General features: G+C 37.2%; 3 protein-coding genes across 3 annotated transcripts; all 3 read left to right on the top strand.

The window, feature by feature from the left end:
- Positions 1-15,486: 15,486 nt before the first annotated feature.
- LOC149815012 (uncharacterized) lies at positions 15,487-27,666 on the top strand. Its single transcript, XM_089988452.1, has 10 exons — positions 15,487-16,144; positions 16,252-16,346; positions 16,736-16,803; positions 16,911-16,954; positions 17,340-17,417; positions 17,509-17,662; positions 26,431-26,580; positions 26,681-26,794; positions 27,295-27,360; positions 27,439-27,666. Exons 1-10 carry the CDS (start codon positions 15,867-15,869, stop codon positions 27,547-27,549), a joined length of 1,158 nt encoding a protein of 385 aa, XP_089844578.1. The 5' UTR covers positions 15,487-15,866; the 3' UTR covers positions 27,550-27,666.
- A 7,462-nt stretch (positions 27,667-35,128) lies between these two features.
- LOC149815011 (glutaredoxin-C1-like) lies at positions 35,129-35,778 on the top strand. Its single transcript, XM_089989882.1, has one exon. The coding sequence runs from the start codon at positions 35,199-35,201 to the stop codon at positions 35,619-35,621; it is 423 nt and encodes a 140-aa protein (XP_089846008.1). The 5' UTR covers positions 35,129-35,198; the 3' UTR covers positions 35,622-35,778.
- Positions 35,779-77,279: 41,501 nt separating this feature from the next.
- On the top strand, positions 77,280-134,883 carry LOC149815010 (BTB/POZ domain and ankyrin repeat-containing protein NPR1-like). The gene is made up of 4 exons (XM_089989204.1): positions 77,280-78,126; positions 80,106-80,853; positions 87,668-87,832; positions 134,358-134,883. The coding sequence occupies exons 1-4, from the start codon at positions 77,608-77,610 to the stop codon at positions 134,618-134,620; spliced, it is 1,695 nt and encodes a 564-aa protein (XP_089845330.1). The 5' UTR covers positions 77,280-77,607; the 3' UTR covers positions 134,621-134,883.
- Positions 134,884-144,179: the final 9,296 nt, after the last annotated feature.

Raw genomic sequence — 144,179 nt, 5'->3', positions numbered from 1 at the left:
GCACCATCTCTGCAATAGGTAAATGCCTTTTTTTCTTCCAAAGTTGTCGGAATCATTCCTAATAAAATATTGGCTACAATTGAAGAGGTTTTATAAATAAAATTTTCATTTATTCGAGATCTAGGCATAGTTTGCAATCCATTTTATAATTCTTCTCATTACTCCTTCTGGGTAAATGATTCCACAACAAAGGAATTGTATGATAAGAAATGACATAAAAAAGACTAATAACTAATTAAATTATCAAATAAAAAAATGTGAATCTTTTACTCAGTCCCTTTGGGAACGGATCAATAAGGAACTATTTGAATACGATTGGATTTTCAATTCCAATTTATTTCAATTCCAATTTAGTAGTATACCAATGATCGAGAGTGTTAGCTATTTAATCGAAATGCAAGAATCAAAGAATTTTTCTACGGATTCTAATACTAATATTAATAACCCATCCCATAATAACCCAAAACCGACGTGGTCTACAGCGTCCTGTGTCAAGGTGAAGGCCCAAGATTGAATCTCTTTGGTGCATGGGAGTTGCCATTGCTTTATCATGGTTGAGGCACTTAAGGTTGGGTGGTCGTGTTCTCAATTCAGAGTTTTACCTTGCAGCGTGGCAGGCCGATTAAGTGACCCACACTACAAGAAAAATGCTAATTAGCGACGAAAATTTGCGACGTATTTTTTCTGTCGCAACCGTGGAATGTTGGGTAAGTATTGTTGCGATGATTTGAAATAATTCGCTAAATTTTTATTTTTGTTTAACTGATAGAGATGTTGCTAGTTGGTGCTCTGCAGCGATCCCTCTGTCCCTGTCTCCTCCTACTCGGGCACCAACGACACCTCCATCCTCCGCGTCGTCGTCCAACCCAACGCCTCCTGCAAGTTCTCCCCCGTCAACCTTGGCTACGCCGCCTGCCTTGATCGCTCCTCCCGGCGGTTCCCCTCGCCAGTCTCCACCGCCTGTCCCGCCTCTCCCTCGCCGGATCCCGTCTCCACTATGACCCCTTCTCCCGCCGTGACTGGCTCACTGCGGAAGAGCGTCCCGACGCCGAAACGCGCCGGTTCTGTGAAAAAAAAATTGCTCCCTGCCGAAGAACGCGTCAGCAGCGAACAATTTTTTTTAAAATTTAACGACAGATTAGCGACGGATATTATCCATCGCTATTTTAAAATAGTGAAGGACTCGCGATGGATCATATCCGTCGCAAATTAACGACAGAATTAGCGGCGGATAAGTTCTGGCACTACTTAGCATCGAAAAATTCATGATGAAAGTTATCTGTCACTAATTCGATGTTAATCCATCGCTAAATAGTTTAGCGACGGATTAACGTCGGATTTAGGTCATCGCTAATCCACAAGTTTCTTGTAGTGCCAGTTCTGGGGTGAGGATTCTTTCCTCAACAAAAAAACTATTGTTAGTTTAGGTCCCTTTGACATCAAATACGTCAGTGACACATGATCCAATTAATAAACACCCCCCCCCCCCAAGTTAGGGAAAAAAAACGCCACAAATGCTGGCCCATTAACATTATATAAACTACATCCAGACCCACAACAGACAGCCCCTTATATTCACCTCTTTCCATCACATTACATTACACTAAATGATTGAAAATGTATTATATATGTATGAGGGTTATTGTTTGCTACTGTTTATTGTATTTACAATTAACTAGGCAAACAGCATTTTTTTTCTCATATTTAACACCATAAATTTGATCTACATCTTTTTATTAATGGGAACGAACTTCTGTATTGCCAGAATCCAACTTGTATACATGTTTTTTCGGCCATCCAAAAATCGACTACTATGAATACATCAATTTGTTATCATAAAAACATAATTTTTCATGAAAAAAACATGATGGAAGGGATGGTTCCTACTAAACCGAGCAGTTGAGTCAAAACAACTGGCATAATGAGATTCCAAGTCAATTTTTGGTACAATAGATTGAAGCAAAATATATATATATATATATATATATATATATATATATATATATATATATATATATATATATATATATAGAGAGAGAGAGAGAGAGAGAGAGAGAGAGAGAGAGAGAGAGAAAGAGTTTCATGTATGTTTTTGGCTTAATCCTAAGTTATAGATGTGTTCATCATTACTTATTTATTAAAATGTTTTAGATCAAATTGATTCAATTGATAAACTTCAATTTTTATTTCACCAAGTTTTGGTGCAATCTGAGTTGTCAATTTTTTATAGCTCTAGATACTCATCCAAACACGTAAAATACCTAATCTGAAGCATGTTTTTCTACTAAGCTATGAATTTGGATTAAGCAAATACCTCAAACTTTGTCCTCTATTCGGCCTAATTCGGCCTAGCAAAAACACGACTTTTCTATTTTTTTCACTTTTTTTAGATCTAACTTTACAAATGAGATTTATATAGTTTTTTTAGTAAAAAATAAATTAAATCATGTTTTTTGCAACATGTAAGTTGGTTTTTCATGTATTTTAGAAATTAACATCACACATTATATTAAAATTTTCATGACTCAAATAAAGATGATCCACAGAGTGATCCAAATAAACAAAGTTAAATACATCTATAAAGTCAGATTGAGTGGATACAACTTGCACCATTGATTCTCATCTACTTTGAAAAATCCAAGCACCAAAACAACAAAACCTTTGGAGCCCATCTGGACCCATCCATTGCATTTCCTACATGGAGGGCACTAAAAAATGGAACCCAAGTATGGAAAAAATCAATGAGCCCATACACAGTCCCAGTAGAGTGGCATACTGGTAGATATGATGATCAAACACCAAGTGAAGCCATCAATCATGGATCTGACCACATGCATGTGATCTGATCACGGAACCACCTAATGGTAGGTGGCGGGTCCCATGTATCATGCCCAGGGATGTGCATGAGAACTTTAAAATATTCTATGTTTAAACATATTAAACTGATGAAACTTGAAGGGAAATGTTACCGTACCATTTGGAATTTTGTTGTCATAAAAAAATAGATCAAAAGAGGCTAAAACCCTAAAACCCTAAAACCAAAGTCGCGTTTATTTTTTATCTATCCATTTCTAAGCAACCAATAGTGTGAGGGAGGGATAGAGATGTCAGTGGACTTGGGGAAATGGGCCCCACCCCACCTAGCCTCGTTCGGATAAGGATGGAGGACATGAAAAAGGGATGGAAGTCAGTGGACTGGAGGATAGTGGGCCTGCCCGGCCTAGCTTTGTTTGGACTGAGGATGAAAGACATGAAACAGAAATGGAGACGAAAGTTAAAATCAAAACCCATACGGAGATGAAGGCGGGGATGGATGACATAATTTTGAGAGGAGGAGGAGGAGGAAACCTTGTCCCCCGCATCCACCTCGGTCCACTGCCATCCTTAGTGTGGGACACCCACAATGAACGTGAGAAGAGTTAGGTATTCTACACACCATGGTCACAAGACTAACAATAAAATGAATTTTTTTTAGCTCACTAAACAATGACATATATATATATATATATATATATATATATATATATATATATATATATATATATATATAGAGAGAGAGAGAGAGAGAGAGAGAGACTATAATATAAGAGTTGAAATATAAGAACTAGAAATATAGGCATTTTCAACATTTTTTTTGCAAATCCAACCTTGTGGATGTGCTTGACATGGTGAATTTGCTAGAAATCAACCATTGGATAGTATATTTTGTATTAAAAAGATGTGATTTTTGAATGCATGAATATTTATAAAGATCATGAGTCATTGATTTTAAAGCCTTAAAAAAACCCCGCTTATGCATAAAAACCGATGATTAAGAGTGGGTTCTTAATTATAAAATCAAGGGTATATATAGATGACATCCGTGTCGTTAGATCCAAGAGAAAAGAACAAAAAACCCATGAAAATTATACTTCACACATTAGTTCTCATATTCTTGTGACTATATATTATAAATATATCAAATACATATAAATATAAGAAAATAATAAAAGCATAAATATCACATTAATAATTAATGCAATTAATATCACTATAAAGCATGATATTTTCAAAGTAGGTGATATTTTAAAAATGCCACTTTTTCTTGGAATCATGTTGGTTTTTAAAATTCTTGCTATAAAAGTGAGTTTTTTCTAAAAAAATAAGGGATATTTGTGCCACACACTATCTCCAAATTTCCTTGCATTTATGGATGGATGGTCATGGAAAAATGGTTTAATAAAAAAAAGTTTGCAGTCTAGGATGGTGGGAGTGGGTGTGATGACTTGGAATCTCATATCGGAGGATCGCATGTGGTGTGGGCCTTACGCCCAAAATCCGGAGAATTATTTCACATCCTCACTTTTGAAAGATCTAAGAAGCAATTTTTATAGCTAAATTTATGACTCTTATAAGATACAATTCTCACAGCTAAATTTATGGCTCTAATTCGGCCCCATCTACTTGGAAGAGTAAGTAGTGGCTCAAGCTTATTTTGGAAGTAAAGTTTTTTTTTTTTTTTTTGACAGAGAAAGTTGCGGTTAGGCAGACCCCTACCCGTTATACAACCATATCATTGGGATTCGAACTTGCGACATCCTAACACAAGGTGACGTGCACTAACTGCTCCTGCCAGACCAGCGGAGCCCCCATTGGTTATACTCTTTTATCTTCTTTTTCTATTTTGTCTTCCAAATGTTCCCTTTTGAAAGGAGTTGAGTTGGAGGACTAGGGATCTCTTAAACCTCAGTTGTGGGATGTTTAAGTTGGAGAATTGAGGGAGCTTTTCAAGCTTATTTGGGAGAATGGGTGCATACTTGAATGACATCAAATCATCCTAACGCTTTTAACACTAACTACCTTTTTGAATGGCAATCATGTGGCACAGCCACTTTAAACTGAGCCTTTTTGACGTTCAAAAGTTTGGAAAAAAGAGAATAGGGTGATGCAAAGTATTCAACGGGTCGGGTTTATCCAGACCCGTCCTGGACTAAACCCTATAGAATCTGGGTATGGTGACAAATACCAAGACTCCATTAAGAATCGGGTTCAGACCCGAAGGTCTAATTAATTAATACATGGATATCCCGGTATAGTTTGTGAAATTTTAGACCAGACCCGAGCCCGACCCTAGTTTCGATTAAGACCTGCAACTTTTCAATGTAAAAATAATAAAAAATATAGTTTTACGGGGTATGGTCCGGGTATGGTTCATTTAGTTCTAATCAGGTCCAAGTATGGTTTTTCTTACATTAGACCCTATTATACCCTTGTCTGGACCTGATTATACCAGGGACTGGACCCGATACCATACCCAAAAACTGGTTCAAGTCTGGTACCACCTGGTTCTGAACCAAACCGGATGGATCTGGTATAAAATTTCACAAACTATACCTGAGTTCATGTATTATAATCAGACCCAAGTATTAATCGGGTCTTCTTATTTGTTATCACACCCGAACCCTATAAGGTTTGGTCAGAGGGGGGTCAAAAAACCCATTTAGCAAGCGGTTTAGCATCAAATTGGTTTAGCATGGAGAAGATTCCTTGGGCTAATTTCTTATACAATTTTTTTTTAAATTCAATGATACAAAAAAGCACTCATTTGATTAATTGTTTAATTTTTTTATTGGAAAGCTGGGGTTAGGCAAACCCCTATCAGTTTAATTGAAAAAACTGAACTATATCATATTTACGACAGATTCATAATTCCCCAAAATTGGGTGCCAGTTTGGAGGATGATCTTCCATGATTTTATCATCACAAGCTCTGTCGATCTTATTAGGGGGTTGCATGGTTTCTAGTAAAACGATATTGTTGATATTCTGGCTCCTCAAAATCTATGCGAAGGCCTTATGCATCCATCGCCTCCCTAACCATCCCAGTATCTTCATTGATGGAAGGTTGGGGACTTATGAATCTGTTGTAAATATGATATAGCTCAGTTTTTTCAATATCGTTTGTCCCTGGCATCCTCTTCGCCACTTGACATGTTCCCCCCCATAAGCTATGGTTGTGTTTTTGAAAAGTGAAAATACTGTTCAAAAGAGATCTACTTTCAAAATCTCATGAGACCTTGTGAGATAGTAAATTTCAAGCGAATAAGATTCACTTTTTAAATCTTACTTTTGGGTATTTTTTTTTTAACTACATATTTCTATCTCAAAAGTTTTCGGAAAGGTTTTGTTCATGTTTTAAGACAGAAATTTATGAACAGTTTATATTCTAGGAAGGTTATCTAGGCACTCTAATGTTGAAATCATGTGATTTTTATTTCATCTAAAAGATAACTCATTTTTCTAAATTTTATCTTTTGAGTTTTTTCTTGAAAATGAGAATTTCTGGGTCTAAATCACCCATGAAGTTTTTGTTTCCTATTTGGTAGCCGGTTCTATTTTGAGGGGTTTTCCTCTTTGCTCAAGTGTCAGATCTGGACAAAACTATTTTTTTTTAAAGCTGAAATCTCAAGCTTTCTCTGATCTTTTGAGAGAAAAAATCTATAAAAATAATTTTCTTGGTTAAAACTCTCTGAAAAAAATCTGCTATGTCATTTTTGGGCAGAAAAACTCACCGGTGTTTTGGCATTTCGAATAGTGTATCTTCGCGCTCTAGAATCTAAATCTCATGATTTTTTTTTCTTTTTGGAGATAATATCATCCTCTTTAACGTAGCATGTTAGTGTTTTGTTTGTTGGTTCTTTTTTTAATTTTGAATATAGGATTTGCATTAGGTCCATATAAACATATCAGGTTTTGGTTTTATCACATTTTAAATATACTTTCTAAAGAAAATACATATCACATAGAAAATACAAAAATACAACCTCCAGCAAGTTAGGGTTTGTTTGAGACATTGTTTGATCTCATTGTGTGCTTCTTATTTTTTATCTTTATTCTCTTAAGAAAAAAGTTTTTTTATTGAATTTTTTTTCAAAAATCTCTTGTCTTATCATTTGGATCTTTAGATCACACCACTAGTACCCTTAAGTTGTTAGCTTGAGTATATCGATGGTAGTATTATTAGAGTCATATCATCCACACTAATACTTTTAAGTTGTTAGCTTGGGTATATCGGTATAGACCCAGAAGAGAACCCTAAAACCTTACAACCTACAGAGATCATGCAAATCAATGGATACAACTTTCTAGGATACCCATTATTTTGAAAATCACTCGTTAATTATTATGGGTCATGTGGACCAATTGTTTGGGATATAATGAGTACTTGATCTAAGACCTGAAAACTCCAAATCCAATCCATTATAGAGGAATCACCCTTAGAGAATCTTACATACGGGATGCCACCTATATGATGCAAAACATCATATTTGATGAGGATCCTGAAGAAAGGACTCATATTGACATCCCTGATGAGTCTATGAATGACCAACAAAAGGAAAAAGCTCCGATGTTCTTTGAGTTCAACTTACGAAAGTACCTTCATCAATCTTGTAAAGTCTCTCAAACGAGTTACAAGACAGATAGTTCTACCACAAATGAGTCTACTAAAAGACAAACTCCCAAGACCTCATATTTTTAAGTTTGGTTTGAAGAACGACACCCCCATTAGTCTCATAAAGTCTCTTATATGGGTTACAAGATGGATAGTTCTAGCATAGGTAAGCCCACCAAGCAATGAACCCCTATGACTTTGACTTTCAAAGCCCAGTCCAAGAAAGAGGATATGGTAGCACAGACCAAACAAAATCTGAAAATGATGAAGGAGAAGATGAGAGAAATCCATAAACAGTTGGGACAGGAACATACAAGAGCTGAAAGAAGAGCCCACGAGTTTGAATATAAAAGGGCACAGTCTGATAGAGAGACCAGAAAAAGGACCAAACGAACTCTGAAGCCGCAAGAGAATAGAGAGCTCAGTCAATCGGGAGAGTCCCAAGTGTCTGCTGTGAAGAAGAGAGTCCACAGATCCAGGCTGACCCGTGCAGTCCAAACCATGTCGTCTGAGTCTAACAGAAAGATTAAATCAATGGAAGACGTGATCTAAAGCCTAATCTTGATGATGGGATATATGAACCTAGATCAAAGAGAATATTTCATGAATGACTTTCCATCAAAAGGGTAAGGCGTCGAGGATAATGAGACTCATCTAAAATTCCTAAAGTTTAGTGAAAATAGAGACTCAAAGACTTATTTGTTCTTATTTATGTGAAGTATGACCAAATATCGAAACAATGATAGAAGGCTAATTAATTGGATGCACAAAAACTTTAAGGGAGAAGCCTTAGAATGGTTTGTCACCTTAAACCTTCAAAATATTAGAGAATGTAAGCAGGTCATCAACCTGCTCACGAAGTGATTCAGATTTAATGTTAAGGCCCTACCTATCATAAGCTAGTTGTATGACCTGAAACAAAAAAAAGAATAAGGGGCTCATGAGTTCATAAACTAATGGTGGTCCATGGCCAGCAGGATAAAAATGGTGACCTTCTCGTAAATCAAGAGCAAGAATAATCCCAAAAAAATGAAGACAAATTACAATAAGGAAAAAAAAGTTCAAGCTTGTGAGCCCAGAGAGGAATGGTTTCTGAAATGGGTAAGCGAGCACAAAGAATTCACCGACACAGTGGTCTGCATTCCTTGAGTCATCTCATATAGTGACGGTCCCTATGAGCCATTAGTGATTCCTCGAGTATGCTACCAACGGGGCATGAAAGTATAAAAAAAATACACTCTATAGGAGAAAGAAGAAATTATAGGAACGTCCTCTCAGATAACTATGATTCGCCCGGATCCACCAAACGATTATACTATGGTCTCCCCTCCTATGCCTTGCAAGAAAGATCACATCCTACAAAAAAAACAGCCTCCTTGTGCTCTCACCCAAGATTTTTTCTCACCAAATCATCTCTCGGCACAAAAGCCTCAAGCACAATAAGAGGATAGATGATTCTCAGTTTAGAGGCCACCCTGAACACAAACAAGTCTCTGAATATCTCAATGGGTAGAGAAGCACCTTCAACATAGGGTACCAACCTTTTCAAGGATTGAAAAAAAATCAGTGAGGCATAAGAGATCCTCTCCCAGCAATGTCCAAAGTAGGAACCTATGGTCTAGGCTATAAAGAGCCTGAACAAAAAAAGAGTAAAAGAGAAAAGGCCACATGGGTCCTGAAAGATCATTTCAAAAAGAGGTCCACCATCATAAGCTCAATGAAAAGACCAAACATGACAGATAACACAAGACTAACTCTCCCTCTAGAAGGACTCGGCTTAGGACAGAAAAAACTACAAGGCGACCTAGACCCCTTCATCTCTCCTTCATCAAAAGGAAGATACCACCTTCAGAACATTGCAGTCACAGGTCAGGGCAGAGTCACAGCAGTACGAAGGGAAAATGATATCTCACATGAGTCAGGTAAGCTCTCAAAACCAAGACTCTGTAAATAGGTTTTTGAAAAAACCCAAAAAAAATCAAATCCAAATAAATAAATAAAAAAAGTCAAGAAAATTAAAAAAATATTTTCTTCTCCTGAGGTCCAAGTTATCCTCCTCATTGTAGGAGCATATTATTTTTGTTGATGAAACTAAGAAAGTTATTTGTTCTCTAATCATTCTCAATTATGCTTTTATGTCAAAACTATGTGGGGGCATATCAAAAGAGTCTAAACATATGCAAAACCTAAGGATAGGGCATTGTAAAGCTATTCAAAGTTTAAATCTCTTAGGCAAGAATGAACCTCTATCAACCAATCATATAAATCCCCAAATTGGCTCGACCTCATTCAATGAGACCCATAATGGTCTTCATATCCCAATTCTCTTATATAATACCTCAATATCATTTGACGAGACCACAAAATGGTCTTCATACCCTAGTCGTCCTTAAACTGATCTGACCTCATTTGGCAAGACCCAGGACCATCTTGACAGTTCAGTCTACCTTGGCTCCAATAGTCATAGAAAGAGGATAGAGTTTCATCATGATGCTAAGTGTATTATTGAAAGATCATTAAAGGTCAAGGATCTTATCCCAAAATGGATCTAGCTCTCTTCAAAATAGTCTTTTCCTAAAGTATGTCTTTACACCTAAGAGTCTACCACATAAGACATCTAATTCTTAGGAGGAGATAATGTAGCAATACAATAAAACTAAGGGACTTTAATTCAATAATTTTAGCCCATAAGTCTATAAGGATGAATTATAGGGGCACTGGATTAGTACCAATACATGAATGTAGAACCAACAAAAACTCACTTAGGCAACTAACTCTTTAGGAAAAAAGTTGGGTGTTGAATACTTTCAATTCTAATAAGCTTCATAGGTTGGTTTCTTAAGGAGCCTTTTCTTTTATCTTGATAAGAAAAAGCAAAAAACAAAATGAAAAGAAAAAAAAAAAAAGAAAAGAAGAAGAAAAAACTAATACTTACCTCTAGATCTATGACATAGTGGCAGACTTGGGTTATATAATTGCCTCACGGGCAGAGGTTGGAATGAAAAAAAAAGAGGTAGGAGAAAGTTAATATTTACCTCTAGACATATGACAAGGTGGAAGGCTCTTATCATACGACCTTAGGAGGCAGAGGTTGAATAGCTAGAGGCATCCCTCGTAGATCGGAAAGCCATGAGACCCAGGGTTGTCAGGCTTTAAGTCAAAGGATAGCAAAAGTAAAGCCTCTTCGAGCTAACAACAAAGACTTTAGAGAATTCACAAAGGGACAAGATATGCACTTGAATGCATTCTCATAAAGCTTTAGTCCTTCAGAGTTCAAGTTTTAGTGGGGACCACTAAACCAAATAGGAATGTCTTAAGACTGAATCTCATATCTCTATAACTAGTCACTTGAAACTAAGGCAAAATTAGAAGAGGAGAAAAGTACTGGTGAAGTCGAGTGCCACTATCTTGGACCAATCTAAGAGAAGGAAAGTCTAAAGTACATGAATTTCAAGTACAAAAATCAACTTGTTAAAAAGGTTCTATTTTTTAAAGAAAGAGCAAAGATCCATAACCTTATAGGATCAATCATTTATAGTTGTCATAGGCTACAAACTCTATTACAAATGTATGAGTCCTACTTCATAAAAGTTCATTGTATACATCAAAGAGTTTAGCCATAATGATCTTGAGTCCAAAAAATACATAGAAAGATCTGCCATATCTCTAGTGCTACCTGACCAAAGTATGTCTGACTCTCTTCACTGAGGTAGGAAGTCTTACGTCTAAATTGATCATTTTAGGAAAGATATCTAAACCATAAAGCCTTACTAGGACAACTTCACCCTATCCATGAACCCACATCAGATGTAGGACTCCTGATGTTTGCCCCTACAAATTCTCAAAAAGAAAATCGTTCATAAAAGGCATCAAAAATAAAAATGAGCCTAGAAGACATGAAAGGGAGCCATATTTCTTTTATGCTACCCTTGCCTGAAGCTCATCATTTTCTCTTTCTACTATAAATAAAGTATTTTCAGATGTTGGCCCAACCTCATTTGGCAAAGTGATCAAATAAACTTGGCAATCCAGTCATCTATAAACTGACCCTACCTCACTAGGCTAGACCACAAATGGTCTTGAAAACCCAGTTCACCTTCTGACACTAGCACTAACCTTGCTCGGCAAGCCTACTAAATGGTCTTGGCAATCCAGTTATCCTTAGACTAATCTGATTTTTCTCAGTGAGACTTATAATAGTCTTGACAGTCTAACTATCTCCTTTATATATTAGCACCGATCTCGCTCGGTAAGACCAATCACGGTTTCGACAATCCAATTTTCTTTCAAACACTAGCCCGACCTTGTTGGGCAGGACTGAATCAAATCTTGACGACTTAGTATTTCAAGCCTTGAGTGTCTAATTCTTTATAATAAATTGAATCACATCGATTAATGATAAAGAAAGACATTTGTAGACACCAAAATTTTATGATGCATAATTGCTAACATCTTTTGAAGACAAGTATTTACAGGCACCCAACAAGAATTGGACACCCTCACATGGATGACAGAACTAATCGTTGTTTGTCACGAGACAATAAAATGAATTGCCATCCATTACCAGATGGAAAAATGAGAATGTCATCCGTCATAGTACGACAAATCACAAAATATTATTTGCTATTTGATGACACTATCCTTTTATTGTTCGTTGTACTTAATACATGGATAAGCTTTGAGGCTTATCCCTATCCCATCTCAATCACCCTGCACGTCTTTCAAGGTGAAAGGACTCTTCTTGGATGGGTTTTCGTATGAGAAGACTCTCCCGGATAAGTAATCCACATCTCATACTGAACTCTATAAATAGGTTCTCACCCTTAGACACGCCGACAGGCTGCGATTTGTGAGCAAGATATCGTGGCGCCTTATCAAAACTTGTGCAATGCCTAAACAAGCTCGATGGCTGAGTTTGACTTTGCCTTGGAGTACAAGGTTAGAAAGACCAATGTTTTGGCGGATGCCTTAAGTCGTAGGGCTGAACTAGCAGCTGTGCGCGCGGAGCCTTCTGAAGTGCACTTGGAGGGCGCATTGTTGAGCCGCATCCGTGAAGGTACGCAGCAGGATCCGACCGCATAACACCTTGTTTCTTTGGCGCAGGCAGGAAAGACTCGGCGATTTTGGCTACAGGATGGTCTCCTCGTAACAAAAGGGGGACACATCTTCGTGCCGCGGTGGGGAAGCCTCCACCGAGAATTGCTTAAGGAATGCCATGATACACTATGAGCCGGCCATCCTGGTCAGGAGCGGACCTTAGCACTCCTTGAGCGCGGCTACTATTGGCCGCAGATGAGGGACAATGTTGAGGGGTATGTGCGAACATGCCTCATCTGCCAACAAGATAAGGGGACAAACCAGAAGGTTGTCGGTCTCCTTGAGCCTCTACCAATTCCAGAACGTCCTTGGAAAAGCATCTTTATGGACTTTATTGTTAGTCTGCCAAAGGTAGAGGGCCTCAGTTCTATTTTGGTCGTGGTGGATCGTTTTTCTAAGTATGTCACCTTCATCCCAGCTTCCAAGGAGTGTCCTGCAGATAAGACTGCAGAGTTATTCGTAAAGCATGTGGTGAAGCATTGGGGCATACCAAAGAGCATTGTGAGTGATCGCGATGCTCGCTTCACGGGCAAGTTTTGGCGTGAAGTATTTCGGCTACTTGACTCTGATTTGCTGTTTTCAACAAGCTTCCATCGGCAGACAGATGGGCAGACAGAGCGCATCAATGGGATACTAGAGCAGTACCTTAGGCACTTTGTTAGTGCCAATCAGAAAAATTGGGTGAAGCTCCTTGATGTGACACATTTTTGTTATAATCTGCAGAAGAGCGAGTCTTCAGGCCACAGTCTGTTTGAGATAGCCACGGGGCAGCAACCACTGACCCCACACACTCTTGCCGCACAAGAAAAGGGAAGGTCATCTTTCGCCTATCAGTTTGTTCGCGACTGGCACGAGCAGAATGAGTTGGCGAAGGCATTCTTACACAAAGCGACAAAGAGAATGAAGAAGTGGACAGACAAGCACCGTCGGCCCGCAGAGTTCCAAGTTGGGGACCAAGTGTTGGTGAAGCTATATCCTGGTCGCACAGGCATCTTCCGCGGGCGGCACCGCAGACTACTTAGAAAGTATGAGGGACCCTTCACCATCACAAAGAAGGTGAGCAAGCTGGCATACAAGCTGGAGTTGCCCCCAGACTTCAAGGTGCACCCAGTGTTCCACGTGTGCAACCTCAAGCAGTTCCATCCAGATGAGGGAGACCCGGAACGCAGTGTGCCACAACGCGCTCCCATCATGCAGAGGGCCCCAACAGCTCAACGGGCCGAGAAGCACCTCAGTCAGATCCTTCGCCACAAGGTCAACTACTTGGGACATGCGAAGAAATACTTGGTGCAGTGGGAGGAAACAACAGAACCAACGTGGGAGCCTGCATTTCGAATGAACAGCCGCTACCCGACTGAAGTCAGGGCTTACCACGAAACAGATGGCGCCGAGGACGGCGCATGATTTGAAGGGGGGAGCATGTTCCCTTGCGACTTACAGTGTACAGTTGCACTTAGAGTCTGTTTTGCTTTTGTTGAGTCTGATGTAAGCTGCCCGGTTCAGGTGAATCAATACCCTAAAGGGGCAGCCCATATACTTGAACTGTAATAGCCTGCGGGCAAAATTGTGAATGAAGTAAATGCGTTGAGCTTTCTTTTGTTCACCCTCGTTGTGATTGCTTCTTGTGATTGCAATTTCTCTCTCTCTATTCTCTCTTGCTCTCTGATTACAAGCTTCTGCGATCGGCAAGCGAGCTGATGAGTAGGCTTGCGGCGGTGAGGAAGGACCGTAGCGCCGCACTGGCCCATTGAAGGAAATAGGCCCGTGACAAAAACAGGGTCACAATCAACATGGTACTAGTTACTAGCAAATGAAATGGATGCCGGAAGTGAGGGTTAAAAAATAATATGAAGTAGGAAGCTAGATGTGTAGATGTGGCACTTGACAAATATAAAGAAAACATATAGAAAGCATTAAGAAGCAAAAGGCAAATAAGAAATGACATGAACAAGGTATAAAATGATATAAACCAACATGCAAGGTGAGAGAGAAACACTAAGAAAGAGAAAGAGATCTATTTGGGAAACAAAGAGGAAGCAAGCTTCTTGCTTAAGGGAATCGAGTTCCACATGTTTTTGGGAGCCGGTTTCCTAAAGCTTCTCCATGCAGCAAGAGTTTATTGCTGTCGGAGTGAGCTTCTGAATGTAACAAGAAGCTTTGGGTAACTATGGTCCAAACCATACCTGTGGTTTCTTCTCGTTATAAAAGAAAAAGTTTTCATCTTTTTGACAGTGGAATATAGATCATCAAAGCTTACATACATGCAAACAGATTCACATTGATATACATTTACATACCTACATATAGGGGTGGCCATCTGAGCAGAGTGCTCGATGGGCTGTCGGGTACCCTACTCATTTCAGGTCGGGGCCTGATTAAACTTGAGCAGGGTCTGGCTCAAATCAGACCGGGCCCCTGTGCAAAATGCGCAGGCCCCGACGAGAATAGACCCGTTGAATAGGTCTGGTCTAAAAAACTCAAGTCCATAACTGGATTGAGCCGAGCTCAGGCTGGAATATCGATCAGGCTAGTTGGGCCCTAATCGGGTCATAGGGTTGGGTACCCAAGGAGCTGTTGGGTACCAAGCCTGTTTCGGGTTGTGCCTGATTAAACTTGGGGCGGGTCCAAACAAATTGCTCAATCGGGTCCGAATGGGACTGGCCCATGGCAAAGTGCACAAGGTCTGACAGGCCCGGCCAGTTGTTAAATAGGTCAGGCGTAAAGGTCCTGAAGTGAGTCCAATTATCACTGGGTTAGGACGAGCTCGGGCTGGAATGTGAGTCGTCACGGTGTCAGTTGGGCCCTAATCGGGCTCGATGGCCACCCTGCATACACATGTATGTATGCATGCATGCATGCATGCATATAGCATGATACATGATTCATGAGACCCATACTCATCTGTTTGCCCACAAGACTTCCCAATCAATATCTTCTCCAGCTTTCTTTCCTCCTGTTACGCTTTGTTTTGGTTCTGTACTTTCCGCATACCCCGAGGGAAAATAAAATTTCACTCCCTAAACTTAGAATCCGTCTTAAAATCTCTTGACTTCTTGTAACAAATTGTATAAATTTTTTCAGCTGAACGAACAAGCCAACTTCTCATTCAACGCTCCTTCCTATCCGAGCCCATCTGTAAATCCTCCACTAAATTTAGCAGAGGGATACGAAATCGTCGTTTCGAGGGCGTTCCCTTTCGTGGGTACCTCAAATTCGAGCACAATCTTCTCATTCCCGAATTGGGTTGTGGGTTTCTGATCGAAAGAAATCGTGGGTACTCGAGATTTCTCTCTGTTACCTCGATTGTTCTCGATTTTTGGCTGTTTTTTGGGCTCAGGATGACGTCGGTGAAGAACAGTTACCTGCCTCCGTCTCTAGTTTCCAATCTACAGGACGTTTTGATGAATAGGAAAGGTGGGGAAGGGGGGGAGGAGTCGAAGGCAGAGGTGGGAGTCGGAGGACCCGCAGAAACTGCGGTGGAGAGGGAGAAGCAGGACGGGAAGCCCATCGTTCTTGTTACGAGTGGAGATGGGATCGACTCGCCAGGGCTGAAGGCGCTCGTCGATGCGCTCGTTCGCGATGGCCGATGCGACGTTCACGTCTGTGCTTCGGAATCGTGAGTTTCTTCCTCTTATGAAGCTACTTGGTTCGTTTTGATATGCATATTGTGTTGGTTCTTATTCAAAGTGGTGGAAAAACGGTTTTTTCTTTGTTGGGATTAAGAGATAAATCGGTATCGGGGCACTCGGTGACGTTGCGGGAGACGGTTTCTGTAAGCTCCGTGGAAATCAATGGGGCTACTGCTTATGAAGTGTCTGGTATGATAGGCCTTGTTCATTGGGTAATTCTTGCTGTCGTTTCAGTTTGTGAAATTTTTGGTCTTGTTTATTTGGTATGGATTTTGTTCGTTTAGAGTTTGAATTCGCTTCTTATGTTAATTCAAAAATGCTATAATTGAGCCCAAATGGGTTGAATGTTGAGGATTACAAGGAGTAAAGCCAATTTCCTTTGAATGATTGTGTGATTCAGTTTTGTTATGGAACTAAGCTAATGATTTCCGATACTTCTTTCATTTGGTCAAATTTTTTTTAAGGGCCATGATGTTTGGATTGATTTGTTAGCTCGTAGCTATTCTCATTGGTTGCTGATTGCGACAATGCTGATGTTTGTTATGATTCCGGAACTTTCTGTGTCAATGACTGTATAGGAACTCCGGCTGATTGCATCTCTTTAGCATTGTCGGGCTCGCTGTTCTCTTGGTCGAAGCCTGCTCTGGTAGGAATATGTTCCTAATCCAAGAGTGCGTGTTTCATTTCTCGGATTTCATACGATAGATTGTGGAGTACTCAGAGAAGTGCATTTGGTTTTTCTTTTTGATGTAGGTAATCAGCGGAATTAACAAGGGTTCGAGTTATGGTCATCATATGTAAGTCTAGGATTTGCATTTTTTTTGCTCTCATAGTTGGTGTGTCGAATTTTCATTGTTATCTACTCATAGACAGTACCTATTTTTTTAATTCTAATGCTACATTCATACCCCAACAGAGATGCTTTTTTTCCTTTGTTGAATCCCATTTTTCGTTTATGAATATTTAGTGGTGTTCTTTCAATATGTCAACCAAACGTCATTCCTTTTTCCTGAAAATTATAGTTTAAAAGCTAATCAGCTTCAAGATGCCAGAATCCTTAATGAAGATCCTGCCAACACCATTGTTTCTTCTCAAAAGGGCACATTGATGATGTTCATCCCTTTTCTACAAACGTATTTACAATTTTTCCAAGTGTTTAATTCCCTGTGTAAAATTTTGCAGCATCTACTCGGGTGCTGTTGCAGGAGCCAGAGAGGCTTTACTTTCTGGGATACCTTCTTTGTCAATTTCACTGAACTGGTGAGTGACCTACATTTAGGTTTTTAAATACTCAGTGTTAGTCTAGATCCTTTAATAACTTGATCACTTGGTCATTTTAAATGGCTGCCAGGAAGAAGGATGAAAGTCATGACAGTGATTTCAAGGAAGCAGTCAATGTTTGTTTGCCATTGATTAATGCAGCAATCCGGGACATTGAGAAGGGAATCTTCCTAAAGGGATGCTTATTAAATATTGAGGTCCCTTCTAGCCCATCTACACACAAGGTAGATTTCTTTTGAATCTGTTATTTCCGAATGGTTGTTAGAATATCCATTTTAATAATGGCAGAAACCTTAGACAACACAAGTGAAACATCTGTCCCATTTTCTGAGGACAAACTTCTAATGTGGGGATAGTGGACCGGTGCATTATATGCAATTAAAAAGTTGATATAGTTGGATACCTGTTTGCTTAGGGCACGTTTGGAAGCGAGAAAGATGTAGAAAAAGTGGTGCAAAATGGAAAATCTGTTCGGATTTTCTGACCCTTCCAAACAGGAGAGACTTTTTCGCTGAGAGAGTTTTTATAAAAAGTATACTCTTTGATAAGAAACATTCTTCCATTGAGGAGGGGTGGGATGGGGTGAAGGAATGTTTCCTACCAAGAGAAAATTTATTTTTACACTCCCCACCATCCATCTCACCACCATCACCCACCATCTCACCATCACCACCACCACCCACCACCCTCACCACCACTCTCCTCCTCTCTCTCATTTTTTCACATTTTCCCACTCTGTTTTTCTCATGCTACAGAAACAAGAGAAAAAATTTCTTTTGGAAGACTTCTCATATAAAAAACTCTCATAGGCAAAACTTTCTTTTCCTATGAGAGTGTTTCTCTCTTCCAAACGTGCCCTTAGTATGCCATTGTGATGGCGCTGGGTTCTATTCTCCAGAAGCATAGCTGAAGGAATGCAATCAGTTGAAGGCAAACTGGTGCCACCCTGATGATTCAAAAGATGTATGATTAGGAGCATTGTGAGAGGTGGATGAGGATTTGGAGATGGGCGAGGATGACATCTTGGTGGTATATTTGGTTAGAAAGGATCTGTCGATCATTATTTTTGGACCAAGGAATCCAAGGTAGATATTATTCATGTGCTTGTCCAACTTGAGATTGAGCACTTTGACAGTTTGGAACAAAGGGGATTTGCAGTGGTTCGTATGAGCAGACTTGGATCTGCTTCTTATCTGAATCCTCCCAGTGCCACCTCCTCCCCTCCTCCCTTCCTATTGCACTCTTTTATCAAATTTAATATGACTTTGTCTTTGCTATGCTTTCATGCATGTGTGTGTGAAGGAAATTCAGTTATAGCCTGTGTTACATAGGTATGGTTGTGGGGACAGGGTCCATCACAAAAACTTTTAGAAAGATAAGTATATATATATATATATATATATGGGTTAATATTTGGTGCTATTAAAGGCACAAAACTATTGAGTATAAATCACCTTTTCATATTTTTTAGGTCTTTTTTGTAGATCAGACCTTATGAATAATATTTGGTGCTATTGAAGGCACAAAACTATTGAGTATAAACTATGTAGTCAAAAGCCCCGACTAGTCCGCCTAGTCAGTCTAGGTCTAAGTAAAACGCCTAGGCTTTGAAATTCCTAGGTGGGTACCTTAAAAGGTACCAATTTTACCGACTAGGCACCTAGTCAGCGACTAAGGTGTCTCCGCTTAGGGTAGGAGGGCATTTTAGTCTTTTGTTATTTATATATATATTTTAATTTTTTGTATATATATGTGTCTGTGTTTGTGTGATTTGTTTTGTGAAATCATGAAAACATGCTTAGTTATTATATATATATATATATATGTGTGTGTGTGTGTGTGTGTGTGTGTGTGTGTGTGTGTGTGTGTGTGTGTGTGTGTGTGTGTGTGTGCTACTTTGCTTTTGGGATTTTTTTGTGAAACATTGAAAACAGTTAAATTTAATTGATTATGTTTTTTATATGTGTGTGTTACTTTATTTCTGATGAATTTTTCTATAAAAGCCTGAAAGCATGTTTAGTATTATGAATTATGTAATATGTTATTTATATATGTATGTGTTATTGTGCTGCTGTGAAAGGTTGAAAGCATATCTTGTTTATTATACTGAATATGTTATGAATAATTGAAATATATATGTGTGTCTACAGTTATATATATATATATATATGTATATTTTGGTTGTCTAAATATATTTTGTGAAAGCATGTGTAATTTTGTACTTATTTAATAAAAACATCTTATTAGTAAAAGAATTAAACATATTTTTATGTATATTTTGTGTACTTTTTTATATTTTAATTGGGGTACCAACTAGTTGTTAAATTATATCTCTTTTTTGTATACATATATTTATATATATGAAGAGAGATACATATACATATATGTATGATACATACATATATATATATATACATATATATACATATATATATATATATATATATATATATTCATTTTTCACATCATGTAACCCCCAGGGGTATTTCTATCTTTTTTACCTTTTATGCATATTCATATTAGTGAATATGTTTGTAATTCTTTTTCCATTTCTTTCTTTTCTTTTTTCTTTTTCTTCTCTTTTCCTTTTTTCTCCCTTTTTCTTTTTTTTCTTTATTGTTGACTTAGTCAACACCTTGGAGGGGGTCCAACACTAGACGTTGGACCCCTCCAACGATTAAATTTCTAACCGTTGGAGGGGCTCCAACGTCTAGTGGAGCCCCTCCAAGGTCTCCTCTATGTGTATAAATAGTTGTACCTTTGTGTACTTTCTTTCAAGTGTTCTTGTGCCTTCGTGCACATATCCCTTTGTGGAGTTGGTGTTTGCAATACACATTATTTCTTTTTGAGATATTTTCACTTGGTATCAAAGAAAGGTTGCAATACACATTATTTCTTTCAACTAAATTTAAATTTGTTTTCCGTCTCTCAACTATCGGATCATGGGTGTGATATCAAATTCTCATCAAATAAATGTTGGATACAGGATTGCCGGTCCGGGAAGTTGATTGGGGAAGGCTCTAGGAAGGGAGATCTATACTTTATAGACTTTCTTCAAATTCCAAAACACACTTTTTGTAATGTTGCCCAACATAAATATATAAATGTTTTGCATAAACGCCTTGGGCATCCAAATATTGTCAAGCTTTTTTGTTTACATTTTGCTAAAACTTTATGTAAAGACAACTTCAATTGTAATGATTGTATTCTTGGTAAAATGAGAAGCTTACCTTTTGGACAAAGAACTATGTTTTCAACTAAGCCTTTTAAAATTGTGCATGGGGACCGACACCCGTAGTGTCTAAGGGAGGGTTTTCGTATTATGTTATTTATGTTGATGATTTCTCAAGATATAGTTGGATATACTTCCTTAAACATAAACATGAGGTTTTCTCTACCTTTAAGGTTTTTCATATGATGATACAAAATCAATTCAATAGTAAATTACAAATTCTTAGAATCGATTCCGGAGGAGAATACCTTTCAAATGATTTCAAAAGTTATATTGAAAATAATGGGATTGTTCATCAAAAGTCTTGCCCCAAAACACCACAAAAAATGGATTAGCCGAAGGAAAACATAGACATATAATAGAAACTACAAGGACCTTACTCATTTCTCAAAAAATTTCAAAAAGATTTTGGGCCGAAGCGGCTCTTGCATCGGTTTACCTCATAAATCGACTTTCATCCAAAAATTTGAATCAAATATCCCCCTTTGAAACTTTGTATAAAAAAGAATTCGATTACAATAGACTAAGAATTTTTTGTTGTAAATGTTTTGTCTTCACCGACAAGAATGATAAACTATCTCCCAAAGCTATTCCTTGTGCATTTTTGGGATATTCGGAAACACAAAAAGGTTTTAGGTGTTATAATATTCAAAATGACAAACTATATGTTTCAAGAAACGTAACTTTTTAGAAAATATGAGTGGTTTTGAAGAACACAAAACTCATGAAGATAATGCCGATTACTCCTTTTTGTTTGAATTGTTATCTAAAAATGAAGATTTTTTTAGTGATGATGAATTGAATGAGGATGAGGATATAAGTGAAAGTATTTCATTACTCATCCAACGTGAAGAAGAGATAATAGTTGAACCAATTACCTATACACATAGATATAAAAATATCTTTAGAAGTGCAATAGAAAAGTATAGTGACCCTAGTGAACCTTTCAACCACTCACGAAGAACCAAAAGATCTAGGAAAAATCCTTCTAGATTTATATCCTATGAGTCTTTTTCTCCAAAACATAAGGCATGCCTTAGTGTCATTCATTCATATCAAGAACTTAGGAATTTTGAAGAAGCTAAGAAAATGATAGAGTAGAGGGACGCAATGGATAACGAACTGAGAGCACTCAACAAAGTCAAAACTTGGGTCTTTCAATATCTTTCAAAAAGAAAGAAATCAATAGGATGTAGATGGGTTTTTAAGGTCAAAACCAAGAGTGATGGTACTCTTGAAAGATATAAAGCCCGCCTTGTTGCAAAAGAATATAGTTAAGAATACGACATCGATTACAAAGAAACCTTTGCTCCTGTTGCACGAATAGTCACTGTAAGATGTTTGATCACCTTTGCATCTATTAAAAAATAAAACATTTACCAAATGGATGTTAAAAATGCCTTTTTAAATGGGGACCTTAATGAAGAAGTTTATATGGATGCTCCTCCTGGCATGGACGTACCAAAGGGAAAAGTTTGTTTGCTAAAAGCGCTCTATGGTTTAAAACAAGCCCCTAAGGCTTGGTATGATCGATTTAATGAAGTAATGGTTCAAGATGGTTTTACTTCATGCTACAGTGACACTGCTCTGTTTGTCAAAAACTCTGATGCAGGAATTGTGATTTTACTGCTATATATTGATAAGTAGTGACATAAAGGGGATTAAAAGTATTAAAACCACTTTAAAAGAGATGTTTGAAATGTCAGACTTAGGGTATCTGACATAATTTTTTGGCATCGAGGTAGCCTACTCTCATAGAGGCTATTTTTTGTCTCAAACTAAACTTGCATGTGAGATTCTTGATAGATCAAGTATTACTGACAATAAAATTTGTGAGAACCCTGAAATTGTGGGATAAAAAATGAAGATCGATGATGGGATACCTTTGGAGGATCCTACCCCCTACCGACAACTTGTGGGGTCTCTAATGTATCTTAGCATCACAAGGCCAGACATCTCACATGTTGTGCACACTACAAGCCAATTCTAGCACGCTTCTACATCCGTCCATATGGGCGCCGTTCTCCGAGTTGTCAAATACATAAGGGAGACTATAAACAAGAGTTTTTCTTTCCTCATCTTCTGAATTAAATTTAATTGCATTTGCATATGACTCTGATTGGGGAGGTGACCCAAATAACTGTTACTCCACTACAGGTTTTTGCATTTTTTAGGTGAATCCCTGGTCTCATGGAGATGCAAGAAACAACAGAAGGTGTCTCTATCATTTACAGAAGCAGAATATCGAGCCATGGCTTCCACAATCATAAAAATTGTGTGGATTCATCAATTGCTACAAGACATGGGGATTCATGTTCAATGACCCACAAAGTTATGTTGTGATAATAAGAGTGCAATCTACATTGCTAAAAAACACACATTTTATGAACACACAAAGCATATTGAGATAGACTGCCACTATGTTAGAGAAGCATATTTGCAAAAAGTTATAGATCTTTCGTACGTGACCTCAGAATATCAGTTGGCAGATTTCTTCACCAAGGCACTCTGCTCTCTTAGATTCAAGTTTTTTCTCGGCAAACTCTCGGTCATTGCGCCCTAAGTTTGAGAGAGGGTGTTAAATTATATCTCTTTTTTGTATACATATATATATATATATATAAAGAGAGATACATATAAATATATGTATCTATCGTTATATATATATATATATATATATATTCATTTTTTACATCATGTAACCTCTAGGGGTATTTCTGTCTTTTTTACCTTCTACGCATATTCACATTAGTGAATATGTTTGTAATTCTTTTTCCATTTCTTTTTTTTCTGTTTTCTTTTTCTTTTCTCTTTTCCTTTTTTCCTTTTTTCTCCCTTTTTCTTTATTGTTGACTTAGTCAACACCTTGGAGGGGGTCCAACACTAGACGTTGGACCCCTCCAACATCTAGTGGAGCCCCTCCAAGGTCTCCTCTATGTGTATAAATAGGGGTGAAGACCCCCTTGTTTATTATTAAAAGCTTGGAGCTTGATTCCTCCAACTTGTTCATTATAGATTCAATATATTTTGCATTTTGGCTATTCTTTGTACCTTTGTGTACTTTCTTTCAAGTGTTCTTGTGCCTTCGTGCACGTATCCCTTTGTGGAGTTGGTGTTTGAATACACATTATCTCTTTTTGAGATATTTTCACATGGTATCAAAGCAAGGTTGAAGATTGTGTGATTCTTTGTATTTGCGGGTGCTTCGAAAAGCATGCCTTTGGCTTCTTGGTGATTGGAGTGGGGACTTCTTTTCCCTCAATATTTTAGAAGGATATTACAAGTAAGATTTAAAAGTCTTATTGTGGTACGTATAAATTCTTCATTCTTCCCTCTCTAATGGGTGAAAAAGAGTCACTTTTCACTTGGTTTTAAATTAAATGGCCCCAACTACTATGTTTGGGCCGATAATACGGAGGCTCACATTAAAGGGGAAGGTCTTTGGGGTTATGTCAAAGGAACCATTCCCGAATCTGAACCTAAGATCACCATTGTTGAGAATGGTGAAATAAAGGTTCTTGATGGTGAAGAGAGAGAAAAAGCCTTTGAAAAATACAACAAAAGGCATGAAGAATGAGAGATGAAAAACTACAAAATTCTTTCATGTTTTTTCTCTTCTGTTGAAACGAGAATAAATGCAAATATATTGAAGTTCATGAAGGCTTTTCAAGTATGGGAGTATCTTAAAAGAATATATACTTCAAGAGATTTGTTCCATAAATATTATCTCCAAAAGAAGGCATTAACCCTTCAACAAGGGGAAATGTCCGTTAGAGAATATTTTGCCGAACTATCCACTATTTGGGATGAACTTGCTCTCCTAGAACCTAAATGGAGTGGAGTGGCAATTGAATTGAGGGCCAAACAATTAGAAGATGATCATTTCTTCAACTTTTAGATGGGCTTAGACCCGAGTTCAAATAAACTAGATCCTCTCTTTTGTCTTTTTTTTCTTCTCCTCCGTTGGAAGATGTGCTTACCAAACTAAGTGAAGAAGAAACTAGATTGAGGATGAATAAAATCAGTCAAACTGTGTTGGCCGTTCCCTCTAAGGATGAGGATGAGGGTGCTTATGCTGTTTCAAGACCGAGGAATAATGTCAAAACATATCAACCCCTTTATTTCAACAAAAATCAAGGAAGAAGAGAAAATGGTGGGTAATATGGAAGAAGTGATTATAATAAAATCATATGCCACTTTTGCAATATGGATTCAGACCTCTATGGACACCAGTACATGATCCTGCCTGATAACTGTCCATTTACAGGGCCATCATGTGAAAGTTTTGTGGGATGTTGATGCTTTATTCATCCCACTGCCCCATAGTCCTTGCAGCCCTGTACCTTCAAAGTTGTTTAACCTTCACATAAGCCATCATCACTCATGACACTCTTGGGCAGGTGATCTAGGATAGCCATGACAATGGTGGTGATGGATGGTGGTGGTGGTAATTGTTAAGATGTATACACACACACACACACATATATATATATATATAATGTAATAGGTAAATATCTTTTAAGGGTATTTTTGTTATTTTACTCATGTAATGGGTATTTTTGTTATTTTACTCATGTAATGGGGACTGTTCATTGGAAACAGTTTTTTTTTTGTAATTTGCCCTTTTAAGCAAGGGCTCTATGGTCAAAAGACCATAGAGTCATTGGAGGCTCTCCAACAGTCATAAATATGACTGTTAGGAGCTCCCATTTGGTGTCTCCCATGTAATGTATATATAAAGGAGCTTTGTCCCCTCCTCAATTGTTAATGCTTCTCTTAAGCAATTATGCTCAATAACGATGAATATTTTTTACATTTTGTGTTTTTCTATTTAGTTCCTTAATATTTTATATGCACTTAGTGCTTGTGTTGTTGTCCCTTATTGGCTATTGTTTTGTCCTATAGTGGACTTGTGCTTGTGCACATTGTGATTGCGATCTTGCAAGCCCTTAGTGACATTGGTTTGTGCTTATGCACTTTTGTGATTGTAATCTTGTAAAGCTCTTAGTAACATTGTTTTTTGTATTTTCCACTATTTCATTGCAGTAATGGTGATGATGATGGTGTCAATGGTTCTGATAGTAGTGATGGATAATTGTGGTAATGGTGATGATGGTTGTGGCATGGTGATAAATAATGGTGGTGGCGTGGCGGTGGTGGTAATGGTGGAAGTAGTGATGGTGGTCGTGGGGATGATGGGGTGAAATGGAAGAAAATAAGTAGTAAACTTAAAATTAGAGTGCTCATCTTCAGAAGTAAGAAAAGCTTTGATCTGCTTCATAGTCAGGCAATGGACACCTGCTGGCCTTGCTGAGTGGTTTTTGACTAATTCTAGAACTATAAAGATGGTGGTCGTGGGGGTGATGGGGGTGAAATGGAAGAAAATTAGTAAACTTAAAATTAGAATGCTCATCTCCAAAAGTAGGAAAAGCTTTGATCTGCTTCATAGTTAGGCAATGGACACCTGCTGGCCTTGCTGAGTGGTTTTTGACTAATTCTGGAACTATAAAGACTGCAGTGCAGCTAACTCTGCATATGTATCATCTTGCACATGCTTGAATGTTACTGCATTGATTTGCCATGATATGATTTTGTATTCATTAATCTCAGATGGTTTTACTGTCCTAAAACAAATCTCAGATGGTATTAGGCTAATACTATGTGATGATTGTGCTCAGTGCAGTGTAATGCTTTACTCTATTTTGCATATTCTATTGTGTGCAAGCTATCTCTTGGTCATTTTTTGTGTTCTTGAATTAGGGATTCAAAATCACCAGGCAGAGTCAATGGAGATCTATTCCCACATGGAAAGCAGTAACATCAAGCAGGTACCCAGCTGGACATTTCATGTCTAACCAACAAAGCCTAGGCATTCATCTTGCACAGCTTGGAAGAGATGCATCTGCAGCAGTAAGTTTTTCGTTATCAAGACAACCTGCATTTATATTAGATGAAATGAGTTGTAGCCTACTCCACAGTTATGTTAATGATAGCTGAATTTGTTATTCAGGGTGCAGCTCGTCGCCTAAATGCACAAAAGAAGACTGTGGAGATAGAATCAATAGCTGAACATGGAAAGCTTGAACCTCAACGAGGAGCAGTTAAGAAGCACTTCCGTCTAGAGGTAATCAAGTTTCATGTAATTTCCATCACCTGTTTGTAATACTACCAGATTTGCTTCTTACTCGGAGTATTGGGAAAAATAACTTTATCAATGACGATTATTTTTTGCTAAAAAAAAACTCCCTGGGTCTCGCAAACATTACCAACTTTACCTCTTAAAAGGTGGATCTTTGTGGGACGTTTGACTGTCCTGTCATAGCATAATAACAGCTCAATGATCTGATGCCTCTGATCAATTTTCTTGTAATGGTTTTGCTTTTTTTTACCTTTCTCTATTTTATGTATCTGGTTTCTTTCAGTCTCATAAATCTTCCATGGTTATATTGCAACTATTTAGAATTGCCTATCCTTACCGACCTAACATGCATTTTGATAGTACCATTTTCAATAGATATCTGTATACCAGTGTCACTGTGTAGAATTTGTTTGCATTTATCTTTATTTCAATTTAATTTGAAAATCGGAAATGAAACTATGATGCCCATTAATTTCTGAATGCAGTTTGTAGAGAAGGAACAAGAAGATCATGATGAAGATCTTGATTTCAGGGCCATTGAGAATGGCTTTGTGAGTACTCTCTCTCTCTCTTTTTGTTAAATTTTAAACTATACTGACTGATTTACTGTGGGCTTTATGTATATACAGATCTCAGTGACTCCTCTAGACTTGCTGGTGCAATGTGAGCCTGAAGCACATACATCTGCATCAGAATGGCTTGCTGCTGCCCTGGTTGCTGATGATGTGCAAAAATCATAACTCAGTGTTTGATTGTTGTGTATAAATTAAAACCATATGAATAAGGAAAGGGGTTTTGTAATTGATCCTCTTTTCATTTGCTTTAGATGGCAATGCATGTCAATTCTGCTTTCTTTCTTTCTTCTCATTTTCTCGTGTATTTTAGAGAATGCATGATTTTTTTATTTTCATAGTTTTGACATGGTGTACAATTTTTGGATATCTAGGTATTATAATATGACCTACTAATGACCATGTGGATTATGTGACATTGTGCTTGAAGCAAAATTTCCAGTGTTCATTTTTGTACATGAATTTTCCCCTTCTCTGCTTCTTTATATATTGGTATCTTTAATTGAAAAAATGAATGTTTAAAAATCTGAGTTATCTATCAAAAGGTCTATACTTGCTGCATTGTTCTTGTACTTTTGAACTTGGTTCAAAAGTATTGGTTTTATAGCATAATTACTGGAAGCGCGCTTCCAAAGTGGAAAGCGCTCTGTGGGGGAAATTCGCTTCCCATTTGTAGGAAGTGTGCTTCCCGCTCCTCAATTGCTTCCCTCTCACATTCCTTTTGTTTCCCACTTGTTTCTTTCTCGCTTCTTCCTCGTTTCTCCTTCACTTTTCCCGTCTTTCATGTTTTTCATGTTATTTGTTTTTTTTTCCCCTTACTTTCCCCTCTTCTCACTCCCCACTCATTTCCCCCTTGTTTCCTTCATGTTTCTTTTTTCACTTACATACATCCATATCACTTTCAAAATGAATCTCGCTTCAATTTTCATATTACTTTTTAATACTTGTTTTTTCACTTATGCTTTACGCATCACTTCTTGGTAACTATGTTTTATGAGTCTACATTTTTCTTTTGTTTGAGAATTTTATAGTTCATTTTTTTTCAGGAAAGGTGGCTGTATTATGTTAAACTTTTGTATACTGCCAATTCTAGTGCTTAATAGAAGAAAATAAAACCCAACAACAAGAAATAGTCAGAGAAAATTTCCAGAAGGCAAAGTTTAGCATCACCATCCTCGTTGAGTAGGGTAGTCCATTTTACAATTGTGCAAACTTATGGGCGCCCATTGGTTCTGTCGGGACTGGAGTGTAATTCGATATTATCAGTGGGGAAAAATAAGTAATTAACTGCAATGATGTCAGAGCACGTTCCTTACTGCAAGGCTGAAGCCGAGTGTACTTGTGGTCAGCACCATATTAGCTAAACGGATTCGGATTCGGATTCAGATGGTGGTGAAAAGCTCATACCAATTCACTTTAAAAAATCAAAACCATATCCACACTCTGATTATAATCGACTATGGTTTTGGCTTACTAAATGCAACTAAATAGAATTAAATTCAGTTGGATATCAGATAATTTTCAATTCATTGACATTCCTAACATCCTGGTAGGCAAGGGAGACCTGGGGCTTTTTATGTCAGTAAGCTTGCGAATGGGTGAGGTAGTTTTCCCTGGTTATTCCACCAAAAAAACTGCATTGATCCTAGATTGAGCTTAGGTGGAGTCAAAGCAGGTTCAGTTTGCAACACTGTTTGTGGTACATTTTGGTGCTTTCTTAGGGCAAAAATGAAGTCTTAGGAGAATTTTGTTGCAGAAGGCTAACGGCAAATTTCTTAAAATCTTCTTTTATATATGACATGATACAAATATGATGGAGGTAGACACAATTGGCCTAGGAGGAACAATAAGGATACCGCAATAACTAATGTTTTAAATGCTTCTTGACTTAAGTATTTATAACAGGAAATGATTATACTCTACGACAAACATGATACATTTTTTGAAATGTCCTACAATTTTTGCTATTCTCCTCATGTCCAAAATGATAAATATCTAGTTTTGAAAAGACCTTTTTATCTTTCACACGTTATTTTTTAAATATATGCGAATTTTCTCTCGAATATATAATTATTTTTTGCAGAGCAATTTATGTTCTCAGATCTGTATATCTTTGATCTGACGTAAAAAACTTGCATTTTTATAGTCGTTGAAAAGCTAAGATGTAGGCGTATAACTTTTTTGTTTTGAGTTAAAATTGAAAACCTTTTAGGATTCGCATTCTGCATTCTAAAATCAGAATAGAAGCATGCTTTGCAGACTAGAACATGCGCGACTGCGCCTTTTTTATATGTTCTATACTATTTTTTAGCTACATGCACTAAAAATCAAGAAAAAAAAATAAGAAATAGATCAAGACATTAGCTTTTCAATACCGAAAAAAAGAAAAAAGAAAATAGATAGATCAGGATGTTAGCTTTTCAATACCATTAAGATCACCTTCATTTGATGAATAGTTAAAGAAAAACTTCATTTGAAAGATAGATTGTTCGGTTGTTCCAGTCTGCATAGCATACTTCTATTTCGGTTTTGGAGCTAAAAAATGGAAACCCTAGATGGGCTCTAACTCAAAATAGAAAAGTTATCGGTCTATATCTCAGCTTTTCAATGATTATAAAAGCGCAGGTTTTTGACGTCGGAGCGGAGAGATATAAACCTGAGAATAGAGATTGTTCTATAAAAAATATATATGTAATTTTTACCTATATTTTTTGTGATTTCTCTTTAATATATGCAAAGTTCCTTCTATATATGCGATTGTCTCCTAAATATATATGATTTTCTTCTATATATGTGATTTTTTTTAACATGCAATTTTTTCTTAAATATATGTGATTTTCTCCTATATATACGATTTTTCTCCTAAATGTATAAGATTTTTCTCCTTCATATGTGATTTTTTCTCAAATGTGTGATTTTTATCTTAAATATATATGATTTTCATGAACAAAAAAATACATATATAAGAGAAAATCACATATATAGGAGGAACTCCACACATATTTAAGAGAAAATAAAAAAATATATATGCGAAAATCACATGTTTAGGAGAAAAATTGCATATATAGGAGAAAAATTGCATATATGGGAGGAACTCCATATATATTTAAGAAAAAGTCACAAAAAATATAAGTAAAAATTGCATATATATATATTTTCTGCAAAATAATCTATGTTTTCATTATGTTTCTCTTTTATCTGATGTTGAAAACTTACGTCTTATAGTCATTGAAAATCTGAGACATAGGCCTATAACTTTTTTGTTTTGGGTCAAAGACAAAAACCCTTATAGGGTTCTCGATTTTGAGCTCAAAAACTGAAGTAGAGGCATGTTTTATAGACTGAAACAACCGAATAATCTATCTTTCAAATAATGTTTCTTCTCAACCGCTCATCATATCAAGGTGATCTTGATGGCGTTGAAAAACTAACATATTGATCTATCTCTGTTATTTTTTTTTCTCGATTTTCAATGCATGTGACTAAAAAATAGCATAAAACAGACAGAAAAGGCGCAGTCGCACTTATTCTAGTTTGTAGAGCATGCTTCTATTTCGGTTTTAGAATGCAGAAATAAAAACTCTAAAAGGGTTCTCAGTTCTGACTCAAAACTAAAAAGTTATGTGTCTAACAACTATAAAAATGCAAGTTTTTTACATTAAATCAAATATAAGAACAGAGACTGTTTTGCAAAAAATGATCACATATTTGAGAAAAAATTTACATATATTTAAGAAATTGCATGTGGAAAGGGTGAAAAGGTTTTTTTAAAAAACTAAGATATTTCTAGAAATGCATCGTATTTGCCATTCATTTTCAATATTTTATAATCCGTTAGAAAACCAAATCTCGGAGACACAATGTTAGTATTTATTTTGAAGAGCATAACATCCGTGTAGGTGTAACATTTATCCCAAAAACCAGTGTGGCAGAATTGGTTTGAGGGCAGGTAACTGAAAAGTCAAATGTTTAAATCTCATTGTTTTTTTTTTGTTTTTTTGTGAAAGGCAAGCTGGGGTTAGGCAGACCCGCTAGTTTTTAACCTGCAATGCCCCACCATAAGGAGACGTGCACTGACAGCTCCTACCAACCACTCGGAGCACCCCTTGGTACTTTGGTTTTTAGTTGCAAGAAGTGGCTTACCAATTTTTTACTGGATAGCTTGGGCTCGAACATGGCTCATGTTCAGCTCGACTAGACAGTAGACGAGAACCCGAGCAGAGTTCTATGGTAAACGAGTGGGTCAGGGTGTTGGGTTTATTTGGCTCGTTTACCTGTGAGTCAAGACAGGAATTTTACGGGTCTGAATCCCAATTGTTTGGACGCAGGTAATTAATATCAGGGCAGCAACTTCATGGGAATTGGGTAGTATCCTCGACCCACCCCGGGAAGCTTCCCGGGCCTGTCAAACACTCCACCTGCCCAACTTGATGCTCATGCCCCAGCATCGAGTGATCCCCATGTATGAATGAGAAGTCGCCACGTGGGATGTGCTCGGCACGAAACATCACCCGCACTGTCCGCAACTTTCGTTGCTGCTTCTCTCTCACACACGTACCCGCACCCGCACCAGCACCAGCACCTGCACCCGCACCCACAGAAATATGACCCTACAGATGTGTTCGACATATAGATGTCTTGAAAATCACACTTTTATAAAATGATATATGAATGCGCTGAAACTCATAGGTGAAAGTTTATTTGACTCAATCTGACCCTGTAGATGTGTTCAACCTAATTGATTTGTTAGAGCTCGGCCCTCGGATCATGCTTTTTCGACAAAAATATAGAATTTTTTAACTCACAAAAATTTGATAAATTTAAGGCCATTGATTTTTAAATCACCAAAAACACTTGTACATAAAATAAATTCTAGTGATTCAAAACTCAAACCAAACTGAAAGAACCATTAAAATCATATCTATAAGGTTTGATTCACTTAAAAGGCACAAGCAATAACACATTGCTCCTTTCAACTCATTGACACCGTATGACCATCTGCACCAGAAACCTCTCTCTCTCTCTCTCTCTCTCTATATATATATATATATATATATATATATATATATATATATATATATATATATATATATATATATATATATATATATATATATATAAAGGAATTGGTTTCTCCTGAGCATCCATATGGTTTGGATAATACTAATTTTAATGTTACAAGCTATGTTTGGGAAATCAGACCCCACAAATGTGTGCAACGTGATCCATTTACTAAAGATCATGCCTTTTAAATGAAAAAATATGATTTTATGGTCTTTAAAATTAATAAAAAATTTGAGCCATTGATCTTTGAATCTCTGTAAATACCTACTCACGTCACAATTGAATTATTTAAAAGCCAACTCCTTCTAAACAAACTATGTAGAGCACATTGAAAGGTTAGATTTTGAATAAAGTACTAAAATATGAAAAATTGAGACTGTCCACACCCTCCTACGGTTAGGAAGAACCAACCTCTCTCTCTCACACACACACACACACACACACACACATATATATATATATATATATATATATATATATATATATATATATATATATAGAGAGAGAGAGAGAGAGAGAGAGAGAGAGAGAGAGAACCTACAAAATGGGCTCGGTGCTAAATGAAATACGTTATTTGATTTTCAGTATTTTTTTAAAATTCTGACCATACAAATGTGAACTATATGCTTGTTTTTATAGGAATCACTTTTTGAAGCATTTGATTCCGATGCATGTAAGGTTTCAAAAATCAAAGGCCTACAATTTTCATACATTTTTGAGGCTCCAAATATCATTCTTTTTCCATCCAAAATTCATGATCTAAGTGTTTATTTTTAGTAAATCAACTATGAGACACATTTATGGGTCAAAATTTTAGAAAAAAAATACCGAAAATCCATTAGCGTGTTTCATTTAGCATCCTGCCCATTTTGTATGGTATTGTATTTTTGTTGTCTTTTTTAAATTCCGACAGTACATAATATATGAACTATATTCTTGGTTTTAAAATTTATTAAGATGTTTTTTTAGCTTTCAGGTAATTTTTCGTGATATTATTGTGAGATTTTCATAAATCTTACGATATTGTCACTGGCCGTAATGTACATATTTTTTTATATAATATACAGGAGAGAGAGAGAGAGAGAGAGAGAGAGAGAGAGGACTTGGAGGGCAAAAGCCAACGGTGCCGAGGATTCGAGCCGACCAAGATTGTGATGATGACGTCGTCTCGACCCGGTTCCCTTCCCCACCACGTCACTCACTCTGTCATTTCAAGGTCAATGGTCTCCCTATTGCCACGTGGCACCCCACGTTGTTGCAGAGACGACGTAAGCCCTCAGTTATTTATTGCGGCCCCATCCTTTTCCTCCCTGCTTACGACAGCGACGGACGATCCCGTCTCGGTTTCTCCAAATCGGATGGTAGATCCGACGCAACACGTCCGACCCATTCACAATTAAGCCACCAAACCGAACTTAGCCAGACACGGTTCAGGTCAAACTTATGCAAGTCGAACCAGATCCGATTCGAATCGGTTTGAGAGGGCTAGATGCTAGTTTTTTCAGGGAGGCCTTTGTGGTCACCAGGTCAATTCTCTCGTTCGTAGGGCGCAAGACGTCCGGAGATCAATGGTCAATGAGCACAGTAGAGGCTTCACGGGTCCCACCGACCCATTTTCTTTCTCATTTATTAGGGATGCGGGAACGGTGGACCCCACATATTATTTACGGTCCCATGTGAAAATGGCAGACAAAACTTTACCCCAAAGTAATTTCTGCCCACCACCACTCTTTTTTTTTTTTTTTAAAGGTGAAAAAAATCGATGGTGGGGTTTTCGTGACATTGGCATCGACATGGCGTTTCTGAGGCCGTTGATCGGGTGGCTTCCCCACCTTGGGATTCTCTTCGCTGAGAGAGGGAGGGAACGTGGAAGGCGGTGAATGGATGGACTATGGGCCTGCGTAGGTCCCGAGTTCGACTCTCCGGGTTGTGTGATACCCTTCACATTTGACTACACGCGGTAATATCCATAATTAAAAAGCAAAAACACACAAAAAAAAGGATGGGAAGGGCGGTGAGCTGACTGCGTATTGTGTGCGTCACGGTGACTTGGCGCACGGGGAGCTTTGGTAATCTTTGGGCCCGGGTTGCAAATAGTTTGGATCCTCTTATGCCTCTGATCCAAATCCGACTCAATGTTTTCAATTATGGATCTTAAAACATGAGCCGAATTCACATTCAGATTGTATTCGAACTTACATGATCGGACTTTGCTGGGTTCATATTGGAATAGCCCGGTAGCTTTAATCGTATCTATGTTCATATCTTGATTAGTTGGCACCCAATACCTGAATTTAGATTCAGACACGCTTTCCTCCCCCTTCCCTTTGGGTGATATATCTCCAAACCAGATCTTCGTGTTGGACGACAGATCCGAACAGATGTACCCGAACAATAATTTGATGTAAGAACCATGAGTACGGATCCAAATCCATTCTCGTTTAAATAAAAAATATACATCACCGTGGTCCCACTCTACACCATCCGATGTGGCTGCTGTCAGCATGACCAGCCATTACGACGTGGCACACATAGTGAACAGCCGTACGTGGGCCCCGCGTACTCCGATGCTGGCGTCATCCAACTCCGTGATGCAACGGTGACGTCACCCCCACGTCAAACCCCATGTGACCAGTCTCGGGCTCCCTCTCCTTATAACATCACCAAAGGGGCGGCATTGCTGCAGCTGGCTGCCTCCTCCCTTACTTTCTCTCTCTAGGCCGGATTCCGGTGTCCCGCTTTTTTTGGCTGCCATGATGCAGGGCTTACGCTGCGAGCCGATCTCTGACCAGATCGGCCTACGGCTCTCTGCTGCGGTGGTGCCTCCACCGCCTCTCGCGATGAACATCACCGCCGAATCGCCCGAGAAACGCGTCCGGCGCCTGATCTCTGAGAACCCGGTGGTGATCTTCAGCCGTGCGTCCTGCTGCCTGTGCCACGTGGTCAAGCGGCTGCTGGCCACTTTGGGTGTGCACCCAGTTGTGGTGGAGCTGGAGGACGCAGAGGCCGAGGCTGCCTCCAAATCATCTCCAACTAGCAGCATATCATTGGGCCAAGTGGCACCGGCGATCTTCATCGGCGGCAAGCCGGTGGGCGGCGTCGAGAGCCTTATGGCGCTGCACCTCAGCGGCCAGCTAGTGCCTAAGCTAAGGGAGGCAGTTGCCGTTTGGATGTAAGTTAAAAGTGTGTACAAGATTAGGATTTTTGTGATCTTGGGGATCCTTCTCTTCTGTCGCTTACGCCCGTGTTGCTTGCCCAATATCATCTATTATGACTGTGCATATAAAGATATAAGTACCGAGTAATGAGATACTAGAGCTGGTTTTGTATCAACCATATTGACAAACGCTCTTAACGGCAACTTATTGGCCGTGAAAATACCGTAATATTTGAATATTTTCTTTTTCTTGCTTTTTTCTATTGAAAATATAAAAATATTTAAAATACAAAATTTATTCAATAATAAGAAGATAAAGGATGATATTTTCATGAACGCTGATTCAAATATAAATCTTGCAATAAAATCATGATGTTTTCATCTATACAGATATATCGTGATAATTGACCCTTTTAGTTGGCTAAAATATCAATTTTTTCCCAATAATTTTATAATATTGCCAATATTGTCGCACTTTTAACAACTTCCTTTCGTTGATTTCTTTTTTCTTCCTTCAAATCCGGTGGGTGTGTTTATGTGTAGTGGTTATCTAACAATAAACTTGTTACAAATTAGAACATGATCCAGATAGCTTTTTTTAGAAAACCTCTTATTCAGTATATTTCCATTCCAAAAATAAATTCACCAATATATATATATATATATATATATATATATATATATATATATATATATATATATATATATATATATATTAGTATTCTTTAAATCAAGTTCTCAAAAAAACAAAAGAAGAGTAAGGGATGTAAATAAGAGTCTGTTAGCTTCTAAAGCTTTCAGGAATTGAATGGTGATGATAATGATGATGATATCATCACATAACTAAGTGATGATCTTATGTGCTTGGTCTGGACCCATGGAGGGTGACATAGGAAAGGACGGACCATTTTTAAATGTTTTTATTTTTTTGGTTTTTGAAAAGAGGATAATTTTTAAGTGGTGTTGGAGGAAAGTAGGCAAGTGTCTTGCATATGCTCCAGTAGGATAAGATCCACCAATATATTAGATGGACGGTAGCAGTTGCTCCGGAATCCAGACAGGTTCTGGACCTAACACATGACATGACTCGTCACAGAGATAATAGCATGATTTTTATGTATTATGGTTGCCATGTAGTCAATCGTAAATATAAAAGTCTTTCTAGAGAGCAAATATTTAAGTTTATCTTAGTGGAATAAGAAGTAATAAGGTTTTAGTAAGGTTATTTTGGTCATTTTGGTTGAAGAGCATTTATATAATTGTGTGAGACCATTAGGGCCATGAGTGAGAGAGTGATAATGGAACATGTCATGTCATATCGTTGGAGGGACAACCTTGAGAAGTGTGTATTTTTTTTTTTTACTTTTCTTTTTCTATTTAGTATTTTAGGGAAAAATATTGGAAAAAGCTAGTCAAGGTCAAAACAAATAATGGTTATTGCTTTGGAATAAAGGTTGAAGCAGGCGAGTTGGTGTTCCATGTCGGTGTTTGGTTCGGTGTGGACAAGAAAGTACCAAGAATTCTAAAAATGGAGAACTGGGATTTCATTTGCTAACGGTTAGTTTGGATTCCCCAGAAAAGATTTCTCTGTAAAGACAATTCTCCCAGGTCCCTTGTTTGCATAAATAACGGAAAAGCAAAGAATGGTGCCAGTGTTTCTTAGTTTCTTAAAATTTATGCCTTTTTTAAAGTACCCAAATCGAGGTCACAAATATTGGCATTTAAGAATATAGTGATCTTATCGCGATATATATATATATATATATATATATATATATATATATATATATATATATATATATATATATATATATATATGGGTTTATATTTGGTAGAAGGTACACAACTATTGTACTAGAAATTATAGATGCATTGTATCATCTCAATCTGAACAGATCTTGGATCGGGTTCTTTGGATGTAAAAATATAATTTTTTAAACCATAAAATTCTGATAAATTGTGGGCCATTGATTTTTTGAAGCCCTTTAAGAACCTTATCATATGTCACAATGACATAGTTCAAAACTCATTTTCTAGTAAACAAACATTGCATATCACATCTGTAAAGCCGTATATACAAAAAGCAAAAGAATTATAAAAAGGGGCAATTTCTATTCAATAATTCACCAAACATTTACTCCTATGATGATGCTGTTACCGTACCACCATAACTTACTGTACTTGATTTAAGTAGATCTATGGTCTAAAGACCAAATCTAACCTTTGGATGATGTTTAGCATGTCCTCTCTACTATTTTCATGTGTCAAAGTTGACTCAAGTAAGATGCTTTATACCATTTTTAAACTACCCCTAATTTTGTGAATTGTGAGCCGTTGATTTTTTACCATATCAAAAGTGAATTTAATGGTGTATACATGATAGAACCTTCTAACATATTAAATACATCTGTATGATTAGATTTACTATTTGGTGGCTAAAATCATACAAACAAGAGTGAATACCACAACACGGTATCATGGTACAAAACCACCATATATATAAAGATTTTCCTTAAGAACAACAAATTTTAATTTACCGTTGGATATTTTTCCCACCAATGTTTTCTCTAGCATAGTTACGAAAGTGCCTTCCTAAGGAGGGTAGGCGTGCGCTTCCCACTCGCTTCTCCCTCCCATCTTTTTTTTTCTCTCATTTCTCTTTAGCTTTGTTGCGCTTTCTTTTTATTTTTCACTTTGTTGTCCCCTCATTTTCCTTTTTAGCTTCTCATACTCTTCCGCAATCACGTCTAAAACGAATTCTGCTTGCCACTAAAAGTGATAATTTGATTTCTTGAAAATTGTAGGTACCATACTTAATGACCAAAGATCCAGCCATCAGAAAATGACTTAATTGGCTCTATCTATGTCCAAAAAAAAAAAAAAAAAGTTTTAATAGCTACGTTTAAGCATAGCCATTGAGTCGTTTAGGATGGATATTATGAAAGGCAATTAAGATGCCTTGCAACTTGCAAGGAAGAGGACATGTGACTCACACGGGCTCTTCATGCCTAGCTAGGTGGGTTGGCTTAAGGTGTTCAAGTTGAATGGTAAATTTGATGCTTAGCAAATATATGCATCCCCTGTGGCAAGGCCGAAGCCAATGAAAGACTATCCCAGATGGGGCGGGTAATGGTGTCAATGGGTCGGGTTTGACTCGAACCTGATTTATACAAAATCTTATAGGGTTATGGTTTGATTAGAATCTGGGTTGGACCTGAAAGGTCTGATTAATATATGGATCCAGGTATGGTTTGTGATGTAATGACCCCAACTCATTCTCATTGAAAAGTGTTTTTTTTTAAAATAATTGCAGAAACCAAAACTCAAAGATCTGGAGCCTCGTAGACTTGACACTTTCCAAACCATAAGGGATCTTATATTGAACCATACTTTGGTGACACTTATAAAGCATAAACAGTCACATATAAGCATGCATTAATACTCACATAAACATGTATTTTAGTGACACTTTATAAAGCATGTACAGTCACAAAAAAAAAATTGTGACACTTTATAAAGCATGTACAGTCAAATAAATATGTATTTCGGTGACATTTTATAAAGCATGAACAATCATAAATAAACATACATAAACAGTCACACAAACATGTATTTTGGTAACACTTTATAAAGCATGTACAGTCAAATAAATATGTATTTTGGTGACACTTTATAAAGCATGAACAATCATATATAAACATGCATAAACAATTACGTAAACATATATATATATATATATATATATATATATATATATATATATATATATATATATATATATATTATCAATGACAGCCTTACACTCAATCCAAATCAATAAAAATATATGTAGTTCTCGACCAAATCTACACGTAGGAGGATATCAACAGATTTTTCCATGCACATAATCAGACGGGTCTATCCAGATCTGTTCATGCACAGGACAAGTATGTCCAGATTTGTTCATGTACAGAATCGAACAGGTTTGTCCTAAAGAACATGTACATAATATCTTTTCTTTTCTTTTTTTCTAGGCATATACTGAAAAAAATTGTTAGCACATATTAAATCTGTACATGAAAACCAAAACCTCTACATGTTCGATGCATAGGAAAAATCATCCTTCATATATGTAAATCTCTCTCTCTCTCTCTCTCTCTCTCTCTCTATATATATATATATATATATATATATATATATATATATATATATATATATATATATATAAGGTTCTACCTTTCTTTTTCACCAAAAACTTCACATAATTTTGACTGAAGTTGTTTTTTCTCGTTCAAATCGTTAGAGAAACTTGTACCTTCGATTAAAGATGAAAAAGAATCAAAAGTATACGCCAGACGATCTGAACGAAAGGGGATCATCTCCTTTTTCTTTCCTTTTATTTTCCTCTCTTCCTTTGTTTTTGTTTTTCTTTGTTTTTTCCTTCTTCCTTCTCTCCCCCCCCCCCCCCCCCTCCAATTTCTATTTCTAGAAAACGAAATCTAGAGACAGGGGCGAGTTAGATCCTTTTTATTTATTTATTTTGTCTTCTAGAGAGAGGGTGATATCTTTCTTGAGATTCTCACCCATTTGGCTATGAGATAGAGTTCTTCTAATGTAGAAATCTATCTCTAACCTCCTTTTTTTCCTTTTTTAACTACTTTTTTATTCATTTGGTATTTTGTTTTGTTTTACTATTTTACTTTAACCTCATTTAGGGTCCTCTAGAATCCCTACATATTAGGTAGCGGCCATATCTAAAAGAAATTTTGAAATAAAATATTTTAATATTTATTTATTATTAATAAATGTCCAAAAAGTTTTAGAGGGTGTCTTACCCCTCTAGGAGTCTTTTTGACTTTGACTTTTCTTAAATTAAACATTCACATTGTATTTAAAGCTTTAAATTCATTGGACTTGGATTTTTGGATTTGGATCTAAGATCCAAATCCATATCCAATACCTATATGAATCTTGAACTAAACCAAATTCTAATTAATATGGGTCTTAGACTTGATCTAGATCCATATTAACCTGGATCATACGGATCAGATTCGCTTCGATCTAATTCAGACCCGGTCTCATCGAGGCGGGCCTTTTTTGAAAAAAATTGATTTTCGGGCCAACTGTAACTTGAATTCAAAAAAATAAAATATCGATGAATTTAGAATTTCGAGACGCATCTAATTATTTATATTCTGAATTTTGCCTTCAAATTTTGCTTGGATTTAACCCAAATTTTGCCTGAATTTCACTTGATTTTAAAGGTAAAAAAAAAGTTTTTATCCCATCTTAATTGGCTCGTTTAGGTCTTGTCAATGAGACCTGAGCCAAGCCCAAATTTAATTGACGCCATGTAATATCGATTTTTCTACAATACTTAGCCAATTTTTCTGAAAATCTCATAACTTAACATAGTATAAAAATACACGATATTACATGTGAAATTTCATAGCAAACCCGGTTCCGATTTGAGTTCCAACTAAGATCCACAATTTTTCAATAAAAAAATATGTTTTTAGCGGGTATATGGTCCTGGTCTGATTTAATGTAATCCTTATAGGATCCGGGTATGGTTTCTCTTATAGTGGGTCCAATTGTATTATGGTCCGGACCTAGTTCCATCATCTCCAATAAAGATCTAGGTATGATTTCATTGGATCCGAACCAAACTCGACCCATTGACACCCATACTAGTGGGTAAAGGAGTATGCGTACAATGCAGAGAAACTGAATCAGGACCAAAAAAAGGAATAAAATGAGGCGAAGGGGAGATCTGGTGCGGACTGAAGTTAACTTGGTTAGGAAACTGAATATATAGTGTTTAGAGAGTGACATGTAATTGGTTAAGCAAATTAAATATCTATTTTGCCAGGAATTTGGTTAAGATCTTTGATGTATGGATTTTTAAGTGTGACAGGTGAAGCCAGCCCAACTAGGTCTCTGATCTTATGAGCGGTTTCTCGATACAATAATTAGAAAATAAAAGCTCTTCGGTATTAATTAGATTGAGTAATATGGTTCTACCGGGTATGGTCTGGATTTGGTTCATGTAGTTCATGTTGGGTCAGGGTATGGTTTTTCTTCTAGTAGACTCGATATCATACTTGAAAATCATGTCCAAGTCTGGTTCCACCTGGGTCCAATCCAAACCCGGCCCATTGACACCCCTAGCCATATTATTATAAGGTTCCAGCAAAGATGGACCTAACCAAGAGATATTTGGACCTCCGAACAGATTGTGCCACAAAAAACATATGGAGCTCAATGTGGTGCATAACTATCGGATAATCAAGTTTGCAGTCGTTAAAGATTCGATTGTTGCACTCCTTCCAAATTTCCCACCATGCAGAAATCAACCAACAACACCGAGCCCATTTCCATTTCTTTGAGAATTTGACGAAAGTAGTCCCCAGACTGTTCTGATTATTCCCTGTTTTTGAGTTTTGATGGTCATTTCCTTGTATTTCTTTTTCTGATAGGGGTCTGCCTAACACCATATTGATTATCCCAAAAAAAAAATTTTACTTATATGAGACGAATCTATGAATAAAAATAAAACCTCATGTTGATGCCTTAATAGTTATGCACAAGTCTAATCTAGGGACACTAGAATAGGTTAACTGGAAATCTGCGAACTGGAGTATGAACAGAGAATTTCATGGGCTTTTTAGTTTTTTCTTAAATTTTACAGTATGGATGTGATCTAGATGCTTGGTTTTATAGAAACAGAATTTTCATAAATATTCAAGCATCCAAAAATTACATTTTTTTCATGGAAAGTACATGATCCAACAGTCAATTCCTTGCAAATGGATCATACCGAATACATTTTTTGAGTTGGATTTGCAAAAAGTGTCGGCAGTGCCTAGTTCACACTCCGGTTCACATATTTTGAGTAAGCATATTCTAGTGACCCATTAATCTATATGCACATCCAACACTGTGTCACATAATCTTTGTTGATTGAAAGTTTAACCCATTAACAACCTTAGCCTAATTAATAGGCTTAATAAGTCCTTCAGAACATGTTTGATTCGCAGAACGAACTCATTCTGGACAATAGAGTCATGCGACTCTTTTATTCCCAAAAAGACAAGGATGCATGTGATGTCGAAGGGACGCAACAGTCCCTTGCACTTTTGTTACAGTGTTTAATTACACCTTGGGGTCACATGGAAAGGGATACGACAGTCCTTGGATTTGGTTGAACAAATGAGAACAGTACTGTAACGGGATTGACACCATTATATGTGCACATAGACTGACACCATTAAAAGTTCTGTGCTTTGTTTAGTGGGTACCCCATTTCTTGATTAGGTTAAGATTTTGCTTTTAGTTAAAAAGAAAACGTACTTAATTATGTAAGTTACATAATAGATATTACACGGGCCCATAATTAGGTACGTCAATTTTAGATTTCAATCTCTCTTGGGTTCCTTTCGAATAGGAGATGCCACAGTTAAAACTTTGACGGGCTGGATCTACTCGCTCAGCAAGTTTGGATGATGATGATGATGATGATGATAAACAAACTTCTTTTGTTTGCTAAGTGTAGCCTTCAAAACAAGTTTTTCAATGACACAAATTATTGAATTTTGATATTAATATCAACCGGACAATGCTGTACATGCAGATTTGTTATTCTAATAGACCTGCATGTCTTTTGAAGGTACTGATAGTCCTGAATGTTCATCCCCAAAAAACCGTTCCTAGCATGAAGACCTGGTCGAACTGGCATGCCGACAGCGTAAAACTGCGAGGATAGGAACCCTGCCCCCGGAGCCTATGCTACGCATTGGCTTGCGCAGAGGAGCGACGCCCATGAGAATCGAACCTTGACTTCCCGTGTAGCAGTCAAGGCCCCACTCCACTATGCCAAGCCCCTTTGGCGCTCTCATTAATCTAGATTACTCCTAGATAGGGATGGCAGTGGACTGGGGGAAAGCGGGGCCCCGCCTCGCCCCGTTTGGACCGGGGATGAAGGGTATGAAACGGGGATGGAGGCGGGGGTGGAGGATAAAATCCATCCCCGCCGCGGAGGCGGGGCGGGGGTGGACGTGCACTTTTCCCCGCCCCGCCCCACTGCCATCCCTACTCCTAGATCCATCTGGGTCATACACATATACCTAGTGGCGGTTTTATATGTTAAAAATAGTAATTAAATTTCCTTATAAAAGACTGCACATGAATTGGTAAAACTTTTGAGGTCCTTTTTCACATGGAAGTACACCTAGTTTTAACCTTGCAGCAAGGGACGCCCTCCATGGGGTTGTGACATTGTCCGGTCAACTTGGTGACATTCCCTCGGTGATAGGGGTCCTAGCTTCAGAGTTTTATGCTGTTGGCACGATGACGGTAGGTATGGCAGGCTGAGCCAGTACGACCATGTCTTTGTGTAGGATGCTTCTTCGAGTTTTATATATATATATATATATATATACAAAAAAAACTTGGTGACATTTACAAGTTAAGTTGCACCTACCAGATGAGAAGCGCCACTTTATCATGGTTCAATTTACGCCCTTGTTGACCCTATATCTCTTAATGTGAGGCCAAATTATAAGAGTCATGCATGTTTGACAAAACTAAGGCATGTTTTGATAGTGGTCTTTTAAACATAAAGGGGGCTTCTTCTTTTAATGATTCTTAATGCTAATCTTGATTGATTAAAGACCTAAGATTCAAAGATTCAAGTGGATCCACCTAATGCTGGCTGACGAATTAAGATACTCCCCTTTGGTATATGCATAGTTGTTCATTAATATTGAGTATTTTATAGGTTGGACTACATAACTTGCATGATCTTACAGTTAGTTAGTGATGGGTTTTTTCCTTGGCTTAGCAAAAAAAGAAAAGAAAGAAAAAATGCCATTAGTCTCTTTTTATCATTTTGCCATATTTAAAAATTATTCCTCATTTGCAAGTACAAAAGAAAACCATGTGTCTCAAATTAGTATTGCGTAAAATAATTAGCTTTTTAAAAGCAAAAGAGGTAGTTCTTTTCTCTTTCAAATTGTGCTTTTACTTTGGGCATTCTAGGTAATTTTTATAAAGGATGCATCTTTAGGAAGAATGAATATAAAACTCTGAAATGGAGGTCATTATTTAGATGGGGTTGGAATATTTAATCTTAAGAAATTTCCATTATGCAATAGGAAACAAAGAAGATAACAATATTTTACCTTTGCATATAAAATATTCTTGACTTGTAGTTGTTTTCATTAAAGTTGATGTAACATAACATGGAATCAATGAACAGTGTCACATAAAATGTCTCTTTTTGGGTACCTTCACATGGATGCGAAGGAACACGGATCCAAGGTATTGCCAATAATAGACTACCAACCCTAATTCACCAATGGTACTCTGTCATAATACCAAAATTTCATGCCAAGCTTTGATTTTCCAATTTTGAGTTCATAAAAGTTCATGACCTAAATATTTTTGGAAAATAGAATACTAGGACACAATTTTTTGTTAATTTTTTAATTAATAAAAAAACTATTTTTTGATATTTAAATATTAAAATATTTTTTTTTGAAATAATACTTAAAATCATTAAAAATATTTAAATATGAAATAGTACGTGTCAATGTCAGTGACCACATGTCCGAGCATATCCTCTCGTGTCACAATGGACACACCACAAAAATGGTGTATCCCTGTGACATACACTACAAGAAAATTGTTAATTAGCGACGGAAATTAGCGACGGATTTTTTCCGTCGCTAATTAGCGACAGATTAGCTAGAGATAGAATCTGTCGCTAATTCGCGACGGATTAGCGAAGAAACAAATTTTATCGCTAATCTGTCGCTACTTAGCGACGGATTAGCGACTAAATTTTTTGTCGCTACTTTTTATTACAAGAACACCATTTTAGCGATGGATTTAGAGAGGGAACTCTGTCGTCGCTAATCCGTCGCTAATTAGCGACGGATTAGCGACAGTATATATTTCGTCGAGGTTTTTGTATTTTGATTTAGCGACGGCTTAGCGACGAAATGTTTCCGTCGCTAAATATCGCGTAAATCCCTAATCCCATCCATCTTTCTCTTTTTCCTGTTTCGCTGTATTGATCCCGCCCGCCGCCCTCTCCCTCCCGCCGCCCGTCGGCTCTCGCCACCGTCCGGCCGCCGCCGCCGCCTCGCCGACGATCCTCGCTGCCGACCTCCCTACTTGGCTAGCGGCTGCGCCAGGGACTCCGAGCACCGGCGACCCGCCGCCGACCTCTTCCTCCTCCCTACTGTTCCTCTGTGGCTGCTGCCGGGAGGTGTTGTCTCCCCTTCGCCGGCGACTCGCAACCGGCGTCCTCAGCCGCCGACGACCGACGATCCTCCCTGCAGCCACCTCTTCGCCTCCGCTCTGAGTTCCGGCGACCCAGTGGCCCCCGAGCTTCGCTCCAGGTCTCCCCCTCTCTGCTGTTGACTGCGCCGGCCACCGGCGACCTCGCCAGCCGCCGCTCCCCGTGCTTTCCGGCAGGGGGGTCGACCCCCTGCGTTTCCGGCAGGGGGGTCGACCCCCTGCGTTTCCGGCAGGGGGGGTCGACCCCCTGCCGGAAAGGCATGGGGGGTCGACCCCCTGCGTTTCCGGCAGGGGTGGTCGACCCCCTGCCGGAAAGGCATGGGTGGTCGACCCCCTGCCGAAAACGCAGGGGGTTGACCCCCCCTGCCGTAAAGGCACGGCAGGGGGTCAACCCCCCATGCCGGAACTGCCTTTCCGGCAGGGGGTTTAACCCCCTTCCCTGCCGGAAAGGCAGGTGGTTTAACTGGCTAGGTTGAGATTTAAAATTCAAAAAAAAATTTAATTATAAAAAAAAATTCAAATCGAAATCAACTGGCTAGGTTGAGATTTAATCAACTGTGGTTAGTTAGAGTATTTCATAAATTTTTATCAATTTGTTAGTTTGTTCTAGTTAGAGTAGTTCATAAATTTTTATCAATTTGTTAGTTTGTTAATGTCTACTGGTAGTTAGTTTTACTTCAATTTGTTTTCTTGAAATCTGGTTAGTTAGAGTATTTCAATCTATTAGTCTTTTATAATTATATTTTTCTTAGATAGATTGGTATTTAATGTTCTAACAATCAGTTAGTTAGATTAGGGCTATTTGAATTCTTTATGATAGTGGTGGTTAAACGGAGTTCACATCTTTTCTAGTAAACTAATTGATTGATTTACTATTCCTTTGCTAAGTAGTTCAGATTAGAAATTGTCTATGACTTTATGTTAGTCGACTGGTTCAACATGTTATAGCTGGTTTGTTAAATTAGCATCTTCTAGTTAGATTTGGCTTAACATATATACTATTTTTCTTTTCTCTTCTTTCAATTAGTTAGAGTTGTTTTAATTTGTTTTAATTTTTTTAGTTAGTGTTTCATCTTGTTTCATGATTAGTTAGTTTGTTACTTAATTTGTTTTGTTTTTGTGCAGATTTTTCAACGGAACCAACTCGTGCTTGGCCACCTGTGGTAAGTAAATGACAAAAACAATGCAAATCGGGTAAATACCTGTGGTGAGTAAGTGATGGAAACGTATCACATGTTATTTAATTTATTGAATGCAACACTTTATTGTTCACACACTCACTTAGTTGTTGATATCTAGGACTGCTTTGTTGGAGTTCGGAGATCATGCTGAGCATGATTTTAATGTAGAAATATGGAAGTGTTCTTATTTTTGGAGTACGGAGTCCATGCTAAGCATGGTAGTAGTTAGTGAGATATTGAAGTGTGTTTTCTGCAGGTACATGTTTGCCATTTATTTGATATGAATGATTATGATGTATTGCAATGTTTGATGTAATTGTATCCATGCTTGCATGTAGTTACTTTCAATTTGATTTTGACTTCCATGTGAAATTTTATAATAAAAGCATGCTTCAAATGATTGTATCATGTCATTAATAGTTTGCACATGAAAATATTAAGTTATCAATGCATGCATCAAAATTCTTGTTATTGTTTGACATAGTATATTGCATGATAAATTTGATATTTTCTTCATCGTCGCATTCTGATTGTTTTTTTCTTAATTCGTTAGGATACTATTCGTAACATCATACGACAGAATGACTGCAAACCGTGAATGGATGTACCGTAGGATAGTGGACAATGAGTTATCGCATGAATATATGGATGGTGTCGATAGTTTTATTGAATTTGCAACGGCGAGTGTCAGTACGGTAGATCCCACAGGTCGGATTAGGTGTCCCTGCAAGATTTGTAAGAATAATCGATTTGTAGAATCTCATGGCGTTAGACATCACCTATACAGGAAGGGTTTTGTGAGTGATTATCAGAACTGGGCGTTTCATGGAGAAGAATTTTGATCCAGGTTTGGAACATATGAACCATTCATATTAGCCTCGCAAGCTCAACAAGTTTATTATACTTCATATCCGAGTATAAAAAAGTCAGATAGAAATGAATGGTGGGCAGTTTGCAAGATGAAATCCAAACTATACCCCGAGTATGATCAGTTACAAGAAGATGAGTTAGCTGAAGACAGTGATTACTATCAATCAGATGATGTCTGTGACTTCGCTTATGGTCACGATGTTGCGCATGATATGCATGTCATATCTCCATTGGCTGATGAAACATTCATAGAGGAATGTGATCCAAATGATGTACCAAGTGGATGGGCAAACAATGAAGAAGAAGAAGAAGAAGAAGAAGAAAGTCAAACTAGTGATGAGGAAGAATTCTCAAGCTAGTGAGCAAAATCTTATACTACAAACCTCTATTTAAATGCATTGTAATACTTGATGTGAGTTGTATTGCAATACTTTGGTGTGAATGATTAAAAATTTTATTTCAATGTATTGTAATACTTGATACGAATGATTCGAATGCATTGTAATACTTGATGTGAATGATTTCAATTATCTGAATGTATTATAATTTATGCAATTAACGAATGATTTGAATTAGTGCAATACTTGATGTCAATGATTTGAATTATTTGAATGCATTGCAATGCTTGATGTGAATGACTTGAATGCATTGTAATACTTGATGTGAATTATTTGAATGTATTGTATGACATATGTTATTTGTTAGAATATGGTTCGTGGAGGTTATAGTGGTCGCTCATCCAGTAGTAGCCAGGCTCAACCTTCATCTTCACGGGCTCCTGTGATAGGTATATCATATAACTAATTAGATGCTTGATTAGTTCAAATGCACATTCTGAGAACTTGGTGTGTATTTTTTTACAGATGATGTTGCGCCTGTACACGACCCACCTACACCAGTTGATCGCACAAGTCAACAACCAACACAGGAAACAGGGTCTTCTCAGGCTGGCACAAGAAGACTCATTCGAATAGTGTATATCGATAATCGACCGTAAGTATTTTGTTTTCAATTATTGCATATCTTTTAAATATTTTATATTGATATTTACTGTGTAACAATTCATGTGCAGCACGAGGTTTGAGCCACAAGAAGTAGTACGGGAGATTAGGAATTCACTTCTTCAACATCTACCAGGACCAGTTGCTCAATGGAAAGAGTACTCAAAGGAGGTGTTAGACAGATTGTGGTCTTCATTCATGGTATACAGTTGTTCCTCATAGTTAATGTGTTTCATATTTAATTTATTTAAGCAATGTCTACTAACTTTCTGAAAATATTTGTAGGCTTCGAATCACTTTGCAACTACGGTGGAAGAAAATGATGCAAGGAAGGTGTGGCAGAAGGTGGCTGCCAATCGATTTGCAGACATGCTGCACACTATGAAGACTGCAGCAAAAAAAGCATCTGGCGTAGTAGATGATCCATTACTGTGGAAGGGCCATGGTCCTATTACTATCAGGAGAGATTACTGGGATGAAATGTGTGATATGTGGGCGGGAGATGCATTTAAAAATCGCTCTGCGAAGGCTTCACAAAATCGATCGAAGATGCCCGAAGCCCATCTACACACAGGTGGATCTAAGACATTTGGGAGCCACCTAAAGAAAATGGTAACTCATCAATATATAATATTAATTTTATAAGTATTGTTGCAAATTTGTGTACTAAATCTTTTGTCATTTAACTTCGCAGGAAGCAGAAAAAGGAGGCAGTGTACCATATAAGGATGTGTTTGTAGAAACACATAAACGGAAGACCACGGGAGTCTTCGTATCAGAGAAGGCGAGAACGACAACGGTATGTATTAATTCTATTAATAATCATTGCAATATATATGCAAGTCATCATAATGTTATCATTAATTATTAATGAATACTTTAAACATTATTTTGTAGGAGGCATATGAGCAACAAATGGTAGAGCGATATGGCGAAGACGCTACTCAGCATCCATCATTTGATCCTACAGCATGGGTGACTGCAGCAGGTGAACCCAAAAAAGGTCGCGTGTTCGGGTTTGGGAGTAATATGAACACTTCACCAGTTATTGGTTCTTCCAGTTACGGCTCACCAACTTCTTGCGCCGACATAAGCTCCAAGCAGCCGACTATTCTTTCCGGTGATGATGTACGCGAGATCATTAATGAATCACTGAATAACTACTTCCAATACACCGTCGCCCCCTTTCTCCGAAATGAGATCAAGGCCGTTGTTCAGGATAGAGGATCTTCGATTCCAGGTCCCTCTCAGGTATAATCACATATATAGTTTTTTTGACTGTCTTAAAGCACATCTGAGCATGGTAGAATCACATATAGAGTTTTTCTAGATGCCTTAGAACACATATGAACATGCTATAATCACATATTCAATTTTTTTACTGCCTTAGCACACATATGAGCATGATAGAATCACATATATATATATATATTTAACTTTTTGTCTGTCTTAGAGCACATATGAGCATGATAGAATCACATATAAAATTTTTTTGATTGCATTAGAACACATAAGCATGCTATAATCACATATTCAGTTTTTTTACTGCCTAAGAACACATATGAGCATATTATAATCACATATTCTGTTTTTTGACTGCCTTAGCACACATATGAACATGCTATAATAACATATAGAGTTTTTTAACTGCCTTAGAACACATATGAACATGTTATATATCATTTATGATAGAATCACATATAAAATTTTTGGCTTTGCCTGCCTTAGAGCACATATGAGCATGCTATATTCACATATTCAATTTTTTTACTGCCTTAGCACACATACGAGCATGATCGAATCACATATATAGTTTTTTGCCTGCCTTAAAGCACATCTGAGTATGGTAGAATCACATATAGAGTTTTTTTATATGCCTTAGAACACATATGAACATGCTATAATCACATATTCAATTTTTTGACTGCCTTAGCACACATATGAGCATGATAGAATCACATATAGAGTTTTTTTATTGCCTTAGATCACACATGAGCACATGATAGAATCACATATAGTGTGTAATTTATTTCATTATATTTTGTTTATCAATACTGACTGTTATTTTCTTGTGTAGGCTGCTAGCGATAATCAGGGTAGTGGAGCTGAAGGGACAGATAAAGACAATGAACAAGAAGACGCACAAAATCTTGGCGATGATTAGAGGACTGTGTTGAAGAAGTTCTATTTTTTTTATTTTTCCTAATTGTAATTGTTGAATTGTAAATAATTAAACTTCTTAGTTTTAAGGTGGAACGATTAATTATTATAGATACTTGTTATATGAATTTTTTTGTGTGGTTTGTTTTTTATTTACAGGAAATATAAATTGTACAGGAAATATAAATTGTACAGTTCTCGGTAATTAATTTTTAAATAAATTTTTTTTTATTTTTTTTCGTTTTTGCGACGGATTAGCGACGGATGATTCCGTCGCTATTCATATTAATCTAGCGACGGCTTAGCGACGGAATTAAATCCGTCGCCACGCCGTGGTCGCCGTTTAGTACCGGCGGATTGGCGACGGAATATAGCGCTCGTTATTCCGTCGCAATTAGCGACGGACTTGGCGACGGAATTATTCCGTCGCCAGTTAGCGTCGAAATATTCGCGACGTAAGCATACTATCGCCACGTTGTCGCTAATCCGTCGCTAACATGGTTAGCGACGGATTAGCGACGGAATGTGGTCGTCGCTAATCTACTGCTTTGTTGTAGTGATAGTTCAGGACAATGCTAGTAGAATTGGTTTTTGAAATCGAGTCGCTTTTCAAAACAATTCAGAAATTATTTTAAGTCAGTTTATTTTAGAAAATAATTTTAAAAAATGGAAAAAATGGAAACTCCAAAAAACAAAAAATAGCAAAATTTATTTTAAAAATATAGAAATGAAATAAATGATGACTTAGAGGTTCAATCAGATTTTAAATTACGCATTTTTTTTGCTATACACTATTCATGTGCACGTCCAACTTGAAAATATGCGTTTAACACTGAAAGAATAATATAAAAAGGCATCATAATTATCAGAAAAAAAATAAATTCAGACCGAACTTCCGCATAAATCAGAAAAAATGTTGATTCAATTTAACAACATTAATTCGAAAAAAAATTTGATTTTAACAACATTGGTTTCGGGACCTCAATGTTCTTGGATAAAGCAGTGTTTGCCGATTGTAACTAGGCTGAGAAACGGGATGAGCCACTCATGATTCACCTGGTGCTTGACTTGTAAAGGACCCATTCGAACTCGTGAAATGGGCATCGTGAGCCAAAAAGAAAAATAGATGTTTGGCTCAGCTCATCTCGTATATGCTTGTTAAATAATAATATATATTTCAAATATATTTTATATCACATATTATAGTATAAAAACAAGTGGTTGAAGTATTTGGCTTGCAAACAACAAGCTTAAAGTTTAAATCTTATTGCTTCTAGCTTTAGAATGATGTATTCTTTTTGTAAACAAGTCAGTTCAATCTTATAAGCTCAGTAGATCTGTGGCTCAAGTCCTATTGATTCCAACTTTGAAACTACTTTTTTTTTTCTTAAATGAGCTAATTAACTTAGGCCTTGCACCTTTACCTCAAGCCCGTTATGAGGTTCAGCAAACAAGAATCAGACAACGCCTTTGAACACCTCAAATGTAGCTAGTTCAAAAGCAATACAGTATTTCTAGTGTTTCTGAATGTGATTGCAGCCTATCAATTGCTTCTTACATCTTTTCAAGAATTTTAAAATATACCTCAATAAGTTGTTTAGTTTAAAATTCCAAATGCTGGGTCATGTATCACAGTAGCCAGATGCTCCAGCTCCACCTACACTGGCTGCAATTGGTTCAGCATGGCAATCATGTCTTTGGCATTACATGTAGCTAAGTGTATAGAGGAGTTACTTTCTTAGTCATAGGATTCATAAATCCATTCTCCCATAGTAAATGACTTTTTGTTTTTTGAAGGAAAGAGTAAACTATATTTTAATAATTCAGAAATAGTGCATAGCTTAAAGTGATTATGTATCGACCCCCGGCTTTACAAGAAGAAAATGACAACTGAGGAAGATAGGACAGTAGAGGTCGATCACCGGCCACTTTAGTGCAGCCATGTGAAAAACATCATATAAAATGTGAATAAGTAGAGAAGAAATTGAGCTAGAACGGCCCTCGAAAGTTCTAGCGCTGCGCTCCCTTCAAACTGCCCACCAAACTGAGAACAACCAGCATCACCAAATAAAAAACCCCCTGCAGCTAGCTCCTGGGTGACAGACCCGTGCTGAGAAGAAGGTGCCTTGCGAAGGACTCCTGATACACAAAGATACAAAGTTGCTGCCAAGATGTACACTAAATGACTATTGATCTTTTATTTTCCAAAATAACCAATAAAGCAGTAAATTTCATGAACCCACATTAGTGCTCTTCTGCTTGGTCCTTTTTTAAGGAAAAAACAATTTCCACCATTAACTTTGGACTTTCATAGCATATACGATGTAATTTACTAGGCTGACATAATATTATATGTAGCAAGTATCTTTCAAGATGACTGTTGACAGTGACAATTCACCCAACATCAGATTTTTTTTCATTTTCTAGAATTAGTTCTTGTGATAATGTGGCAGATTGCCTGTAATTGTGGGGGGAGAATCGATTCCCAAGGTGTGCTCCCCCTTCCCACTAGGGTGGGTCCCGCAAGTACAAGTAAAGTTTTGAAGTGTGACCAAAGTGTTTTCACTAAGTTACATGACCAGTAATTAGTAGGCCAAAGGTTTCCTCTCAAACTATTTAACCAGTTACCCATGTGAAGTTGGAAGTCTTTTAGTCAAGGAAAATTTGGCTGTGTATAGTACAGACAAGCGTTGTGCCTATCAGATACTTGTATTCTCACATGGAATTTAAAGCATGATCCAATAATTAGGATAAAATCATAATGTGATCAAGTTCTATAAATGAATTGGCAAGGGTTTGGCACCTCGTTAGGTGGGTCAACTTAAGGCGTTCAAGTTAAAGGACATCATGAGTTTGATAACCGGGGATGTGCATCCCTTGGCCCAAGGTCGAAGCCAATGAAAAACTATCTTCTGGGAAGGGAGAACACTCGGTCGTGGAGTTTTTACATCTCAGAAACTAAAACAGGACCGCACTCATTAATATGACACTTATCAACTCATAAACGCGATGTCTAAACCATTACAAGCACAACAGTGGTTTCCCCCTGTTATTGGAAAAGATCAAAATCCTAAACATGGTTGCATTAGTCTTTTTTTTTTTTTTTGAGAAAGGCAAGCTGGGTTAGGCAGACCCCTACCAGTTATAAAACTATACCATTGTGATTTGAACTTGCAACGTCCCAACACAAGGTGACGTGCACTAGCTGCTCCTACCAAACAAGCAGAGGCCCCGTTGGTGGTTGCATTAGTTTTTGCTGATTAACAAAAATACTTTGTTTCACTTTTTTGTATACGTACGACTTCCATCAGTCCTACAAAAATAAGGACATCATGCATGCAATATTTGACATCAAAATTTCATGAACTAACTAAATTTTGAAGTAGGACGAGATTAACAGTTCACTGGAGATGTATTGTTATTTTTTTTTTTACAGAAAAATACTTCATTAATTAAGTTCAATCGCAATACAAGAGCAATTCGTCTGTTGCAAAAACAATAAACAACAAAACAGATTAAAGGTGGTGATGAGATATCACCACACGAAAAGAGAAACCAGAAAACCATAACAAAAATAACAGAAAAATCAACATAGAAACCGTGAGTGGCTTATTAACAGTCGTAGGATCTGTTACTACCAATTCATTGCAGGTCCCATCCAGGACATTTCCTGTGTGTTCTACGAAAAAACTTTCATCTCAAATGTTGCACCAACTGACCCACCATAGAGCGCTCATTTCTGAAAATACGTCTATTGCGCTCAAACCAATCAATACCCATCATCTCCAAACAAACAAACATCCATCTCATGTGTCAAGGTCCATCTAATCTCATCATAGAGATTTGAAAAATAAAACAAATCTAGGTCCGAATTATGTCTAATCCATTGTTGCAGCGCCTCCTGGGAAGGATTCATCCTTAAAACCACATTCCAAACCAAAAAATTAAGAGAACCCAAAATCCTTTACCTTGCCAAAATTGCAATGAGCCACATTATATAAATATGGAAATTCATCCCGAAAAGAATACCCATCCTACCACTTATATTGCCAAAATAAATGACGTGAGCCATCACCAACACAAATTTTATTGAATTGACAAAAGAGGTCAATAACCGATATCCACCCCTTCCAAATCCCTGAACTATTACACCACTTGTAACTCTCCGACCAATTCCAAGGCCACTACCCCAAGTCATATTTCTCTGAAAAATAATGAAAAGGGTACCCTCTCTTTTGCATATGAGCTATACACATTTAGAAAGTAAGGCCAAATTGAAAGAGTTGACATCACGAATACCCAACCCCCCAAACTCCAATGGTTTGGAGATATCCCTCCAACCTACCAAAGCCATTGCACTACTTTCCAAGTTTCCCCTTCAAATGACCAATCTATTCTTCACCTTTTTGGGTATCTTAAATATTTGAATAAAGTGAAGAAACATAGTAGATATATTAAACTTCATCAAATTGATGCAACCCGCTCTAGATACTAGGCCCGCCACACAAGATTGCATTCTACCCTCACTCGTTCTTCAACCTGACCCCAATGAAGTTCACGAGATATATCCAACTGTAGCGGGAGACCCAAGTATGACAAGGAGAGAGACCAAGTTGCACACTCAAAGATAATGCAAGTTATGTTCTGCAAAGTTTGATTCATCCTTAATAATCAAAACTTGGCTCTTACTCATATTCATTTTCAAGCCTGAGGTCTTCCCAAAACACCGTAGGAGCATCCATAAAACAAACATGTTCTCCTTATTAGCCTTCCCAAACACCATCAAATCATCCACAATAAGCAAATGGTTAATAGAGATAGTTGGAGACCTTATATCCAAGAAACAAACTGGCCGATTGGCAGAGTCAATCATGACCAATAAAGTTTTTATAGCAAAAAAATAAATAGTAGAGGAGAGAGACTATTGCCTTGCCTTAATCCCTTCTTCCGTTTGAATAAAAGGCCCTTCTCACCATTTATACAATAGAGGCAGCTTGGAGAATCCCTCTACCCAAGATAACCACTTAATACCAAAATTCATGCACCACAAACATTTAAGCAAAAACCATGAGCCTAGAAAATCAAACGCTTTCTCAAGGTCAATCTTCAAAATAAAAGCAGGCTATACCCAAGAGCTTGATGGAATGAATTGATTCATGTGTCATGCCTCATGAAGTCTCCCTACCCGATATGAATGCAATTTGCGATGGGGAAATAAGCATGCTAATAAAGCTCTTCAATCTAGTAGCCAAGAGTTTTGAGATAATTTTGAAACATGTTCTCATCAAAGAGATGGGCCAAAAGCGAGAAATGTCAGCTGCATTAGCCTCTTTAGGATGAAATCTTAGCATTATCATAAAATTCATTCATCAATGCAAATAAGTCCCCTTTAACACATCGCAATTCTCTTTAAAAAATTCTATAGGAAACCCATCTAGGCCAAGTGTCTTGCCATGCAGGAATGACCAAACCACTCTATTGACATTATCCATACTAAAAAAAACCCTCCAAAAAATGTTGAACAAGAACATTAAGATGGTAAAAATCTAAACCAGAGATATCATGTTGCCTCGTAACTGTTTGTAACAAGCGACTTTTGAAATAGTCGGATCCTGTATTGAGTATATTTGGTCCTTCCCATACTTGGCCATCAATTGATAAAGACAAAATCTTATTTTTTAGCAATCTAGTATAAGCCCTCATATGAAAATATTTGGTGTTTATCTCCTTTGATTACGGCCAATGGACCTTAGCCCAATTATTTCCATCTCAAATTTTCCCTCACTCTCCATTCACTGATTTTCTTGGTTAACTATTCTCGTTGTTGCTTTAGTGAAGCGGTTTCCAAAGCATTACTGACCCGCTCCTCTAACACTTGAAGGGATGACAAATGTTGCTCCCACTCCTTGAGGGTTGCAAGGTTTCTCTTGCTCCACTCAATTAACTTGCTTTGAGTAAAGGCAAACTTAGAAATCATATGTTGTGATGCCCACCTGCCCGAAGATGGTTTGATTCCCACCAGTTTCGGATATGATTAAATATACCTCGAACCATGAACCACCATAGCTCCAAACAGAATCCATTACTCACTAGGGCCTCTGACACACCCCAAGTGATACAAATAGGTGCGTGATCCGATATTACAATTGGGTTTGACCAAGCCTTTATGTCATGCAGCTATTGTAGCATATTATCATAGATAAGAAAGCGATCCAGTTTGCCTAAAATCGGAGAGGTACGCTCATTAGACCAAGTGAAGCGTTGCCCTTGCGTAGTTAAGTTCGATAGATCTCCCCAATGCAAAAATAATGTGAATCTACACATTTTTCAAGTATATTGTTGCGGCTTGTTAGAGTCCTCCAAATAGAGAAGTGAGTTGAAGTCATCTCCCATATACCAACAATGTGATGCATGATCAACCAACGCAATTTTAATATGCTTGAGCTCCTCCCAAAATAGCTTTTTTCGAATCCAATGTTAATGACAATACCTTTGTTTTTCTTTAAAGGTGTAATAATGATTTCTTCTATGGTTTTAGCTATGTTTTTCTTTTATGATTAACTGCTGACATCTGGTCGATCACTCCACGATGTAATGTTGTAATACTTCCTATCTGAAATGCAATGATATAATATTTTTTATTAAAAAAAAAAACAGAATAGCCTAAATTCTTTAAAACAGTGCTTTATCATGAATCCTATGTGTCTTTGAATCGAGAATTTTGTATGATGTAGGTGTATATGTGAACCCTAGGGTGAGTTTGTGTTCCAAACCGATCTTTCAGAATGGGGCATGTGCAGTGTGAAGCTCTACTGAGTGGAAAATGCATCGAGTGTAGGAACGCGTGGTATGTATTCGCTTGATCAGTGACATGCGATGGTAGCACGACATGTGATAGGCATCGGTATCGCCATTAGTGCATTGTTGTGTGGTGGCATAGACGTAGAGCGTTGTTCGGTTAAGCAGAGCGGATCAAAGGATGTTGCCTTTGAAGATTTGGTTAAGGACCTCTTAGCTTGCAAGATTATCCCACACGTAGCAGTTGGACACACGAAGATGTGTGTGGGTAAGGGCTAATTATCTCAGGAATCACCTTAGGTGGTTCCAACCGAGTATGGTGACTCGGGGTTAGGCGAGTGAAAGCCTAGGCACCAACGAATGAGTTTAAGTGGTGCTCTTCGCTATGGTATTTAATCATCAACTGGTCTTTGGACTGGGGGCCACAAGGTCTTGTTCCTTCAATGATGAGGTTTTGATATGTTGTGCGCATGAAGCTGCAATACGCTTCATGGCACGCAAGACCCTCTTTCAGAAGTGATAGCTGGTATGGGACAACTATGCACTAAGTGGCATGGACTACATGGAATGTGAAAATGTGTTTGATCAGCTTCCGCTAGGTAGCTGCACATGAGGTGGTGCCAATCCAATGAAAATGATTCAGCACCTAGAAAAGTGTTGGTACGCGGCCTTTGGTTGGCCAACTTGGGTAGCTTGTCACGTCGCAGGTTTGCAAAGCATTCTATGCCCGTGACAAAGTGATAAAAAGGCTTGCGATGGTAAGGAATGATCATCGCGCCACACTGGCTTATTGAAAAAAGTAAGCTCATGACAAATTGGTATTAAAGCAGAATGATTCACGGAGACCTTATCTTTCATTATGTGCGACACTGAAGAAGACAATGATGGTTTATCTTGGTTACGTAATTTTGTGCAACTGAAATATATTTGATAGAGCACAGAAGCAAGATGTTGGTAGGATGGTATGGGACATCTTGTCGGTGACAAATAGAAGTGTAAGGTTGTTATTTAGTTAGCTAAGAAAATGTAGATAAGTCAAAGATTCCTACCAGTTGTGTGTTAGGCTTACAGGTAAAGTGTGATGTTTGCTTTGTGCATGCAGAGAATGCACGTTGCATTCGGCTGGATGAATTTGCACCTTTGAGTATGTGAGACTCAATTAAACTTTTAGATACTCTCCCAAGATTGTGGGTTAGTGGAGTGCCCACGTTGAGCAGAATGCTCATTGTTTTGGTCACTTAAGTTGGCAGATCCTCAATGGATTGTGTGTGCAGAAAAAGTTATTGTTCGTGACTCATTGGTTCCTACGAGAACAGTTTGCTGACTCTGAGAGAGAGTTACAACATGTTGGCTTCAGGAGGAAAGTTCCAGCGTTGGGCCAAAGGTGCCCATGTGAGGACGAGTGCCGAAGAAGATGCTTTGAAGGACCACTTTGGGGTGATACGCTAGAAGGCGTCTCCCACTTGAGTACTAGTTTAGACCATTGAAAAATTGCAAGTTGGTGCTTAAAGGAATTGATATCTCTGCAGCACACATTGGTGGTCATCTTTCTCTGTGAGAACCACGAAGGGCTTGGACTTGTCCTTGCTGGGGTTGAAAGGCACCCAGCCATGAGCATGAAGATGATAAGTTTGTCGTGTGAGTGAGGATGACCCGTTTGTGTTTGAGACTGCACTGGAGTCTCACGAGAAGAGAATGCTCGATGTTGATAAAGTAGAAGACCGTTGTCTAAGTGATTGAAGATGCGTTAAAGGTACGAGACTTGACATGTTAAATGTTGCAGCGATGGTAGATGTAATCTTGAAGAAGTTGAGTAGGTTGAAGAAAAAGATTAAACCAAAGATAATTATAAAGGGAAACTGGCATATCAGTGAAGACTGTGTTCTTACCTGCACCAGCATTGTCAAGGGCAACAATGGTTTTGGATGGGAGAGAATGTCTCATATCGATCTTTAAGAATGGGGAATGTGCAGTGTGAAGCTCTACTGAGTAGAAAATGCATCAAGTGTAGGAATGTGTCGTATGTGTTCGCTTGATCGGTGATGTGCAGTGGTAGCACGGCATGCGATAGGCATTGGTATCATCGGTAGTGCATCGTTATGTGGCGGCACTAACGTGGAGCATTGTTTAGTTAAGCAGTACCAATGGATCGAAGGATGTTGCCTTTGGAGATTTGGTTAAGGACCTCTTGGCTTGCAAGATTGTTCCACGCGTAGCGCTTGGATGCAGAGTGTGCATGTGGGTTAGAGCTAATTCTCCCAAGAATCACCTTAGGTGGTTTCAACCAAGTATGGTGACTCGGGGCTAAGCAAGTAAATGCCTAGGCGTCGATGAATGAGTTTAGGTGATGCTCTTTGTTATGGTGTTCAATTATCAATTGGTCTTCGGACTGGGGGCCGCAAGGTCTTGTTCCTTCAGTGATGAGGTTTTGCTATGTTGTACGCATGAAGCTGCAATACACTTCATGGTACGCAATGCTAAGGCAAAGTTTGTGCATCTTTCGGAAGTGATAGTTGGTATGAGACGGTTATGCACTAAGCTGCATGGACTACATGGAATGTGTATTTGAAAAATTCGCTTGATCAGCTTTCGCTAAGCAACTGCATACGAGGTAGTGCGCAGGGCCAATGAAAATGATTCAGCACCTGAAAAGGTGTTGTACGCGGCCTTTGGCCGTTAGGCTGGCCAGCTTGGAACGTCACGGGTTTGCGGAGCATTTTATGCCCATGACAGAGCGATGAAAAAGCTTGTAGCGGTAAGGACCATCGCGCCGCGCGCACTTGCTTATTGAAAAAAGTAAGCATGTGACAGTTTGAATGCCTTGGATTTGAAATCCAATTCCCCTCCATCGGATTTTAAATCCATGGCACTTTCTTTTATATCTCACAAAGTGAGGATCTCAAATCCTATTTAGCCTCAGATTTGAGAACTAGTATACCAGCACTACGTCAGCGTGTGCCTACACCACATCAGATGGATATGAAACCCCAGGCATTCAAAGATATGATGTTGTGTGAGGCTAGAGGTTTGTGCTTCTATTCTTTTGAGCAATGTTGTAAGTATCAGCTGATAAATATCGTATCAATAGGCAGAAAATAGATTAAATCATAGGATACTAACCTGAATCGGCTATTTTTTAATAAATATAAAAAAAAAACTTAAAATTTAACTTTTAATATTATTTAAATGGTTTTAACACGTCCCATTCTGATTGACACAATATTTTTAACTACTTTTTAGCCTATTCAGAACGATTCACTTGAGAATTGGTATCGGGCCAAGATTCACCTGAATAGTTGGCTGAACGATTCAGGGTCGATACCGATACTGACAACATTGCTTTTGAGGCAGTTCCATGACATGTGCATGCAAAATCATCATCGTGAGAGTAATAGGTAATATCCCTGTTTTATGAGATTATTGCTTCATACTTTCGGTTGGTTCCCTTAGTCTATTGAGTTGGCCCTTGATGCAAAATGGAATACCTTGGCACATGTTTGATGTTCACAAGACCTGTCCTAAGTTTGGTTTGTTATGGGGGGGCAAGACGTACGAGAGCTAGTGTGGCAATAAGAAGCCAACTGATGTTGAGGCATCACGTCACGTTGGCAGATATGCGGTTAAATGTGTGCTATATTGAGCTGGTTAGTAGGACTTCTGTACTCATGTCTCAGAGCCAAGCTGGGACACCGCGCTGGCTGGTTGGACACAGAGATTCCCCTGTTAAAGACGGTGCAAATCCATGGGTGTGTTTGAATACCGCGTATCTCTGGGAAAGAACAATACACACACGGATTAAGGAGTGGGACCCATATGCCTTGATCTGGTCTCCTTCAAACGAGGGATCTCAGATCCTCGGATCCCCTCCCCAGATCCATCGATTTCTGGTCCGACCAAGGGGGTTGGATGCAGACTAGAAATCCTAAGGGTCTCAGATCCAGGTGCATCAACGGGCCTGGTTTACCCAGACCCGACCCGAACCAAACCCTATACGGTCCGGGTATGGTGATAAATAAGAAAACCCAGGTTTGGATCCGAAGGTCCGATTAATACATGGACCCTGGTATAGTTTGTGAAATTTTATACCGGACCCGACCCAAGTTCTGATTAAGACCCGCAATTTTTCACTGTAAAAATGATAAAAAAATATGGTTTGACCTGGTATGGTCCGGGTTTGGTTTATTCAGTTCTTATCGGGTCCAGGTATGGTTTTTTTATAATAGACCCGGGTAAATCCAGGTTCAGACTCGATACTATACCCAAAAATCCGGTCCAGTTCCACCTGTGTCCCAACCAAACCCGACCCATTGACACTCCTACTAAAATTAAGTATTCATGTTGGACTTATTGGGTCCTTGGCCATTCACACGCGCAAATCTAGACATGATGGTTTCTAGTTCTTTTCTTAGCCTTCTTGTGGAGTGGACACTTGCTCATCTAATTTCTTTCCATGACAAGTATGGTTTCATAGTCAAAGCAACTTTGTTACCCTCTTTTTTTCTTTTTATTAATCATAGAGATGACTTGGTTTTTATTTTAAGTTTTTTGAGAAAAAAATATTATTGATTAAAAGAATTAATGAAAACAAATACATGGTGATGAGCTATCATCAATCAAGAAGACGGCAATAAAAAATAAAGCAGGGCAGGGGATAGAGAGGAGTGAATCCAAGCTTTCAAAAAGGATGGTAGGCTGAAACACCAATACCCATAACCCATAAGTAGAGATGCAAACGGATTGGACCCAGATCAGCTAAATACATAGAAAAGATGGATCTATATCGGGTCAGAACTTTCAAAATTCATAAAATTTTCATACTGAATCCGGTCCATTTGTATCCCTACTGACAAGCACCCGAGGTGTTATTTCATACAAGACGGTCACCCATTGGATCTCAGGGATTTTACATAGACTGAACCAACCTGAGTCATTGCTGGACAGGAAACCTATTGGTAAAACCCTTGAGGTCTTCCCTGCCAACTAGGCACACTCAGTTTCGAGACCTTGTGCCAAGGGATGCTTCTCCTGTTGATCAAAATTTCAATTAGTTTGTTGTTATAAGTACTGTTGGTTCCCAGTATCCTTTGCAATTACCTATCCCTTAACACACATGAACTCAACAGTTTGAGTCAATCCAGGCACTGGTTGCTTTGAGTAGCGCTGCAGTGCTGGTGTCTGATGCAAGTTTGGCATTAAACGCACTGGTGTCGGGTCACTTGGCTCAGATCTTCGTTTGAGTAACCTGAGACAGTGTAGTGTTTGTGCCCAAACTTCACACACACACACACACACACACACACACACACACACACATATATATATATATATATATATATATATATATATATATATATATATATATATATATATATATGTGTGTGTGTGTGTGTGCACGTGTGTGTGTGGACACGTGTGAACTGAACATATTAGGCTCCATTTCTCATTCTGCCCTATAGGTTTTAAGTGTTTTATAATAGATCTGAACAGTTAGATGCGTTTAGCATGAATCAACTCTTGGATCATGCTTTTTTCAACAAAAAAATATGATTTTATGAGCTGAAAAAAATTGGTACCTTTTATAACCATTGGTTTTGGATTAAGGAAAAAACCTCCATATAACTGAGATTCTGGCAATCCAAAAGTTGGTTCCCACTAAAACCTATAGATTAGGTCTATAGTGTTAGATGTGAGAAAAAATACTTAAAACTATGATTTTTGAAGGGACCTAAAAGAACTAATGAAAAAGGGGGCCTAAGGAACACATTACTCGCTATATATATATATATATATATATATATATATATATATATATATATATATATATATATATATATATATATATATATATATATATAATGAAAACCTCCTCAATAGAAACCTTCTCAAACTTCTCTAATAGAAATTTTTGGTATTTTTATTTTTAAATTCTGATCGTACAGATGTGTTCAGCATGATTGATTTACTATAAATCGACACTTGGATCATAAATTTTGGATAGAAAAAATGGTATTTGAAACCTCAAAAATTTATGAAAATTGTACGCCATTGATTTTGAAACTAATAAGAACCTATCCATGCATCGGAAAAAATGCTTCGAGAATTGATTCCTATAAAAACAAGCATATAGATCACATTTGTATGGTCAGAATTTTGAAAAAATAAAAAAATCAATAAAATGTCCATTAGGGATGTTTGAGAGGGTTTTCCATTTGGGAGGTTTTCATTTTCTTATATATATTAGATTTTTGATATTTTTTTCAAAATTTTGACCATAGATCTATATGCTTGTTTTTATAGGAATCCTTTTTTGGAGCATTTGATTTTGATGCATGGATAGGTTTTTATAAGTTTCATAATCAACGGCATACAATTTTCATAAATTTTTTAGGCTCTAAATACCATTTTTTCTATCCAAAATTTATGATCCAATGTTGATTTATAGTAAATCAATCATGCTGAACAAATTTGTATAGTCAAAATTTTGAAAAAAAAAATACTAAAAAATTTTCATTGGTGAGGTTTTCATTTCCTTTATATATATATATATATATATATATATATATATATATATATATATATATATATATATATATATATATATATATACCACTTGGTGGTACACATCTTTGTTTGCATAGATCTAATGAATTTACAATGATCTATTTAGTATAACAAAAGGTTTTATCATGTTTAATACACCATAAGATTTTATTTTTGAAAATGTTAAAATCAATGGCTCACAATTCATGAAAATGAGAATAGTTTAAAAATGATATAAAACATCATATTTGAGTCAACTTCAACACATGAAAATAATAAAAAGAATATGCTAAACATGATTCTGCTTTTAGAACTTATATTTATGTAAATCAAGTGTGCCACAAATCATGATGATACAGTACCATCATGAGGTGCCCATCCATATATATATATATATATATATATATATATATATATATATATATATATATATATAGAAGAATTCAACATATTAAGACCTATTTCTGGTTCTGCCCCATTCTGACCCATAGGTTTTAAGTGTTTTATGATATATATGAACGGTTAGATGTGTTTAGCATAATCGATTTAGTGGTAATAGACTCTTGGTTCATGTTTTTTTTTATGAAAAAACATGCGTTTATGAGCCGGGGAAAAAACAAGTACCTTCATAACCATTTATTTTGGATAACCCAAAAAACTTATATAGTGATCCAAAAGTCGGTTCCCCACTAAACAAAACCTATAGAGATCACGTCTATGATGTTTCTTTCTTTCAAAAAAGATCCCATTTATGGTGTTAGACGTAAGAAAAAATACCTAAAACTATGATTTTTGAAAGGACTTAATAAGACCTTACGAAAAAGGGGCCTAAGAAATCCATTATATATATATATATATATATATATATATATATATATATATATATAGAGAGAGAGAGAGAGAGAGAGAGAGCATCAATTTTTGAATTCCCAAGAGGTGCAACTTTCACTATGCTTTATGGGGGGGAAGTTATATGCCCCCCACCCACCCAACACGCACTGTAGCTACAGTGCGTGTTTGGGGTCCCAAGTGTACGGGACCCCCATACACTGTCGTACACCCACAGGCGAGTGTACGACGGTGTACGGGGGGTCCCTTACACCCGACTGAGAGCCACACGGTTCTCAGTCGAGACCCCGAACACGTACTGTAGCTATAGTGCATGTTCGGGGGAGAAGACACAACACCCTCTCATTCTTTATCCTAGCGTCATGTAAAACTCCATGAGCATTCTTCCCTTGCCATCAAAAAATATTTTCCTTGTGCATCAGTTTGCGCCTGGAATACAACCCCAGGTTTCGAACTCAATGTGTCCCTTTGTCTTATGACAAAGTAGAACATAGTCCGATGTGCAGAGCCTGTAAGGGCAAAGACAATTAATAAATAGTCATGAATAGTTACTAATATTATACTGATCTCAAATGATATTGATAGGTTTTTTTATGATGAGAAACCCACGCAGACTGGAGGAAAACCTTGAGTGGAGCCACATGATGATCCCACCTTATGTACCCTACTTTTGAAAGCTACGGACACACCTGTGCGCCAGTGGGGTTTGATCTCGATAAGTATTAAGACTTCCATGCACCCCAAGAGGGTATTTTTGCCAATAAATTAAGTCATAAGAGCTTAGCGGATCTAGATTTGACTTATTTTTTTTTTTTATTATTATAAATATTATTATTATTTTACAACAAAGTTAATTTTCCTTTGAAGACTCAAGTTCTGACTCGAATTTTTCAGTTTTCCTTACAGAACTTGAGTTTTGACTCGATCGTTCTTTTAAAACCAGCCATCTATAATGATAATCGTTCTTAGTTGAACTAATAGTGTTTTCAGTGAACTAATAGTCGTTCTTAGTTGAACTAATAGTGTTCCTAGTGAACTGATAGTCATTCTTAGTTGAACTAATAGTGTTCCCAATGAACTGATAATCGTTCTTAGTTGAACTAATAGTATTCTCAGTGAACTAATAGTCGTTCTTAGTTGAACTAATAGTGTTCTCAGTGAACTGATAGTCGTTCTTAGTTGAACTAATAGTATTCCCAGTGAATTGATAGTCGTTCTTAGTTGAACTAATAGTGTTCTCAGTGAACTGATAGTCATTCTTAGTTGAACTAATAATGTTTCGAGTGAACTGATAGTCGTTCTTAGTTAAACTAATAGTGTTCTCAGTGAACTAATAGTCATTCTTAGTTAAACTAATAGTGTTCTTAGTGAACTGATAGTCGTTCTCAGTTGAACTAATAGTGTTCCCAGTGAACTCATAGTCGTTCTCAGTTGAACTGATAGTATTCTCAGTGAACTCATAGTCGTTCTTAGTTGAACTGATAGTGTTCCCAGTGAACTGATAGTCGTTCTTAGTTGAACTGATAGTGTTTTCAGTGAACTGATAGTCGTTCTTAGTTAAACTGATAGTGTTTCTAGTGAACTAATAGTCATTTTTAGTTGAACTGATAGCGTTCCCAGTGAACTAATAGTTCGTTCTTAGTTGAACTGATAGTGTTCCCACTAAACTAATAGTCGTTCTTAGTTGAACTAATAGTCATTCTTAGTTGAACTAATAGTATTCTCAGTGAACTAATAGTCGTTCTTAGTTGAACTAATAAGTATTCTAAGTGAACTAATAGTCATTCTTAGTTGAACTAATAGTCATTTTTAGTTGAACTGATAGTCGTTCTTAGTTGAACTGATAGTGTTCCTAGTGAACTGATAGTCATTCTTAGTTGAACTAATAGTCGTTCTTAGTTGAACTAATAGTGTTCGCAGTGAACTAATAGTCGTTCTTAGTTGAACTGATAGTGTTTCCAGCAAACTGATAGTTGTTCTTCATTGAACTGATAGTGTTTCTAGTGAACGGATGATGATTCTTAATTGCACTGATGTTGTCCTTAGGTTGAATCCCTAGTGGACAAAATGTTGTTCCAAGCGAACCTATATTGTTTTTAGTCAAACCAAATGTTGTTTCAAGCGAACCTATCTTGTTCTTTGTCAAACCAACATTGGACCTCAAGCAATTTCTTTCACCAAAGATTTCAAGAACATTTTTGTCAATTCGTCGTCAAATACTTGTTGATTTCAAACTCTTTATTACACAAAATTTTTACCTTAGAATACCTTCAGCATTACTTTCGAAGGAGCAAAGCTTTCATGAAAAAGGATTCGAAATTCAAAATCTTTCTATTGGCTAACCAAAAGGAGGAAGAATAAATCCTCGATATGGACAACAAAGAAAAATCAATGTTGTTGCAAAGCCATAAGTGGTTGATATTGATCGAAGCTATGTCACATTTTTAAAGATCATTCTTGTGGAAATAATGCAATGAAAATATCTTGGGCGATAAAGAAAAAATTCACTCAATTTCATATCTCCTCAATCATTTAAGCTGCAATTAAATATCTGCAAAAGGGATCTCTCAATCATCGTCAAGTTGAAGACTGGTGGATGAGTTAGACCCTCGAGGCCAAATAAAATTTGGATCATCTCCAAGATAAAGGAGTTTGTGACAGATCCTTCCAGGGAAAGTTCAGATCACCGCCAAGTTAAAAGCGAATGCGATGAACCTCCCGACAAAACCTAAAAGATATTTGATTTCTACTATCATCAAGAGACTTTTAACCAATGAGACAATACCATCATTATAATTCTTAAGATAAAGAAGGCTAAAAACATCTCCAAGTTGAATGAGTTTGTGACGTACCTTTCAAAAAAAAAGTCAGGACATCTCCAAAATGAAGGATGATGCAATAAACTTCTCCCCCCAAAAAACCAAGAAATCTAAATGTCTAAAAAAGAGTGCAAAAAGATCATCATAAGAAAAATCCAGGATATCAAACTGCCAAATTTGTCAAGAATCTTCTTTAATTTTGTGAAATTCTATTATCAATATTCTTTCACCAATTGCTTTCACAATATCAAGAGTACTCTCTTTGTTGTTCATATCAAGAAAATTAATAGCTTCCTTGAAAGAAAGTCAATCGCAAACAATTTGAATTTGAAATCTTGATTCTACGGAGTAAAGCTTGATTGAAAGTAATACTTTAGGTAAGAAAGAAAGAACATTTTTTTGCACCAATGTGCAACATTTTCAATTATTTTGAATCAACAACAATTTTCAACATTTTGACAATATTTTCTAGCTATCCTGATGTGAAGTGAGAGCTTGTTGTCCGCCTTTGACACATTTTGTTATCATTTGTCATCCCTCTTTAGGACTTGATAACGAGAGTTTTCAAGATTTCTTCCCTTCCTTGGGTATAATCTGAGCACTTGGGCTCTCAGATTTGCACACTTTCCTGTGTCCTCACTGTCCCACCATAGACAGTCCAATTTCAGCTCGAAGTTAAGCCACCAATTATTTTCCTGCAAAAGATTATCAATTTCAAAAGTTATTTAGTCTCAGCAATGAGGCGCCCAAAATCAAACCACTTTTCAAGCTCTAGGGACCCTCAATTTCATCCTTTTGCAAAACCCCTATCGGATTCATTATGCGGAAGTCTGAAGGTTCCATCATGGTCTCTTCTTTCGAGGATTCCATCGTTTCCCGATCAGGTTAAGGGATAAATCTGAGCCTCGTTCTGATGAGGTATTTCATTTTCCAATCACTGTAAGGGTCAAGCTTGAGCTTCGTTTCTACACGAGGTATTTTTTGTCCCATCCAGGTTAAGGGAAAAACCTGAGCTTCACTTCTTTGAAGTAAATCTTTCCTCCGTATTCTCCATTTCATACCTATCATTTTCATCAGGGCTAATCTTCATATCCAGTTAGATCCTTCTAAATAGGACATTTTTATAGCCCAAATTCGGTGTGTTTTTCTTTGCCACTAAGCTCGGCCATAAATCGGCTTAGTAGCAAAGAAGGGCATCTGTAAACACCCAAAATTTTCCTCATCCATTCTCAGACTACCCCCCTCGTGTGGATGTCAACCCTGATAGGTCAGTATATGAGTCCAACCCTGAGTCTGTTTTAGGAAATTACCATTTTACCTTCTTTTATTAAGAAAATTATCATTTTAGCCCTAGATTATCCTAGACCCATGTCAGTCAGAGTCAACCAAGCTCATTCTCAAGCTCAGAATAGTTGAAATGTCAATCATTTCTAGCTCACCTAAGCTCACAGTGAGTAGGGCATGTTCATTTTTTGTCATTCCTGCCAAAATGGGATCATTTCTTTATAAATGAGCTCATTTCTCACTCAAACCCAAGTCAATTGTCTCTGAGTCAGTCAGTCCCAGTCAATCATGTTCTCTTGAGTCTAGCTTGAGCTCACAGAAGTTCAAGTGCTTCAGTTTCAGTTCAAAACCACTTCCAAGTGTCTAAAAGCCCTTTTTAGCCCATTTCAGCTCTTTCAGCTGAAATTGAGCTGAGTCCAGCCAGTTGAGCTAGTGTTTGAGCTTCAATTTTAGTTCATCTCAGTATTATTGATCTTTATTTCAGCTCAAACCCAGCTCTAGTCCACAACTCAGTTCACTCCAGTGACCATTTCTCTAAAAATGGCAGCATTTCTTGATAATTCAGTCTGAGAGTTCAGTTGAGTCAGTGTCTTGTCAGTCCAGTTGAGTTCTGAAACCTTAGAACTCAGCTCAATCTAGTTCATTTTAGTTCAAACCAGTTCAAACTTTAATTTTCAGTGTCACTTTGACTCGACAAAGACAAAAACCATTTCTTGAACCATTTTGTCCAATTTTATTAATTTTAACACTTTTTGAACTGATACAACTGTCAATCGGGGTCCAATATCCAAATTTCTTCATTCAGGGTTAGCATTTTGCATGGCATTTCATATCATTTCTCATCATTTTCTATCATTTCATCATATTTCATCACATTTCATTTTATTTCATTTCATTTTCGAGATCTAGAACTCCAGTTTTGAAAGTTTCAATCCAAATTTGAGTTTTAAAGCTTTTCAAAATCAACTTCGAACCCTGGATTTCCAAAATTGATATTTTTACCCCCAAAATTCTAAATTTAAAAATATTTTCCCTAGAAAACAATCTAGATTCTTTTCAAACTTAGTTTTTCAGATTCTAAACTGGATTTGCTTCGCAACAGGGTACAAAACTTCAAATTCTGAGCTTATTTCAAAAATTGCTAAAAATAGCTCATTTTATCCAAAATTTTTCTGAGAAACCATTCTACCCCTCTGACTTTCAAAATGAATTTTAAAATTGAAAAAGTGGGCCCGCTCCGAGATGGCCTCTTCATTTGCATTTCCTTTTAAAAAAAAAACTTTTCTTGTTGTTTGCTTTTTTTTTCTTTATTATTTTTATTTTCATTTTTTATTTTATGAAAGGTGGGACTCACAAGCGAGGTCGACCCCCCTCTTTCCTTTTTCCTTTTTCCCTTTTCTTTCCTTTCTCCTTTTTCCCTCTTTTTCTTTCCTTTCTTCTTCCATTTTCTTTCCTTTCTTCCTTTTCTTCTCCTTCTTTCTTTCCTTTTCTTTTTCTTCCTTCTCTTCTTTTCTTCTTCTTCTCCTTCCTTCCCCCCCTTGGTCGATCCCCTCTTTCCCTCTTCTTTTCCTCTTTCTTCCTTCCCTTCTTCCTTCTTTCTTTCCTTTTTCCCTTCCTCCCTTTCTTTCCTTCTTTCTTTCTCTCCTTTCTTCCTCTCCTTATTACTCCAACCCTTTCCTATTCTAAAAAAAAAAACTAACTAACACCCATACGGTGGATGTTATCTCCCATTCCCTTAGCAACTCTCTTCTCACATTCATCTCTCTCCCAAGGCATCTCATGCTCAGCCTCTTGGCTCCTCCTCTCTAGATCTCTCTCAACCCTCTCTCTCTCTCTCTCTCACACACACACACACACCTTCACAGCAAACCCTTGGTTGCAGCAACTCCATTGCAACTTTCATCACCATTGAAGCCTTGGTGAAGCTCCAGCTGAGCCACCTCCTTCAACTTCCAAGTGTCCATGCCAAAGTGCATCTTCTCCAACACCTCCAGCTCGCCCTTTGGTACCAGCATCATCACAGCTCCAGCTCTTGGTCTTCCCCACGGTGGCAACCACTGCAACACATTTTCATCAAGGCAGCAAAGGGAGCAGCAACCTACCTTCTTCCTTCAGTTGATCCACCATTGCAGCAATCACCTCTTACTTCAACCTCCACCTTCAACCTTGGAAGTAGCATCTTCAGCATCACGACCAAGCATCTCCAAGTGGCAGACGCCCTGCAGCCTTGTAGCAGCATCCTTGCACAGAATCTCCAGCAAGCTCCACGGCTCCCAACGCTCAGCACAACTGAAGTAGCCACCTTCTCTAGCATTGCTTCAACATCCCCCATTGCTCTCACAACTCTCTTTGTTGCAACTGAATCCTCCAAGGTGAGCCACTATTCATTTCCCTTGTGATTCTCATTGATTATTGATAAAGCCTCTAAGAAGAGCATCCATGGAATCCGTGGACTAGGGATATCTAGATTCCATTTTTTTCATGAATGCTGTAAAATCAAATCAAAGAATGGGTTACAGTCATATAAATGTATTTTTCCTGGTTTTAAATCAAGTGAATACAATAGAGTATTCACCTTATCTACTGAGGCTATGAGGATGAGAGGATTCATCCATCGGTTGGATCAAAACTCTCATTTTGGGAGCCAACATCAAGATAGATCATATATCCTGTTAATTTTGTTTATTTTCATGTCTTCATATAGCCTTCATTCTGAGCATTGCATGTTAGAGTAGGTTGTTTACTTCATAAGTATGTAGTGTAGTTTTTGTTAATACCTAACTTAGGTTTTGATTTTGGATGAAAATCCAACTGTTATTTCATGTAAGTTTTCTTATTTATAAATTTTGAAAATTTTATGGTAGTTAGATATATTTGTTTGTGATATTATGACAAAATTTTGGACCAATTTTTGTTCTTGAACCCCATAAAAAAAATCAAACTCCATATCGAGTTTTCAACCCTCTGGAATTTCCAGATCTTTAATTAGTAGACTTGAGGACCCGAGATCTCCTCCATGAGAGACTGAATCCTTCTCTAAAAAATACTATAGATCCCTGGTAGAACCTAGTATTTTTCTGGTTTTTTTTAAATAGATTTAGTCTCTGTCAAAAATCGGAAATTCCAGACCCCTAAGAGAATTTGGTTATATCCTTGTCAGGGTCTAGACCGACCCTAATCCTCTGTGGTACTCCAATCCTTGGGTCGAATACCAAAACCATCAAAAAATAGTTGTTCCTCATAAACTCCTCTACCATTTTCCGAAATTTCAGGATTTTATGAATTCAGATTCCTAGTTTTTTTAGATTTTACAAATTCATTAGCTAAATCTCTGTTAGTTAGATTTTATCAGAATTAGAGGTCTAATAAACCTCTGTGTCCATCCAATCCGTAGGTCCATTGTAGAAACAATCAAAAAATGAACTGTTCCTCTGTGTGTCAGGATCATTCTCCTAAAATTTCAGAGGTTTCGGCCTCTGTTTACTAGTTTCTATCAGTCTACCCTAAATTCCAGAGTCGTCGGATTTCGATCCGACTTGCCGGAGTTGTAGATCTCCGACCATAGATCAAATCTCAAAACTATAAAAAAAAATCTTTGCCTAACTGTCCTCTGTCATCCCATAAAATTTGGGGAATTTTTATGGTAGGTTAGTACTCCAAATTTGCCTTTCATTAGGGCAAATCTAGGGTTTTAGGCAAAAATCATTTAATTTAGGATTTTTATTTGAATTTCCATATGTAAAAATACTAAAAATATTAATTTTCAGATTCCATTCTGTTCTTGGGGTTAGTCTAGGTGTCCATGCCAAATTTGAGTCAATTTCAAACTCATTTGCTTTTTATGTTAGTTAATTTTTAAAATTAAGGGTGAAACTCAAACGAAAACCAAGCAAAATTTAGAGTCTTTAGGATATATTTACATTTTAGGGTTTTAATATGTTTATCATCATCTTACAGTTGATTTCCATATCATTTGCATTTATTCAAATTTCAAAATTTGTATTTTTACAAAAATTATTTCAGAAAACCCTGATTTCAAGGCCATAGTCTTGCTATCAGGGGCATTTTGATCATTTTTACCTCAATTTTGATTTTCCAACTTTAATTTTCATATTTTCATCATATCATATCATCTTGTATTTGATTTATCATTATTTAAAATCCAAAATCTCATTTTTACAAAATATCTTTTTGAAAACCCTGATTTCAAGGCCATAGTCTTGCTATCAGGGGCATTTTGGTTATTTGACATCAATTTTGAATTTTCAAACTTTAATTTTGGATTTTCCATTCATTTTCATCATATATTTCTTATGTTTATATCAAGGAGGTATGAATCAGGCTTTACACTCGCATAAAATTTGATAATTTTCCAATATTTTCGGATAAATCTAGATAAACCTACATTTTTGTGCTAACTTGTTTCCTAGTGTTGCAAGAATATTCAAGAAGGCTTTTATTCATTTTTCTTTTATTTTAATTCAATGTAATATCAAGATGTACTATTTGGAATAAAAGTTACATTTTCTGCTTAGAATAGGATGCATTGCATATAGTTTGTTTTCGTAATTTCAATATCTGATGAATGTATCATTCATGCATATATTTTTCTCAAATCCACTATGGTTGACACGAATGACACGTGCACAAGCTCTTAGGGAGTTGACAAACTCGGTGAAATTCATATTTTTGGTCATAGTCAAAATACGAAGGAAACTCAGATTTGTGATATTCGTATTAGTCACATTTAGCCTACCATCTGAGGCTAACTTCAAAAATGCACTGCATTTCTCAAAAATACAAAAGAATTTTCTCAATTCCTCAAAACAATGTCTTTCAAATCCATATTCATTCATTTCATTTCATTCAATTTGCAAATTCCAATTCCATTTCTGAGAAATCGATTTTTCTCAGAATTTTCTAAGTTTTTCTTAGGATTTGATTTTCTTAGAACTCTGAGTTGTCAAATGATATTTCAAGTATTTCCAAAGTTCAAAACCATGATTTTTCCAATGTCTTTAACATTCTCAATATTATTTTCAAAGTTCAAAAATCGATTTTCTCAAAGTCCAAGTTTTTTTGAGAATCAACTTTCTCTTTAAAAGTTACTTTCCAATGCAAATTCCTGATTTCCAATGAAATTCAATGATTTTCTTAGAATTGTTTTTCCAAACACATTTCAATTTTCCAAGCAAACATCATATTTCTCAAACTTGCATCTTTTCAAAATTCCATAGCACATGCCTGATTCTTTGTGCATTTAAGAAAATAGAGCATAATTTAGAAAATTGAACTTAGTCAAAGCACACATTTGATCCTTGGTTCAATTATCCCTGGTAAAAGATCCAGAAATGATTAAAGTTCATACTGACAGGCGAGTCCCATTCTACAAAATTTTCTCGCAAATTTAAAAAACGGTGGCGAGTAATTTTCAAAAACCATTTTCAAAACTTTGGTCAAGTTGACTCACAGAATCATTTCTCTCTCTCTCTCTCGCAGAGGGAGGGAAATTTTTTGCTATGATAACAATGACTATATATGCAATACGATGCAAATGCTTGCGATAATATGATGTATAATGTAAATGCATGCAATAAAATGTTATATGACCTAAATACATTTGGACAATGATATTGAATGTTAAGCATGCTATTTTTTTAAGTTCTATGTATGTTTGAACCATGCTTGTACTATGATTTGCATATATCTGAGTGTATAGTTCAAGAAACCTTCGTAGTGTCAATTGACACACCTTGTGTGAATGTTTCTTTGATTGCATATGATCCATGTCATCCATCTGATAGCTTGGGTATGAGCTTGGGTCTGTTGTGAACCTCCAAGGTATGCAAGGGCATATTGTATTACATGCATACATTCATGCCTTAAATGATTTCACTTGCCTTCATCGACAAATTGCTCATATGGGCTAAAGGCGCCAAAGCAACGTGATTGAGTTGAGTACATAATAGTATCATGTTTCAAATATTGCCCTATGAGGGTACTTGGGCTAGTGAGCCCTGTCTGCCTCACGGATCAAGGTACATGAAATGTCACATGCATTAATTAAGAAAAAACTTGTAACTTAATCACACCTTGATCTACCTTAGAGAAGGTAGGTGGTACAACCTCGAGTGACACAAACACATATAGATTCACGTACATGTCATTCTGAATATTTGTTATGGGAGCAAGAACGTCTCATTGGTTTTCAATCACTCGAAGATAAGGAGGTTGGGGTTATCCATGTGTCCTAGGTGATACACCCCTACTACTGCATATAGTTTTGGATTGCAATCTTTTTTGAACATCTAGCCTTTGTGGGAATTCTCTCGGCCACAGGTCGCCTACATTGGATAACCGGTTTGTTAGGTATTTTGGGTTAATAAGTCATGAAGCATAATAAACACCCATCATGACCTCATCAGATACGAGGATTATACCTGAGTACCTAGAGATGTTAAGAAAGAAAAACAAAATATGCATTGACTCACGAAATATTATTTATGCTTTACTATTGAAATACATATTTCTTATCTGTATTGATGTTGGGATACACATTGCCATTCATATTAATGTTGAGATCTATGCTTGCTCTTTATTTTGTTATATCATGATATGATGATATTAGTGGACTCTGATATTATGGCTGCGATGAATGTTTTATCATGTACAATATTATGTTATTGGTTTGACTTACCTGCTCGAAAGAGTATGACCCCTTTTTTATGGGGATATTGATGATAAATGAACGACGATGCAATGACATGATGTGGTGGAGTGGCCAAAGACCATATTCTATCTTTTTGTCGGTCCTAAGGTTTTTGTATCTCAATTAGATTGAGATGTTTTGTAATTCTGTGCATGGACATGGTTCAATAGATTTAAATACATTTAATCTTTGATGGAATGATAGTATGCCTTTTTATTCTTGTGGAGTCAAATTTTTTGATGTTATTGTTATTAGTCTCTATAATCCGCTCAAGGTTGTCCAATTTCGAAAACCAAAACTATTTTCACTGTGTATCATATTAAAAAAAATTGGTTGCAAATTTTCACTTATTTCAAATTCAAAATTTTAAGGCATTACACTGGACCCAAATCTTAATTGGGTTTTCCTATTTGTCACCACCGGTTGACACCCCTAGCTACCAAATTGCAAATAATAGAGTTGTCCCAAATCCTTAGCGCACCATTCAAGCCCAGAGTTATTTCTTTCATACTAATGTTTAGATTGTATTAAAATTAGGCCAAAGGTTCAAACTCAAGTTGTCTGGTTTCTGAACCCCATACCTCTTGGAACTCTGCAACTTGAAGCCCATTAGGAACGTCAATGGGTCGGATGCAACCTGACATCCAACCGAAAACTGAATCCGATTAGTCGGATTTTGGTAATCAAATTGGAATCCGATTAATTATTGGATTCCAGTTCAGTATTGCCTTTTGCATTCAAACTTAAACCTGAATCTCACTAAAACCCCAACCTGATTAAGTGTAAATATCGAGTTTTAAGCTAGTTGGATCCGGATTCGGTTTTATTCGATTCCATCTGACCCTGAATCTGAATCCAAATCCAATTAAGTGGACCCGGTAACGCTCGGATCTGACCCGTTTACCTCCCTAATGCCCATGAAGCTTCGCAGATTTCAGCAACTAGGACATATTCCATATGCATTTGACCAAGTTCAGAGTTGGAAAGGGGCATGATAGTGGTTAGATCCATAACGACGACACCAAATCCATCTTGTACGCTGAGCAGACTCATTATGAATGAAATAGTCACGATCCATTTGAAGCATCCCGAAAGTTGGAAACACATATGGACCCACTGAATCCAGTACAGTGATGTTACTCTGCAGTTTTGGATAAAATCATGTCTGTAGAATCATGTATAAGGATTCATGTGCGTGCGGGTTTTGATGGTTAGAGAGAGAAAGAGAGTCAACCATGCAGCTTCTCTAACTCAAACTTTTTTGTAAATTTTAATGGTTTCTGGTTGGGGATCTGTCATTTATGGTTGATTTTTGGGCTCAAATTGTCATCTGCTGATGATGGTGGTGATGATGATGATACAGATGTTAACCCAAGCTTGTCATCTTCATATAACCCCACATTGATCTCATCTCCAGACCCCTTCAACCCTCTCTTTCTTCAAAACCATGAGGTCTTACCGACCTCCCTAAGACGCCCATTTTGCTCAATTCTCTTACTCACTGCCTCCCATGGCAAATTCTGAGAAACCCACCTTGTCATACCTTGACTCCCCACCAAACACAACCTCCTGTGTCTCAAACAGTGACACCCTCTTCCCAGAATTCACCCCACCTGAGGTTTCATCATTCAAGAAACTCAGTGAGAACCTCGATTCGCTGTTTCGATTGCCAGATTTCGATCTCTACAGCGACGCTAAGATCGTCGTCGATGGCAACCACGAAGTCCGCGTCCACAGGTGTATACTCGCGGCGAGAAGTCCCTTTCTCAGGCAGGTTTTCCTGGGGAAGGAGAAAAATAGGTATGAATTGAAGGAGCTTACCAAGGACTTTGATGTGGGCTATGATGCTCTGGTGTCGGTTCTGGAGTATATGTATATTGGCGAAGTGAAGCCCCTTCCTCCTGAGATCTGCACCTGTGTTGATGAGGAGTGCCCTCATGAATCCTGCAGGCCAGTCATTGATTTTGCTGTTGAGGTTTTTTATGCATCACATACTTTCCAGATTGCTGATCTGGTTGATGTATGGAAGGTGATCAATTTACAATTTTAGTTTGTCTTGTTTCTCGAGAAATTTCTTGTTTTAATTTTATAAATTAATCATGAAGAATTCCCAAGTTCTGAGGTCTTATATAGGCATGTTGATCTAGCCAAGATATTGCTAAATTTGAATGTGCTAATAGACAAACTGATGAGAGTTCAGTTGCTATTTTAGTTTTCCTTTTCCTTGAGAAGTTTCTTGTTTTAATTTTGTAATTAATCATGAAGAATAGCCAAGTTTTGAACTCTTATATAGGGATATTAATCTAGCCAAACTAGTGCTGAATTTGAATGGATCTAAGGTGTTAATGGATAAACTGATGGAGTTCAGTTGCTAGACACACAGTTGGAAGTAGAGCAAGATTGGAAATCATTCAGTTGTCAAGAATATTTTATCACAGTTTGATTTTATTCTTCTGTCAGCAGTCCTAAAGTTGCTTTTCAGTTTAGAAAACCAGACATACAAAATAGCCAGGTATGAAGATAGGACGGGGATGCCTCTTTGTTGATATGGATGTTGTTGTTGTGGCTAGTCCCACCAATAACCATATGATCTAAATGAAAATTTTAAGACATTATGTTTGACCATGAATATGTTCTTTTCCGGTTAGCTTTTTGTGCTTTCGATTTTCTAGGACCACAGAGAGCATTGGACCTCTAAACTTTCTGGGCAACTAGTAAAAAGGTGCTTCACCTGTTGACATATATTTGAACCGGACCACTTAGTTTTTCATCGCTAGGATAGTAGAGGAACCTTTAGGAATTCAAACATGCCTTCAATCATGTGTAAAGAGCTATCTGGCGCCTTCATCCTGGATTCTTGAAGACGAGGCATCTTTAAAGTAGCTGAATTAGTTTCTTTTTGGTAAAGCATCTTTATGGAGAATGGAAATGTAAACTGTCCATTCAGAAACACAAGTACTTTGATCATATAAATGATGGAAACTGTCAGCACATATATATATGTTAGATCAAGTGCAATTCAGCAAGATTTAGTTGTCTATGAATGAAAATATCTGAATACAGACTATGGCCTCTGAGGGTCACTGGCCCCACATGTATACAGTATCACCAAAGCAGTAGCAGCAATTTTATGGCAAAGTATTTTTCAGGAGAATTTCAAAACAATTATTTTCTTAGGAAACCCTTAGCTATTTTTGAAAAAAAAAATAAAACAAAGAAAAAAAAATTCAAAAGTGCATGGACTTGTTGCATAATAGTATAGAACTATAAATAAGAGCTCTAAGATTCAGAAAACATAAGGAATTAGGAAAAGGATTTCACATTTTTTTCCGCAACAGTTAAAAATTGTTGATATTCTCATAATCATGTGCTCAAGATATTGGAGATACTTATGGCATGATTGATTCGCTTATTTATTGTCATTGTTATTGTCTGTAAGCACATGCATTTTGTGTATCAAGTTGGTCCATCTATTTAAACCAAGCATTGCTTACTTACCAAACTATGTTTTTATTTATTTATTTTAGTCAATCTGACCTCATGGATGTGATTTGCATGCTCGCTTTAGTGGGGTTCAGCATTTGGATTGCTAGATTCCGACATTGGAGTAGTTTTTTCCAGCGATTGAAAAATCAACAGCCATAAATGAATCAATTTTTTTTGACTAAAAAAAAATGTGTTCCTCACCAAAAAAATACGATCTCCCACTAATTGAGCATGCTGAGCACATCTATGACATCGATTGAGTCAAAACAACTTGCGTCTAACTATAGATTGTACACCAAATAAATAAATAAATAAATAAATAAATATATATATGTTTTACACATTTATTGTGGCTTTTCAGGTCTGATGCATCTAGTTTGTTCCATTTCTTGCAACATTATGAAAAACATATCAGGATATTTCCTTCCATCACCAGTCTGATTCTCAATTGCTTTTCAAGTCTTGAATGAATCATGTGAACAATTGCAGTATTGTCAGTCATTTACTCTGTTTTGTTTGCAGATTCGCCTCCTTGAAATTCTAGACAAGGTTGCAAAAGATGACATACTAATAATTTTATCAGTGGCTAACATGTGCGATAAAGAAAGTGGAAGGTTGTTGACCAAGTGTATAGACAGTGTGGTAAAGTCTGATATTGATATCACCACTCTTGAGAAGGCATTACCTCAAGATGTTGTTAAGTTAATCATGGATACTCGGGCAAATTTGGGTTTAGCCACCTCTGAAATCAACTGCCCACCAAATAAACATGTGAGAAGGATACATCGGGCTCTTGATTCAGATGATGTTGAACTAATAAGGTTGTTGCTAAAAGAAGGGCACACAACTCTGGATGATGCATATGCACTACATTATGCAGTAGCATACTGTGATTCCAAGACTACAACTGAACTTCTGGATATTGGGCTTGCTGATGTTAACTATAGGAACCCCAGGGGATATACTGTGCTCCATGTTGCTGCGATGCGTAAAGAGCCTAAGATTATAGTCTCACTTTTAACGAAGGGAGCTCGACCAACTGACCTTACACTGGATGGAAGGAAAGCACTTCAAATATCAAAGAGGCTCACCAAGTCTGTTCACTACTTTAGGACCACTGAAGAAGGAAATGCTTCTCCGAATGGGAGGTTATGTATAGATGTATTGGAGCAGGCTGAGAGGAGGGATCCGCTACTTGGGGAGGCTTCTGTTTCTCTTGCAATGGCAGGCGAAGATCTGCGCTCAAGATTGCTATACCTTGAAAATAGAGGTGAGATTTCTCAATTCAAGAATTAAGGTTGAGATATACAATGGTGCTAAGAAGAAGGCATGTACTTACCTTGTACACTTATCTTGTAAGTGTTGTTCTCTCTGTACACATGCATTTTGACATATCCTTTACTTCTCCTTTTCATATTTCTACCAAGCGTTTTGCAACAGTGGAATGCATTTTTTTTCTGCATATGAATTCCTGGCATATATTTCTTGTGACAAGCATTTTGGAAACTGTGTGATTTTACTGGAAATACTGTATAACAGATTTTGCACTTCAATTTCTCCTCTACAACTCATTCTGTTACTCTTAAGTCTTACCACCACCATAGTCTGACCGCGTGGCCAGCAAGGTGGTTGTGAGGGTGCTGAGATGAAGGTGCCAGATCAAACCTTGTTGGTGCACGGGTGTGTCCGTAGCTTTCAGAGGTGGGCCACGTAAGGCAGGGTGGTTGTGGGTCCCCACCGGTGGTTTTCCTCACTTCGGCAAGGGTTCCACGTCATATTAAAAAAAAACTCATTCTGTTACTCTTGTAGGCATGGCTGAAACTGTAAAAGTATTTTTTGTTAATAATTTGTATGCTTTTTCATATTGAATTGATGCCAAGTATTTAGCAAATTACTTTGTTCTTGTTAAACTGTCATTACTTCAAGTCTGAAAAATATTCAACACTTGAACCTAGGTTTTTGTGAATATTCTTGCAAATGATAGAAAGCACTCTATGGTGTATAAGTTGAAACCTAGATGCCTATGCAATCTCTCTTTTGAATTGTTACTTGCCACTTTCCACAACTATAAGGTGGAGACTAGTGCCAAAGTAATTTTAGAATAAATGCTCAGCTGATACATGACAATCTATGTCACAGGGACTCGGCTAGCAGGGTGCCGCACCCGCATCGACGCGACTCGATGCGGGTGCGTTCAACCCGATCCTGGGTGCGTTGACCGCACCCAGGGTCATTTTGGTCCATTTTTTTTAAAAATTTTGCCCTATGAAATGGGCTGCGGATGGTCCATTTTTTTGGTTTTTTTTTTATTTATTTTTTTTGCCCTATGAAATGGGCTGCAGAATTTAAAAAAAAATCTGGGGGGGGGGGGGGGGGGAGGGGGGGCGCTGCCCCCCTATAACCCCCCGCCAGGGGCGGCCCCCCCTGGACCCCCGCCCGCTGACCGTGCAGCGGGACCTGCGCCGGGGGGAACCCCAGACCCCCCTTATATATATATATATATATATATATATATATATATATATATATATATATATATATATATACATTTTTGCCCCTGCCGCACCCCCGCACCCGGGTTTTTTAGAAGTGCCGAATCCCCGCACCCGCACCAGCACTCACACCCATGTGACATAGATGACAATGCTAAAATGTTATGTTCATGTGTTCAGTGTTGGTGATATTACTTTTAGAGTCTTTTGAATTTGAGTTACTTCATCACACCTTCACTGAAGGGGTATCTTTCTTAATCTTATAATTATCATCCCACATTCACCAAAGGTGTAACTTTCTTAATTCTTATAATTATTATCCCACCTTCACCAAAGGAGTATCTTTCTTAATTCTTATTATTACATCATATTTGTTAACCATGGTAGTAGACACTTCCAGACAATCATTCTTAAACAGAAATGTGAACCACTAATTCCATCAATCAATTAATGGCCGTTTAATCTCACTGAGAGGGGATCCAGTAACAGTGGATATTTACAAGACCGACCCGTACTTCATTCTTCCAAAATCATTTTTTCAGAATGATCAAGATGGAAAATTATGTTGAATGATTTTATGTAGTTTCTTCTTTATAATGGGATCAACTATAAACGATCCTGCTTGAATTAATGGTTATTTAATCTAATTCTTCCAAAATCATTTTTTCAGAATGATCAATATGGGCAGTTATGTTGAATGATTTATGTAGTTTCTTTTTTATAATGGGATCAACTATACAAGATCATGCCTGCATAATGGTATACTGAGTGACAAGCTTCAACATATTCTGAGACAATATTTTACATTCCTTAAATGAATTTCATCTCTGGATCCAAAGGCAAAATAGTTCTAGTTGTTTTTTTTTTCATCAGTTAGATGTCTGCTAAAGTGATTATTTATGTACCATTATCCAATCTATTTGATAGGAAATCTGATAGTAATTCTCTTTGTGTGGTTGTATCATTATGCTCACTTTAGCAAGAGAGTGTTCCAAGATTTCCCTGAAATTGAAATCTTTCTTCTAAGTTGGATATGATGATTAGAAGAGACCATTCTTTTCCAACTAAATCCAATAACTTAAACTCACATCTTTGTTTGATGAAATCATTTTTACAAGCACATTTGGTGCTCAAGATATAGGGACCAAATATTCCCCCATGCAAGTTATTCTCTTAATCTCCAGCATTTCCTCCCTTAGCAAAAAATTACTTCAGCTCAGCCTTGGGGATAAGGCTCCTATGCTAGAAACAGTTCTTTATCTATTTGCACATTCTTCTATTCCTCCATTTTTTGATAGTTTCTGACATATATTGTACCATACAAAAGAAATCAATCCACTTTTGAGTCCTCACAAATAATGCAACAGCTGTGGGGAGAGCTGCTAAGGATGGACTAGTTCCTGCCACTTCTGTGTAGGCCATCACCTTTAAAAATTCATCATACATGTCCCCAAATTGCTCTTCCACTTCATCAGTGCCCTTCAAGTCAGACATCTGCTGATGGTTACCATTGAAAACTTTCCCCTCCACTATTTAGTCATCTCTACATAGGTAGGGAAGCAGATTTAACTTTTCTTCTTCCCTTAATTCACCATGACTATGAATGACATATCCATCAATATCATGCATCATATTTATGTTGACATTCTCTATGAGATGACATATACTTTTGAATAGATGGATTTTATCTAGATCGAGGTTGAAAATACTGCTGCAAACTTGAGGGTTGAATGAGATAACTGGACAGGTGGAGCCATGTTATCGTAACAAAAGGGTCTCAGATTCGACCAGACTCTAATGGAACTTTTAGTTGATTCCTCAATGTTGTCATTGTTCATGTCATATCTTTCCTTCTACACTTTAATATAAATGAATATTATGACAAAGAAACATGAATAAGATGCCTTTGCATCCATTTTTAGAGAATATGTCTAACAAAGAGCAATCCCAAGAATCACGGAAAAACTCTACCAAGCAAGTTTATGGAGTGGGAAGAGAAAGGCCCTAAATAGACTAATCTGGACCATGTTGAGCTTTGTGTAGGCAAATTGATTTTAAGAAAGTTGGAAATGAATCATATAAGTGTTAAAATATATGGATGTTATATATATAAATATATTTCATATATATATATGTATATCTTCTGTAATGCCCACTAGAGGCAATTTGGTCTTTTCATCCATTTGTAAATCCGAACTGACAAACTGCTCAATTTTTAAAAAAATGTGATTTTCGGGTCAACCATAGCCCGAATCAAGGAAAATAAAATACCGTTACGCTCAGAATTTTGAGACGCATCCAACGATATATAACTCGAATTTCGCTTCCGAAATACGCCAAAAAATAACCCAATTTTTGCTCGAATTTTGCTTGAATTTAAAGGTAAAAAACAAAACTTTTCTCACGCTTTAAGTGGCTCGTTTAAGCCTTGACAATGAGACCTGGACCAAGCCCAGAGTCCAAAGCATCGGCCTAAAATCGAGAATCTACCGATTTTTCTTCTATAAGCCAAATTTTCGAAAATCTCAAATTTAACCAAGTGTGAAAATACGCGATATTACAATGTTAACAACATGCAAAACACTACATTGACTAGATCACTGTACAAAGCTAAAAACTCAGAGTTTCATAATCTTACCAAGCTTATTGAAATAGATTATGTGTGCCACGAGTATCTTGAGGCAATCATCTTCTTGCTATGTATTCGTTTGTGCATTAGATTGCTGATTTTTTCACCAAAGCACAACCAACTATACAATTCCATACTCTTGTTTCCAAATTCACAATTAAACCATCTTAGGTTTGAGGGATAGTGAGAAAATATTAATCAAGAATTTAGGTTGGCTGAGTTTAGGGACATAGTTAGCATTTTGTCTATCTTCTTTGCATCATATTTTAAATGCGTCATAGTTGGGACACTTGTTTTTCCTTGATTCATTCATATAAGTAACCGTAATATAGGGAGTTGGCTTATAAGAACAAGGGAGCCTTGGCCCTCTATTGCTTGCTCTTCCAATTGATTTATCTTGAAAACTCACTACAACTAATAAACACACACACACACACACACACACACATATATATATATATAAACAAAGGATTGTATGTTCCGTGATGGCTATTATTTTTCTCACATCCTCCTTTTGATATACTGAACATCTATTTGAAGTTTCGGTGGAAAAGTATATTGCAATGCTCTCTCTCTCTCTCTCTACACTCATAAAGATAAACTTTCTATTAAAAGCAAATGAAAATGTTGGCAAATCTGATTCATTAAAGGCAAAAGCAAAGATAATCACACTGTAACGACCCCAAATTAACGCTCAAAAAATGCAATTTTTTTTAAACATTGCGAAAAACATCCTAGGGACCCGAGGCACATTACCGATTTAATATACACAATCCCAACAAGCATTAGACATAGAATAAAAATTTAATTCATGAACTGAAATTGAATTGACTTAATTAAATAGTCTCAATGAAGGTTCACAGAGTTTCCAAAACAAAAACAAACTATCTCATATACATCAGGACCTCGGGCCACCAGATCATAATCCTCGTACCCTCCAGCCAGTTGGTCTCTCCATCACGATGCCTCAATACTTGAAAAAGATTTTTAAAAACTGGGTAAGAACCGAAGTTCTCGTACGAGACCTTCTCAAAATCCAACAATAAAGAATTTAACATAGATCAAATCAAACACAAGTTTAAGAGGGCTTTACAACCATCACACATTTAGAAAAGGTTTGTAATATAAGCAGTTCAAATAAAACAATCAACAATTTCATGTTAAATTAAACATTTAGGGATGTATGAATCAATGCAACATTCTTGAATAACTTTTTAAGTTAAATTATCATTTTTTTTGCATGCATGTCACTATTTAATACACATAAATTTTAATTTTCACTTTTTTAAAACCTGCTGATATAAAAAAATGGGCAAAGTTTATGAGGTTCAAGGCAGTTCGTGGTAGCTCAACACACAATTTGTATTTTAATTACTGTGTTCTACATTTGTTCCTCGATCGATATAAAAAATCATCACTATCAATAGGAGCATTAGAAATCATCACCTAATGCCGATGCGACAAGGAAATCAACATCCATTGAGATCACTTTATTGGTATACCAATAACTACAGCTGAGTCAACGACACCACCCCCAGGTAAAGTGGCGCAAGTTTCCTACAACTGTGGTCGAGAACAAGAACCAGACATCAGGTTTTTAGGGACAACAAATGCACACGATTTTTAGTATCCTTACAACCCCTCATGACCACCATCCAAGGTTCCCACCCTTTTAGAGGGATACCAAGGAAGAAAAGTTATTACACTGTTTTTATTTTAGTTAAAATTTTATTTTTTTAAAACTTATTTATCTACACCCATATGGATCATGGATCTCGGCAATGGATCCAAGATCCATATATGTGTCACAACTCAACGTCAGCCACTATATACATATATTATATATATTTTATATTAATCTAACCAACGAAAGTCTATTTATTTAATAAAAAATATATTTATTAAATAAAAAAATTAGGCACAATTCTATGAGATATTACACACCACTAATAGATTGAATGACATCAGCTTGAAAAAATCCAGGAGAGATCTCCAAAGGGCAAGAGTGAACATGCAGCGCAACTAGGAAGATCATTGCATCATGAAAGTGATGCCAGGCTGTTCAATGCAGCCTATTTAACAAAAGAATTTCAAGAAATACAAAACAACGAGTGAGATTATATCTAAACAGCTGAAAGTCAATCTAGCATATTTTTTTGACACAGTTCATGTTTAACCTGATAGCATGATGCTGCAAAATTTATGTTCACTCATTATTATTCTTGTCTATTTGAAAATCTTATGCAGGAGCATCCAACATTTTCGTTTAACAGAGAATAACACAGATCACAGCTTAGCTTCTTTTGTCCTGAATAACTTAATCAACAGTTTCTTTTTTCTGAAATCATGGAAGAGGAAGACAATTATGTTCTCATTTTAAGGTTTCAGTTATTTGATGTCTGATCCAAGCCTCAATTTTCAACTTGATCTGATAATATGACTATGACTGTCATTATGATGCTATGGGCTTCTAGTCTGCTGTTCATGCAGTTATACGCCAGCTGCCATCCAAACCTGTCCCCGATTTTTTGGTATGGTATCGGGTCTGGACCCGGGTCTAATCAGATCCACAATAAGAGAAACCATACCCAGACCTGATAAGAACTACATGAACCAGACCTGGGCCATACCTGATAAAATAATATTTTCTATCATTTTTACATTGAAAATTTGCAGGTCTTAATCGGAACTGGGGTCGGGCCTGGGTCTGGTATAAAATTTCACAAATTATACCCGGATTCATGTATTAATCAGACCTTCGGGTCTGGACTGGGGTCTTCTTATTTATCACCATACCTGGACCCTATAGAGTTTGGTACAGGTAAACCCAGCCCATTGACACCCTTAATGACAATGCATTGTGGGATGCCTCAACCGTATAATTCTTCAGCTTAGCAAGATTTCCTTTATCATATTGTCTATTAGAATGTTCCATTTTCCTAATTTGAACTTGTATGTTACAGTTGCCCTTGCAAAACTATTGTTCCCCACAGAAGCCAAAGTTGCCATGGACATCGCACATGTGGAAGGTACACCAGAATTCTCGTTAGTGAAAGTATACTTGAATGACTCACCTTTTGTAATGAAAGAGGAACATCTAACAAGGTTGAGAGCACTCTCGAAAACAGGTAACTTACTCCATTTATCTGTGTGCCCGTTGTATACTGAGACTTCCATGATCTGTTGTCGTATATGCCACAGCGTATGCTTCTGGCTGTGGCTGCATATTGTTACTTTTCCAAAATAATGTATTGCTCCCATGATAGACAATTTTCACATGATTCAATAAACTGAAAGGAACTCTATCATTCTATGGTATCAATTTTAACACCCATTCCATTATGATTGCTAGCCACACCAAGGTAACACCGTCTTTGTAACTTGTTCCCTGTTCTTCAATTACCATACTAGCCTCTTCTTCATCTCATATGGACGTAAATTATAGACTAGAGTACAACATCATCACCATGTATTGTCATATGTACGCAGGTTCAGCTTTATCAGTTATATTTCTCCATTATTTTTTTATTTATGGGTAACTGTGACACGGTCTCTCATGTTTCCACTTATATTTCTAGAAACTATTTCCTTTGAAGCCTTTACAAGTCAAACCCCTTACACAGTTCCTTCAATGTGTCTATCCTCACACTTGCATAATAGCATCCACTACTAATCTGCATCACAAACTTTAACATGGGTGAACTAGCTGTTTGAAACATCTGGGGCTGTACATGAGCTCAGCATGGGCTGTTTGAAACTTTGAACTTGGCTGAAAACATGATGTACCATTCTTGAACTGGGGAGAAATCCAAGATTGTCTTTTCATGCTGATGTGTCTACCACAAAATTGGTGCAATGAGTAAAATCTCATTACTCATACATTTTTCGCATAAATCTGACACATGGATAGATTTGTCATGGTTCATTTACTGTAGAGCATGCCTTGAATCAAATATTTTAAATATTTACGTATATCTTAAATAAAGAAAAAATGAATTGTCTAGATTGCACCAAAAGTTAAAATTATAAAAAGTCCTTCCACGTCTAAATTGTTAGACTTATACTAAATAAACAATGCTAAGCCCATCAATGTAGGGATGTAAATGGTTTGGATTAGGGTCAGATGTAGGCTAATCAGACTCAGACTAGGTTTTGGATAGAAGAAAGCTAATACCGAATCCGAAAAAAATACATGTAATCGGATTAGGATATCCATCGGATTCAGTTTTCTTAACCAAATCCGACTAATCGGATTCAGAATCGAGTCGAACATCAGATGTATTTGATCCTTTGATATCCCTACATCCATAAAATCTAATCTAGTTGAAAATGCATGAGTTGAGATTAAATTCATTGCTACCATATGCACATTCACATCAGGCTATATATATAATCTAAATATGGCACGGTGCTAAATGAAAATTTTTATTGGATTTCCGGTGTTTTTTTCGAAATTACGACCGTACAAATGTGTTCAACATGATTGATTTACTAGAAATCAACACTTGGATCATGCATTTTGGATGAAAAAAATAATATTTGGAGCCTCAAAAATTTATAAAAATTGTAGGCCATTGATTTTGAAACCTATCCATGCCTCAGAATCAAATGCTCCAAGAACTGATTCCTATAAAAACAAGCTTAGAGATCACATCTGTACGGTCAGAATTTCAAAAGAACAGCGGAAATCTAATAAATGTTTCATTTAGCATCGTGCCATATTTAGCATGGATGTTGTATCCTATATATATATATATATATATATATATATATATATATATATATATATATAGAGAGAGAGAGAGAGAGAGAGAGAGAGAGAGAGAGAGACTACGCATTCTGGAATTTTGGTAGCAAATTCTGACTTTAGTGCAGACCTTTGGACTCGTTTCTCTAGTGTGCGTTTAGTTCCCTAGTAATCGACCGTTATTAAATGGAAGGTAACGGATGGAGAACAAAGAGTGTAAAAGTCTTCCATTAAGGAGTTGGCGACCCCTATTCAAACTGAACGCACCCCTTCACTACTTTTCTTTCATGACTTTTCTTTCCAAGTGGAGAAGCGAGTCATTTCTTGTTTTCTTCGGCACCAGCCAACATGGTCTCAATGTTGAGAGTCATATCCTTGGCTCGGCTTTGTCTTCATTCCCCTGCGCTCGCAGAACCAAATCTCTTGCATGAGAAATTCTTTTGGCTCACAATAAAGCATTGTCCTCATCAGGCAACTAGTAGTCCTATCCTAAGTCACACAGACTCTTGTAAAGGGTCGCTGCACCCGCATCGATGCGACGCGGGTGTGGGTGCGGCACCCGGTGTGACTATCATAAAAATCAGCAGCACTGGGTGCGGTCAAACTTCCTTGGGTGTGGTCAACCACACTCAGGGTTACAAGTGTCTAGAAATGGACTCGATCAACCATGATTGAGTCCAACAACAACAACAACAACAACAACTACGCCTTCATCCCAAAACAATTGGGGTCAGCGATATGAACCAAAAAAGAAATTCATTTTGGGTCTTCCACATGAATCCTTTTCCTCCAATCATTTCTATCCAACGCCATGTCCTCGGTGAGGTTCAAAGCATTCATATCCTTTCCTATCATCTCCATCCAAGTCTTCCTAGGCCTACCCCGACCTCTTTTAACTAATATATTTTCCCATTTCTCCAACCTTCTAACTGGAGCATCATTAGGCCTTCGCCGAATATGTCCAAACCACCGTAAACGATTCTCTCGCATCTTATTTTCAATGGGTGCAACACCTACCTTCTTACGTATCTCTTCATTCCGAATCTTATCTTTTATTGTATTTCCACACATCCATCTAAGCATCCGCATCTCAGCTACACTCATTTTTTGAATATGATGTCTCTTGGCAGCCCAACATTCCGTACCATATAGTAAAGCGGGTCTAATAGTCGTCCTATAAAACTTTCCCTTCAACCGCAATGGCATTCTACGATCGCACAGCACTCCAGTAGCACTTTAACCATGATTGAGTCCATTTCAATAAAATAAAAAATTAAAACGTGTTTTAAGGGGTGGGTTAGGGCACATTTGTGTAAAACACCTCCCCCCCTTCTCGACCCTTCCTTCGTGCCTCTCGTCCCCACTCCTCCTACGTATGACAGCGCAACGGACTCTTCCTCTTCCTATAACAGTGGTGGTCCTCCTCCTCCCACGGCAGCGACAGGTAAGCTTCCTCCTTCTTCCTCCCTCCACCGCCTCCTCTTCTCTTTCTTCTCCTCCTCCTCTCTCTTTCTTCTTCTTACTCCTCCTCTCTCTCTCCTTCCTTCTCCTCCTCCCCTCATTGTCGCAAGGGCTGAATCCAAGGTTGGGTTCAACTCCTAGGTTAAGTTTTTGTTGGGTTTAGCAGAATTGAACCCAGGGTTATTGGGTTTGGCTCTGCTGAACCCATGGTTGTTGGGTTCAGCAGAGTTGAACCCATGTTGCTTTGCTGGGTTTAGCCAAGCTAAACCCATGGATGCTAGGTTCGGCTTTGCTGAACCCAGGCTTGAGTTCAGCATAACCTGAATCCAGGCTTGCTGAACCCAGACTCTGCGGAATCCAGGGGTTCGACAGAGCTAAACCCAACCCTTCTGGGTTTGGCTCTGTTGAACCCAGCCCTGCTGGGTTCAGCTCTTCTGAACTCAGGGGTTCGGCAGCCGACCCCCTGGGTTTGATTTAATTATGGTGTTATTTTTTATTGATGAGGAATAACAATTGTAGATTGTTAATTTGATTTATTGCATGAATTTATGCATGATGAATTGATGATATGATCATTATTTTTATTTCATTAGTGTTACTGTTAACTGTTAATATATATATATATATATATATATATATATATTATCGCCAATATTTTGAAAATATCATGATATTAATGCGATACAAAGGCAAAACAATATTAAAGGCAAAATATCGTGAAATTTATATTGTTGCGACTAACAACCTTTGATCTATTTTAGAGAGACGAGAGAGAGAGAGAGTTTGATTTTCATTAACCCTAATCACCTATTTAAATAGGAATTAGTAAAATGGGAATTTGCAAGTCGGCATATGTAATTTTGCTAAATTACGTATAACCACCCAAATTTATGAATATTGCTTTTAACACTCCCCCTCAAGCTGAAGCATATATATCTGTCATGCTCGGCTTGCTGCAACATCTTGAAAAACCTGCACTTGCGATAGGCTTGGTGAAGACATCTGCAACTTGGTCCTTAGAAGTCACATGAGACTGCACTAAGTCACGTATATAGTGGCAATCAACTTCAATGTGTTTCGTTCTCTCATGAAAAACTGGATTATTAGCTATATAGATGGCTGCTCTATTATCACACATCATCAACATTGAGGATGTAATCATCACTTGTAGATCTCTTAGAATGGACCTAACCCACATCATTTCAGCAATTGTTTGAGCCATAGCTCTATATTCTGATTCAGCACTCGAACGAGCTACCACAGTTTGTTTTTTACTTCTCCAAGCAATTAAGTTTCCTCCTACAAACACGCAGAACCTTATGGTGGACTTTTTATCATCGATGACCCCTGCATAGTCCGCATCTGAGTACACAATTATATCAAGGTTGGGGCTTTGTTTATATAGCAATCCCTTTTCAGGAGAGGATTTCAAATACCTGAGAATCATCATAGCTGCCTGCCAATGCACTCGGGTTGGTTTGTCCATGAATTGACTTATCTTGCTCACGACCAAGGAGATATCTGGCCTTGTTACAGTAACATAAAAGTTTACCAACCAAGGATCTAAAACTTCTACTGTCAATCGGTTCTACTTGTTCATCATGTTAAATTATGTACATATTCATATAATGTAATATATATATTATATATATATATGGTAATACATATACATATATTAATATATATGTATATGTATCTACTCAAATATATATATAAAATATATATTTCTATTTGTTTTGCCATAAGGGTAGTTTAGTCTTTTCCCTATTTTTGCGCACATTCACTTTTCGGATGTGATTGTAATTATTTATTTTTCTTTTTGTTCTTTTTTATTTCTTTTTGTATGTGTACCAAAAAAGGTACCTTGGGGGGCCCACCAACATAGTCGTTGGGCCCTCTCCAACGGTCACATTTGTGACCGTTGGAGGGGCTCCAACGACTATGGGTGGAGCCCCTCCAAGGCCCTTTTTGTGGTGTTATAAATAGGGGTTCTCCCCTTTGTATTTCTTCATGGCTTTGAGTCAAAGCCCAAGTTCTCAATAAATTGATTCCATTATTTTATGCCTTTGTGCATTTGTGAGTTATTTGTGGGTTGTGCTTTTTGTGCACAAGTGTTCTAAAGTGTTCTTATTGTGCTTTTGTGGTGGGTTCAATATCAAGAATATTAAGGTCTTGATATTGGTATCAGAGCCTCGTTGGAAGAAAGAAGATCGTGTATCTCGCCTCTTGTGAAGCACCTCGAAAATCGTGCCCTCAAGCTAGTGAAGTTTTTGAGTAAAGCACTTGCTCCGGGCAATATTTTAGAAGCAACTTTTGTCAAAAAAAGGTTGAAAATCCGTTAAGGTACGCTTTATTTTTCATCTTCTCTTCTCCATAATGGGTGAAAAAGACTCCCACTTCTCCCTTGGTTTTAAACTTAGTGGTTCAAACTACCATGTTTGGGCCGGCAACATGGAAGCCCACATCAAAGGAAAAGGTCTTTGGGGTTATGTTCAAGGATCCATATCGGAACCCGAACCCAAGCTTTCTATTATAGAGAAAGGGGAAATCAAAATTCTTGAAGGAGAAGATAGACAAAAGGCCTTAGAAGAATATTCCAAAAGGCATGATGAGTGGGAAATGAAGAACTTCAAAATATTGTCTTGGATTTTTTCGTCCGTTGAAACCAAGATCAATGCCAACATCATCAAATTCAAAAGGGCCTCCGAAGCTTGGTTATACCTTGAAAAAATGTATACGTCAAGAGACTTGTCTCACAAATACTACCTCCAAAAGAAAGCCTTGACTCTTCAACAAAATGATTTATCTATTCGGGAATATTTTGCCGAATTATCATCTATTTGGGACGAGCTTGCCATGCTCGAACCAAAATGGAGTGGAGAAGCTATTGAGTTAAGGCACAAACAACTTGAGGAAGATCGTTTTTTCAACTTCTTAAATGGTCTTAGACCCGAATTTGAGCAAATTCGGTCCTCCCTTCTATCGGCTTTTACCTCCCCATCTATTGAAGATGTCATCACCAAGCTAAGTGGTGATGAAACACGTATGGGGATTAGTAAAAATAACCCAAGCATTCTTGCTACACCTTCTCAAAATGACTATGAAGTGGTCAATGCCGTGTCAAGACCCGGTAATAATTTGAAGACCTACAAACCGCCCCATTTCAAAAATCAAGGGCAAAATGATCGATATGGCAAGAGAGATTATAGCAAATTAACTTGCCATTTTTGTAAAGAACCGGGACATATCAAACCCAATTGTCCTAAATGGAAGAAATTTCTCGCCGCGGCTTTAGCATCCCAATCGGAGGAACGGCCTTCAACATCAAATGAACCTCTTTCGCTTCATCAAATTATGGATGCTCTTCAACCTCTTCTCAAAGGAGGCACTTCTGGAGCCGCCATGTCATCTTCTTCCTCTCTTGGTAAGACATCTTGGCTACTTGATTCTGGTGCTTCGTTTCATATGACTCCAAGTCATTGTTTTCTTTCTAATTATTCTGAAAATCGCCTTCCATCTTTTGTCTCAACCGCGGATGGAACCCCTCTTGAAATTAAAGGAATGGGTAATTTTGAAAAACAAGATTTTTTTATCCCAAAAATTCGTCTTATTCCAAAACTAAACTTAAATTTACTTTCCGTTTCTCAACTCTCGGACTATGGTTGCGATATAAAGTTCTCTTCTAATAAATGTTGGATACAGGATCGCCAGTCCGGGAAATTGATTGGGGAAGGCTCTAGGAGAGGAGACCTCTACTATGTTGATTTTCTTAAAATTCCCAAGAATCAATTTTGTAATGTTGCTCAAAACAAAGATATTCATGTATGGCATAAGAGATTGGGTCATCCCAACATTGTTAAAATCTCTTATTTGCCTTTTATTAAGCATCTTTGTAATGAAAATTTTGTTTGTAATGAATGTATTCTTGGAAAAATGAGAAGTCTTCCTTTTCCTCAAAGATCCATGTTTACAACAAAACCTTTTGAAATCGTTCACTCCGACGTATGGGGTCCAGCTCCGGTGATATCCAAGGGAGGCTTTTCGTACTATGTTATCTTTGTGGATGATTTCACTAGGTTTAGTTGGATATATTTTCTTAAACATAAATATGAAGTTTTTTCAACTTTCAAAACATTTCATATGATGGTTTTAAATCAATTCAATGGAAATTTGAAAATTTTTAGAACCGATTCGGGTGGCGAATACCTTTCCAATGAATTTAAAAGCTATCTTGAAAACTATGGAATTCTTCATCAAAAGTCTTGTCCCAAAACCCCCCAACAAAATGGGTTGGCTGAACGGAAACATAGGCATATTATTGAAACCACACGAACTTTGCTCTTTTCTCAAAATATACCGAAAAAACTCTGGGCGGAGGCCGCTCTTACTTCTGTCTATCTCATAAATAGACTTCCATCTAAAAACTTGAACAAGATTTCCCCGTTTGAAAAATTATACGAAAAAGAACCTGATTATGGCAGGTTAAGGGTTTTTGGATGTAAATGTTTTGTCCTTACTGATAAAAATGACAAACTCTCCCCTAAGGCCATTCCTTGTGCCTTTCTTGGTTACTCTGAAACTCATAAAGGTTTTCGCTGTTATGATGTTAAGAGTGATAAACTTTATGTTTCCAGAAATGTAAGCTTCTTGGAAAATGTTAGTGGTTTCGAAAAACTTGAAACTAATAATGAGAATATAGATTATTCTTTTATGTTTGATTTATTAACTGAAGATGATGATACTAGCGATGATGAAACAAATCAAAATGTTGAAACTTATACTGATCAACCCATTAATGAAGAACCACATAGAGATCCTATAACCTACTCTCATAGAGATAGGAGTACTTTTAGAAGTGCCCTCGAAAGATATGATAGTGAGTCTACTCCTTCAAGTGAAGGAAATCTTCGTAGGACCGAAAGATCAAGAAAACCCCCTTCTAGGTTCATCTCATATGAGTCTTTTTCACCAAAATATAGAGCCTGTCTAAGCGCCATTCACTCGTACATAGAACCTAGGGATTTTGAGGAAGCACAAAAATACCCAGAATGGATAGTTGCTATGAACAATGAACTTGAAGCCCTAAAGAAAGCAAAAACCTGGGAGTTTCAAGACCTTCCTAAAGATAAGAAAGCAATAGGGTGTAGATGGGTGTTTAAAGTCAAAACTAAGAGTGATGGGTCTCTTGAGAGATATAAGGCCCGCTTAGTTGCAAAAGGGTATGGTCAAAAATATGGGATTGATTATGAGGAGACTTTTGCCCCCGTTGCTCGGATGGTCATCGTCCGATGTCTTATAACTGTTGCTTCAATAAACAAATGGAACATCTATCAGATGGATGTTAAGAATGCGTTTTTAAACGGAGATCTAAACAAAGAAGTATATATGGATGCTCCTCCTGGAATGGAGTATCCTAAAGGGAAAGTGCTTCATCTTCGGAAAGCACTGTATGGTTTAAAACAAGCTCCCAAGGCTTGGTATGATAGGTTTAACTCTGTGATGTTAGATAATGATTTTTCATCATGCTTTACTGATACTGCTTTGTTTGTTAGAAAGTCTAATGCAGGGATTGTTATTCTGTTGCTATATGTGGATGACATGCTTATTACTGGGAGTGACTCTAAAGGGATTAAAAGCATAAAGTCCATATTAAAGGATAAGTTTGAAATGTCTGATTTGGGTTTCTTAACTTATTTTTTGGGTATTGAGGTTGCATACTCTCATAGAGGGTATTTTTTGTCTCAAACTAAGCTTGCATCTGAGATTATTGACAGGTCAGGTATTACAGATGATAAAGTTTGTGAAACTCCTGCTATAGTAGGAGCCAAAATGAAGATTGATGATGGTGTTCCTCTCTCCGATCCTACTCCCTACAGGCAACTAGTAGGCTCATTGATGTATCTAAGTATCACCAGACCAGATATCTCACATGCGGTGCATACGGCAAGTCAATTTCAGCATGCACCAACTTCTGTTCACATGGGTGCTATCTTGCGTATCGTGAGATACCTAAAGCACACTATCAATAAGGGAGTTTTTTTGTCTTCCTGTTCTGAGTTAAAATTAATTGCTTATACTGACTCTGATTGGGGAGGTGACCCAAATAACCGTCACTCCACCACTGGTTTTTGTGTATTCTTAGGAGACTCATTGATCTCATGGAGATGCAAGAAGCAGCAAAAGGTATCTCTATCATCAACTGAAGCTGAATATCGTGCCATGGCGACTACTACCATGGAAATTGTTTGGATTCATCAGTTGCTGGAAGATATGGGAATCAAAATTGAAGGGCCTACCAAGCTTTGCTGTGACAACAAAAGTGCGATTTATATTGCTAAAAATCACACTTTTCATGAGCGGACTAAACATATCGAGATTGACTGTCACTATGTTTGGGAGGCGTATCTCCAAGGAATCATTGACCTTCCATATGTCACGTCCGAGTATCAGTTGGCGGACTTCTTCACTAAAGCATTGTGTGCTCCGCGCTTCAACTTCCTTCTTAGCAAACTCTCGGTCATCCTGCCCTAAGTTTGAGGGGGGGTGTTAAATTATGTACATATTCATATAATGTAATATATATATATATTTTATATATATATGGTAATACATATACATATATTAATATATATGTATATGTATCTACTCAAATATATATATAAAATATATATTTCTATTTGTTTTGTCATAAGGGTAGTTTAGTCTTTTCCCTATTTTTGCGCACATTCACTTTTCAGATGTGATTGTAATTATTTATTTTTCTTTTTGTTCTTTTTTATTTCTTTTTGTATGTGTACCAAAAAAGATACCTTGGGGGGCCCACCAACATAGTCGTTGGGCCCTCTCCAACGGTCACATTTGTAACCGTTGGAGGGGCTCCAACGACTATGGGTGGAGCCCCTCCAAGGCCCCTTTTGTGGTGTTATAAATAGGGGTTCTCCCCTTTGTATTTCTTCATGGCTTTGAGTCAAAGCCCAAGTTCTCAATAAATTGATTCCATTATTTTATGCCTTTGTGCATTTGTGAGTTATTTGTGGGTTGTGCTTTTTGTGCACAAGTGTTCTAAAGTGTTCTTATTGTGCTTTCGTGGTGGGTTCAATATCAAGAATATTAAGGTCTTGATATTAGTATCTTGTTGGAGATACTTTCACACATCATACATATGAAGTTTAGGATCCATTGGTATATTGGCTGGTTTGGCAACTAACATCCCTGTTTTCTGTAGTAAATCAAGCACATACTTGCTTACTTGCTTTGTGATAGAACTAACCCCTCACTGCTTTTGGCCACCTCTATGCCCAAGAAATATCTAAGAGAACCAAGATCTTTTGTGACAAAGTGCTTCTGAAGATGAATTTTTGTGTCTGAGATGTCCTTCGCACTGCTCCCTGTAAGAATAATATCATTCACATACACAACCATAACCACAATACCTGCAAAGGTTTTCTTGATAAACAATGAGTGATCTGATGCTGACCTGTTGAAGCCAAATGCAGACATAATTTCAAATAACTTCTGAAACCATGCAGAAGGACTTTGTTTTAGACCATATATAGCCTTCTTTAGTTTGCATACCTTGCTACACTCCCCTTGAACCTCAAACCTGGGAGGTTGCTGCATGTACACAGTTTCAGACAGATCACCATACAAGAAGGCATTTTTCACATATAACTGACATAAAGTCCACCTACAATGAACAACTACAGATATGACAAGACAAATAGTCCCAAGACGGGTGACTGGAGAAAAAGCCACAAAGAAGTCAACTTCATATGTTTGAGTATACCCTTTTGCCACCAACTGGGCCTTGTATATTTCAATGGAGCCATCCGAATTGTACTTAATGGTGTAGACCCACTTACATCTAACGATATCTGCTTCAGTAGGTGGAACAACCAAATCCCATGTGTCGCATGAGAGCAAGGCATCCATCTCAACCTGCATCGCTTGCTTCCACTTAGGATCTAACAATGCCTGATGATGATTAAGTGGAACAGATGTGGCAGATAAGGTTGAGATAAAATTTTTCATGTGAACCCCAAGCCTTGCCTCAGTAACAAACTCGAAAATAGGATGTAATGTGCATTGTCTTTTACCTTTCTTGATAGCTATAGGCCTGTCATCATCAACATTAGAAATCTCAATATTTTCAGGAGAACTTACTTTTGAAGAAGGCGGTGATGTAGGTTTTGATTCATGTGGTGTTCTACGAGTTTACACCAGAGGAGGATCACGATATCGAGCAGCTGTGGGAGACTGAGAATGAGTAATAGTCTGTGAAAACGACTCCAAGGGAAGAGGAGGAACGTAAAGAGGCATGACATCACCTTGTTCAACATATAGTCTGGATGCAGTGGTAGAAAAGTAAGGAACAGATTCAAAGAAAGATACATCTGTACTAACATACTCTCGACGGGAGATGAGATCATAATACCGGTATCCTTTTTGATTTTTTGGATATCCAATGAAGACACACTTGATGGCTTGGGCAGATAATTTATCACGGTTAGGTCCAAGTTTATGAACAAAAGAGACACATCCAAATACTTTGGGAGAAATCGGGAAAAGTGGAGCATTAGGATATAGAATTTGAAAAAGAATTTGTTCTTCCAATGATGAAGAAGGCATACGATTAATGAGATAACTAGTGAGAATGGCATCCCCCCAATATGAGGGAGGCATATTTGATTGCAACATAAGGGTGCAAGCTACATCTAGAAGATGTCTATGCTTTCTTTCAGCGACTCCATTTTGCTGAGATGTATGGGCACAAGTGGTTTGAGGATGGATGCCACAATTTCGATAAAATTATAACAATTCATTAGACTTGAACTCGAGTGCATTATCAGTACGGATAATCTTGACAAGAGAATGAAACTGAGTCTTTATTTCAATGACAAAAGACATAAGAATGGAGGCAACCTCCGACCTTTCTTTTATTAAAGAAACACATGATAATCTAGAAAAATCATCATCAATAACTAAGTAATAACGACACTGAGATCTACTAGGTCCCCATACATCAGCATGAAAAATCTCAAACATTCCTTGACTCGATGGACTCTGACTAGAAGAGAAGGAACTTCTATGATGTTTGCCCAATTGACAGGCGTCACACTGGAATGAGTCAGACGAAGAAATCTGAGGAATAAGTCTATGAAGCTTTGGCAAAGGAACATGACCAAGAAACATATAACTTATCATTCTTTTCAAAACCACTCTCATTTTCCAAAAACGTCACATTTCTTGAAACATATAACTTATCATTTTTAAAATCATAACAACGAAAGCCTTTTTGAGTATCGGAATATCCAAGAAAGACATAGGGAATAGCTTTAGGTGAAAGTTTGTCATTCTTATCTGTAAGAACAAAACATTTGCAACCAAAAATTCGCAATATGTTATAATTAGGTTCCCTTTTATATAGTGTTTCAAAAGGAGAGATTTTACCCAAATTTCTAGATGGTAAACGATTGATAAGATAGACAGATGCAATAGCCGCTTCTGCCTAAAATTTTTTTAGAATATTTTGAGCTATAAGAAGAGTTCGAGTGGTTTTAATGATATGTCTTCTTTCGGCCAACTCATTTTGTTGAGGAGTTTTAGGACGTGACCTTTGATGAACAATACCACTATCTTTAAGATACTTCTTGAATTCATTTGAGAGATACTCTCCTCCGGAATCGGTTCTAAATATCTTTAAGTCGCTATTAAACTGATTTTTAATCATCACATGATATGATTTAAAGCATGAAAAAACTTCATGCTTATGTCTAAGAAAATATATCCAAGAGTACCTAGAAAAATCATCCACAAAAATCACATAATAGGCAAACCCTCCTTTTGAAACTACAGGTGCCGGTCTCCAAACATCCGAATGAACAATTTTGAAAGGTTTAGAAATAAACATGGATCATTGTTCAAAAGGCATACTTCTCATTTTTCCAAGAATGCAATCATTACAAGAGAATGTATCTTTACAAAATTTTTTAGCAAAATGCAAATAAGATAACTTGGTGATATTGGTATGACCAAGTCTTTTGTGCCAAACATTTATATCTTTATGTTGGGCAACATTACAAAAAGAATTTTTAGGAACTTGAAGAGAGTCCATATAATATAAGTCTCCCTTCCTAGAGCCTCCTTAATCAATTTCCTGGACCGACGATCCTGTATTAAACATTTATCAGAGGAAAATTTAATATCACATCCATAGTCCGAGAGTTGAGAAACAAAGAGAAGGTTCAAGTTTAATTTTGGTATAAATCTAATTTTGGGGATGAAAAAGTTTTGAGTTTCAAAATTTCCAACACCTTTAATTTCAAGAGAAGTCCCATCCGCAGTAGAAACAAAAGATGAACTATTTTTTAAATATTCGAAAAGAGAATACATGTTTGGGGACATGAAAAGACGCACTCGAATTCAAAAGCCAAGAAGTTTTACCTGGAGGAGAGAAAAAAGACATGGCGGCTCCGGAGATGGCTCTCTTGAGAAGAGGTTGAAGGGCCTCTATAATTTGGTTTAGTGAAAGAGATCCACTTGAAGAGGTTTCCTCCTTTTGCGGCTGAGAAGTGGTGGTCATGGCTACAACTTCTTCCACTTGGGACAAACGGGTTTGATATGCCCCGGTTCTTTACAAAAATGACAAATAATTTTGCTATAATCATTTTTCCACCTTGTCCACCATTTTTTCCTTGATTTTGATTTTTAAAATGAGGGGGACGATAGGTTCTTAAATTGTTTCCGAGTCTAGACACCGCATTGACCCCATCGTTGTCTTCGGAATTGGATGGAACCGCAAGTGTAACGACCCTAACTCGTACCCCTTGAAAATGCAGTTTTTTTTTTAAACCATTGCGGAAATCTTCCCAGGAACCCGGAGCCTTTACAGTTTCACTCCTAGTTGGATAAAACAACCAACCATAATAGAGCTTACACTTATCATTCCCGAACCATAACAATTTATTATTTATTAATCATGAAAGAAAAAGTATCTAACAATAATTACAAAAGACATATCAGAGTTATTTTAATGACATAAAAGTAAATAAAGAAAAAGACTGAGCTACGTTGCGCTTCTGTGAACTGTCCAACAAAAGTGTGACACTCGTAGCTCTACCAGAAGCTAATCGCTTCACTGATCTCCTGCGGCTGCGAAAAACATCAGAAAGAGGGTGTCAGAAATTCGAAGAATTCTGCGTATGAATCCCTCTAATGAAATAAATGAGCATAAAGAACACAGATAAGATTTCATGCAATAATTAAGAGAAATGTAATTATGACAATTACATTAACCAATTAAGCATTCATGCAACAAAGAATATTTATTAAGCATGAAGGGGATCACCCCTATTTATACAAGAGGAAGAGGAGGAAAAAGGAGGGCCAAAGGGCCTCAAAAGGAGAGCCAAAAGGGGGCTCCCATAGAGTCGTTGGGAGCCCCCAACGGTCACATTTGTGACCGTTGGGGGCTCCAACGACTTCTATGTTGGAGCCCCTTTAGGTCCTCAAAAAGAATAAAAAAGAAATGAAAAAAATAAAAAATAAAAATTACATTTATTCAAAAAAGAAAAAATAGTTGTTTTCTAAAACAACTGTGAAATTACAAAAATACCCCTATCGGGTATTGATGTAATATACAGAATATATATATATATATATATATATATATATATATATATATATATATATATATATATAATAGGTACATTTTAACACCCCCCCTCAAACTTTACGGGGGAATGACGGAAAGTTTGCCGAGAAGAAACATGAAGCGAGGAGCCGGAAGAGCTTTAGTGAAGAAGTCTGCCAATTGATATTCTGAAGTGACATATGGCAGAGCAATAGTTCCTCGTAAAAATTCGTCACGAACATAGTGGCAATCCATTTCGATATGTTTCGTACGTTCATGAAAAGTATGATTGCTCGCAATATAGATGGCACTCTTATTGTCGCAACACAGCTTTGAGGCTTCAGTAATATCAACTCCTATATCTTTAAGCAAACTGCGAAGCCATACAAGTTCCATTGTTGTGGTTGCCATTGCCCGATACTCAGCTTCAGTGGATGATAGTGAAACTTTCTGCTGCTTCTTGCATCGCCAGACAATCAATGAGTCCCCTAAAAAGACACAAAAACCAGTAGTTGAGACTCGATCATTGGGATTACCTCCCCAATCTGCATCAGTATAAGCAAGAAGATTCAAAGGGAAAGAGGAGGATAGAAATAACCCTTTATTGATGGTATTCCGAATGTAGCGGATGATTCGGAGAACCGCACTCATATGCACGGTTGTAGGAGCATGCTGAAATTGACTGACTGAGTGAACCGCATGAGTGATATCTGGTCTGGTGATGGTTAAATATGTAAGAGACCCAATGAGTTGTCTGTACGGTGTAGGATCTTCCAGAAGAACCCCATCCTCTAACCGCAATTTGGCATTAATAACCTCGGGAGTCTCTACCTTCTTATCATCAGAAATCTCAGACTTAGAACATATATCTGCAGCAAGCTTCATCTGTGACAAAATATATCCTCTAGGAGAATATGCAACCTCAATTCCAAGAAAATATCTGAGAAAACCTAAATCAGACATATCAAAATTATCTTTTAACATATTTTTAACATTAATAATACTACTTTGATCATTTCCAGTGATAATCATATCATCAACATAAAGCAACAAAATTACGATACTAGAACCTGCATTTTTAACAAAAAGGGCAGTGTCAGTATAACAAGAATGAAATCCTAATTTTATCATGATATCACTAAAACGATCATACCAAGCCTTAGGGGCTTGTTTAAAACCATATAATGTCTTTAAAAGCCGAAGTGTTTGACCTTGCTTAATATTTATTCCGGGTGGTGGATCCATATAAACTTCTTCACTTAAACTTCCATTTAAAAAAACATTTTTTACGTCAAGTTGATAAATAGGCCATTTTTTGGTTGATGCGACAACTATTAAGGTTCTGACACTTGTCATACGAGCTACGGGGGCGAATGTTTCTTCGTAATCAATACCATATTCTTGGGAGTATCCCTTAGCAACCAATCAGGCTTTATATCGTTCTAAAGAGCCATCGCTTTTAGTTTTAACTTTGAAGACCCAACGACAACCAATAGGTTTTTTGTGTGAGGGTAGATCAACTACTTCCCAGGTATTGGCCTTTTTTAAAGCATTTAGTTCAACTTGCATTGCTTCAACCCAATGAGGTATAAATTTAGCTTGATTATAGTGAGCTGGTTCAAAATAAGAGTGTAGAGTTATCAAACATGCCCGATAGTTGGGAGTTAAAGAGTCATAGGAGACAAACCTATTTGGGGGTATTGATATTCTAGAAGAATGCCTAACTTGTGGTTCCTCAATGGATTCAGAAATTTGAGAGTATTTTTCGAGGGCACTAATAGGTTTTTCTTGATTTCTTCTTGAGTAAACATTTATATTGGCATCGCTATCATGAACATTTGTATTTGAATTACTATCATTTGAGAGTGTTATGTCAAGAGGGGATACCTCGTGAGTGTCATCTATGTTTTTAAGAGAATCTTCTTGTATGTCATCAATAAGATCATATAAGAATATATAATCGATTTCATTTGTCTCTTCTATTTTATCAAAACCGTTTTCTTCTTCGAGAAATGTCACATCTTTTGAAACATATAGTTTATCATTCTTAAAATCATAACATCTATACCCTTTTTGATTTTCACCATATCCAAAAAATACACATTCAATTGCTTTTGGAGATAACTTATCCCTTTTATGTAGTAGGACAAAACATTTGCAACCAAAAATACGAAGTCGATTAAAATCGGGTGAAAACTTAAAGAGTTTCTCATAGGGAGAAGCATTTTTTAACTTAGAAGAGGGCATTCTATTGATTAGATAGGTGGAGGTAAGAACGGCTTCCGCCCAAATTTTTTTTGGAATATTTCTAGACACAAGTAATGTTCTAGCGGTTTCTATAATGTGCCTATGTTTCCTTTCCGCTAGGCCATTTTGTTGAGGAGTCCTAGGACATGACTTTTGATGACAAATGCCATTTTGGTTTAAATAGTTTTGGAATTCGTGAGATAAGTATTCACCACCGGAATCGGATCTTAAAATAGATATGTTACTTTGAAATTGATTTTGAACCTTTTTATGAAAATCTTTAAAGAAAGTAAATACTTCCGACTTATGACTAAGGAAATAAATCCAAACATACCGAGTAAAGTCATCAATAAACGTAACATAATATGAATAGCCCCCTTTAGACATAACCGGAGAAGGACCCCAAACATCCGAATGCACCAATTCAAAAGGCCTTGATGAGAAAAAAGATCTAGTTGGAAAAGGAATAGACTTCATTTTTCCAAAAATGCAATCTTTGCAATTAATTTCTTTTTCCTTACAAAATTTATTTCCAAAAGGAAAGAGATACATTTTGGAATAACTTGGATGACCAAGTCTTTTATGCCAAGTTTCCATATTTTTTTCTTGGACATAAGAACAAAAAAAAATTGTAGGGAGATCAAGATGGTCCATATAATAGAGGTCTCCCTTTCTATGGCCTTGCCCAATCCGCTTCCCGGACCGGAGATCCTGCACAAAGCAACCATTAGATGAGAAAGATATTTCACATCCATGGTCGGCAATTTGAGAAACCGAAAAAAGGTTTAAATTTAATTTGGGAACAACTCTTACTTTTGGAACACAAAAATTTTGAGAATCTTTAAAAGAGCCAATACTTGAAATTTTCAAAAAAGTTCCATCGGCCGTTGAGACACAAGAGTCCTTTGAATTGATGCAAACATCACTAAGTGCATTCTCATGAGGGGTCATATGAAAAGAAGCTCCGGAATCAAGGATCCAAGAATACGTACCGGGTGATGATGTTGAAGCAATGGCCGCACCCGATGTGGAGGAAGAAACTTTTAGCATTTGTTGGAGAGCCATAGATATTTGTCCAAGAGTTTCTTTAATGTCATTGTTTTTGCCTTCATCTTCTTTGGAGGTGGTTTCTTCAAGAGAGGCTACTTTAGGCTTGAAGGCTCCCATAAGCTTTGGACAAGCGGGTCTAATGTGACCCGGCTCATTGCAATAATGACAAACAATCATTTTTCTTCCTCTATTGTAGTTCCCTTGTTTCCCAAAATGAGGAGGCTTATAGGTTCTAACATTGTTACCCGGTTTGAATACGGCAAGGACTTCATCAACATGCTTACTCATGCCAAGCCTTGTCTCCTCTTGAGTGATTTCGGCAATAGTATCCTCAATAGGAAGAAAAATAGATCTATGGAGAAGTGAGGATCTCACTTGCTCAAATTCGGGACGTAGCCCAAAAAGAAATTGAAACAATCGCTCTTGTTCCATTTGTTTTTGTCTTAAATCAACATCTTCCATAGAAACCCACTTTGGCTCTAAAAGAGCCAATTCATCCCATAGTGGGTTAAGGGCACTATAGTAGTCTTGAATGCTAGAATCACCTTGCTTGGTGGTTCTAACCTTTTCTTGCAAGAAGTATGCTCTTGCAAGATCCTTTTGGGTATACATACCCCTCATAAAGGACCAAGCCTCATTGGCTCTACGAAATTTAGCTATATTAGCACATACCTTAAGCTCCACATTGTTCATAAACCACGCAAGGATTTTTGCGTGATTGCTTTCCCAATCTTCCACTTCCTTTTGATGATTTTCAATGGCCTTGAGACGAGCATCTCCCTCAAGAGCTTTTTCTTGATCTTCTTCCATCTTCGTGAGCATAAGCTTAGGTTCCGGAACGGTCTCCATGACATAACCCCAAAGCTTCTTTCCTTTGAGATTATTCTCCATTGCCGATGCCCACATCATATAGTTCTTTCCATTGAGCTTGAAAGAAAGCTCAATCTTTGTCTCCATGATGTTGCCAAGAAGTGAAAAGATGTTCACTAAAATAAGAGATACACGAACCACACCTTTTCTTCAAGAATCGAGTGGCTCTGATACCATGTAATGAGATATTGCGGAAATATAAAGAGTGCATACAAGCACATACAACAATGAATAAAAGAGAAAATATCACAAGTCCACGAAGGGACAATACAAGCACAAGCCTTTAAGAAAGCAACAATATATAAAGCCTCTTATTGAAAAGAGAGAGAAGCTCTCCAAGATAAGAATACACAAGGGGATCACCCCTATTTATACAAGAGGAAGAGGAGGAAAAAGGAGGGCCAAAGGGCCTCAAAAGGAGAGCCAAAAGGGGGCTCCCATAGAGTAGTTGGGAGCCCCCAACGGTCACATTTGTGACCGTTGGGGGCTCCAACGACTTCTATGTTGGAGCCCCTTTAGGTCCTCAAAAAGAATAAAAAAGAAATGAAAAAAATAAAAAATAAAAATTACATTTATTCAAAAAAGAAAAAATAGTTGTTTTCTAAAACAACTGTGAAATTACAAAAATACCCCTATCGGGTATTGATGTAATATACAGAATATATATATATATATATATATATATATATATATATATATATATAATAGGTACATTTTAACAGAAGGAACATGTACGTAATAAAAGAGATCACTATTTAAGCAATACAATCATATGATATGTATTAGTGAACAATATTATGCATTCACCAACATTTAACAATTAAGAGAACAAGTAAAATGTGCATGATCTAATGCATAGTAGGAATATTCATGATTTATGTGCAATGCATAAACACTTTATTATCTTTCCTTAAACTTTTCTTTTATATGCATGTTTTTATTAAATGACACAATTTAAGTTTCTCTTTTTAATTATCGTTGCCCGCGGATACACCAAACGGGTAAATTTTTTCGAGGTTAAGTAGGGTTCCCAGGATAACTTAGCACACAAGTTGTATTTTTATTACTGGGTTCCAAACTTAGCCCTCGACCGAATCACTTTCGGAACATTAGACCACATCTAATGTCGGGACACTAGGGACCCACCACGCCCACAAGTGTCACTTTCTTGGTATGCCAAAACAACAACTGTGTCAAACACACCACCTCTAGATAAAGTGACAAATTCTCCCTAAAACCGTGACCAGGAGAAAGAACCTCAATATCGGGTTCAGGGGTAACAAGTAAAGCACACTGAGTTTTTGTATCATTGTGGTCTCCCAAAACCGAATCTCTAAGATGCTCATTCTTTCGATGGGAGATCTCAGAACATATATTACACTATTCTTATTATTATCTTTTTATTACAAGTCAATTATTAAGTTTTACAATTCAACATACAAAAGCAAAGTCAAAAGCGCGTATCTACCCCTGCGAGAACCATCATTAGACTCCCGCCTGTGAAACACATAGAACAATGCAATATAGTGCAATAAAAACAAATATGATTTTTGTGATGCATTTAAAAGTAAATAAGAAGGAGCATCTAGGACTCAAGGCTCTCCATGCCTGCGATGATCCACTTGTATCATCGATGCACTATATGCAAAAACCAAAGCAATATGTCATTTATGGCACAAATCACATATTCCAAATGCACATTCATATATGCAAACCTTTATCATGCGCACGAAACAAAAAAAAATCTATGAGCATGTATCTACTTAATTCATATGGAGCTATGTCAAGAGCCTTCTTTCATTTATATACACGCCTCCATGCTAATGCATATTTCCTTTGAATGTATGTGCTCATGTAAATGTATATTCCTATCAAGTATCATATTCATACTAATCGCATGATCTAAATAAATCAATGCATGTGCTCATGTAAATTCTGCATGTATTTAGTAACTGCATGTTCAAATCAAATTCAGAATAACTGTTTTTTTTTTAAAGAACACACCTCAATGCACATGTTGTTTCTCATTGAAATGAACATCAATGCACACCGCACATACTAAATTTCTTTTGTAATACAAGGATCCAACACCTGCACACACACACACATATATATATATATATATATATATTTTTAAAGGGGTTTACACCCAGCCGGCTGGGGTCTCAAATAGGCCCAGCCGACCCTAGTCGGCTGGGTCGGGACAGACCCCGGGCCGGCCTGGCAGTCACTGCCAGGCCTGTCCCAGTCCTGCCAAATGCTGGACTGGGCCTGGCAGGCCCCTGCCAGCCTGAACTGGCCGAGCCAGCCCATACACCTGCAGTCATTCATGTGTATATGCACAACAGGGCATGCATATACATTCAGCATATTACATGTACAACAAATTTTAGTCTGTGTATGTATATACAATATAGTGCTTGCTGTGCATACTACAAATTTTACTCTGTAAATATATGCACCACACAGACAAACACACAGTTTTACAGATTCATGAATTAAAATATCAGATATAAATAATTAGATTCATAAATAAATTACAGATTTGCATATTTATTATTTAACAGAAAACACAATGCCTAGGTGACTTACAAATTCTTAACATGATCATGATTCCAGATTTTTGTTGAACACAAAATATCATCACTCACGTTTATGCAAACTGTAACCATACATTCACGATTTATCAAACATCTTTTACCAACTTGTGGGTTTCCAGAATCATGTGAGTATCATTATACAAATGATAAAATCTGATTCAGGTAAATGTCAAGGCATACATACAACCAATCATATCCACGTGAACCCCATCATGTCTGATTCACATCAAAATAAAAGCATATATACAACCAAAAACTAATTCACGTGAATGTTAAGGCATGCTTGTAACAAGCTGTACTTATTATGAGGTAAATTCTGCTTTTTACCAAAAGAAAATACACATATATAAATTTATATATATATATTATAAAAAGTGTGAAAAAGAATAAAAAACACCCATGTAAAAAGGGATTCATGGATCCTTATCCATGTATTCTAGGATGAACATATAGACTCATGCCTTTATCATGGATTTATACTAATTATTGCATGAGAATCGAATCAACATTTGATTTCTCACTTAATTCAAAGAGAGAACCCGTACCTTGATGTGAAAAACAAAGAAAGCACAGTGAAAAGAACGGATGGGCTGGAGAAGAACTCTTCTTCTTCTTCTTCTTTCTTCTTCCTCTCTCTTTCCCTTTCCCTCTTTTTTTCTCTTTTCCTTCTTTCTTTGTTTTATTCTTATTTTTTTATAATGAGTGGGAGAGGGGGTGACGTTCCTCCCTTCTCCAGCCCTTTCTAAAAGGGCTGGAGAAGAGAGTTTCCCTTTTTATGAAACTCTCTTTCCATTTTTTTTGAAACTTCTTTAGAGTTGACTTTTAAAACTTCCAATTATTTTAAAACCATTAAAGCTCTTTCTTAACCTCTCTTAAGCATGAATAAGGACTCTTTTAAGAAGTCCTACTCAGCCCAAAAATATAAATTCGGAATTGATATTATTTAATTATTTAATGAAATAATTATTGATTATTAATTAATTAAAAATATCTAAAAACTTCCAAAAATAACCAAATTAACCCTAAAGGATTCTTAACCTTAATAAACCCCAAATCAAGGCTTTATATTGAATTTAAAGCCGGAAAACGTTGGGCTTGGATTTGGATCCGGATCCAAGATCCAAACCCATACCCAAAGCGAAAATTGGTGCAAGACTTGGATCAAATCCAGATTTAAGTAAGACCTAAATAGAACCCAAATCCATAAAAATTCGGATCCTAGGCCTTGGATCCAATCCAATCCAACTCCGGATCCATATCGACAAACCGCTTAATTTTCAGAAAAATGTGATTTTCAGGCAAACCAGAACTTGAATTCAGGAAAACAAAATATCATTGCGCTCAGAATTCTGAGAAGCATCCAACGATATATTACACGACTACCAAATTTTAAATTTCGTCCGAAAATAACCTGAATTTCGCTTGAATTTAAAGGTCGAAATTAATACTCTTTCTCACGCTTCGATTGGATCGCCTCGACCTTGTCGATGAGACTTGGGTTAAGCCCAGACTCAAAGGCATCAGTCTAAAAATCGAGCCTCGGACGATTTTTCTCCCAGACTTGGCCAAATTTTCGATAAAATTATGAAATGACTAAGTATCAAAATATGCGATATTACAAGCACATTAGACCCTTGCTTACTTATACCCATACGAGTTTTTTCCTCACTTAATTTGGTGAGAACATCCTCAAGAGAAGGGGGAGTGAAAGAAGACAATAGAGAAGACCTTATTTGCTCAAATTCGGGCCTTAGCCCTTTCAAAAAATTGAAGAATTGATCTTCTTCTAATTGTTTGTGACGAAGTTCAATCACCTCTCCATTCCATTTTGGTTCGAGCATAGCAAGCTCATCCCAAATGAAAGAAAGTTCGGAAAAATATTCTCTAATGGTCATTTCGCCTTGAAGAAGAGTTAGAGCCTTCTTTTGAATATAATATTTATGGGACAAGTCCCTAGAAGTATACATTTTCTCAAGATACTCCCATGCTTGACAAACCTTTTTAAATTTGATAATATTCGCGTTAATTTTGGTCTCAACGGAAGAAAAAATCCAAGACAATATTTTGAAATTCTTCATTTCTCATTCATTATGCTTTTTCGAATATTCCTCAAGGGCTTTGGTTCTTTCTTCCCCTTCAAGGATCTAAATTTCACCTTTCTCTATCAAGGTGATTTTTGGTTCCGGTTCCGGGATTGTGCCTTGCACATAACCCCAAAGACCTTTCCCTTTTATGTGAGCCTTCATGTTTCCGGCCCAAACATGATAGTTGGAGCCATTGAGTTTAAATCCAAGAGAAAAATAAGACTCTTTTTCACCCATTAGAGAGGAAAGATGGAAGAAGAAATACGTACCGTAATAAGATTTTTAAATCTTACTTGTCGTAATGCCCTTCTAAAATAATGAAGGAAGAGAAGCCCCCACTCCAATCTCCAAGAAACCAAAGGCACGTTTTTTGAGGCACCCGAAAAACGAAGAAACAATACGCATACAAGCACAAATACCTCACAAGAGATGTGCACAAAAGCACTCAAATAACACTTAAACAAGTACGCACAAAGGCGTAAGAATATATAATCATGCACAAAGGCATGAAAAGGAAAAATATATTGAAAAATATGACAAGAGCTTGAGTTCACAAGCTTGACAATTTACAAGGGGAAACACCACTATTTATGCACAACAAGTGGAACCACATAGGGGGCTCCCCAACGACTCTTTTGGGGAGCCTCCCTAGGTGGCATAAACCACAAAAAATAAAAAAAGAAAAGAAAGAAAAAAAGAAAAAGAAAAATACAATCATATTCCAAATGGAATATGTGTAAAATAGGAAATTACAAAAATACCCTTTTTGGGTAATTATGAGCAAGATATATATATATATATATATATATATATGTATATATATTTTTATATATAGAGAGAGATATGTATACATATATACATAGTATATATGTATATGTATCTCTATATATATATGAATATATATATGTACATACAACGAGGTTAATGATTACATTTTAACAGTCGTCTACGTAGAGAAGAAGAATGATGATACCTGCATTAGAATTCTTAACAAACAATGTTGTGTCAGTAAGACAAAATTGAAAACCAAAATCAATCATAACTTGGCTAAATCTATCATGCCAAGCTTTTAGGGCTTGCTTAAGCCCATATAAAGCTTTGTTTAATCAAAGAGCCTTTCTTTAAGAATGTTAATACCAGGTGGTGGTTCCATATATACTTCTTATATTAGATTTTTATTAAGAAATGCGTTTTTAACATCCATTTGGTATATATGTCATTTCTTTGAAGATGCTAGAGCTATCAAGATTCTAACTGTGGTCATTCTAGCAACCGGAGCAAACGTTTCTTCATAGTCTATTCTATATTCTTAGGAATAGCCTTTGCCAACTAAATGGGCCTTAAACCTTTCAAGAGTGCCATCACTCTTGGTTTTCACTTTGAACACCCATCTACATCCGATAGGCTTTTTTCCTGATGGAAGATCCTGGATAGTCCAAGTATTTGCTTTTTCTAAGGCTCTTAATTCTACTGTCATTGCTTCGACCCATTCAAATTGTTCTTTTGTTGTATCATAGTTAGAGGGTTCTACATAAGAGTGTATTAAAGCAATATAGGCTTGATGCTTTGGTGAAAAAGACTCGTATGACACAAATTTTTCGGGAGCTTTAGAGACTCTCGATGACTTCCTGGTGGATACTTGTTCCTGTTCTTTAGTGTATTTTTCGAGAGCACAAGGTTTCTCTAAATTACCTCGCCTAGAGTACTGAATGCAATCAGAAGGGTCACTAAAAATTTCTGAATTTGTCATATCAAGTGGTTCTTCAGGATTTTTTTCTATAACATCTTCAACAATTTTTGGAACTAGAACTAATAGAAAAGAATATTCATCTATTTCCTTAGAATTTATATTTTCAAAAAAACTTTCTTTTTCTAGGAAGGATACATTCCTTGAAACATATAATTTTCTTGTTTTGAGATCGAAGCACCTATAGCCTTTTTGATGACTTACATACTCTAAAAAGGCACATGAAATAGCACGAGGAGAGAATTTATCATTTTTGTTTGAAAAAACAAAGTATTTGCACCAAAAAATTCTTAACCTGGAGTAATCTGGGATTTGTTTAAAAAGTTTTTCAATAGGAGATATGTGGTTTAAGGAAGATGATGGCATACTGTTGATAAGATAAACTGCTGTTAATGTGGCTTTGGCCTAAAAAACCTTTGGTACTTGATGTGTAATAAGTAAGGTTCTTGTCGTTTCTATGATGTGACTATGCTTTCTTTCTGCTAACTCGTTTTGTTGATGGGTATAAGGGCATGATTTTTGATGTATAATGTCAAGCAAGTTTAAGTAATCCTTAAATTCTTTAGATAAAAATTCTCCCCCTGAATCAGTGCGAAAAATTAAAATGTCATCTTTGAATTGATTTTTGATTAACTGATGAAATATTTGAAAGTGTGAAAAGACTTCAGATTTGTGTTTAAGAAAATAGATCCAAGTGTGTCTCGTGAAATCATCTACAAAGATTACATAATAAATAAAGCCACCTTCGGAGCTAATAGGTGCGGGGCCCCATACATCTGAGTATATTAATTCTAGTGGTCGAGAAGAGACAAAAGTTCTTTCTTGAAACAATAGTCTTTTCATTTTTCTCAGAATACATTTTTCACATTTAAAAGTTTCAAAATTACAAAAAAATTTCATCTTTGGAAATAACTGGAGCTTGGATACACTAGGATGTCCAAGTCTTCTGTGCCATAAGTCTAAGTTAATCTTTTGAACATTACAACACAATATATTCTTAGGTATATCCAAAACATCCATGTAGTATAAGCCTCCTTCTCTATGGCCTTCCCTAATCAGCTTCCCTGACTGGTGATCCTGTACTCGACATTCATGAGAGTAGAAAGAAACATTACATCCATGGTCAGTTAATTGTGAAATAGATACAAGATTTAAATTTAGTTTAAGAATATATCTAACTTGTGGAATACAAAACCTTTTTGAGTTTTCGAAATTCCCAATTTCTTTAATTTCAAGAGATGTCCCATCAGCAGTAAACACATTTGACCTATTTGAGTTATGACATTTAGATAAGATATTAATGTTTGGGGTCATATGAAAAGAAACACCTGAGTCAAGAAGCCAAAGCAATTTACTTGGATCTGAGGTGCTAATGGAAGAGACTGCGGCTCCAGTCGAGGACGACGTTCCCTTGAGCAGTGGTTGAAGTGCCTCCACTAGTTGTGCTAGAGACATGCTTCCAATGGAAGATTCATTAGATTCTTGCGGAGGTCCGACAGAGGCAACTTTCTTTTCATATAGTTTCTTCAGTTTTGGACAATAAGTTTTTACATGTCCTGGCTCACGACAGTAGTAACAAATCACTTTTCTCTTCATGCAATCAGACTAACATGGATATTCCTACGAGTCTCTATGAATTTTTGAATTCGCGATACAGTATGTTCTAACTCTTGAAAAATGCGAACGAAGGTTCTAAACATGCAATCAGACTAACATGGATTTCAGGCATTCAAATTATTGAGTCAGGTAAAACTTAGAATAGCAATAAGATTCAGCAAGATGTTAGCTAACTAAATCAAGTTTCAGTTTTATAAATATTGCAGGGAATATCAAGGTATTCGAGAAACACAAAAGCCTAGTCAGGATTCTAAACAGGATTTTTTGGTTCACGACTTTATGATAGACGCAGAAAGATCATGATTTTTGAGTAACTTACGAGATGATTCAACAAAAACAATAAACATGAAAGTTATAGACCCACGTCTTAACTTTCCACAGAATTAAACTAATCAAGATTTCTTGCAGGGAATTGAAAAATAACCGAGAAATACGGAACACTATCAGACATGTTCTGTACTAGACAGGGTACATGAGTGTTCTGTCCGTCCAAAACTTCACAATGATTTTTTAGGTCACAAATGACCGAATCATGCAAAGACCTTAACATCAAAGTTGATAATGAGTTTCTTAGCTTTCCAGAAAGCCAAAGAACACCAGAATCTGACCAATATCCAGGCCGATACAGTCGATTCTTTGGAGTCATCTCAGACAACTCGAGAACAGAATAACTCGTTTCTTGACAGAAACGAGTTAAACAAAAATCACAATGTTCAGGAATAAAACACGAACGAGAATCACACTCAGTAACATAAAAACACCTCAGATCATTCATTCAATCAACAGTAACAAGTTCTTGCAGTTTTACATTCATCAAAGCAACAATAGCTAGCAGTCAACAACAATGGATTGTAAAATGAAACCAAGCATGTTATCTGTTTGAAGGCAAAGATGGAGTGTCGCTGGGAAACAACAGACACCAACTTAATCACATGAGCAGCAGGCTGATGCAGGCATTTCCAGACTTTCAGCAACCACAAACAAGTCTACGTCCAACACCGGACTCAAGGTCAATCTTCACAAAGACCACCTTAACTCTAAAACAAGTTTTTTTTTCTTTCCACCACCAAAGGATTTCCCCAAAACTAGAAATTCAAAATTTTCAGAGAGACAAAGTTGCCTTGCCTATGTCGACCTCCCCATAATAAAAGACTTAGGGAAGAGCCACCATAAAGATGGAATGGCCTTCCCAAGCTAAACTGCAATTCTAGATTTTTTGATTTGGCTAAAATTGGCTAAGGACCATAAAGATGGTCCAACAACCATATTAACTTGGAGAAGTCAAGTTGAATTTTGAATGAGGACCAAAACGGTCCATACCAAGTGGCGCCAACCATGGCCCTCTTGGGTATGGATCGTGATCCAGATCCAAGATGCAGTCAAATGGATCCTGCAAAAAAATGCATCAGAAATAATGCAAATAAAAAAAATAAAAACTACCCGCATTCCCCTTACACCCTCTAGTGCCACAAAAGAATCCTACAAGGCACCAGAACTATTTGGATCCGAAGAATTCGGCTCCTAAAAATAAATAAAAATTACATAAAAAATACATAAAATAAAGACTGAAGACATAAATATCCAAAATATGATTCTATGCCGAAAGCCATGGAATCAAAGTATCTACCGAAGGAGAAAGGTGAGCATCAGCTAAACTGTAGATCCACTAGGACAAGGGACCTCCTGCAAGCGGGTGGATCGCCTTGGGTAGCGATGCCCGGAATGGGTCTGGAGAGTTGGATTGAGATTCAACTCCACTTTTGAACTTTGAACCTCTGGATGCTCTGCATCAGTTTGTTATATTTTTCAAGAAGCACAAAATATTTACATTCAAATACCCTTAACCTTTTTAAATTTGATGGAATATTAAAAAAAAATTCAATAGGAGATTTGTTTTTCAACATTTGAGAAGGCATTCTATTTATTAGATATACTGCCGTGAGAGCAGCTTCGGCGCAATTTTTTTTTGGAATTTCTTTTGAAATGAGTAGGGTCCTAGTAGTTTCAATAATGTGACGATGCTTTCATTCAGAAATGCCATTTTGTTGGGGTGTCCTTATTAGAATATGGATCAGATATGGATCCAGTAGGAGATCCATATGAATCGTGTATGTTCTATACTCTAATGTAATTTGTTTTACTAACACAGGACAATTTGGTCCATGTAAAAATACTCTAACCCTATTTATCTTAATGAAGTATTAGTGCAGCTGTACAGAAAAGAAAAAGCTATCGATTTCACCAAAGAACTCTCTCTCTCTCTCTTCTCGGTTTCTACATCAAAACACGCCGATCTACTGGCAGTTTTGACATGGTATCAGAGCAGCGACAGTACTGGGAGTAGAACGAATTTCATCAGAGACATAAAAAGCTGCATCCTCATTCTCGTCAGGTCACGCTTCATTTCCAAAAAGCCTGGAACGAGTTTCATCAGAGACGTGAAAAGCTGCATCCTCATTCTCGTCAGGTCACGCTTCATTTCCAAAAAGGTGAGTTCTCCTCCTCGACAGGTCACGATCTGTTTCTCCTTTTCCTTTAGGTTTCTCTCCTCGCTATTCCTGTTTCCTCTCGTTATTTCTGGAAAAGCTGATTCCACGTATTCTCTCACGTGAATCTGATTTGGACTGATCATTCACCCCAGCTGAGTTCTTCTATTTACGAGTTTCCCCTGCCTGGTCTGTCTCCTCACGTGAATCTGATCTGGACTGATCATTCACCCCAGCCGAGTTCTTCTATTTACGAGTTTCCCCTGTTTCATGTGTCCTCTCACATAAATCTGGTATGTTCTGGTCACCCCAGTCGAGTTCCTCTGTTTCTAGTTCTTTTTGTCTAGACTGGTCAATCCAGCCAAGTTCTCCCCTTTTGTGTGTGTTGTTCTTGTTTCACGAGAATCTGCTCTGGTCTGGTTACACTCTTCTTATTTAACACACCCCTACAACTCCATTCAAGGCTCGTTATTCCATTCACAGATCTGACATGGTTCCTTATTTGTCTCACAAATACTGAGACAATACCCAAATCAGCTGTCCAATACCCTGTTGTGACATTCTTTAAAATCCTGTCGTGACGTTCTCTGGTTCTTCTATCATAAAGCCGATTTTTGTCCTTTATGATATCAGTCTCATTTCAGCCAACTTTGATCTTTCTGTCATAAAGTCTATCTCTGCCATAAATTTCTGCAAATGGACAGTTCAACAAACTCTGTTCTTTCTTCCAATTTCATGGGGCAACTAGTTTCTGAAAAGTTAAACACAAACAACTACCTGACCTGGAAAAGGAAGATTACTCTCTTCATTCGAAGTCAAGACCTTTCAGGTCACTTGGATGACTCCATTCCAACGCCTCCAGAATCTATCACACAAGAAGCCAAAGAGGACAGAGGATTGCTAAACATCATTCGCAACCCTGCATTTGTTGCTTGGATGAAGCGAGATCAGGCTCTCGTTGCGTACGTCACTTCTGTTAGTTTTGGATCATGGATCCGACCCGCACCACATTCCAAGGATCCATCTTGGGATGCGTGGGCGGTGGCATGTTTGTAATTAGTTTTACTTCTTGTGTAATGTTATACTATGTACAACACTTATAAATATTAAGTAAAAGAGGGAAAACCCTATTGTCGCCGACCCCTCTCTTCTCTCTTTACCTCATCTCTAACCCTTGCAGGTGGATATTTCTGACATGGTATCAGAGCACAGGCGCGGAAATCAATCATCTAGAAGGCCTCTAAAGACCAACACGTGCTGCTAAAGAACATAGGTTTATTTTTGTCCCTTCTTCCATTAATCAGTTTTGCTTCTTTCCTCCTTTTTCTTATAAATCTTTCACGTCATTCCAGTTTTTCTTTTGGTTCTTCTCATTCTCAATATTTCTGGTACGCACGTTACCTTTTTCTGGTTCGCTGAAATAACATACTGTTTCAGTCTGCCGAGTTTTTGTTTTCTTCCCAAAATATTTTTGATTCTTTCCCTTTTTCTGGTTCGCACGTTACTATTCTCTGTGTAACGTGTGTGCTGATATCTTTTTCAGCACACATTTTGTTTTCTCCCCAAAATATTTCTGATTCTTTCCCTTTTTCTGGTTCGCACGTTACTATTCTCTCTGTAACGTGTGTGCTGATATCTTTTTCAGCACACAGCAGCATTGCTGCTTCTTTTTCTCTGTGTAACGTGTGTGCTGGTATCATTTTCAGCACACAGCAGCATTGCTGTTTTCCTCTTTCTCTGAATAACGTGTGTGCTAATATTATTTTCAGCACACAGCATTGCTGTCTCCTCTTCAATACACTGTTAGAACAGTTTTTGGCTTCTCATTCTTCATATAATCCATGGATTCCAAGTTGAACCCTAGTTTTCTTACTCACCTCATGACCCACAAGTTATCTCATGATAACTACTTACTTTGGAAACGTCAGATTGTGCCTTTTATTCGCAGTCATGGTCTTTATGGGCATCTAGATGGGCGATCACCCGCCCCACCTACACATATCATGTAAGAAATAACAGGTGAAGATGGGAAGGTGAGTCAACTTCGAACCACCAATCCTGCTTATGACATATGGGTACAACGGGATCAGACATTAGTTGCTTACATAACTTCCACACTTTCTGATCGTGTTTTACAAACTATTTCTAATGATCAATCTGCTGTCGAGTTATGGAATGGACTAGCTCATTCCTTTTCTCAGGTTTCTGAATCTCGGGCTTTGCAACTCAAGTGGCAATTCCAATCCATGCGAAAAGGAAACAAATCTATTACAGAGTTCATGGGGGATGTCAGGGTTATCACAGATCAGTTAGCTGCCATTGGAAGTCCTGTATCAGATAAGGACATGGTACAACAGGTATTAGGTAGCCTTGGACCTGAATATCGCATGTTTTGCACAACACTCCAGGTTGTCTCAGTTCTTCCATGTTTTGATGATCTTCAATCTAAGCTTTTGCAATATGAGGTCAGTTTAAATCAGGAACACGCGTCAGATGATACTCATCCTGTGATGATGGCACATACGCCTATTCAAACAGGAGCCTTATTTACTCCTCGTTCAAATGGAACAACTATAAACAAAGGAGGGTTACTACCTACACCAGCTGGAGGAGGCCTTGGCTCAAGCAGTGTACCACGAGGGGGACGTGTCCCTACTTGTTTTCTATGCAACAAGCGGGGACATGTTAAAGCAAATTGCTGGTACAATCCTCAGAACCGGAACAAAACAGGGAGGCCAGGGCAGAGGGCAACTCAGACGTTTGCACGCACTCCTCAGGGACAGGTTCTTCCACAGGACGTACAAAATATCCTTATGACTACTTTCAATCAGATGAACTTGCGTCAAAATGATGATGGTATATGGTATATTGATTCAGGGGCAGCAACACATGTTACTTCTGATGCAGGTAAATTTTCTCACTTGACTCCTTACACTGGAAATGACACTATAGTCATAGGAGATGGATCTCACCACCCCATCTCTCACACTGGAAATGTCTCCCTTTCTTTGCCTGAATCTCAATTACCCTTGTCAAATGTCTTACTCACACCTGCTATTCAAAAGAATATTCTATCTGTCTAAATTAGTTGATGAAACAAATTCTTCCGTTGAATTTACTCCTTCTGTTTATCTTAAGGATCTTCACACCAAGAAGACGCTCGCTAAAGGTGAACGGCGCGGGAACATGTACGTCTTTGAAGAATCTCATGTGCCTTTGAAGACGTCGTCTTCCGTAGCCGTGGCTTCTTCAGCTCCTTCTTTTCCAACATTTTTGAGTCGATCCACAGATCATAGTTCTTCATCTAGAGTCTTGAAACTTAATAAGCCAGACTTATGGCATCTTCGTTTGGGTCATTGTAGTCAAGTTTTTCTTGACAAGTTGTCTGTTAAAGGTCTAATACCCGCAATCAGTTTAGAGTCAAAATGTCCAAGTTGTCATTTATGCAAAAGTCATGTACTTCCTTTTCATAGTATCAATAAAAGAGCAACAAAGCCTTTTGAGATTATATGCTCAGATGTTTGGGGTCTTGCGCCCACTGCCTCTCTTTCTGGATCTCGATACTATGTACTCTTTCTTGATTCTTACACTCGTTTTAGTTGAATTTACTTCATGAAAAACAAACATGAAGTTTTCAAGTTGTTCAAACAGTTTCATGCATTAGTCCAAAACCAATTCAATACCAATGTTGTATATTTCCAGTGTGATGGGGGGAGAATACATATCCCATGACTTTAGTGAATATTTGAAGGAGCATGGCATTACACGTAACATTTCTTGCCCTCATACCCCTCAACAAAATGGAGTAGCTGAGAGAAAACACAGACATATTGTTGAGACAACCTTGAGCATGATGCACACTGTGGGTATTCCCTTTTCTCTTTGGACCGAGACTTTCCATACAGCTGTTTACGTTATCAACAGGTTGCCCATGACCATCCTTGAAGATAATTTTCCATACTTTGTTCTTTATAATTGTCATCCATCATATGAAGAACTACATCCTTTTGGTTGTGTATGTTATGTTCACATTGATCATTCATTGAGAAATAAGTTTCAAGACAGAGCTGAACAGTGCAAGTTTCTTGGGTATGTAAATGACTATAAGGGATACAGGTGTTATGATCCTCATACATGCAAAATTCAGGTATCTAGAAATGTTTTTTATAATGAAAATTTTGACACTCTGGGTTCGTCTTCCACAGATACATAGGACAGTTATGATCCTTGGCTCAGTGACTCACTTTTATATGACCCATTGCCTTATGAGGATTCATCTTTATTGACAGACAATGAACCATATGCTTTCGATGTGGAACCGCATATGGAAGACATTCCTCCTACAACAACATCCTCACGTTTTTTTGGTCTTGTTTATTCTCGTAGAGCTCATCCAGTCAATGATGAGACTCCTCTACGACGTTCCACTCGGATTAGACATCCTATAGATCGTTGGGTAAGTTATAACAATTTCTCTTTGGATTTTCAAACATTTCTAACCAGAGTGTCCCAAGAAACAGAACCTTCATCTTTTCATGATGCTGTACATTCCCGTGCCTGGGTAGAGGCAATGAATGAGGAGATGGAAGCATTGCATGAATGCAATACATGGGAAATTGTACCAAGGCCAGATAACAAGAATGTTGAAGGGTCCAAATGGGTGTACAAGATCAAGCACAAACCGGATGGCAGTGTTGAGCGCTATAAAGTTCGTCTGGTCGCACAAGGCTTCACACAACAGTATGGGCAGGACTACGATGAAACGTTCAGCCCAATCGTAAAATTGGGCACCGTCAGGATTATCATTGCATTGGCATTACAACATGGATGGTCACTCAGTCAACTTGATGTTAAAAATGCCTTTTTGCATGGTGAACTAAAGGAAGAAGTTTACATGGAGCAACCACCTGGTTATAGTATGCATGATTCATCCAATTGGGTATGTAAACTTCGATGCTCTCTTTATAACTTGAAACAAGCTTCTCGATCTTGGTTTGAGAGTTTTTCCACGGAGATCCAACATCATGGGTTCACTAAAAGTGTTCTAGATCATTCATTGTTCATATTCAAAAGTGATTCAGCTATTGTTTGGGTGCTTATATATGTTGATGACATCATTATTACCGGGAGTGATGAGGTTCACATATCTTGGGTTAAGTCTATGCCGATGGCTAAATTCAAGATGAAAGACTTGGGTCCCTTGCGATATTTTTTGGGTGTGGAAGTTGATAGTCGACATGAGACTATTACATTGAGCCAACATAAGTACACCATTGATATTTTACTTGCTACAGAGATGGAGAATTGTAAACCAATTAGCACACCTTGCCTTCTAAATCATAAGCTAAGTGCAAAAGAAGGCACTACTTATCATGATCCTACTTTGTATCGTCGAGTTGTAGGGATGTTACAATACTTAACATTCACTAGGCCTGACATAGCATACTTTGTCAATCAGGCTTCACAGTTTATGCATGCTCCTACAGATGTACATATGGAAGGAGTAAAAAGGATCCTTCGGTATTTAAAGGGTACGATTGGAGATGGCTTGATGTACACCAAGGACACAACTTATATGTCAGGGCATCGACTATTCACCTACACAGACGCGGACTGGGCAGTGGCGCGATCTAGTACTGAAGCAGAATATCGTGCAATGGTAGCATGAAGCTAAGTGCTCGTCATGCCAAGTAGGTCAGCTTCTTGCAAGAGTACACCTTCACGATTCATCATCAATCGGGTACTCTGAACAAGGTGGCTGACGCTCTTAGTAGAAAAAACAACCTTCTGATGACCATGTCAGTGCAGGTCATTGGGTTCGAGTAGTGCAAGGAGTTATACCCGACGGACCCTGATTTCCAGCAAGTCTGGGAAGGGTGCATCTCCTCGGATCGCACCATCGACCACCGTTTTAGTATTCATAATGGTTACCTCTTTCGTGGAAACAAGTTATGTGTGCCTGATTTCTCCCTTAGGCTTCAGTTGATTTCCGAATTACATGAGAGAGGGTTAGCTGGGCATTTTGGACATGATAAGACGTTCGCTCTGTTAGATGAACGATACTTCTGGCCCAAAATGCGCAAAGATGTTGTCAAGTTCATTCAAGGTTGTCATGTATGTCAAGTGTCTAAGGGTCATCGTCAGAATAGTGGTCTGTATACTCTGTTACCCATCCCTAAGCGACTGTGGGAGCACGTGTCCATTGATTTTATCGTGGGCCTTCCCAGAACTCCATGTCGTTTTGATTCAATTTTAGTCATTGTTGACCGGTTCTCCAAAATGGCTATTTTTGTCCCGTGTAAGCGAACCACCGACACCTCATTAGTAGCTTCCTATTACTTCAAGGACGTTGCCCGCTTCCATGGGTTACCCCGCACGATCACCTCCGATTGTAACACGTGCTTTATGAGCCACTTTTGGAAATCGTTATGGGCTTTATTGAAGATCAAACTTCAGTTTAGTAGCTCGTATCACCCTCAAATAGATGGCCAAACCAAAGTTGTCAACCACACCTTAGGAAACCTATTACGGAGTCTAGTGGGGGAGAATATCAAAACTTGGGACCTCGTATTGCCTCAAGCCGAGTTCGCATATAATAATTCCATCAACTGGTCTACCGGCAAATTCCCGTTCCAGGTGGTTTATGGCCGGTCACCCACCCATATAGTAGGCCTAGCACCTGTATCTAGCGTTCCAAACCCAACTCCAGACGCATTTGACGCCGTCGAGTACATGCGTGATATCCACAGACAAGTCTGAGCCAAACATGTTGAGGGTTACGAATCCTACAAGACTTTCGTCGATCAAGGTCGCCGTGATGTCCAATTTCAAGTCGGTCAGCTAGTATGGGTTTACTTGCGTCCAAAGCGTTTTCCAGTAGGCACCTACAACAAGTTGAGTCCTAAGAAGTACGGCCCATTCAAGGTTCTTCGACGATTGGGCCCGAATGCCTACCTCCTTGAGTTGCCCGATGATTGGCATATTTTGCCTATTTTCAATGTGTCTGATCTTTATGATTATTGTGCAGACAACAAGTCGTCAGAGACGACTTCTTCCCAACCAGGGGAGAATGATGCAATGCAAGATGGACCCAGGTCCATACAGTCTGACCCAGGCAACGGACCCGATTTGCATGAAGGGATTGAGGATCGGACCCATGCAGTGGATCCGAGACATGGGGAAGTGGTTCCCTTGCGTACCTACTCCAGACGAGTACGAGGCACTCCGACCCGGACGACCTAGATCCGACAAGAAGAAGACCCGGATCCTGTCTCGGGTCCATGATTGGACCCGAGACCCGGATCCACCAACTGATTAGTTAAAACCCTCTCCTAGGGTTTTGTGCAAACACAGAAGATTAAAGACTGAGCAGCCTTTCTTTTCTTTCGTTTGATATTGCTTATTCATTTTCCCCTTTTCAGTTACTCTTTGTTTAATTTATTCCTTATTGTTCATTGCTTTCCCCTTTGTTACTGAAACCTTATTGAAAATAAAAAGAAAACATAAGCCACACCGATTTTCGGTGGGCATCTATGCTTTTCTCCTCGAAGAGCACTGCATCAGTCTCGCAAGGGGCCGTCAGATTGGGGTGGTTGCCGGCGACGGCGAGCGCTGGCGGCTGGGATACGCCACAGAGAGGAAGAGACGATGCAAGGAGGGTAACGGGGTAGCAAGGAGAGAGAAAGAGGTAGGCGGCGATGGGGAGGTCACCGACGCGGTCCCCCGCAGCTCTGGTTGTCGGCGGCCGCAAGGAAAAGGGAGGAGGAGACAAGCGCCTTCGATCGGAGCCCTCCCCTCACGCTCTTTTAAACGGGGGTCGGGGAGGAGCCCAACAGGGAAACCCCGAAGGGTTTCCTGTTTCGTCGCGTGGACAGGGAAACACAGAGGCAGGGGGGAAAGTGCAACGCACGGGGGGAAGGGGGGGGGGAGGAGAAGAGGGTTTAAAAGAAACCCTCACCCCCGATAACCCTAGCGGGTCTGGGTCCAGGTCTGAGACCTGCAAACCTGCCGCGGTCTGGATCAGCGGATCCTTCTCTTTTTAGGGTCCGCGATTTGGATCTGTGGTTCGCCTGGGATATGGATCCGCAGGTTGGATCCATGTGGATTCAACTGTGGATCCATTTGTTTAGCTTATACCTGTATGTATTTAATATATATATATATATATACATATTATTATATTACCATCTTATTTTTTTTCTAATATATATATATATATATATTTCTATGATATTATGCGTATTATTTTTTTTATCTATGGATCCTGGATCCGAAAACACCGATCTCAGGCCCAAATTTATAAAATTACGAAAACAAAATTTCTAATTAATTAAGGAAATTTTAGGTTATTACAATTTATGAGACGGCCTTCGCTATTTGGGCAATTGTTAAATCATTGAAGTTGCCCCCTTTCTTTGATTCTTGATGTTTTTCACTTATGGAAGCCATTTTCTTAAACTTGGGACAATCCGGTCTTATATGCTCCGATTCCTTACAATGATGACAAATAATTTTACCTTTGTATCCTCCTCCATTATTTTCTGTTCTATTGAATTTTCTTTCAAAGTGAGGTGGTTTATAAGTTTTTACAAAATTTTCGGGTCTAGATATGGCAAAAACCTCATCATTAAACTTGTGCATTCTAAGTCTTGTTTTTTCTTGGCAAATTTGAGCAAGAGCCTCACTTATAGATGGACTCGAAGTCCCATAAGGCAAGAACCTAACTTGCTCAAATTTCGGTCGAAGACCATAAAGAAAGGAGAAAAGTTTTTCTCTTTCAATTTGCACTCTCCTCATTTCAATAGCCGAACCTTCCCATTTAGGTTCTAACATAGCTAATTCATCCCAAATAGGAGATAAAATACCATAAAAGTCTCTTACACAAAGAGATACAAAAAGTATGAAATCCACGATAGCACAAAGGCACAAAGCCCACAAGAGCATAAAAGAAAAAGCGAAATTGTATTAGCTTCACAAATGATTTAAAAAAGCATGCATGTACAAGAGAGGCGTGGCTCTATTTATAGAGCCTCACAAGTCATTAAGGGAGGCAGTGCAACGACTAGTTGGATTGACATTCCAACAATCATAATGGTTATTACATTAAAAACAGAAAATAAATAAACAAAAAAAAAGTATTTCAATCCCTAATGGACTGTACTAAAAATACATACAATGAAATGTCCAAAATACTCCTGATATACGTATATTGTATAAATATACGTATATCAGTCATGTATATATACACAATATTTTAACAAGTCCTCCTTGGGCGGCACCTCCAAGAGGCCCAATGAGGATGGGCAATGAGGTGGTTGGATTTGATTGGACTCTTAAGTGGCCACCTCACACCTTGGCCAATGTCCCGCTAAAAGAGTTGGCTAATAGGAGGGCTCCAACCTAGATGGATTGGACCTCTAATATTCAAGACAAAATTGGATCCAATATAACAAAATATAAAATTATTCTTTTACCCCTTACACCCTCTAGTACCACAAATAGATCCTAACGGGTACTAGAACTATTTGGATATGTAGAATCCGACACCTATAAAAAAATAAAACAAGATAAAAAAATACAAATATTTTTTAGTGATTCCAAAGTCAAAAAAAATGGAACCACATCAAAAAGAATTTTCTGAGATGAATGAAACAAAAATCTCATAAAATTAAATCATATAAAATGACCAAAATGACCCTAAGATCCATTTGGACCCAAACAAGTTGAATTAGGCTTGGATCTTCTAGGATAAGACTTTCCGGATAGGGTCTTCAAGATAAATCGTTCTCCTGCTCCCTACTAATATCCAAATGCTTTGGATGCTCTGCATCACTAACTTGTGCCAATTTTTGCAGATCGTGCTCCAACCTGATGAACTCATGTGGTTCTGATGTGCCTAAAGGCCAGAGGCGAATCCATTCACGGTCCTACAAACCAACACCATTCGAAGGTGGGTGGCCCTGTGGAGTCGATGTTCCGAAGGCGTAACTTGATAGCCTAGACAATCATGTTTGACTTGGCTTACACACATTCACTCACTAACGTTGTCCCCCCCACAACTCCCCCTAGTGTCGGGTATGTCGTCTCTAAGGCTTCAAAACAAGTCTTCACTGACCTTAGTAGTGCATGCTTGAGTTGGGTCTAGCAGAACCGTTATTGCCTGATGGGAACTTCCCCCATATTGCTATCAATGTCTTCATGTCACATGACCTCTAAACATTACGCCACTGAATCCCCAATCCTTTGCTTGTTGTGTAGTGACAATACCAATATCCACTAATTGTTATTTTCCAGATACGGTTGTCGGTTGACATCTCTTCTAATTTGTCGATAGGAGAAGCAAATTATTGTGTGGAGGAATCAATATCTCTACATGAGCCAAGAGGCAGATTTTGTGCCACTCCACCTAGTCATATGAAACTGGCATGCATGTTGGCTCTCGGGGCTCTTTCATAGAATTCCAACAATTTTTTCTGCTCCTCAAAAGCCCATAGGAATGGAGTTGATGCTCCAACATCCATAACATATGTAGTTAAAACAAGTGAATGGTTTGAAATTTGAGTGATTTCACAGAATGCCACTCGTATATATTGAGCTCGTAAGGGTACCTTGAATTCAAAATTGTCTCGCCATTGTAGAAACATAGATAGGATCAATGACAGAACAAACAATGAAACTTTATAACAACTTTTTAGTACACGTTCACTTGCATCACATACACAAGTGCTCTCTCAACCGTGCAATAAGGTCACCCATAACACAAACTCTCCCACTTGAGTTACCTCAAGCCATGCTATTCCATGATATTGGAAGGCAGCCTAACGTCACCTTAGTGAGTGTATTTAAAGCAAGTCGCCCCTTTAAGGGAGGGAAAGCGAACATCTAGGCACCCTCCTTCCCTCGCAAACCAATCATTAGTCACCTATTTTGCTTATTTTCAATGCAACCAATTTCAATAACACCCTATATATACACATCAATGTAGACCTTGTAATGAGATATGCGGAAATACAAAGAGTGCTATAAGCACTTGCAATGTCCTACAATGGACAAACAAAAGAGACAATAGCCAAGTCCACAAAGGGACAACACATACACAAGCCTTGAGATAGGCAAAAATATAGAAGTCTCTTTATTGAAAAAGAGAGAGAGCTCTCAAACATAAAAATATACAAAGGGGGTCACCCCTATTTATACAAAGAATCAAGGGAAAAAGGAGGGCCAAAAAGCCTCAAAAGAAGAGCCCAAAAGGAGGCTCCCATGGAGTCGTTGGGAGCCCCCAACGCCAACGACTCTAAAGTGGGGCCGCTTTTTGGCTTTTACAAAAAGTAAGAAAAGAAAAATAAAAAATAAAAAGAATTAAAAAAACCTAATTTAAAAGAAATATAGTTGTTTTATAAAACAACTATGTGAAAATACATAAATACCCCTATCAGGTATTATACATACATATATATAAATATATACATATATATAAATATATACATATATATAAATATATACATATATATAAATATATACATATATATAAATATATACATATATATATATATATATATGTATGAATAGATATTTTAACAGACCTAACCATCCGAATGAATTGGAAATCATATGCGCATTTAGTGTTGACCCGATCCGACCTCTTGGATGGATTCAGCATGGTCCAAATGCTAGGAATCGACTTTTGGATCATGTGTTTTCGCCAAAAAACATGATTTATGAGCTGAGAAAATATAGCATGTTGTGGGCCGTTGATTTTTCAAGTCTCATAAAATCGTGCTTACGTCATGTAATTAGACAATTCAAAAGCCGATTCCCACTAACCAAAACATGTAGATCACATCTATAAGGTTAATTTCATGAAAACAACACAAAAAAAAGAAAATAATAAAAAAAAAAACTCAGACATCATGGCAACCTGAGCGACTGTAATATATATAGGGAAACTGAAATATGTTTACCAGCAAAACATGTTTTCTGGTTTGAACCGAGATTTTTATAGTTTTTTTTTCTTCTAAAATTTCACCGTACGGATGTGACCTAGATGCTTGGTTTTATAGAAACATAATCTTGGATCATTCAATTACGATGTATAAGAAGGATCTTTTAAGGCTTGAAAATCAGCAACTCGGAATTTTTGTAAATATTTAAGCATAAAAAAAATCGCATTTCTTGATCGAAAATACATGATCCAACAGACAATTCCTAGCAAATGGACCATGCTGAATGCATCTGTAGGGTAAGATTTGCAAAAAAAGCGTTGGAAATGGCTTAGTTCAAATTAGCAAACATGTTTTGCTAGTAAGCATATTCTAGTTTCCCTATATATATCATAGTCACCTGTATCGTTAAAGGTAATTTCTTGGCGAGAGTATTTCTTGGAGAGATTTTCAAAAGTTGATAAATCTCGGGAATATCTCAGGAGTTTAAAATTTTGAAAGAAATATAAATAACAACAAAAAAGCTAAGAAAATAATAAGTTTTGCATCATTTTTCTTCCAAAAATATAAAGAAACATGTTTTAAAGGTTTTAAAATATAAAAGAAACAAAAAAAAGGAAATGTAAACTTAAAAAAAAAAATCCTAAAAATATCGCGATAATATCATAATATTTTGTCTTTTGGTGATATTTTGAAAATATCGCGAGATATTATCTTTAACGCTGCCTTAAAATATCGATATTTCTCATGATATTTTCAAAATATTGTCGATATCGGTGATATATATATATATATATATATATATATATATATATATATATATATATATATATATATATATATATATATATATATATATATATATATATATATATATATATATATATATATATATATATATATATATAAAGGAGCGATGAGCAGCATTAGTGAGTCAAAATTAGTTGCATCGTAACATTTTAAAAATGATGAAGGAGAGTGTTTTGGGTTGAACATAATTTATTAAATTGTTTTTTTATAGTACCCATGTCACTCGACAATTTGTAAAATGACAAAAATGACAAGGTGGGTGTTGTTTTTTATGATCATTTACTAAATTGATGGTGGTTTAAATGTGTTTTAGTAGAGAGAGATTAGGAAATTAAACTGCTTACATAGGATCCTATGGGACAAGAGAGAGAGAGGAAAGATATTTATATAGGATTTTATGGAAGAGAGAAATTAGGAAAGCTACCTAAATGGGGATTCTCTGAGAGATTAAGGAGAGAGAGAGAACTTTACTGATCATATTTGATCAGTATGTGTGCATGTACGGGGTCGTTTTCTAGTATATATATATATATATATATATATATATATATATAGAGAGAGAGAGAGAGAGAGAGAGAGAGAGAGTAGGATCAGGCACTCTTAGCAGACGCATGCATGCACGAGGCCACTGATTTTACACAAAAAAGCCTTTAGCGGCGGTTCTCGACCGCCGCTAAAGGTGGGTTTTCTGCCTAGGTCTTTAGCGACGGTCTAGGACCAAAGCTAAATACCCTAAAACGCAAAAAAAATGAAACACGTCCGACGTTTGTTCAACGGAAGAGCGTCCACTGTTATGCCCTTCCGTGTGTGTGTGTGTGTGTGTATAGGAAAACCCGTATCTTCGAACAGGTTTTCCTTCAAACTCGTTCGAATGGTCGGTGTAATGCTGCACGTTCGAAAAAAGACAATTTAGCAACGGTTTTGTACCGCCGCTAAATCTCTGTTTTCCACCCAGAAATTTAGCATTGGTAAAGACCGCCTCTAAATCTCCCGAGCATGCAAAAAAAAAAAGACGAATCATCGCCGTTTGATCGCGTGCTATCAACGACGACAGTTCGTATGTGTTTGAAGAAACGGGTTACTCTCTCTCTCTCTCTCTCTCTATATATATATATATATATATATATATAGTGAGGAACCTCATAAATGTGTTAAGCATGTTTTATTTGCTAAGAATCTACTATTGGATTGTGTTTTCTGATAAAAAAAAAGTATGATTTTATGAGCTTTGAAATTTATGGAATTTTTTGGGTTGTTGATTTTTGAAATATTATAAAAGCCTACTCACATGTCATATTCAGATGATCCAAAACTTGATTCCTACTAAACAAACCATGTAGATCACATCCATAAGGTCAGATTAGAAAAAAAGAATATAAAAAAATGAAACTATTGAGAAGTTAAAACTGTCCATTCACTCCTACCCGGGTAGGAGGAACCAATCACTATATATAGTGATGAAACATGCTAAATGGTGGATTTTCCAGGTTTTCTGATGCCTATTTTGCATTTCTGGCCCCATAATTATGTTGGGCATGGTTGATTCACTAGGAATTGTCACTTGACCATTACTTTGTCAAAGGAAGAAGCTACAGGATTTGAGCCCTTCACCTCATATCTCCAAGGCAAACTTATCAACCATTAGAGTATGGGTTATTCTTGTGCTAAAACATTATAAGATATGGTCTACGTGTTATTTCATAAATGAGCTTATGAATACCATAAAGAAGAATTCAGAAAAAAGGTGAGCAACCTTAAAGTTGAGCTTATTAAGATTTTAATGAACCTAAACTTGAGCTCAAGCTTGTCTCATTTTCTGAATGAGCCTAAAATTGAGCTCAAGCTTGGTTCCTCTGCTAAGCAAATGAGCTTGTGCTGAAGCCAAGCTCATCCACTCCACCCCTAAAACCATACTATTTATGCCTTCATCCAAGGTCCTAATGCTGTGTTTAGAACTTGATGATGGAACCTTAACAATGACATTGCATTCTTCGACAAGAATAAAAATCTCAAAAAGCAGAATTAGCATGGTTATGTGTGGTAAAATGCATGGAATTTCCAAAATATTAGCATTGAGTTATAGTGATCCATACACCTTGAATGTATATATATATATATATATATATATATATATATATATATATATATATATATATATATATATATATATCCTGTTCATATCTCATTTTTCATTCTACACTAGTCCGACAGTGAAGCATTGAATTGATAGAACTGAAGCATGCTATGGGAGAAGAAAAATAGTTAGGGAAGCAAGCTCCATCCTCACTAATCATAGAGGATGAAATCATAAAAGCCAGTATAGGGATTCTAATAAACATTGATTGGACAAATAATCTCTACATACAGGCCTTCCACAAGTTTAAAATTATAATGCTTACCTTCCATGAGTTTAAAATTATAAAAGTTTACATCAGATACTACAATGCAAAACCTCTGGACTGTGATGGATGATGCAGCCATAGAGCTTCTGAATAGTAATGTAGCACAACTAAAAATCATCCAGGATCCTGGTAATGTAGCACAACTAAAAAAGGCGCCTTTATGTGATGTGCTTCTAATTTGCAACATCATAATACTCCTCTCCAGTGTTAAAAGCAAAATTAAAAGATACACCTCAAAGAATCATGGATAGATTGCCTCATACAAAAGGTCTGTTCATTGTTTGAGAAAATCTTATACCCCTGCATTTCAAGCCTCTTTCCTTGATATCAGCCTTGAGATGCCACTTCCATTATTACCATTTTTGCAAGCCACTTTCTATAATTATTATTTTTTGATAGGCCACTTTCTATAATTATTTGCTAATAATAATAATGATACAATTCAAGGCCCACTCTGAAATATGACCAAATTACATATCCCTGTTGTAATTTACACATTCAAGTTGTAAGGACTGCTCACACTCGTAAAACCTTCACGATGAGTAGGGACTTGATACTAGTTCCCAAAAACATGGGAAGCACAAAATGTTTGTTGTCTTTTCATACTGTTAAAACCAATGTACCTCATTTAGTTTTATCATTCTACTTCATCCAATTAAATAATTCTACTTTTACTTTCATCCAAGGGTGAGAAAGATCTAAAATCTTTTTGGAAATAATATTTCATCTCATTACTGTTTTTCATTTCATTGGATTATTTGTTACATTTATATGGTAAAAGTTTGAGGCATTTTATCTTTTTATTTTTATACTTTTCTTTATAGTGTTCTTTTGTTCTATATAAAAATTTTGAAGCAAAATATCTTGAATCAATGACAAATCATGATGATTGAACACTTGAGAAGCAGAGAATATCATTAATATAATAAACATAACCATAAAGAGTTCAAGGCGTAGTTGTTGTTGTTGTTGTTGTATAAAGAGTTCAAGGGTATAGATCAAACTTTTGCTAACGAAGAGGGAGAAGTGATTCTGAAAATGGTTCCCATTAATAGACGATTGTTATTGGAGTTGGATTGATTCACTTCCTATGAAATGGCAGTATTTCCTGTATTTGCAAACTTGTTAAATGTTGAATATATGCAGCATTATCCAGTTCTTTCTTTTGTCATAACCGAGTTGAGTCTCCAAAAGTAGGAATTGTTGGAGTCTTGAATTATGTTAATCAATGTGAACACACGCACACACACACACACAGAGAGGGGGCTTGAGGGAGGGCAATCCGAGAAGGTAAAAGATCAGAGACATGGGCAAAGAATTATGATCAATCCTCATTTATGTTACACTATTTATTACAGCTTAATGCATGCTATTTATCATGTGAAATGGTGAAATATCCTCAAAATGGAAGCCAGAGATGTAGGCAAACATCATTTCAAGATAAATAAGTTGATTGTGATGAACATTTATTTTGTCAAAAATCATATCTACACACAAATTTTGTCAACATTCTGAGCACCTGCTGCAACTCAAATGTGCTCCTTTGGTTTCCTTTTAAAGCTTTGATACATCGAGTGATCTTGAGCTTGAAGAGGTATGTCTGCTGGCTGCAGTCAACATGTTTACCACTAGTGTGGATCACTACTTTAAGCATGAAATAACACATGCATAAATGTGTACTGTTCTCTTCACAAAAAGTTGGTCCTTTTTTTTTAAATAGGCTTGTAGTTGCTCCTTGCATCAGGCAACATTCAGTTTATGGTTAAGGGTCTATCATTCAAAAATCTGGTTCTTGCATCTTTTATATGTGTGTGTGTGTGCACACAGCATGTATGCATCTTTTTTTCTTTTTATCCATTTCACTTGTTCCACTAGGTATGACACTACTTTATCCTCAAAGGTTTTGAGACGCTAAGCCGAAATATTTCTGTAATCCTAATGCCATGGTGATAATCTAACAGTTGAGTTGGGGAAGCGCTTCTTTCCAAGATGCTCGGAGGTCCTGAACAAGATCATGGATGATGATGCCTTGGGTGAGCTAGCTTTGGCAGCAGGCACCACAGAAGAACAATTAAGAAAGAGACAGAGATATATGGAACTCCAAGAAGTACTATCAAAAGCATTCAATGAAGATAAAGAAGAGAATAACAGGTCCACAATGTCTTCGTCTTCATCATCCACATCTGTTGGAGAATGGGGGCACTCCAGAGTGCCCAAAAGATGAACATCAAACTACATTACTGCATGGAGGCCTGTCATTGTGAAACTAATGATCTCAGCAGAAGTTCAGCCTAGGAGGAGGGTTTGCATGCTGAACTTGTAATTTTAATTGAGGTAGGATGGATGTTGTAATTTAATGTATCGTATGTCTATATTTTAGATTGTTACTTGCAAGGTCAGAAATTTTGGGACCAAAAGTCTTTGTACTGCCCAAAGAAAGTTTGGGTTCCATGTATACTAGTGACCAAGAAATTTTCCCTCTGCCAATTCTAGCTTCCAATAGCACATTATGGATGGACAAAGCAAGTATCTTTTATTTCAAACCTCACTTCATGACTACACATCTTGGGTATACAAACATCATATCAACCTCATCATCGAACTAAATAGAGAAAACAACAAAAAAAAAGGAAGAGATAGGAGATATACAATACTGCACAAAAGATTCTAGCCAACTGCTGCTGGAGCGCCTCCTGGGTGACCACCTCAAAGTATCCACCTATCTTCACCTTTACACTCAAGCTCCAGCCAATTGCTTAATCCTGAGTTCCACTCTACAAGACAAAACCCAAAAACCAAACATAAGCTGGTGACAAGCTAAAAGAAATGCAGTAGAAGCGAGCACAAGCATAACAAGCATTAAGAACAAAATGTAGTAAAAGGTGATAGTTATTGTGATCCTAAAGATTATGAACACAGTAACAGAACCACCACCTTCAACCCTTGCATTGCTCATCGTCCGCAACATTTTACTCTTCGAGGGAAGCAGCCTAAAAACTAAAGACTAAACTATAGTCTTCCACACTAACAGGTGATGATGGTCCATGGAAGGGCAGAAAGGAGTATCAGTAACAAAACCCAATGTTGACTCCTATGGTTTGTATGCCATAAATTCTACTTGATCAAGCAGGACATTCACATTCATATCAGCACCCCAATCAAGATTGATCTCCACCAGTCCATGGTGATGTGGGTTTTACAAGGCAGGCCTCCACCTCTTAATGTTCTTCAACAGTGTTATGGTTTTGGGGTTCATGCCCAAGTTCACGTTAGGTTGGATCAGATATTGATGCAAATAGGGAACATGCATAAATATAATAAACCAGCAAAGAAACAAATCATGTACAATACAAATTTTACGTGGTTGGACAATATGCCTGCATTCATGGAGTATCGACATCTTTATTATTCAAGAGAGACCAATAACCCTGTAAATACAAGAGAGAGAACCAAAACAACATATGAGAGTACCAACTAGACACAACCTTGGTCGTCTTCAGTTACCCGAAGTCGCAATGCTACATGTAGGCTGACTACCGGTTCATTGTTGCATGAAAAAACTTTTAAAATAATAAAATACCAACCTTTTTCACAAATTTTTCTGCTTTTTTACAAGAGAAGAGGAGCCACTGCTGCAATACGAGCTTAGATCATCCCTTTCACAACAAGAGTAAAATCCTCGCAATGTTTTGATTTTTCTAAGCTTGAATTCTTTCAACTCAGATATGGATTTGCAAAGTACGAACTCCTTGCATGCAAAAATAGGATTTTTATGCAATACAATAAGTAACTGCTCAAACCCTAGTTTAATGAAGGAAAATAAAATAACAAAGATGGTGGGGTTATGGCTCAAAACTACCTAAGTTTTTTCTCATGTTTCCTTTATTTTCCTTTGTTGTGGGTGTTATGTTCTCTACAAAAGTTTAGTCCCAAATCGAAGGATTTTGGGGGACCTCTTGTCCTTTTATAGAGGGGTGTTGCCCTAAAGGGCAAGGCTCTCAAGGGGCATTAGATTTTGGGCTTGTAGAAACCTCTAAATACCACACTTGTACCTTGGACTTGGATTTGAATTTAGAATTAGATTCAATTTTAAATTCGATTTGGCTTGGCCTTGACTTTCTTTTTGGTATTTGGGACATTTTTATCATTAAGTCATTTTTCAACCTTTGATCAGAGTTGTAACTGCCTTTGACTTTGTAATTATTCCTTTTTGGATCTTCTTGGATCTTATTCGGATCCGTTTGAGCCTTGTCCTAACAGTGGGCATTAAAGGACCAAAAGGTTCATTAGCCACCCCTTATCCTTGACTTGTTGACTCGGTCAAGGTCGATCTTGTTCCTTACAAGGTCATTTATGTCTCAAATTTGCCCTTCTAGTCTTTTTTTGTGCCTTCTTGGGCTAGTCATTTGAGCTTTTATGGTTGGTTGTTTGGCTAGTCTAGGCCCATTAAGGCTAGTCATTGGGCCCTCTTGAAGGCCTTTTATGGGCCTTAATAGGGGCCTGGGGGCTGTGGCTTATATAAACCCCAACTCTCTTCCCTTTCTACTCACTCAATTCTCAAGCTCTCTCCTCTCTTCTCTCACGAGCTTCTCTCTCTAGTTTCTAGCTCTCTATCTCTCCTAGGTTGAACCCAGATCTAGGTAGAGATCCAAACCCGATTCCTGTTAGAGAGATCCAGTTAACCCGAATTCGATTAGCTCAGATCTAGTTAAGATCCATATTCAAGTTGATATAAGATCCATATCTATATCTAGGCTGGATACCCTTATTCATATCTAGGATCCATACCCAATTCAACCCCAGTCAAGAGGTTGTTCAAGCTGGTTCATGTCGAGGTTGTTGGGCTCACCCAATGCAGCACATGATCCTATCATTCGCGAGAAGGTGAAAGCTCGGTTGTATCCTGAGAGCATAGTTGCACGTCTACCTATTGCACCTAAGTGGGACAACTATCGCTTGAAAGACAATGCGTTTAACACATGCCTCTGAGCTTATTGTTCAAGCTCAGTTACCATACCCAATGAGTCATATATAATTTCCAACCATTTTCAAGTGATATTCCTGCATATGACAATTGTGAAGGTTGGAAACCAGGAGCTTCATAAGTTGTCCCAGTTCGATGGCAACACAAAATGCTCATCTACCTCATGATTGCAAATGTGGTGCACGTGCTAACAGAGGAATGTCTAGAAGAATAAGAAGATGAGACAATTGTTGAAAACCAAAAGATGTGAAAGTGGATGCAAGATGATTGTATCTGTCGTGGACACGTACTGAATGCACTCTTCGACACCCTATTCAACCTCTACTCAGAAGTCACTACTACAAAGAAGTTGTGGCACTCCCTTGAAAATAAGTACAAAATAGAGGATGTAGGAAATCATAAGTTTTTTGTTAATAAATATATAAATTTCAAATTCTTCAATGATAAGCCATTGCTACCTCAAGTCCATGAGATGCAAATCTTGGCTAATCAGATCAAGTATGGGGGTATGAACATTGATGAATCATTTCAGGTGGTTGTAATCATTGGTAGATTGCCCCCATTTTGAAAAGATTATCGAAATGAATTAAAACATAAGAATAAAGAGTTTACCTTAGAACAACTTCTTCAACATCTTAGAATCAAGGAGGAAGCTCGATCTCGAGATAAGAAAGATGATAGAAAAGACGTTCGTGTTAAGGTGAATATGGTTGAACGCAAACCAAGGTTCAAATCTGAATTTAGAAACAAGAATAACAAATCAAAGAACTTTGCTAAGAAAAGAAATTTTGTTTCATGTTATACTTGTGGTAAATCAAGTCACTATGCAAGAGAATGTCGACAGAGGAAGAAATTCTAAGACAATAAAGCTAGTATACCCGATGACGACCGGGTGGCTATAGTAAGTGAGATATTCATGTTCAATTCTGATAAAAGGTGATATCTATATTCTGGGTCAATGATCCATTCTTATAATGACAGAAGTATGTTCAAAACATATAAAACTGTGGGAAAAGACCATAAGATTTATATGGGAGATAAATATAAAGCTAAGGTTCATAGAAAAAAGAGTGTATCACGTACCTACCGTCACAAAGAATCTTGTATCTGTCTATTTGCTTACAACTCATGGTTTCAAAGTTGTAATAGAATCTGACAGTATTATACTATCAAAGAACCACAAGTTTTTAGGAAAGGCTACTCCACCAATGGGTTATTGAAGCTCAATTTGATTAATAAAGTATATTTTGCTTATGTTTATATGCTTGACTTATGTGATTTATGGTATGCTAGATTATAACATGTTAATTATAAGTCTTTAAAAAGCATGAGTAACTTAGAACTTATTTCTAAATGCAAAACTAAGCATGTCAGAAAATATGTTGTTTGTATTCAAGTAACGTTTGAGAAAAAGCCTTTACTAAGTGTTGAAATAATTTTTAAACTATTAGACTTAATACATAGTGATCTATGTGATTTAAAAAATACTCTAACTTGTGGGGGTAATAATTATTTTATAACTTTTATTGATGATTTCTCAAAATATGATTATGTCTATCTTATAAAAACAAAAGATGAATCATTTGAAAAATTGATCATGATAGAAATGGTATGAAGATCATTTCCTGCCGTCACACAATGTGAGAGAGAAGAGAGAAAGAATCAATATGGGAGAAAGGAGCAAGGGTCTTGTGTTTCAGCCCCATGCTCATATATATCTATATATCTATATATCTTGTGTATAATAAAAGAAAAGATAATTTACAACAAGAAAGATATAAATGCCCTTACAACACATTACGTATTCTTAACACACTGTGATCATCGCAAAAATTTTTCTCTCGGATATTCTCTCTCTTCCTTTCTAATCCTTATTTCCTCCTCTTTAAAGGGAGAAAATAAAAGACAGAAAAGAAGAGAGAAGATAAAAGAAAAGAAAAGAAAAGAAGAGAAGAGAAACTCTTTTGCAGGGTCTCACTTGACCTTAATTTAAAAATATTTGAGAAAATAACTCACCTCCGTTTTTGAAATATTTGCGTGAAAACTGGGAGACAAGATTCGCTTGTCGGTACGAGATTCGATCGTTCCTGGCTCCTTTACCAGGGGTAATCGAACCAAGGGTCGAATTTATGCTTTTTGCTTTGCTAAAAGATTATCTAAGAATTTATCCTAAGTCTACATGCACAAAGAATCATGCTTATGAAATGCAAGAATGTATGTTCTTTTTGAAAAAAAATGATTTGAAAACCTCCAAATGTTTCTGAGATGAATTTGATAATAGAGTGAAGAAATGGCTTCTGAATGGTTGAATCTTAGAACTTGAGATAGATCATGAGAGATATTTTGAAGTTCTAAGTCTTTGAAAAATAATCAGAGTTTTGGAAAAATAAATCTGGATTTTGAAAGAAAATGATTTTGAAGTTGAGATAAAAGGAGAAGAAAGGAAGTTTCAAAGTCGTAAATGGACTTTGAATTAGAATTTTGAACCTGGATGAATGTTTGAAATAGAATTGAATTCTGGCTTTGCAGTTTTGAAATCAGAATGAGATTTGAGAAATCTAAATAGAATTGATAAATGGAATTGGTTTTTGGAATTTTTTGGGAATCAAGATAAACTTGGATTTTGAAATCTAGAATAAAATAAAATTGGATTTGAAAGTTGCAATTGGGAATAGAATTTGATTGGAAATCTGGAATTCAAGATGGAATTTGAATCCAAAGTCTGGATCCTAAATAGAATTGAGATCCAAGATGAAATTGAATTCTGGATCCTAAATGGAATTTGGATCTGAAGTCTGAGATCCAAGATGAAATTGGATTCTGGATCCTAAAATGGATTTTGGATCAGAAATCTAAGATCCAAGCTGAAGTTGAATTCTGGATCTAGAATCCTAAATGGGAATTGGATCTGAAGTCTGAGATCCAAAAGTGGAGATTATACTTGGAAATCTGGATCCAAGTTGGGATTTAGGATCTAACTTTGGATTTTGGATTCTGAAAGTCAAAATGGGACTTTTGAAGATGGATCTGGGTTTTGAACACCCAGATTGAATTTAAAACTTATGAAGAGTTTTTGAGATTCAGAATCAATCTCAAACTTTGATTTTGAATTTGAAGGTAAGAAGATAGAACTTGATTTTGAATCAGAAGATGAATCAGAAATTTCAAAGTTAAATTGAACTTTGAATTTTAAAATTTTGAAACTGGAAATTGAAATACAAGATGATTTTGACATTTCAAAGTCAAATTGGGCTTTGAAATTGAATTTTTGAATCTTGAGAAATAGAATTGAATTTGAATCCACAAATAAGGTTTGATCTGAGAAATGAAGAAAAGGAATCACTTGAAATTTTTGAAAAGGAAATTTTGAAAATATGATGCAATTCTATCCTAAATGATGAATGAATTTAAAGGATTTGAAATTGGTTTTTGAAAATCATATTTCATTCTTTAAATGAATGTAAATAAGATTAATGATATAATACACCCCTGACTATGGTCATTGAATGTATTATATAATAATCATATCTAAATTCAAATGAAGGATAAGATACATTTTTGGTGCTTTTATAGAGTTTAAAGTTAAATTAACCCTCAATATATCCTGACTATGGCCATTGATATATATATTGAATTGATTTCAAACTAAGCTCTGATAAAAGAGGAAAATATTTAGAAAAATATGATGATTTTTGAAAAGGATCTAGTGTGGATCCAGTGTTATTCTATAAAAGATGAAAATCCTAAGTTTTGTTTACATCCTGACTATGGCCATTGATGTAAATCATCAACTTAGGATTAATCACCTTTTATACAATGGTGCACGTGCCATTCATGGTCCCATTTATGAGATCTTTGAGAAATAAGATGAAAATGATACGAAAACAAGTAATTCCATAAAAATGCATGCTCATACATTCTAATTTAAGACTGAAAATATAAATTTCTCATTTATAATCTAGCTATTACAACCTTGAATGTATTTCAAATTCCTAAGCTAAGGAGAAAAATGGCCCTTTTCATTTAATTCCTATGGAATTTAAATTAGCACTTAACAAAGATACATAAATATATATATAAGCAAACTATGTTGAAATACACATGATCACATTGGTATTTATGAAGTGATGTCTGTGCCATATATAACGCATGGTGGACATGTAGTATGTTTTGCAAGTGAAATGTGGTGACATGCAATAAATAGTGGTGTACATACTGCTATGGATGCCACTATTCAGATTAGCAGTGCATTTTACATGTGTAAAGGGGCAATAGATACAAAAGCCTTAATCATGCTACCAAAGGGGTAGCATTAATGGGTATGTAAATGAAGAAGTAAAGAGGTGCTAGAGGTATATGTGGGTGCGGCTAACAGCAGAAAATGCAGGGGCTACAGCAGGTTGGAGGGGTGATGGTGTTGTATGTGGAAGTGGATAGGTTGGGGGTTGCTAAATGTGATAGATGCATTTAAAACCCAAAACCTATTTGGTTTCTGCTCAGTAATAACAACAATATGATACAAAATTGTGCTTCTGTCAATAACATCAGAAGAAAGTGGACATTTCGAATCAACTTCTAATGAAACAAAAATAAAGCAAGAGGATTAGATCTCCTATTTTTCATGACTTGAACAAACAATGATTCTTCTTTTGTTATGTAAGCTGACATACCGTGACCACTTTCCAACAGGAAGGGAGTGAAACCAGTTCACATTGTAGAATTCAGCATTGCGGCAAATATTGGAACAACTAATCAACCAGATTATCAGGGAAAACAGACTTGGCAACTCGCTTCAGTGACTCAGATGCCTTCAACAGATCGAAATCTGAGGGGACAAAAGAAACAAGCAAGCGAATTTTAGCAAGAAGAAGGTAATGATTAAGTGATGACCTTTTTGAAACAACAAGAAGCACAGAATCTTCTCTCAGCACTTGTTCAGCAATATCTTCAAGTAACTTTCCATAGGAGAGAGATATTATCCCTCAGCTTTGACATCAAATTAGGATTTTCCTCCAAAACATTGAGTGCAGTGATTGCAGCAGTTGCTATATATGGTGGCAAAGATGCAGAAAATACATAACCAGAGCTGCTGAAACGTTGATGGTCAACAACTCTGACATTTCCAGTGCAAAATCCACCATCAGTTGCTAATGCATGTGAAACAGAGGCAGTGATGTTGAATAGTCCTTTACAAAGCCTGACGACCCTGTGTATCTGCTGGAAGGTGTTCCTTCTGCAAATTTGATCAAACTGCCTCTATTTCCAGTAAAGCCCTGCATTCCTCAGCCAACATCACCAATGTTAAACCATATGATCTAAACTAGAACAACTCATGAAACAAAAAAAAAGAAAGAAAGAGAGAGGGCATCGTAGATGAACATGGGTGTGTGTGCAGAGGTACTGGTTAATAATGGGCGATGGGATGGTGGTTAAAAAAATGTAACAAAAATACAGATAGTGTAAGTGTGCTATTTGCAGAAAATGAGAATGGCACAGGCATTAGAATGAGTATGCTGACGTTGGTGTCGCTGAAGCCCAGTTGGATCATCAATCAACATATGAACCAGTAAAATATACAAGTGAGTTAGGAAAGGTAAAAGGGGTTGTGCACAGGGTGATATGTGATGTATTCTATACAACTCACACTATCTTGAAAATTTGAACTTACCAAAGCCAATCCATTGATTTGTGAATTCTTCACAAGAATATTTAACATATATCAACAATAAGTCATAGTGCTTTGATTCCACTTCTTTTCTGTCCTGATAGTCTGGCTATTTTGATAGCTTGAAGAGTATATTGAAAGGTAATGCTTTGATCAACTCCGAATGTAGTATCAACTGCTTGCAGAGAAACCAACATTTCTTCCAAAGGATCTTGCCATAGAGCAGGAAAATCTGAATATGCTATGGAAAATTGCAAAGGAACTGGAACGATAGTGACAACCAACATAACAATAATTCAGTCTGAAGCATTATGATCCAGATCAGACTCTTGCTTGAAATAATCACTCGATACTAGTATGTACATGCTAATGCATATATATATATATATATATAAAGGCCTAATTAAAATTATAAATTTAACTTCTAAAGCATGGATTTTGAAACATTAGAAAATACAATCAAACCATGCTCTTAGTGGCTGATGGATCAGGTTAAATTTATTTAGACAAAGTGGTAGAGCACAGTGATATACAAAAGGTCGTTGGGTCATGTTGAAGCTTCAACACACATTTGTAATATTGGAAAGTCAAAAAGAGCCTGCCCCAACAACATATATGCTCTTATACACAACATAATTCTCTGACTCCTGCAACAGTTAGCCAAGAACAAGAATCTATGCAAGTACAATTCAGAGAAATGCCAATCTAAAATGCATGCTTGACTCAATCATAGAGGAGATGATGGATGAAAAGGAAAGGATAACATTACCAATGTAATTCTACAACGGGATATTTTGCAGAAAATTCACCTTGATAAGAACTATACAATGAAACTAGAACTGTAAAGAATAGGAGTTTATATTATGGAACAAGTAAGCTAAACAAACTACTGCAGGCTCCTACGATGACTGTCTTAAACCCAAAAATCAAAGAGGATGGAAATATGACACGACACATTTCTTTCCATGACCTGTTTGGACCATCCCTGATCTTCACGCTGGGTTATTTGAGCAATGCTTTACAATGTACCATACCCAACTGAGATACAAAACACGTAACGAAATGAAGCAAATCACATTGAACCAGAATATTTAACCATCATAGCATTAGATAGAATACATATAGGTTAAAAGG

The sequence above is a fragment of the Nuphar pumila genome, chromosome 15 (assembly GCF_984573655.1).
Source record: "Nuphar pumila chromosome 15, dmNupPumi1.hap1.1, whole genome shotgun sequence".
Classification (NCBI taxonomy): Eukaryota; Viridiplantae; Streptophyta; class Magnoliopsida; order Nymphaeales; family Nymphaeaceae; genus Nuphar; species Nuphar pumila.
The sequence above is the reverse complement of the archived record's forward strand: the minus strand, read 5'-3'. Positions and strand labels throughout refer to the sequence as shown.

Bases quoted from the DNA above. Each gene is read 5' to 3' on its own strand.
- LOC149815012 (XM_089988452.1), top strand. From the start codon at position 15,867: ATGACGTCGGTGAAGAACAGTTACCTGCCTCCGTCTCTAGTTTCCAAT. The intron at 16,145-16,251 runs GTGAGTTTCTTC...GTTGGGATTAAG, and splicing joins CACGTCTGTGCTTCGGAATC to AGATAAATCGGTATCGGGGC. The intron at 16,804-16,910 runs GTAGGAATATGT...TTTTTGATGTAG, and splicing joins CTTGGTCGAAGCCTGCTCTG to GTAATCAGCGGAATTAACAA.
- LOC149815011 (XM_089989882.1), top strand. From the start codon at position 35,199: ATGATGCAGGGCTTACGCTGCGAGCCGATCTCTGACCAGATCGGCCTA.
- LOC149815010 (XM_089989204.1), top strand. From the start codon at position 77,608: ATGGCAAATTCTGAGAAACCCACCTTGTCATACCTTGACTCCCCACCA. The intron at 78,127-80,105 runs GTGATCAATTTA...TTTTGTTTGCAG, and splicing joins ATCTGGTTGATGTATGGAAG to ATTCGCCTCCTTGAAATTCT. The intron at 87,833-134,357 runs GTAACTTACTCC...ATAATCTAACAG, and splicing joins GAGAGCACTCTCGAAAACAG to TTGAGTTGGGGAAGCGCTTC.